The 128,192-nt window shown below is 38.8% G+C and overlaps 2 protein-coding genes across 10 annotated transcripts; one reads left to right on the forward strand and one right to left on the reverse strand.

Moving 5' to 3' along the window:
* Positions 1-3,325: 3,325 nt before the first annotated feature.
* Positions 3,326-91,288, reverse strand: GREB1 (growth regulating estrogen receptor binding 1). Its single transcript, XM_032104489.1, is given in 36 exon segments — positions 3,326-3,489; positions 5,140-5,278; positions 6,773-6,973; positions 7,509-7,644; positions 9,887-10,105; positions 11,711-11,885; positions 12,707-12,911; positions 14,041-14,202; positions 14,933-15,075; positions 16,782-16,940; positions 17,228-17,330; positions 23,826-24,406; positions 26,460-26,549; positions 28,362-28,561; positions 29,217-29,332; positions 30,879-31,218; positions 32,346-32,482; positions 33,068-33,260; positions 34,796-34,976; positions 35,067-35,264; positions 35,722-35,847; positions 37,391-37,519; positions 38,200-38,550; positions 39,091-39,276; positions 39,454-39,526; positions 39,528-39,592; positions 40,455-40,577; positions 42,453-42,492; positions 42,494-42,579; positions 43,858-44,001; positions 44,293-44,475; positions 51,077-51,253; positions 51,978-52,106; positions 57,525-57,681; positions 67,718-67,959; positions 91,107-91,288. Coding segments are annotated over 35 exon segments (5,820 nt in total). The 5' UTR covers positions 67,727-67,959; positions 91,107-91,288.
* Positions 91,289-100,207: 8,919 nt separating this feature from the next.
* On the forward strand, positions 100,208-121,324 carry E2F6 (E2F transcription factor 6). 9 transcript variants are annotated; one of them, XM_032104172.1, is made up of 7 exons: positions 100,208-100,399; positions 105,306-105,354; positions 106,819-107,035; positions 107,347-107,505; positions 108,478-108,592; positions 109,881-110,019; positions 114,635-121,324. In XM_032104172.1, exons 1-7 carry the CDS (start codon positions 100,334-100,336, stop codon positions 114,652-114,654), a joined length of 765 nt encoding a protein of 254 aa, XP_031960063.1. In that variant the 5' UTR covers positions 100,208-100,333; the 3' UTR covers positions 114,655-121,324. The 9 variants fall into 9 exon arrangements, with proteins under 9 accessions (XP_031960063.1, XP_031960060.1, XP_031960067.1 ...); XM_032104169.1 differs by having other exon boundaries at positions 115,154-121,324; XM_032104176.1 differs by having other exon boundaries at positions 106,900-107,035; positions 115,154-121,324.
* The last annotated feature ends 6,868 nt before the right edge of the window (positions 121,325-128,192 follow it).

Consider the following 128,192-nt stretch of genomic DNA (forward strand, 5'->3'; position numbering starts at 1 on the left):
CTTTGGGTTTATCATACCTCTTTGTGTGAGTGACACCTTTCACCACAGAGTGTCACAGAAAAAGCCTTTGAGAAGCAACCCCCTCACAAGCAATGTTTAGCAACTGCTTTTAGATGCAGAGTGGGAGCTGAGATCAGTACATTCCCTACCACCACAACAGGAGGCACTTGCTAGGGAGGGATGAAATCCCTTATATCCTCTAGTGATTAGATACCAGACATTAGTGCTTAAATGCTTGTGAAGAGTGCTTTAATAGAGAAGAGAGGATGGTAGGAAGAAAAATAATGTCACCTTTCCAATAACTTTCTCTATATTTGGACTCTGTCTTTTGCAGAAGCTGAATCATAAACTACTTCAGTCTCTGACACACGATTCAGAACATGCTAATAATACTATCTGCAGGTGATAATGGTGGATGACTAAACCAGAAAGCATGGAAGGTGCTAGAGAAGAAGGCAGAGGCTATAAAAAGTTTGTTTGCTGTCACATTATCAAGTGAATCCATGGGATGGAGAGCTCTGCTTTCTTGCCACATCCAAAGCCAGAAAGGAAATAAAAGATTTGTGTGCATAATGGGCATGGGCCAAGCTTTCTCACAAAGATCACTAAGACTGAAAGCCAGTAATTCCTTGTCACAAAAAAAACAAGAGAAGTGTGGAGCTGGGACCTGGGTTCCTAGCCCTACATATGCATGTATGGTAAAGAACTACAGTACCAAGAGTTGCAGCACAGGATGCCAGTCCCACCCAAACAGATTTGCTTTAATTTATCATTGTTATTTATCTGTATTGCTTTATCACCTCAGAGTCCCAGGTGGACACAAATCCTACATTGACCGCTCCATAAGCACTTACTCTCTAGGGGGTCTTAGCTTGTAAGCTAGGTCAGGGATGAAGAAACTTCTGGATGGAGCTCTGGAGGGTGTCTCTCCCTGAGTCATCCACCATCATTTTCTGGCACCCTGTGAGCAAAATGCTGCGTTTTTCTACCATGTGGGTGCATAGTTGCACCCACAGCGTGACAGGAAGTACCTGCATTTTGGTCACAGAGTAAGGGCATATCTGGTCTTATTACAGGATGCGCTCCAGACAATGGCCTGTGCATGCAAGTTTCATCACATACAATTGCTCATATATATAGTCCATGATAGAGAATGGTTGCACTTGGTCACACAGTACACACAGGTCTGCTGAGGCCAGGCCCTGGGACTCCTATCCTGCAGACAGGACACAGTGTGTAGGTAACTCATGGAGAAAAAGGTTAACCTGGAACAACACTCAGGAGTATGATGGCTTCAGGTGACTACCGGCTGTATTTTGTCCAAGTTTTGAAGACTTTGTGGCAAAAGAGGATGTTAAGAAAGGATGTGATTTTTTTTTTTTTTTTTTTTTTTTTTTTTAAATTTTATTTTGTACTTTAGGCCTTTTTTAGTTTCTTGGAGAAAATGGATGTCTAAAGACTGACAAAGCAAATCTCAGATCTAAAACACAGAAAAAATTAATGGACACTCGGTATACATTGTTTAAATATTTGGTTACAGAAAAGGAAATTTCACCCACTGTCTTTAGATCTGAGTTCTCTCAAAACTCTTATACCTTTGAGGCTGTGTTGTGTCATAGGCCATTAAGTAGTACTGTATTTTCTCTTGATCAGTTCAGGTCATTCCTTAATTATATTAACTCCTTTCAGTCAACACTTCTCCTTTGTTTTTTTCCACTACAAAGATGTGTGTACTTGTTGGTCAAGTACATCACCAAGACACATGTTCATGCAGCATGAACTTTGTTTATAAAGGATGGATTAGATATAAATGTCACACTTCCTTAAAAAAAGTTTAAATTAACTAATCAACTGGTGAAAACTGAACAGTTAATATTATTTACATAGGACAATGCTCACCTTCCTTCACAAAACTTAAAGTGAATTCTCACTCTGAAACAAGAACAATGAAATACAGAAGCACATTGACTGCTAGCAGTTGCCTTGTAGATAGCAATCCACATCTCTTACAGAATTCACAACTCACAGAACTTACATTTTCTCTGTAAAATAACATAAATTAGCTCTTTGGCATAGTCTTACCAATGTCTGTGTTTCAAGGCTAGTACTGTAACAGACTCAGCCACCCAAAAGCATTTCATCTGTATAAAGACAATGATCCCCCCCATTGGTGTATCCATCAAGAAAGGTCTGCCCAAATATTAGATGGCCTCTGACAATGTCTATACTCATCTTTCCTACACCTTGACTGAGTGATGTTAGCACTGATTCTATAAAGACAACCAGGAAGTTTGCAACTTAGACAGCATTTCCAAACACCAAGACAAAGACAGTGACCACTGATTCCACATTTAGAGCATATGAAATATCACAATGCCCGGTGCCATTTTAGAACATGGTTTTAGATTTTCACCTGAATTTCTCAGCAATGTAATCTCCATTTTCTCACTCCTTTGAAGCACCTTGGCAAGAAAATATCCCCAGAAAGTGTATTGGGAGTGTTTTAGAACCATCTCATCTGCTTTCCTGAGTGCACTTGGCTCAGCTTGAGTCTACAGCCAGTCTATAATTCAGTCACAAAACATCACTGTTCTAAATGAAATAAATCACTTGCAGGTCAGTCCCACCATTTGATGCCTTCAGTTATTCAACTTAATATCAGTTTCAGGTTTAAATGTTTAGATCTCATTTTACCATCATTGTTAACTCTCCTCCTTACACTAATAAAACTGGACATATAATTATGCTTTTACTCCAACAGTCCTGCATGGTAAAACTACCCAGTGTGGCACTTATTCCAAAAATTGAAGCTCCAACTGAGTTCCTACTATTAAAGAACTATACTTTACAAATCTTCATAAAAGCCTATCTGGCTCAATCAGTAGCAGTATGCTACAGAACTGTAACAACTCCTGTTGCCCTATGCCAACTTTGATACACTAGACTTGTAAACCAAAACCTGCTCCTAAATTTACATTTCCTATTTTTGGAATGTACAAAAAGTTTACTAAAACTTTTCATTATGAACTTGCATGTGGTCTTCTTTGTCACAGAAGAAGTGCACTCATTGACCCCTCTTCTGACACAAAATGCTTTCCACCCTCTGTGTCTCTATCAGGAATTAGGGATGACTTCCATCAGAACATTAAATTAGAAAAGTCACTTCAATGTAGATATGATGTTAAACTGCCTGATTAGATATCATTCTAATAAACAGCAGAAAACAGTCCTGTTTCTGTTCAGAAAGCAAAACCTCTCAAAAGTAATTTCATGAGATAGTGGCAATTCGTGCCTTGTGTCATTCAGGAAATGTGTCTCTTTTCAATTAAATATGTCGTCCAGTCAGGAAGAAAAGTGGTCTGTCCTCTTTGGAATTGGCAGTCTGGAATTCATCCCGCAGCCGGAACTGCCATTCGTCTTCCAGCTCCAGCCGGACAACAGTTTGGCGGAGAGAATTGCGATCCTGGCAAATCACACACAGGGTGGCACCTAAGCAAACAGTTCAAAAGAAACTCACGTGAGTATCCCCTTTGTTCTCAGATCATCCACCTCCCACCGCCCTTTGGCACAGAGAACTCCACCACTTTCACATCAGGAGTAACAAATGGGCTTAGGAGAAAATTAGGCCATGGAGATAGGACTTGAGGACAGCTATGTTCAGCTACCTATTTGTCAAGGTCTTCTTCTGTAACTTGAGTTACCTCATAAGCATCTAGTAGACAGGAATAGCAGCACTTTCTGTGCTACTTAGGGTAGGAAAGGTAAAATTGGCAGGTCTAAGGAGGTGGTGATGGGTACGGGCAGCAAGCCAGATAAAGCCCTACATCCATTCCTATTGTAGCCGTTCTGATCATTACCTTTGTTGGGTGAAACCCTCACTCAGCAAAACCCACAAGTCAATCACTGTGATGGCTGACTAAGCTCTTTGTGCTTTGCTGCTCAGAAATAGTCTAAACATGTCTTTAAAACTAATCACAAATTTTAGTGGTTTTTGGATTGGTAAACTCATGTGCTGGCAACAAAGAATCTGGTCTATGTGGCTACAGACACAGGCAAACCCAGAATGCCAAAGTAAAAAAAAAATCATACTTCAGTAACCCATGCCAACTGTCCTGACTGGCATGCTGATAACCACTTTAACTTGCATGCATGGCTTCCTGGCTTCTGAGAAAAGTCCTCCTTTAAGAGGAAATAATTACCTCACCAGCATTCAGTAATCTAAATGAAAGATGGTGAGGTAAGAGGTAATGCCCAAGACAAAAAAATCCTGTGAATATAATAAAAAGAAACAAGACAGACAGTCACATGCTGTTTAATTCTCATGTCACAGGTTAGAAAATCAAGTAGACTGCCAGGGGAGACAGAGAAATCCCAAAGCAAACACAGTTTGTACTACACGATATAAAAATTGACTGGTTTATGCAAAACAAGACTGACTGGTAGCCTCTGTTTTAGATGCAACGAAGAACTCAGCAGTTTATAACAACTCTGCCAGTTTCAAGAGGCACTAACCACGGTGCTCTTCTCCCAGTGACAGTTATAGCTGAGTGAAACAGATCCCCAGAGCACCAAATGCCTAAGGTAGTAGCAGAAGGATCCAAAAGAAGCTTGCAATGTGACTGTCTGCAACATAAGTGGAAGTTAGTTGTCTTCACTGCTATCCACCATCATAAGGATTACATGGAGAAACTGGGTATTAGGAACAAATTTTAAATGAGCCAGTTTCTCTTTCTAAAAACAGAAAATAGATTTTGATAGAGGCTTGTCCATCACCCATTTTCTATTGAAATTTAGAAAACCTCCTAGAACACAGCAGGTAAATGCTTCATGCATAAATCTTCAATACTCAGTTTTCAAATACAGAGTAAGGAGTTTTGCACATACTCTAGGCATGATGATATGGATCCAACATTCCTTCCCACTTATAAATCTGCAGAATTTATAGCACTGCTATATACCAGTTTACTACAATGCAGAGCCAGCATGATCAAGCATCAGATTTGGGTGGGATATATAAAGACAAATAAGAATACATGCATATACATATACGTGCATATAGATTTCATATAAAATAGATTTTCCCCATATTCCCAGAGACCATGTCATCCAATTCTTTGTAATAAAATTATTGCAGCTCACCTTTAAGAAAATGAAACTTCTTCAAAAAGCTAGCTACAACAAAGGAGTCACAGAGGTACAGCAGGAGACCACTGAATGTCAAACCAGAGGGACTGATATTCAGAGAATGAGGCCGAGAACTCACATAGCAAACTGCAATCTGATTGGGAGAGGGTGGAAAAAAAATTAACATCTTTCGAGCTTCCATATAAAGCTAAGAATTTTTATGAAGCTTCCAGTATTTGCACCTGATTCAAATTCAGACTTTCTTTCCAACTACAAATATTATGAGCCTTATAGTTCCTTCCAAAACATCCCACTACTTATCAACAATATACATAAAGCACAATTCATAACTATGTATTGTTACTATTAATCACAAGGCTTAGATGTGATAGAGTTTGAAAGCTGCAGTAAAAATAGCTCCCCACAACCATAATGCTGTGACCTGCCCAGCACATTTTAATTATATGTGAGTAAATACAGTAACTGTGCAGTCAGACATGAAAATGACCCTTAGAAATTCTAAATTTCATTTACATTATGATAGGATTACTCAAGTCAGTAGAATTGTCCATATACATGAATGTATGAGCTTTCCTCTTGTCTGGTTTGTTTTTATGGCTACTCTTGATATCCACTCTTGATATATAACTGGGAATATTTACAGCCCTCTTTCAGGATTTATAAATTCAGATTAAGGAATCTTCCACATAAGACTTTGTTTCCAAAGTGCCACTGTATTACTTAATTGGGGCAGATCCTCATCTGGCATAGGTCAGCATAATTCAGTGGAGGAAGGCTGAACCACAGCAACTGAGACACTGTACCAGTATGCCTATTCCATATTCCTTCAATCCTATTGTATTCCAGCTCAGGCATTGAATTCATTTCATGTGCTGAATGAGCTAGAGCTGAAAGGATGCAATGGATGAAGACAGTAACAGTACAACACCCTCCCACAGAGTTTGTTTTTCCAAACATGGTGGGAACAAAAGCACAAGTACTCAAAATGTTCTGGGAGCAGCATACATGGGAAGGTTATTACACAGCTCTTTGGGAGAGAAGCTCAGTAAATCCAGCAAGACTGCATTTCATTTAGTATTCAAGTGAAGAGGTATAAACAGTCCCTCTCTCCTGAACCACACCACCCTAATACCAAATTTCTATCTACATATTTGAGTTGAAGTACAACCTTGGCTTTAGATCCAAACTCATCAGAGAGAGCCAACAGCTCCTGAAACCTAATGTCAGCTTCTCCCATTCCAACTGGTTGCCTAGTATTTGATTCTTAGCCTCAGCTTACCAGTCTAAAGTGAACTGAAACATCTGAATATATTTGAAGTGCTTTCTAAGGGTTATCTAGTATTTGTAACATCCTCTTGTGGAAGACATTTTCTGTAGGAAGAGCCAAATTATAGCAGATTGAGAAAACACTTCACAGACTATATTAGTAATTGGGACAATTCTGGGATTGCTCTCCATATACTTTAGTTGAAGCCTCTATGGGACTAAAAATTTGATTTTAACGTTATAGAGATGTACCTCATTCTTCAAAGGCTGTGTAAATATTATAAGGAATAAAATCAACTAACCCATCAAAAACAGAGCCTACAAATTTCTAGAGCTACTTGGAGATTGTTTTGTTCAGTACCTGTGGTCCTAAGTTAAGGTAAGAGTCCACAGATAGCACTGGATGGCTGTAATTCTTCAGTGAGAGAGGGAAGAAGCGATGGCTGTGATACTGCAGATACTTTTCAAGGAGCAACTGAGCAGGTGCTGCCAGGAAGGTGTGCTTGCTGTCAGGAGCACAAATGTACTGAGCAGGGGAGATTGAAACCGGAGTGTCAGATACCTATGAGGAAAAAATATTTCTCATACAGATCAATCTTAATCAATCAAGTTGTACTTACGTGAATTCTGGTTGGTATAAAACATAGGTTTACCCTAAAGATCTAAGTTTTACATAAGAAGAAAATTTATTCAGCCAAAAATATCTGCTACCAAAAAAGTTTCAGTTTCGTAGAACTATATTTGTGTTTATAGTCTTTGAGGTTTCTTCTTTGAACTCAAAATACTCCTACCTATGAAGTCGCATGAAGATGAGCAATTCTATAGCTGTAGATAAAGTCCACATAGTGAATGGTTACTTGGATTGCAAAGAGACACTATAAGTGTTTTCCGAAGTTTTAAAGGAAAATTATTAAGGAAGGGTATATTTATGACAAGAATCTTGTGGATTTCAGAAATAAATAACTAAAGAAAGCCCCACGTGGCAGACATTACTGGCAATAGATGGTGCATCAAAATACCTCAGGTCTCCTGGTTAAAAGGTACAAAAAAGGAAAACAGAATTTTAACAACAGTGCAACAGAGGTCTCAGTCCCCACCTTAGACTTTATGTGGAAGGATCGTTGTCCTCCTAGTGCAATTTGCTTTTTCATGACATTGAAGTGGTTGAACCGACAGATGAGAAGGCCAGCACTGTGGACACGCAAGTTGAAGTCAACATCATCACATGTAAATCTGGAAAGAATAAAATCATAGCAGGTCAGAGGAATGTTTCTCATCACACACTGACAAATACAAGGACTCAAGAGCCTTTGATCAGCACCATAGGAAGGACAGGTATCAAACATACTGACCCTCCACCAGTGCCTATCAGTCAGGGAAAGGGGCTTCAGCTTTCTAATAATAAACTATGCTGGAATCAGTTTGAGAAGATCAGAATGAGGGAGGAAAGCACTTAGGGAGGGAAAGGATCAAAAGCATAAAGTGGAAAGGCAGTAAATTGCCAAGGAAAATACCCAGGAATTAAAATATTTTCTTTGCCTTTTATTAAAATAATGTAGTCATAAGAAATTGCTACATACATTATTACCCCAAATATGGTCAAGGAAATTAATTCCTTTGACTTCCAAGGAAATGGACGAGGCCCTATATTTGATTTATCAAATGCAAAGAAGTACCTGACTACTTATTTTCCCCTCAGAATATGAATATCTAGCAATTTTTTTCAATATTCCTCTACAGAACTAATGTCATTTTGTTTTAGAAATGAAAACTATTTGAAGGCAATGAGTCTTAATACAAGAGAACTGCTGGGACACAGGAATAGATTAAGCAGAATGAAGCCAAACATCCCTGAACTACATTTGACCCATATAAAAAATATGATGGAACAGAATAAAAGGTAAGCTCCTAAAGCTGACTAAATTCAAATACTCCGATCTCTGGAAAATTCAGACTCAGTTCTCCATTTTGAATACATTTACTACAAAGGAAACAGGATGATGTGCAGAACCACTGCATTGACATTTAGGGCTTGAGTTTAAGCAAACTGAGCAATCAGTGCAACAGTTGGCATCAGTGAGGAACATGGCATTCAATTAGAGGTTTTTAAAGTTTTGCCTGTGATCTTAGCAATCCCTGACTGACACTGTCTCTGTGGTTTAAAACATACTTTTTCCTTGCCCAGGCTTGGAATGTCATACAATATTTCACACTCAGCAGTACCCACACACAGGATTACTGTGGGCTTTGCATGGTTCAAAGACAGAGGCAGGAAATGGGTGCTGTGATGTGGCATTCCTGACACTTTAACATTGTTGCTTGCACTCATATAATTTTGCTTTATTGTCATTGCCTCCATTTGCCCTTCATACATAATGCTTCATACAGTAACACAGTTAGGCAGCCCAGGAGCACAGTTCTGTACCAGGAGATGAACAGGGGCAAATTTAAAGTGCTCTTTTATAGTGTCAGGCTGGTGACAATAGAAATATACATCATCTGTTTATTCACAAAATAATGAAAGCAGAATGCTTCCCTGCAGTTATAAGTAAGCTTGGACTTCAAAAGATACCTTCTTGGGTTAGGAGAGTTCTTCTGAAAAGAAGTGACTTGCGGGGATTGAAGAGCTCAGTTACCTGAGTGTAGTTGTGTAGAGCCATTTAAATTACCTGGGCTATCCCACCTGGCTTACAGAAAACCACACAGATTTCATGTCATACCTGCCAGCCCCATATGGATGTCTTCTATATTCTAAGGTGCTGAAAGACCAGTTTTAGACAAGTGAATCACACCTCTAGTGATATGTCCCTCAGAAATCGGGGGAAACCCACCATTTATTTCACTCAGATCAGTGAAATTCTGTGAGATTATATACCTAGTGAAAACAGTTCTTGTAACTGTGGTAATACTGTATATGACAAAATTATAATCTGATATATCCTAAGTGTCACAATAAATGAAAAAGTGTGATTTCTGCGACAGCTGAATGTGAGAAACAACCACCAAGAACAAGACTTACTTATTTTTTTCTTCTGATTGTCCTGATGAGCACACATGTAGTATGCTGCAGTGTTGTGCTACTCAGGGTAAAAAGTCCAGATATATATCAGAACAAGATTTGGCTATGCACCATTCATCCATACATCCCTGTTTCCTTTGGAAGGCAGAGCAGGTAAGCAGACAAGAGGGGAAGCACAGTATTTACCAAAGGCCACTTGGAGTAGACCAATACTGCATGGCACACTGCTGAGTGTGTCTACCCTGTCATACAAATATGACTGTTTTAGTGGAACTATAGAAATTAATGTCTTTTTCCAACTTCCGGCAGCTTGGGAAGGATTTGAATCACCAGTAAGAAAACAAAATCTGTCTGCATGCCATTCACAACCTCCCTAAAAAAAACAACAGGAGCTTTTGTAAAACTTCCTTTATTTGGTTCATTATCCCTATTGAAAGGTGCTAGTGATTCACATACCTGTTCTGATTGTACTGTACATTCTGTGTCAGATCCACATTCAGCATAATGAAGTCATGCACATGGCAGCAGGAGAATGGTTCCTTGATCTCAGCACTGTTTGTTTTACTGGACCATTTCCTCATCCCAATTAGGGCATAATGAGTGACATTGGGAGTTGCTTCAATATGTTGCAGAATTTGCTTCAGGGAAACATTCCTTTCAGTCCATGTATAGTCACTACAATAATTATGAAAATGTGTTAATTTAAAATATATAGAGAACACTGAGAATCTCTTTCAGGTGAAGAGCAATTCTTAACAGTTGGAAGTTGTTATAACTTTCAGGTAGATAACTCCAGTGTTGTCTTTACTGTATTTTTCTGTCTCTCGTTCTAGTTAAAACTTAAAATTAACTGGTGCTTATATGGTGGGGACTGGTATGACAGATCTGAAACTTAGTCTAGATCTCTCCAAACATTCACTCAGATACATAAATCTTTAAAGTTACCTAGATAATATTCCAATGAATCTCGGAGGGTTGCTGACTTGTGCCATAACTTAAGCACAAAGTATTAAGATCCTTCTAGCCCACACCTAGAATCCATAAATCTCAGTTTTCATTCAGTTTCATTCTCTAAAAATTTGCTGTAAATTCTGCATGGCACTGTGACACTGAACCGTGCCATAAATCAAATCTCTCCTGATGGGAGAGGATATTTTAGAAGTCCTTGCAAGGAGTTCGCGAGAACAGAGACTCTTCCTGCAGTTTCACTGCTGCCAGATAGTTCTTTATTAAGTCTTATCAGAGGAGCAGAGCCACTAGCGTGACCCAGGCATAACATAGAGCAGTGAAAGAAGGAGAGAAGTGTGTGTTTGTCAAAATTTACACAGCCTTTTAAAGATAATTTAACCAATGGTTACTAAAAAAACGTACATTATTTTCACTTTCCTACCAATTATTCAGTAACACAGCCAGGAACTGCAGAATTTTTTGTCCAATCATCCCAAATTACTTTTACTGCAGAATATGGAGTTGTAGAAGAAGAAGAAGAAGGTTTGGAGAACAACAACAATCCTCCATTTTGATGTTTTTTGCTCTTATCTGTTTACTGCAAAGAGAAGCCTAAAACCTCTAAATTTTTCACCCTGTGACAATCTTACATAGTAGTCTATCACCAATTCACACCATTGTATTTTCTAGTTCTTGTCTGATCGTAGGCAGTTTTTTCCAAGGTTGGAGGTTAAAACAGTGTTGTTCAGGGGGGTAAAAACCCTTCAAAACAGGCAGAGAAATATTCTCAGCACTCTGGGTTCCTACAGCACTGTTCATGGAATAGATAAAAATATCTAGCGCAAAAAATATTCTAAAGTAATGAGAAATATTCTAAAGTAATGAGAACAAAAATACTAGTTCAGGGCTTTGGGGAACTTAGAGCCACACAGACTGGGACTGACAAAAGAGCCAAAGGAAATCAGTTGCACCACTTGAACAGAATTGTCATTTAGCTTCCCTAGAAAAATTTGATGAAAAATGTACATGTAAGTGTCCATGTTGTCCAGTGTATCAGGGAGCATTTACAGAGTTTGAAATCTGCAGTCCAAGTAACTCTAGCTTGGACAGCGATGGCTGCAGGGCACATAAATCCTTAGGGGACAGGAATGCAAGACAGGCACTACATGGTGCTATGCAAAGACAGATGCCTAGGAAAGTACTCTCCTTAGGCAAATAGAATTCTCTGCTTGTACAGGGTAAAAGCTGTAGCATAGCAAACATAATTTCAAAATTACACACAGAGAAAGGTTAAAAGAAATCAGATGAAAAAGCATATATTACACTATTTACCTTTTCCTGTCTCCTGAACAATCAACTTCTACTGCATTCCACATAACACAGGAGTCATCCGAAATGACAATGAAAGGCCAAATATCCTGGGGTTTTATCCCCAGCTCTTCCTGCCGATTCCGTTCAAGCTCCAGGTTATGATAAGACAACTCTTTTATCAGGAAGTGTGCAGCACCTGAAACCATGGGCATAAACCATCAGACTAAAGTAGGGGCAGAAATAGCTTGCTTTTAACTCAGAAGCCTTTTGAAGTGACTATTTCTGCAGACAAGGGCATGAATCACTCTGGAGGTTTTAACACCCCAACATCACCCAGAGCCCAAAGCCTTGGCTTTGTCACTTGCCAAGCAAGTGACTTAAAGAACCACATTGGGAAGGATGCAAAATGAATTTTGACTTCTGTGGTAAAGATTTGCTAGTGTCTTAAGGATTTAGTAACTACTTCTTTTAACCTAACAAATATTTGTGTCCACTAGCATCTCGTAGTGCAAAGAGTTAGAGATGTTGACTGACCAGCTTAATGACATGGGAAATTGTCCCTGATGATCTGCTTTGAATGTTTGTCACTACTGCTGTATATAAGTTGTTCCAGCAGCACAAGCAAAGAGCCGAATATTTCACAGGTGTTACATTAGCAGAACCTACCTCAGGGATGTACCCAACCAGAGCATCACTGCCCATGCAAATGATACGCAAGTTATTTCCACATGGAAGCAGAGTCAGTAAGTCCATCCGATTTAAAAACCTCAGCTTCTTTCAAAGACAATAGAAGAGAGTTAAGTATTTCTAGGGTGCAACACATTTAGCTTGTTTTAGGTGTCCTTAATTAAGAGAACTGTATCTTCAGCTGTGACACATTGTCTTCAGGAGGAGTCCAGATCACCAGATCAGACATCCTAGCTGCAAGGTGTGTGTCTGCATTTCACCGCTGAGTAACAACACCTCAGGGGCCCAAGTTGCATGTCCACATTTTTTAGAACTTTTTGTTACACTTACCTACTCCAGCACTGTTGAAAATGCTTGGAAGAACAAGCATGATGTGGTTGGGCCAATACTTCTTATATATGGCCATTTCATACTCCTTGACAACTAAAACATGCAAATGACTGGCTCCATCCATTGCATGATATAAATTGAAAAGCCCATGTTCATGACGACCAGTGGTGGGAGTAAAAGTGGGGCTTTTTATGTAATCTTCACTCTGTAGGTAAGAAGAAGTGTGAGCTTCTGTTTTAATCCAGAGAGAGAAAGCAGAAAAAGATTCTTCAGGAGAATAAACCAGATCCACTGACACTAGACAGACAGACACATTTTAGATTTCCTTGATAGGAAAATAAACAAATTTTGTAAGAGTTGGAAAAAAGAAAACTCTATCACTTGGCTTGTTTGTGTCGAATTTCCTGTGTGTTCACTCATTGGAGGAAATAACTTTCAGGGATGGGACTACACGATTACACGAATTTATTGTATTAAAATAACAAAACGCATCAGTCAGGGTGTGAGGCTTTACAATACCTCCGAATAATGGTGAAAGTCACAAGATTTAGAATTAATTTATAACTTTCTAATCCAATAGGCACTTAAAACAACACTTTGTTTTGGATTTGTGACCTATCACCTGTGGCACTTCTCACTGCAGTGCAGCTGCGTTTTGACCAATATATTCTCATGTCACGTACACACAGATGTCTCTCTTATACCATCTACATTCTTAAACTATATAAAGTCACACTATTATATTTAAAACTCTCCACCAGAACACCCAGCGTACATTTTACTTATAACTATAGGAACACAGGCTTGTAATCCTTTTGCTTAAGATCTATAAATCTCTATCAATTAAGCCAGACCTAGTCTCTTCCAGGGTTGTAAATCAAAGCCTCCTTTAACTGCAGGAGTTTCTACTCCTCTGTCTCCCACAGTTTGACTGATGAGAGTGTGGCAGAATGGACAGGACTGCTAACCTTGACCTGCCAAGTGCACAGGTACCTTGAGGCTAGACATGGAAAAGGATTTAGGTCCATATAAGACAGTAAGAAACACCTTATGCCAAAACTACAGTACAAATCTTCTGACTGGAGCAAGTGAATAGAAAAAGAACCAAAGGATCAACCTTGATAATGAGCAAAAGAAAGAGCTTATTGGTGGCTCGAAAATTTTTTTTCATGTATCCCATTCTGGGAGAAAATACAAACTTAGTATGAGGACATCTTCATTGTCTCTTGACAGTAGGAGTAGCACTGTAGAGAATACTAATTCAACAAATTTTGAAATTGGTGGTGTCTCTCTCCCATATATGGCCATAAATATAAATAAAAATATCCATTTACCTTATCTGTGACAAGTGGTAGCCTCATGCTTTCCAATTGTCTTCCTGGTTGGCTAAAGACAAAATGATGCTCCTTTGATTTTGGAATGATAAAATGCAGCTGGATCTCTTCTCCGAGCATAGAATAGGAAAAGGCAAATGCATGCAGAGTGGACTCATAAATCTAAGGATGGGAAAAATAGGATCATTCCAGTTAAAGTCAAACTACAAGGTCTCAGTGTAGTTTATATACATTTACAAAATTTCTAAACAGATTACAGTCACTTATTGTATGGCATTAGATTTTACTTCATTATTCGTAAGTGTTAAGCAACATTCCCTAGGCTACATCTTACACTAAAAAAAAATACACATTAAAGTGTTCCCTCTTTTGAAACAGTTGTTTCAGCTTCATCTTGCAGATTGTACCAACATAGGCTACTCTTGGCTTTCAGAAATACTGACACATAAAAGCCAGTATTTGCATTGCCGACACCTTTTTCCTCACATTGTAATAGGCAGGAAATTCGAGAGTTACTCTCAGTAAGAGCAAGTTGTACACCACACATAGACTGCTCTGTACTGGACTACTCCTGTATCAGAAGTAGCACCTGTTGCAGTTACTCAGGTGCAAAGTTTACTGGGAAAGTAGTTTTAACTTGTAGTACACATGCAGATCACAGCACTGAATAAACTAGTGTAAATGACACAAGGATCAGTCCTCTGATTTCCCCAAACCTGCAGCCTGGTCAAAGCAGGCAAACCTCAAGAAATAACAATATCTGTAAATCAGCTGTAAGTGTACACATATACAACTTCTAAGCCAATTTAAATACAGTGAATGTACACAAACTATGTTTGCATTGTGTCTGCTTCAGCTTCTGATCTGCAGAGCAGCATCTGGAAATCTTTACCTGGTACCTGGGATTGAAACCCATATACTGATGACACTGTTCACAGTGATGGTAGGTGTTATATGCTGCATATTTGGACAATCTCATCCTAGTTGTCTGGTGGCACGTGTACATATCTTCCTGTCTCCTGCTCATTGATCTGTCTATTAAGAAACGAAACAAATTAAATGTAACATATATTCAAGGCTAGAATGCACTCTCATGATAGACTGTTTCTGTCACTGAAATCAGATTCTAGGGAAAATGGCAATAATGAAACATGTACAAAACAAACTGTGAATTCATTCTGAGCACAGTATATTTTACAAATTGCAATGTACAGCAAAGGGAACTACAAAGAAGTATCTACAAATTCATGATTATGATAATTCTGTACAGATTTCACATAAAGCTGAGATGTAAGCAATGCCTGATCATTATAATTTTCATTGTTGCTATTATTGGTTGAATGCTTACAAAAGCAATAAATAGTAAAAAAGAGCCTTATGGCATTTGCCATTCTGTGACAGACATCGCAGTATATTATGTGAAATGAATTTGGCAATTTAGTGATGTTGCTCCTTAGTGTATATCCATATTTTTCAAAGGGTCTCCTTTGTGAGAGACTGAGGGAAGATGAGGTGTATTTTCTGCTGAAAAGGACTTCGTTATTTCATCTTTCACTCAGCCTTTCAGCATTAGATTGGATTGTTCAAAGCTGTTCCTTGTCTTGTTAAGTTTTAAAAATCACCAAGAATAGAGTTTCCGTGATCTCTCTGGGCAACCTGCTCCATGGTTTGACCACTTTTATTCTGAAAATATTTTTCATTATAATTGTCATTTCCTATATTGCAACTTGTGTCTGTTGTCTCTTGTCCTTATGCTGTGTATCTATAATAGTTTGTGTCTATAAATTCCCATTAGGAAGTTGAAGACAGCATTCAGATGCACCTGCTAGACTTCCCCAGATGAAACAAACCCAATTCACTCCAATTTTCTTCATATCTTGGTGGCTGCTCACAAGCCTCACTTCTCTACGTCAACATCTTTCTCATATTGGGAAGCCAAGAACTTGACAGAATACCCAGACGTGGCCTTAGAGTTGCCATCACTGAAGAATCACCACTTCTCTTGACCTGTTGCTAGATTATTAGTAAGCCATTAACCCAGTGGAGAACTGGTGACTCATGTTCAAATTGCTGTTGACCAGGACCATCAAGACACCTTGATCAAAGTTCCTGTCTATAGAGCTGGCCCCAAACTTGTACAGTTGAAAAAAATTATTCTATCTCAAGTGCAAGGGGCACGTTTGGTGAAATGTTCAACAGGATCCTGTTCCTGAGGCTTCTTCCTGGAGGTTCCACTTCTCCAGCTTGCCAAGGTCTTTGTGAATGGCAGTGTTACCTCCCTGCTACCCAGTCCCATGGGCTTGTGTATGTCCAGCTGGCTAATTCAGAGGACTAATTCACACATCAACACTCCAGGAATCTAAATCTGGATGTGGTCATCTCATGCTAACCTAAAACCTAAAAAATATACCTATAGACACTTTTAAGCACATAACTAACTTTACCCACATAAACCATTTCTACAGAGCAGGACAATCCCACTTTATAAAACCTTCAAATACACAAACTTATTGTGGAATTAGAGCTTTTTTAATGGAAGACTACCCATATAATATTCCATAAGTCATTTATAAGGGTCATACTCTGGTACTTCATCTGGAAAACTTGAAATCCTTTTTCACTATTGCTTAGTCAAAAGCAATTCTGATATTTTAACTCTGCTTAAAAGTTTAACAGGATTCTTACACTGAAAGCAAATACATACATATATGTGTACCAATATAGATTTTTAAAATTCTAACCTTCACTGTTTATGGTCTGAAGCTTTGAACAAATCAGACTTGCATCTTCGTATTTTGGATCATGGATAGTGTAGTCAAAAGGCATCTTCTTAAATATCTCCAAATCTGGCCACATATCTCCAGGCTGATGGTAGTATTGATCAGATTCTTCTTTTATGTCTATGATATTATTGAAAAATAAGAATTCAGGATTTTTTTAAGCTCTTAATATTGCTGTAGATGGTTTTGCTGCACCTATTATTCCTGCTTCATTTTTTCTTTCATTAATCTGATGACTCAGTATCAGTTGAAGATCACAGAAAATTTTTCTTACAGTATTTAAATAATGTAAAGTAATTGCAAGTGTGAATAGCATAGAATAAACATAGAATATATAGACAACTATATTTCAATTTAGCATAACAATTTTCTATTGTCTCCAGAGTATCTTTATATCAGGAACTTACTAATGTTGATTTCTTCCTCATCATAAACATCCACTTCTGTCAGTCTAATCAGCATTCGGGACAAAATACTGAGGAACTGCAGATAGGCACCTGTTTTCCCTATCTGTAAACATATAAATCAGAAAAAACCAAAAGTAAACTTTTGCTTTTCACCAGGTTAATTTTCCACATATCTGGACATTGTAGCTGTGGTGAAACTGAATATTAATATTCAGTGCTTGACTATCCTTGTATTTGTATATTCCTTGACACAAATGAAATGTTTAATGCTCAACAATTTTTTTCTCTCTATGCAGGAGCCTAGCTGGAAAATGCATTTTATATCACAGGTCTAATTACAGGTTCACAGACAAGAATTTTATCTCCTCATGCTATAGCTTCTACACAGGCAATGAACGATTTAAAAATCCATACAAGCTCATAAATTGTACAAAAAAACCCTCCTTGAATTACAAGATAACTAAAGAATTACCCCAACCCTTTCATTTCCATATGATTTACCAGTACACTGCCTGCTGCTGAAGTACAGTGACTACCCTGAGGAGTAAAAATGGCAACACATCCCTGGGAGAGCTTGTGCTGGGCACTTCCACTCCTGAAGGACACAGTACGTGCAACAATGTGCTGTTCCACCTCTCTTGCTGCAAATACATTATCTCCCTTCCAATCTTTTAAAATTACCTTTTTAAAGTCCATTTTAAAATTATCTTAAGAATATAACTTTCTCGTTCATTTTTTTCCCCATCAACACACTGTATAAGTTTTCTCTTCATTACATCAAATAGTATTGCTGCAAGGTATAAGCCACAGCCAATGATTTTCTCAACGGATTTTTCTCTTTCACATGTAGTTTGCTGATGATAACATCAAGTAAATAAGACCATATATAAGCAGGCAGCTTTACAAACCATGATTGTGTGTGTGTGGCCTGTACAGGGGAGGTTAACATGTAGATCAGTTCCAACACATTGTGCAGCAACTGATTTCACAAAGTGGCATCAGATTTTGGATTAAGTCTGTATCACTACTGAATTGAAAACCCAGCTTCACTTCCATTACTGCTAGGACATGTCAGAAGCCTACCATGTTGAATTGCTACACAGAGTATTAAAGTTACTATTTTCCATCTATGTCAAGAAAAAATTTCATTTTCTCTCAACACTTGAGGAAGGGAGGCTTTAAATTTGAAGCAAGAGATCAGACATTTGTTTTGGTCAAAACTCATTGTCTGATGTTTTTAACATATCAGATTGCAGTTTGAACAGTTGCTTGCAAAGGGTGTATAAGGGTATCATTATCCCTGTTGATAATCAAATGTCAGTACACAATTCTCTGTCATCCTGGAACAACACATTAAAAAAAGTGACTTTGAATCGAGGAAATGACAGCATGGACTATAATCAGCCCATGGACCAGATGTTTCTAACTCACAGTTTTGTTTTCTATGCAAAATCCATTGAAACTAATGAGAATTTTTCCTCTGACCCTGGAACAAGGTTTTAAACTTGGCTGCAATGGCTACTGATTGATGAGCTAAAATAAAACCATCTTATTTTCCCACATTTGAACAAGAAAGAAAATACAAAGAAAATACTTCCATTTGTTTTCCTCATGTCTAAGATTACCTTTTTATTCTCTTATGAACATACTCTTTTAAAGTGCCTCTGATCATCTTTTCATTAAACACAGGGTAGCTCGGCAGTGGATTAACAGTTCCCTAATTTCAAACAAGAGATCATTTATCAAAAGAACATCTGTCTGTTGGGGCTCCTCCCCCCTGGCGTGGGGTCCAGGGGGAGGGGACCCTGGGGTAGAGGCACGGCCTACGGGGTTTCCCTACTCCCTGGTCAGTCTTGTTCCCCATTGATTGTTTTGTGTTCCCTGGAGGAGGACCCTGGTTGTCCCGTAATTGCTCAGTTCTTCAGCAGTCCCCGGCCATGTGGCTGGAGAATAAAGATCGCTGAAACATCTACCAAGAATCGCTCCCTATTTCTTTCCACGGGCCTCGCTGTCTAATGCATGTTGCAGGAGACCCCACTGCAACACGCGTCTCCTTGATATCAGATACCTATATAAAAATTGATTCTTAATCTGTTTGAAGTATATACTTAGAATTGTCAACAGAACAACAGGCTGAAAACCTTACTTTTTCCTTTTGATATGCATGAAAATTTTATTCTATTCAACTCATCTTTTTTTCTTTCCTTGGGGACCAGTCTTTGCCAATGGTTTTCCACAATGTTGGAATGATGAGGATACTGCTACGCGGTGCTGAGATGAAAAGCATCAGTCAAGTGGCTCAAGTGTACACAAAGCTGTAGGGTCATGAGTCAAAAATGCTGGAAACCACAGGATGACAAGTGCTACACCACTAAACTGAAACACATGTACTTACGTTACTGCATGCATCAGACCTTACCCAATCTCATTATCTGGCACATTGAAAGTTTCCAATTCAGTACTGTGAGCTTTAGGAACTGCTAGATATGAGCAGTGCTGTATGTAAAAAGCTGTTGGGAACTTTCAGCAATCTCTCCCTCCGTGTTTTCAGAATGTTTCCCTGCCAGGACAGAGATTGGGCTGAGCACATGTAGCATTCATATTTGGACTCCACTAGCAGATTTGCTTGTGTTTGCTGCTCACGAAATGAATTGGTGAAAGAGAGAACACCTTTTCCAGGTAATTTTGAGAAGATTTTTTTTTTTTTTTAATTGAGAAAAGAATGACTTCTCTTTTACAATCAGCATTTACTCCAGAAGGGATGAATCTTGAACAAGTGAATTTGTAGCATGCCCAGATAGCGAAATGCACCTTCAAAATTAATCGCACTGCTTTTTATGTGTACCATCTCTAGGCAAAACAGAATAGTGATGCCTTTTCCTGTTCTTAAAATCAAGAGTCAAACACGGTTAGAAGGGAAAAAGGGATTTTACCTTGGTATTTATTTTAAGGATCCTTAGGTGCACACATCCAGGTTGAATGCACTGAAATGCACACTACAATGCCCACTCCCAAAAGATCTGGTATATCATTATAGGTCTTACTAATTAGCATATCTATCAAAGATTCCCCAATGAGAGGCTCAAGTGAGCCCCCCTCCCCAAGGAACCTTCCCCTGGATGGTTCTATCTTGGTTTACAGAATGTGGTCTGGAGAGGACCTTGGGGTCTGGGGCACACTGATCCCTGGCTACAAAGCTTCTAAAATGTTTAGTTTCCTAGCTGAACAAACAAATCCAAGAATGTAGGCAAAAAGCACTAAGAATACAGAAGTTGTAAAAAGGTATAACAGGGGTATAAAATAAAAGGCAAAAAATCATCATGGCATCAGTAGCACAGAGAGTCTTCCTTTGTTTGAAAATACTGAATAGCTGTCAATAAACACAACTTCCACATCTCTCCAAAGAGCCCCTGTCCCATCTGTCATTAACCCTTTTTCCAGAAGTTTGTGCACTGGAAGTAGCTGCAAAGAGATCCTGCAAGCAGGATATGCACACCTTTAAGCATAAAGCCCCGCATCTGCCCATCCTCTATCTCCCAACTGCAACAAATAGGAGATCTGAAAAGAAATTTTAAGGTGGATACCTGAGTGGTCTGCAATTTTATATGGCTTTAGGGAAGCCAAGCACAATGCTGTGCTTACCCTAACTAGTGACTCTGGGCTAAGCATGATATACTAACAGTGACAACAACTGGTAAGGAAGTACTCTGAGCAAGGTGCTTTTCCCCATATCCTGTCTTTGCTCTGGATGCCAAAGTTGCAAACAGATTAAAGGACTGAAGGAACCTAAAACTGGGCTGCACTTTTACAATTCCTGAAACAAAATGTACATGAGACGTGCTGCTATGACAAACAGCTCTACTTTCCAGAAAAAGGTTCCTCAAATATGTGGCAGTGCTCAGAGCTTTGTAAGATAAGGCACTTGGGGGGCAATATTCCCAAATAATGGAAGTATTACTCTAATTTGTTCCTGTCTACCTGACATTAGAAGACAGAAGTCTGAAGAATCGGACTTGGAAGAAGAAAATCCCAGAAGACTAAGAAACGAAAATCTCAAATCTTGTAAAAACTGATGATAACCAAGGAATTTGGGGCCTGCAGAGCTTTAGGGGTTTTGTTTGTATTTTCATCCTTAGTGCCAGAGATTATTTGACCCATAAAATACTAAGAATATGCATACCCTGCAGCTCTTCATTCATGAAGAGTGTAGCTGTAGTAAGAGGAAGGAATATGAATTCAAATTCTCTGCAGAAAATTCAAGGTATAAAGGTCTAGTTTTTGCAGCAAAGACATATATTACCACAGAGGAGGGGAAAACTCTCCAAAGATTTTGACCTCTGAACTCTGCTTGCTATAGATATCATGGATAGAGTGCAAACCAACTAAGAATCTGAGAGAGAACATTCCAGTCAGATAAATTGCATGTGTGCTTCTATGCATTCATGGAACGACATCCAAAGTGCTGTTGTAGAAGGTGTAGCAGTAATGAGTTTCCCTTTTTAACTTGTTCCATATGCTAGACACCAGGACTAGAAGCACTTTATTATTCTTACATGTTGGTATAAAGTATCATCCAATTGCAGGCTTCACTTTTGGAGAAATACGGCAAAAGGGGAAATAATTCCATGAGGCTTTTCTGTTTTAATTTCCAGGTGAGACAGTTCTTCACATACCATGATAGTGGTTTTCAAACTGTGGCCTGTGAATCAATGCTGATTTGCAGAAAATATGCTGATGATCCACAGGCAGTTGGTCAAATGTTGATGGCTCTTCTCCTTGTTTCCACATGCTACATTCTTCTAAAACACAGCTAGTAATAGATGTATTAAGTATTTCCCTAATATTTTTATTACATAAGCTGAATGGTATATACACCCATTGTAATAAGATTTTAATAAAAGTAGAGTAATAATATGGGCAGCAGTTTTCTTCTTCAGGAAGTGTCTTAAGACGTGCTTGCTTCATTCCCTGGATGTGGTGCCACAGGACTGAGCTGTGCTAACCAACAGGTTCCACGCTTCAGGAAAATGCTAGCTCTAAATTGTAAAATCCAGTTAAAAAACAAACATATGAAACCTTGATTTGCAGTTTGGGGAACTTCAAGATGAATGTTCTGAAGAAAAAATATTTGAGTGAATTTAGAATTCTGTATAGGCATTTGCTTGGGTGCACCAGGGACTAGACATCAAGTCATAGATATGATGCATATTGCTCATTGTGATGCATATTAAATTATACTCACTAACCAGTGGCTTCACTTCCATGACATGAGCTAATTTACAGATAAATTATTCTATACCTATCCAGTTTTTCCTGCATTTTCTAAAGTCTATTGTAAAAATAATGCATTTATTGCCTTCTAATGTACGTAACTATCCTTGTAAAACATATCAAGTCTTCCAACAAAACGTTTTGACCAGTGCGTAGGGTAAAATGTCTCTGTGAGAGAAGGGTGAGCATATTTTATTACTAATAACCCTGATAGTGAGAATTATAATTTTGATTCACTAATGTGCCCAGTTTTCTTCCTCTGTTGAATTAGTATTTTTAATTTTAACCAGAAAATTGCTTCCTGATTTAAATTTTAGTACAGGAATTGCTTCCAGATAAAGAAAACAAGTACTTCTTAATTCTTTTGAAGATACTACTCTGGCAGTCTTATACTTTGTCTGACATGTTACCAACATTCATCCATGAGCTGTTTAATAATTGTTTTCATTTCTGCCTACACTTCTTGATGCAGGAAGTGTTAAGTCCATGTGAAAGGTTAATATTATTCTTTGGGTTGATGTTACAATACTGGAAATATCTCTGTCTTGGTTTGCACTTATCCCGTTTGACTTCTGAGGTTCACAAGAAATATATCTGCTCTCAGTAGGCACAGGGCCTCTTCCTATCTTGTTGCTTCATACTTCAGTAAAACATGAGAGGCACAATACTACCTTTAGCCTGCAATGTGCACTTAACTAGGAGATACCTTGCTCAGGATAAGTGCTAAACATTCCTAGAGAATTAAGATGAGAATTAACTTCTTAGAACTAGACCCATTTCCATATATCTTTTCAAAGTAATTTAAAAACTCCTGGATCAGCTACTCATCTTGTTAATATGGTTCTGCTACTTTGAACTGGCCTTCTTGCATGTATTATTTACAACAGCTTCTATTTCTGTCTGCTGTGCAAAGGAAACAAAATAACTTAATTATAAAGTCCCAGCTGCTTTCAGATTGATCATAAGAAAGTGGCTTTGTTAAGATCTTTGATCTTTATTTAAAATGTAAATGCATATTCAACTTTAACCAACTGAAATTATAAATTAAATCTATCTCTTGAGCAAACTATCTTTAAAACATTTTAATGGAGAGAGACTGACAGAAAATGAACATTGCTGCAGCTTCTCTGTATTGGAACTCAGGCTAACAGTAAAGAAAGGAAGATATTTTTTATTAGAAGGGATTAGGAAATAAAATACAAGTAATTTACTCTCCACAAAAAAACACCCCTTCAAGTATGAATAATAATAACTAAATTTTTTTTCTGAGATTATGATAAAATCAAACAAAATAAATCAATGATAATACCTTGTTCTTTTTACACACCTGTGGTGGCCCACTGAGCAGCAGCCTCCTTGGGTGAAAGGTGTCCATTCTGCCCTCATTTCTGTTGTTGTAGTCCATATGGATTGGCTTGGGAACTGTCCATTGGCGGTAGTATAGAGACTGCTCTGTGCACGTCATCATCTTACTCATAAGAGGACGAAAAGAACTTGCCCACATGACAGAATGGTAAGGCAAGAGGGAAGAGGATTTGGGAAGTCCACTGCTGTCTGTAGAAGTAATAATGTCATAAACTAGTTTGGGCAGGAAAACTATGGGAGGCTGTTTTGATGCTTTGGTCATGGAGCATTGAGAAGTCTGTAGGATGAAGGAGTTATGAGTAGGTGCAGAGGAGGAAGAAGAGGAGGAGAAAGGTGAGGAGGATGATGAGGTGATGGAGACTTGGGCACTTTTTATGTTTTGTTTCATATCCATCTGTTCAGTTACTGGTGGCAAGTGTTTGCTGATTGTTGTTTGTGCCCCCTTGTCTACCTTCTGCTTCTGCCTTTCATAGTTGTTTGTAGTTTCTTCCGTGCTGTTGCTTAGGGCCTGGGGAGAAGATGACTCAGTGCAGAATGCTGTAACTAAAACAAAATTTATATTTCAACACAGTGCAAATATCTCTGCTAGTCAAGGCCGCAGTTAAACAAAACACAGCAAATAATCATCTCGATACATCGTCCAGCAAACACTGCAATCTTGCTCCTCTTCTTGCTTTGACCTTCCTCATACAGGAAGCCATAATGGAACTAGTTTGGAGTATTCATTTCAATGCAGAAAGTGGCTTTTAAAGTACTGAAATGCATAGGAAAGATGTCAGTGATTGTCCTATCCTCTGTTTCCTTCATACATTCCTTGCTTAAGGTGTTCACCAGATAATTTAATCACTCAAGACAAATACAAAATTGCTGAAACCATTGTTAAAATGAATTAAAGAAAATAAGTATTTCAAGGCTATTACCCCATCACACCACACAAGTCTACACAGACTGACATCTAAAAACAGTACTCTGAGTCAGCTCTGCTCTGCCACCCATGTGTGTGTCATTGCAGCATTTAGGCTGATCTAATAAAACCTGGCAGCTATCAAGTCCCTGGTGCTACATAATGCATTAGTGCATTCATACAGCTTTGGGTCAGCTCAGAGAACATATTGAATGCATGAATGTTGGCCGTGAATATGTGATGTAAATACACCTCACAGACAATTGCTGATTTTCTGAAAGCTGTATATTTTTACCCTATATATTTTAACTATAAAGATTTCTTGGAAGTTTAATACATGTTAAGTGGTTCTGAGCATCTTTAATGCTTAGTGAAAGAGGACACGCAACTAGTTCACAGTCTTCAAAGTAGACTGAGAACTGCTTGTGGAATCAGACTAGACAAGGTATTAGAAATATCTCCCTAAGACTGACCATAGATTAAACCAGATTTCCTCTCATGGTGAAAACAACTGTCCTGGCTCACAAAAAACCCCCCACATTTTGAACAAACAAAAGTCAGTAATTTCTCTTGATTTCAAGAAATAGTAAGATATCCTCTAACTGTCTATTAATCTAAAGTAGTCAGTAAAAACCATTAGCAATAAATACAAAAGTATCACCAGCACCATGACTGGTGTAACCATGCAAGTAACACCACTGTGACATCCCTCAAAATACCAGTATCCAAGGTCATGGAAAAAAAAAGAAAGGAAAAAGATTTCTTTAACCACAGATAAACTGAGGGCACAGAGCCATGGGCAGGCCACACAGACACTGTAAGAATTATGAGCAGCCCAACTTCAAAGAAGAAAAAACATTTTGAAAATAAAAGTGATGAAGCTTATCCCAAGTTTTCAAGATGTTTTTCCTTTTTGTAACCACCACTGTGCCTGTAGAAATCACAGCCCAATTATGCATGTCACCATGTTGCAAACAACAATAAGATCAAAAAGAATTTACTGTCACTGACAAAAAAACAGTATGTTTTAAAAAGTTTCATGACATTGCAACTTTTAGGAAGTTATGGCACAATTTATATTCCTGACTTTTTTTCAAGTTTCCTCTTAATATTATCTACATTAAAAGCAAATAAAGTTATCAGACAAAAGAGTTGTAGTAGTTCTCAACATTCCCTCATGCTTTCTACGTCAGTGTGCAGATTAAAAAGAAACTGTTTAAAAAGTTATCCACCTCAAAAAGAGCTTCCAAACAGTGTAAAATTAATGAGCGAACATTTTAGAGCAAAACCAAAAAGTTAAAAACACCAATGAGAAGGAGCATGCTTTTTCTTCCCTATATTAAAAAAAAAAATTAAATGTGAAGCATGTTTCTTTTTTCATAAATTGTCATAGCTTCAGTGAACACACACAGCCATCACAGTACTAACCGAGGATTTATACCTCAGTGTCACATAATAAAGAAGCACCTAGTTTATGCACCCCATCACATGATAATTTTTCAAGCAAGAAAATATCCAATTTTCTATATTTCAGAAGTCTAATTCTTACTTTTTTTAGTCATCTAAAGTGATCCCATTAAAATCGGTCTTATCAAAACCTTAGGGATTTATGCCTTTTGTTATTTATCTAATAAGCTAAGGTCTCTCTTATGTCCTAAACTTAAATTAACAGAGATGATCTTATGGTCTTACTGGAAGCTTTTGAAGAGAGAGATGAAGATGCAGAGTCATGGGAACATGATCTTTCTCTTTTCATAGGACTTCTCTTTTCTGAAGTAGAACCTGTTTCATGAATGACAGTAAGGGAAAACAAAATCAAAATATAATTTAGGTAAGCCCACAAGTCACAGCTATATTGTCAAAGTAAGGAAATGTACACAAGTGTTTGTGTGGGGTTTGTCCTCATCCTGACACTGTTTTCAGCATGGAGAGTATCTGTTCCTACCACACAATATTGGATCAGCCTACAGTCTAATTTACACACACTGAGCTGCAATAGCTTCACAAAAATCAGTGCTGCAACCAGGAGCTGGTAATATCTAGGCCTGTCTCAACCACAATTTCTCTTCTGACCCATGTCTTACATTCCTCACTAATCCAGTGTCAGGGAAAGCAGCAGGCAACAAGCTCTATTTTTGTCAATATGTTATGAAATTACCTCCCACCCCACACAGCTTTATGGCCAGATTATATCTCAGCTTTTGGTAATGAAAATCCATATTTGGATGGCCATCAAGGCCATTCACTTGAGATTCCTAGCCCAGGCTTCTAAGTTAAAATGCTTGTTTCTGTACAATTTTAACATGATAAACTGAGACATAAGCACTGCCATCAGAAAACACAGACTGTAAGTCTATCTTACATAGATAGACTCTCACATAGAATTGGACTCTGGATGATCATACCATACTTCATGGACTAGGAGAGCAGCATTAGACAACTTAGGAGCCCATTTGACTCAGATCACATATAATCTCAGCATACTTCAACTAAATTGACAGAATTACTCATCACAAGAAGTACTCATCACATCTGAAGCAGGCATCTGTTGAACACAGTTTGAATACGACCTCAGGTATTTCATTCCTCTATGAAGAGTACATATTGGATTAAAGAAAGTATTTTTGTTCGGCTTGTTCTGCTATCATTTTCAGTGAGTAAGAACTTCTTAGGTGAACAGTAATTGGCTTTCTTCCTCCTCAAAGTATAGAAAAGGAAATGAAGGCAAGTTGTTTGAGATTTAAATAGTTTACAGGGATAAAAATCCCTTGTTTTCCTCAGGGACAATAGACAGTAAAGAAAAGTGTAAAGAACTAATAAATAAATGATAATGCCCATCAATTATAACTCAAAAAAAACCACCCAAAAAGCAATTGTTCCTGGGTGAAGTATTTTTGTTGGTTTTTTACACATTTGTATGTTCTTAATTGCTTTCTTAAGAAATGATGAATTCACCAACTCTACACTGTCAATTTGAAGTCATGGGCATTTTCAAGGAGAACTCAGAAGTTTCTACGTTGAGATAGATTTTCTATCCATCCTATTTAACACCTGACAAACTAGAGACTACTCAGCTGCAGTATATACAGTTTCCTTGGAAGGAATCTTTATCACTGACATCACTGTAAGCATAGGTTTGATAGCATCAGTCAGGGACAGTTTAGTTGGAGCTGCCACAGCCCTGAGGGTGGAGATTCACTTGCTGCTTCTCAGATAGCAAATCACACCCTTCCCTGCTGGGCAGGGAAAGTGCAGAGGGTCCTCTGAACAGTGAGTGTCACCGGGTGTTCCTACTCGAGCTCTACTTTGTGGCTGCTAGAATATACAGGGAAAAGGAGGAACACAGGAGGGAGCCAGAAAACAGAGAGAGGTAACAAATGCAGCAGTAAAACTGCAAGAAGTTAAAATGCATCAGCAGCAGCAGTCCCAGGCAGGCAGGGCGAGAGAACACAGGTTCTATGAGATGAAACAGAACTAAGGAGCAGAGCTCACTCAGTAAGACTAAAGTGAGAAACCCTCACCCATACATTTGTGCTTTTGCTAATCATTTTCAATCATTTTACAGCTTCTTTTATTACCAGTAATAAATAATACCTTCTGTCGCTATTTCTTCATCTTCATTGTCAGTACTGCTTAGTTTCTCTGGGTCACTTTCTAACACATCATTCACAACTGCTTTCTCTGTGTGAATTTCTGAGCTCACAAAGTATGCTGCCAAACCAAGTTCCTGCTCCAGTGTTGTCCTTACCAAAGAAGATGAATTTATTAAACGTAGGTCACAGTATCTCAGTGATCTGGAGAGAAACAGGAGGAGCTAGGATGAAAACTTACTGTAATCTACTGCCTTATCTCTTTTAGAAACACAGCCAATGGGGAATTTCAACAACAGACAAGATAAATCACAGTATTTTGTGCTTAATAAGATTACCACCCTGGTGCATACACTTTTCCTACTGCACTGAACATTAGCATCAGCATAAGAAAAAGAATAATCATTTGGATTCTAAACCTAACACACAGAACACGATTCAGTTGAACATACAAAAGCATTTAGTGCTCCAGGGCATCCTGTCCGGCTTCCAGCTGCCATTCCAGAAGGCACTGATCTCTCCACACATCCTGGATTCATCCACACATGCAGATTTCTCAGCTACCCTAAGAAACCTAAGCAGCTATACTTCTTTTTTTAACATACCCATTCTTTCCTCTAAACTGGGATAACTCTCATAATATTTTTGGAGCTATTTACACCTTGCTATAAACAGAAATTTATTATCAATAATATGGAGTTTGTATTTATGATATAAAAATCGCCCCCAAAATGGCAAAGAAATGCCTCGACACTGAAATCTGTTTTCCTCTCACACAAGTAATCACACAGTTAATCTTTAGCTATTTGATAAGCAATGGATAAAAAAATGCCACTGAGAAAAGAGTGAATCTTCTTACCGTGGCAAAGACTCCCCTTGTGGATCCATCCCACTAAATATTAATATGCAAGGCAAACCTTCCAATTCCAAATAGGTCTGTGGCCTCCAATCTACATCTTCAATTTTCTGCCAGATCTGTATAAGGTAGAGAAACCCTGTTGGATATATGTTGGACATATATATATCCATTTGAGATATATCTATATCAAATAAAAAGACAGAAAGACATACTTTTATCACCCATTATAATAATCCACTTGTACAGTGGAAGAGAAGCCCCACAGCAGAGCCAAATTCAACACAGATAGATCTCACAGTTCCTAGAGCCTTACAGGCAGCAATCTGCCTGCTGTTAGTCTGAGGACATTGGGACAGTATGTTCCAGCCTGAAAAGGCTCCCAGCTTCCAAGCTGCATAGGCAGCACTGAGACCAGGGCATATGGCAAATATGGCACAACAGAGAGTAAAGCTGAGCAGGAGTTTTGGGGGAAAGAAGAGAGTACAGAGACTTCTTGAGACAGATAATATATGGATGTCTGAGTCCAAGGAAGAAAATAATCTAGAAATGAGACTTTTTCACCTTAGAGGAACAGGAGAAAGTTGGAAGTGTTCAACACACAGCACTGTCCCCATTTACAACCCTATGGAGTCTCCCACTCTCCCCATAAGCTATCGGTTTTCCTGGTAACTTCATGAGAAATCTGACAACTCTATCTATTGTTTGACTGTTTTGCATCAGGCTATATTGCTTTACTCACACCAGTCAGTCCTTTTTGCTGTAAGACTGACCTACAGATAAGGAGTATCTATGGTAGGATCAACAGTCCAACAACTTGGCCTCTGACAGCTGTACATGTTCCCCTACTATACATGTCAGACAACATAATCAGGATGTGATTCAGAACTAATACTGATTTTTCAGAGTAAGCTATGCCTAATTAATAGCAGAATAAGATCAGCATTAGGCCTGGGATCTCAAATTACTTCACCTAACATGTATACTCAAACAGAATAAACAGTGTACCATATATATCTATTACAACATTCTAGAATGGAAACATCTTTGCTTTGGCAACCAGATAATGGTAATTCTATGAAGAGCAAAGGAGGCTTTTTTTAAACAGGTGACCCATGACTCTGGACTTAAAGGATATATATTAATCCATAAACCAAAACATGGTTCAGAAAGCATAAAATCCTGAGCTGTGAACACCAGGGTGCTTTAGGATCCGTAACTACCATCACTGAGCAGTAGGTAAATCGGTCTTCTTGCCACTTTCTGGTGACAAGAATAATGTAACTCTGAACTGGTCACTGATTAAAATCTCTTTTTTGCATTGTGATGTTTTTGTGAGAAAATTCAGCTAAAACTGAATGTTTTATTTGGCTTTTTAATGTATTTCTCATAGTCTCTTTAGATAAAAGCATTTCAACTGTTTCTGAAGGTTGCTACTGGAAGTCAAGTGCTAACCATATTAGTTAATACTTCATTGACCACAGGCAGGAGAGGAGAGGTGTCACAGGCAGCATACCTGAAACGTAGAAGTCATGTTCCTCATGGCAGTTTTTGTTTTTACTATAAGACTCCACGCTTCAGCTCATGACCATAACTCTCACCAGTAAAGTCTCCCCACCTACCCATCTAATGAAGCTTCCCAGCATATGCCATTCCACAATTTACCTTTAGTTGCTCCACAAAGTGCTTCCCAATTGTGATCCCGGAATTAGGATTTCCCAAGATTATTTCAAAGTTATCTTCAAGGGCTAGTCTTTCCCTTACATTATACAGACGCTCATATGCCACTGCAGCCAGCGGGATACATGGAATTCTCAACACTACCATGAGGCCATGGCCACTAGGACATTGTCTTGAAGAGTTTATTAGATTTTGGGTAATTTCCAGAGTTTCAACTGAGGTGTAGTTCTTCATCTGAGAAAGACCACACACTGCCATCATAGCTGCAGAGTAGTGTTGGATGAGGACAAAAGTCCTTATCACTGCACTGTGTAATCTGGGGAACCTGAAATAAACAGTGAATTAAAGAGTGAAGTTTTAAAGGCTGAAGTAAAAAAGCTATTTTTTACAAAATATAGTAACCTCAGGATTTTCTCCTGTAAAGAATCCTTCATATCTACTATACAACAGAATCTCACCAATTGCAATTGTACAGTATTTGCAAGGCATCATTTCACAATCAGAACTGATGTTGTCTCTCCATTTTTCTTAGTAAAGATTTACTAAGCAAGTAGTCCAGTAAGGTTACATCACTTTAGGTTATCCATACCTTACTGCTGTTACAAAATTCATCCCAGAATACTAGCTGAGGCACTCAGTAATAACATCAATAAAAATAATATTCTCTTATCAGTAAGAATAGAATTCTTCACTGTGTGTTATTCTTAAGGGGCAGAGAGAGATGGGGTGTTTCCTTGTTTTCTTACTGAAGCCCTGAACTAACTTACTCTTGTGTTCAAGAGGACTGAATATGTAGGCAGCAACCAATAAGCACTCCAACTTCCCAAGCCCAGCTACACCTGTCTCAATTCCCAGTCTATGGAAACGAGATCCATGGATATCCAATAGCTTCCTGTTTTCTGATTTTCACAGAAATGAAAACCAGGTGCACAGTAAAAAGAGTGCTTGCTATGGCTTGCTCAAAAAAATGACTATGGATTGCTCAGAATTTTTTTTTTCTGATTTATGTGTACCTACCACAGTGGTATGTTTAACTTCTCATTGTGTTTCAAGTGCAGTATACACAAACTCTATACATCAAAATCAGCCAGGGTCAGCAAGTGATAATATTGGACAAAAGTAATAACACAGTTAAAATTATGTGATGATGCAATATTAGATTATTATAATATAGAGGTAGTTACAGGTTACAAGAGCACACTGTAAATTGGCCTAAGCAGTGTGCATGCTCATAGTAAAAGACAGCCTTGACTGATGCCACTGCAGGCCCCGTATATATTAAATAGATAGGAGAAAATACGAACAGGTGGTATGCCTTGCATATGTAAATGATGTGTAGGACAGTGAGAACCAAAACAAAAAAACCAAAAAAACTGGGCTTCTAGCTAACAACGCAAGGCCCTAAAAAGGACTTCCTAAGTTTCCCATGTTAAACAAAGGAGGGCCCCATACCTCTTTCCCAAAGCCATGACCATTGCTTCAAAAGAGCTGTCGTACCGAAGCAGTGGAATACTATGGCCAGAGAGGGTGGATTCAATGAATTCTGACAGTCCAAAGTATTTCTTGTTTTCATGGTATAAATCTACACCCTAAAGCAAATGCAGCAATAAAAATAGAAGGGTAAAGTCTATCAATAACTGATCTACAAGTGATTAACTGTTGGTATCTTGATATACATACAATCACATTCTCTAATAAACATACATCTACTCAGACATATTAGAAAAAGAAGAGAAAGAAATAGAATTAGTTTTTTTGAGAGAATGAAAGTTTGACCCAATTTTCCCCATTCCTTTCTCTCTCCCCACATATACATATACACAGACAGACCAGCTCTATAGAATAAATATGCACACATATGATGAAAATCCATGTATGTACATATATTTATGCAGTAATGCACTAGAGACAGAACTGAAGACGATTTCCATTTATGTAGCCCACAGATTTTTAGCAGAGCTACTAAGGTTTATGGGATATATAAAAGGAATAAAGAAAAAAAAGCTCAAAAGGATAAGCAAAGGAAAAATGAACTTGCCACAGACTGAACAAGATGTTATTCAAACTTCATTCTTGTTTACAAAAATCATGGGGACTTCACAGTTTTATCAACTACATAAATGGAAAATAACTTATGAAAAGTTCACAAAAGCACCTCAAAGCATCCATCTTACATTGCTGTATGAAGAAGGCCAGTGGATCTCATTGTAAGGGCTGATATGAGTATGCTGTGTCTGCAGTGCATAGGGGAAGGAAGTCACATGGAGGGTCACAATATTGGGTGCCTCTTTCACCTCCCTGCAGTTCAACAATCTATCAACAAGTCCTGTCGACAGCTCTGTTTGAGGATAAAGACTATGCATGGCACTGCAAAAAAAGAAACCCAAAACTCTCCAAAGTGATCGGCAAAAGGGAACATTTGTGTCAGTGAAATAGCTTAAACCTGCATGTGAAATCAAAGTTAAAGGAACTTAGGACTCTTCTTTTACCCTGAAATTGTTGCACAGAAGGATGGGAAAAGAAATGCAAATTATTTCACTGCAAGTAAAAATTTCTGTGAGCCTGATAAGCTCTCTAGCTAGCAAATTACCAATCCCTTGCAGCTACCAGAGTATGAGAGATAAAGGATGAAAGGAACTTGATGTGACAGTTACCAATAGACACATAGTCCTGTAGTAACTCTGGTCAAATTGTTAGATCATCTTAACAAAACATGATTCTAACCTACAAAAATCAAGCTAGAAAAGTACAGATGGCAAGTCAGTATGACAGAAAAAGAGAGAAAAAGAAAATAGTTATTCTTAGGGCAAATCCCAGTATCACAGAATACTGACAGTCAGTTCCTTGCTCCTGTGCAAAATTTCAGTCCAAATTCATGCTATTTAATTTTTGGCATTTACCTGCCTATGTATCTTTATTAGATATAAAACATAGCTTATTAGGGTTAAGCAGCAATACAGGTACTTCCCTACCACTCAAGGATGTTATATGAATAAATGCCTCAAAGGCTGGGACAGCTGTAAAAGACCATGTAAGTTCCTAAGACAGGGGAGTTGAACAGGAAACCCTCAGGTGCAAAGTTTCATTGAACGTCATCATTCTCAACCAGTGTAAAAGACAAGACCTTCTCACTTCATTCACAAGCAAGATTCCACAGTTTTTGGTTTCAGGAACACTACCATGATCCCAAAGTTGGAATATGTTGGTGTTTTTGGAATTCAGAATGTTTTCCAACCTCCCCAAGAGCCTCAGAACCAGACAGCAAAAGCAGCCCCACTTCTCAGCAGGTGGGTTGTTGAGAAGCTATGGAAACAGAGCTCTGTGAGGGAAGCAATGAGTTATGCAAGTGAGCTGATGGGGAACTTGGTAAACACCGGACAGAAACTTCTCTCTTTTCCTCAGAACTCTACCTGGCATCACGATGAATCTACAGAAGCTTTCAATTCTTACAAATCAGTGATTTTGGATAGAAAAAAGCTAGAAAATTTCCAGTCAGTAAAAAAAAATAGGCAGCATGGTTGGCCACTCATTGCCTACTCCCTGGGTCAGGGTTTTGCAAGTTTTACAGCCCAGAGGACACTAACAGAGGATGATGAGCTCTGTGTACTTTCACAGGAAGCTTTCCCCTGAACAAATGACAAACAGCCAAAAAAACCAATAGCTGTGGCTGAAAGTAGATAAGAATAGGGATCAAAAAAAGCTGCAATGTTCCACTGCAGCACAATATAATAAGCAGGGTAAGAATAAGTCATGAAGGACCTTAAAATATGCTTATTAAATGCATGGGGAGACAGAGTTAGCAGAAAGATGCAAACAAAGATGAAGGAAGGGATAAATCTGAAATCCTGAGAGAGAATCCAGATAATAATAATTTCTCTAAAAACAAGTTACAGCTTTCTTACCTCATTAGATCCCAGTGTGCATGATCATGGATTAGGACAAACAGTGTGTGTGGATTCTGCATAGAGTTCTGTAAAAAGACTTTGAATTTAATTTGGGCTTCTGCATCTAGTTTCATAACATACTGTTCCACTCTCTGCTTTGTAAGATGTTCCTTTTCTAATCCAAGTTCTAATAAAATACCTAAAAGAATGGAACAAGTGTCAGTACTTTTGGACATGAATACATCTAAGAATGTCCTGTAAATCTAAAATAAAGCTAACCAATGAGCACCTGAGTGCCAGAGATGAAACAAAGTCTGTTGATAAGTCACTTCGGAGGGTGGAACACAAATCAAGAAATCAATTTTCTCGAAGGAACCCAAATCAAGATTTTGAGTGCTGGAGTCAGCAATTGAGCAAATATGAGACAGCAATTTCTGAGCCACCGCTAGCTGGAATGGACGAATTTGGTGTCGTTCAATCTCGTAACCTGAAAAAGGCAAAATTCTGTTTAGATACATGCCCAAAGTCTAATCTAATGCAAAATGTTAAGAGTCTGGCAAAGAATGACTGATTTACCCTTTAAGGTATTTTGCTTATTTACAGGAGTTCATTTATGAAAATCCATATAGAATATGCAAAGAAATCTTTCTGTATTTGGACTTTTTGGTCCTATAAGTATCTGAGACCTGAAAGTGAATTTGAACAATAGCATTCTGCTACCACAGAAGTAAGACTTAAAGCTTCAAAAACTGTAATACCCAGTGGAATGAAGCAGAACATTCATCAGTGCAAATTTGAATATCCCAAGACGTGAGTTGTTGCTTGCCTCAGGATCTTTGCCTTCAGGAGCCTAGGACTCTGCCCAGAGGAATCTAACTGTGTACCCAGCACTTGGTCTCCAGTATCCTATTCTGTTACCTCTTTAGAACATCTTCCTTACTTACTTGTACACACAGCTGTTCCAGTTCCGTTCACTGCTGTTGGTTTATTCACTGAAGCAGAAAGTGATGAAGAGATGTGTCCTTGGTTTTCTTGATAAAATTTCTCCAGCAAAAGATCAATGTCACCCTCTATCAAATTGCGGAGAGACAGGAATAAACATCCATGTTAGTAAGAGCTGCATTTCAAACTGACTTTGTTTTGTAGATCTTTAAAACTTTTTATGTGTTTGCTAGCTATCCTGCCCTTGGCTTATTGATTGTTCTATACAGGAACCTTCTTGTTATTTTCTATTTTTAGAAATCTTTTTTTACAGAGTATCACTAATAAAATGAAGACCAGACCAGGGAATGATAAACCATCTCTGCAGACCAGCTAGGACATTTATGGAACGTGGTAGAAAACTAGCCTCAAGGCCCTGATGCAAACCAGCAACAATAAAGACATAAAACTGACTTAGTTTATGTTCAGACCATGGATCCATACTGTTCACTAACAAGGATTACAAGAAAGTTGAGAAAAATCTGATAAATTTTTTTAAAACTCTAACATTTTTGAGAGACAGCAAAATAATTTCTAATACAGCCAAAAGAAAAACGTGAGTTTTGTAGCTATACACAATGCTGAAGCAAGCAAGGTATACTTTACTAAAGTATTGCATATCTGCAAACAGATCCATTTCTATAGAGCATGGGCCCTACTTAACAGATGAAAGCTATGCAGAGAGTACAATATGCCAGACCCAGGCATTAGTATTTTCTCAGCACTTGAAAAGATGTTTGAGCATGTCTGCAGTGAGCTCAGAAAGCCAGGGCCTGCCCTGTGAAGTGCAGTCCAGTGATATAGGTGGCAAGCTATTTTTAGGATGCTCATTTACTTGTTTCTGCTCAAACAATAGCAACAGCAGAGAACTCTATGATTCTCTATGGTTCTCTTTATTTTGAGAACTGTGCTTTGAAGATACTAAGATAAACACTACATAACTACAAGATGATTTAAGGAAATTGAGATTCCTTAAGCTACCACTCAAAATAGCATGACACAGAGAGCTTCTTGTGATCTATTTACCAACATGATGCGAATGGCAAAGAAGACTGTGACATCCCATTAACAGTGACAAATATGCTGCATTTGTCCTAGTTGTGAGATACAGTTTAACTTTCCATGTGGCTTGATCTATCCCCAGATAATCCTGCCAGTAGTAATCCTCAGTACACTCAGTTACAAAACGATCCAGTAATTGTGTCCCTCTGCAATTTTCCTCTCTGTCCCAGGCATCACAATCAAGTTCAAAGTAGGGTAAGTAGAAGGGGAAAATCCTACCTTTCATAAAATAGCTCTGATCTATCCTGCTCTAAATGAATTCTGTGCTCACGGCAAAAGAATTTATACATTCATATGGATATGGACTTATATAACATAAGGATGGATTTGCATAGCTAAGAATAATATGCTCAGCTATTTGCTGGCCTATTTTTATGAAACCAATGGATTTTAGAAACTGACACTTTTAGGAGGAATCTCAATTCAAGTGTACTTTCACAACTCTGTCCTGCATTTTTCATATATTTCTTAGAGTGTCTTGCTTCTGGAAAGGAAATGAGCACGACTATTTTCTCAGACTTAAAAGTTTCAGGGATTTAGAAACATGCCTCTTTACAACCTGTTAGGTACCTGGGCAGAGTGTGCTAAAGAAGGACCCCAGAGTTTCCACCTTCCCTGTGACCAGCTGATAGTTAACTTCTTTTTGGTAGTCTGAAGGACTGAGCATGCTCTCAGACAGAACTCTTGCCTGATACTTTCCTAAAAGACAAAAAAAGAGGAATTTTGAAAACACTTTAAACTAAAGTTAAAAATGTTCTAAGGCATAACAAAAATACTTTACAACTAAATAAATACCACACATACAGAAATGGCAGAGAAGAGTCTTTTATGTCTTTGACGCATATATGCACCATGTAAAACAGATTCATGTTTTGTAATTCTTTGTATTTCATTCCCAGTTTGGAAAATATTTGTTGATACAGTATATAAAAAGACCATATAATATTGAAAGGAATTGCCAATTATCTTACAATCATAATGAATCTTTGAATGGCCATCCAGATAATTTAATTGTGAGCATAACCCTCAACAGGTTGTTGAAGGGAATGACATTGAAAGATCATCTTTTAGAAGCTAATGAAAGGTTCTCTGCAGTAATGTCCCAGTTGCACAGAGGAGGAGAGCTTTATGCACTGTGTGTGCTGTAACTCACTATTTGTAGCCTTGTTGGCTGAGAGGCTTTGGTGAGAAAATGGGCAACGCAGGCAGAATGTGGTTTGCTGGGGAGAGACCCAGTGGTGCAGTGTCAGCTTGGGTTCACCAAACCCAATCATTACTAGTTGCTCTGCTTTGTGAGGCAATTTACTGGAATTCCAACCAAATCCCTCACAGCATTGAATTACTCTGGTTTGCATAGAGATACTTTCTTGGGTTATTACCTGTTATCACAATGCAGGAATCAATGGCTCGGTTTCTACTGGCACATATGATCACCACATAGTTTGTCTTTACTAATTTTCCTTCAATGAGTAGCTTAAACATTTCTGAAAGCCCTTCTGCCAGGGAGTAGCTGCACTCAATGATATGGACACTGTCATTACAGGAGCTGGCTGCCAGCCCCGCCAGCCAGGGCAGCTGGGCTGAAGTCACCGGGGTGATCTGGCTGGGCACGTGGGGAAAGGCCTGGGGAACAGCCTGCTGGTACTGACGGATTTCAGACAGGTGTGATTCCCGCCAAGAACGCATGAATATTTGCTCCAAATCCTCAATCAAAGGGACCTGGTCTGCAGCTAAAAAAAAATAAGAGGGAAATATTATGAAACAATTTAAAAAACTGTTGAGTTAAAAGCATGTATTTTTTAAACCATGCTTCAGATTTCTGCATGCATGACTCTATTGCCTATAGCAGACGTAAAGCAAACTTTTCATTTTGAAATGCCTTTGTGATACTCATATAAAGCTGCCCTAATTTGAACCTGAGTACCAGTAATTAGAAATGTTTAAGAGGTTGAGTGCTGCCTGTCTCAGCATAATGCTACTTCTAAACCACAGATTGTCTGCAAGAACAGTGAATGACAGCTCTTTTCCTTTAATTTTCATCGCTGAGGTCCCAGATGATAGCAGAAAATAAACCTTGTATGTTTATAATTCAATCTGTCTGGCCTTCAAGACCTAGTTATTTCATTTTTTTCCATAATCATGAATGAAATAGTTTAATATCACATTATCAAAGACTCATATTTAGTACTGTCCTGCCCTAATATTCCCTTTCTCATTTGCCTGCATGTAATATATTCAACGTAGTCTCTCTGGATGTAGAACAATCTTACCTAGTTGAACAAGGTAGTAAACAGTCAGTAAGAGCTGCATTTCCTCAGAAATAGGCTGTATTGTAGATGCACCGTATTGTTCATATGCTCTAGATAAAGACTGTGAATTTCTGTAACAGGTGTACAACAAAGGACTCACTATCACATCATTAATGTTCCCGCAAAGATATGGGAAGTTTCCATGACCTACAAAAATAAATGTATGTAAACATCACATTAATTTAGTCATTTTCCATATATGCATTAAACAGTTTAATAGTCAAACCTCTTAAAATGGATAGTGTTAGCAGTGTTTAGAGGTAGAATATATCTTTACATCTCTTGGAAAAAAAAGAGGCCTTGTTGTGGGGTTGGGGGGTTTACCTTTAAAAATAACTGGTTTTGCTTTACAGATTTTCAGCAAGTTGTCCGGAACTGAGACTGGTTCTCCCTGAGCCTACCATTGGAGAGGAGGCTGGTCCCACCAAAGCAGAATGTGGTACAGATGACAGGCTTCCTCCATCTAAGATTTTAGACATATTATTACTGGAGTCAGGTCTAGTAATGATTTCCTCAAAGAAAAGTTATTCAGCGTCTTCTCATACCCGCATTTGCTATCAGTATTAACTGCTTTTTATGGCTCCATCACACAGCTCTTGACCTGTTACTACAACCCACACTATTATGCTAACAGTCTTGGAGGACTAATTATGTCACTGCAACATTGGACATCCCACATGCATCTAAAGATTTTGAAATGTTTATAAACAAACAGTTCCAGGTATGAATGCAAGAATACAGACTCTTATGTGATATCAATGCACATGTAGTTACGATTTGTGAGTTCTGGGTGATACATTTCGTTTCATTCATTAGAATGTTTTTATTGCTATAAGAAGAAAGAAAACTGTAAGATTCAGTGTTTGCTCAGCCATAGCTTCTTTATGGTAATTTTAATGTAAACAATAGTACATTAAAAGAAAATATTTTGGAGGAACTGTATTTATTTCACTGCATGTCACTCCTGTCTGTCTCTAGACTATAAAATCCAAGTGCCAAGAACATTATGACAAATGATTGAAACAATGGATGGTACTGTTATTATGGACCTGAGTTATGATACTAATCTTAATATTCCAAAGGTGTTTTGGTGTCTAAAGATGGACCAAGGCATCTGTTGGGATTTGTTAATGACTTGATGACTTGAACCTAAGGAGAGTTAGGCTCAGAGCCTCAAAAAGCATCTAGGAAATAAAGCATCTAGGTGAGCACAGAGAAATCCCTCATATGAATCTGCATGTGTCTTTAAAATAATACTTCCTTCCCCCCTATAATTTTCATGTTCTAATGAAACAAACAAAATCATTACCTTGGGTATAGCTTACCATTTTTAATTCTGTTTGGAGCCTGTGGATTGAGCTGCAAGTTCCAAGTTTCAGTGGACGATGGAGATTCTGGTGACCAACCTTTATGGCGCTTTTTTGGAGGGCCTGAATTTGTTAATGTGCCTGAATAAGAATAATGTTCCAGAGAAATACCAGAATAAAATTTATTCAGGTTTGTGCATGGTAATTCAGTATGTTTTGACAGACTGAATGTATTCATCAGTATGGTAGTAGAAAAGGTCAAGTCTATGAATATAATAATTTTGTGTGGTTTATTTTACTTTGTTGTGTCCTGCTTAAATTATCGGGAAATTTTTGGTGCAGAGAACTCTTAATTATCTACGTAAACTTCACTTATCTAACACCAATGCTTTCTCTCTACTAAGAATAATACAGTAAGTAATGAGACATAATAAGAATCCTTTACAGTATAAATATTTTGAAGTCAACACTGTGGGCATTTTGCTCCTTTTATTTCTGAACACATGACACAGTGTTACATGGAACTTACTGAAAAATAATATTGCTGAGGGTTTCTTTTCAAAAATTTCCCCATTTACAGGATTTTTGCCACTTCTTGCTGATTCCGTCTTTGGTTTTATGTTTTTCCATATTAACTCCTATCAAACTACTGCTACACCTTCCTCCTACCCGTGTATAGCTTCAACATTTTCTTCTGTAAAAACAACTTTCTTACGGTTTTTTCAGGAGCTCCTGATGACTAATTTCTTTACATTTTTTTCATCATTTTCTTGAGTCTTCTTGTGCACTCCTGCAAACTCCTAGGAAGATGAGCTTCCACTAACATCAAGTATTTCTAATTATTGAGAGTCAACGGTCCTCCTGGAATTGCTCAGAAACTTGCAGGATTGAGCTATTTCTGTTTCTGGACATGACTACACAGAGGTCGTAACACTGCTTAACCCTGTCAAGGTGATATCTCCAGGTGAAAAGTCCCACATAAATTTCGAAACAAAATAAGAATTTTATATAAAAAGGTGTGGGTTTAATTTTGAAAAATTCATTAAAATTAAAGATAAACCCGAGGTCTTCAGATCTAGAAGGAGATTGTTCACTTGCAGACCCTCACACACGGGGGTTTCCAATGACTTTGTCCCTTACCCTTTTACCACGCGAGGGCAGACTTTGGCCATTTGTGCTGCTCATCCTTCCACTTGGTTTCCTGGCATAACGTTGTGACAAAGTCACAAGATACTTAGAGCAACACAAAGGACTTTTTTATTTGACAGTGCTGTGCTCTTTTCTGCAGATATGTTGATATGTGAAATTAATCCTTCTGAAATGAATTAGCAATAATGTGCTGCTGCATGAAAAAAAAGAGATTAAGAGCCTGAATGGGCAGAGAAGGTGTATTTGTCTGTGATGCCAGCAGGGAAACTTGGGAAGACTTATCCTAAAACCGAGCTACAGTTTGTTGCCAGCCATAGTGAAAACCTAATTTTCTTCCTTAAACAACCAGTGACACAGTCTGGTGACAGAAAAACAATTAACAAAAATCATTATAATAATGCTATAGCGAGGGCAGTTTCTTGAATTTGGAGCCAGTTGACAAAGTCTATTTCTCCATCTCAAGGTGACCTGCAACACAGGAATCATCCTATGAGTTATTCCTTATAAATATTTCTTAATTCCCTTCACAAAATCTGTTTGGGAAATTGATGCAAACTGACACATTCTTTAAGAACCTGGATTCAGAATCTGGCCTGTATCTCTATTAAATAAATGAACTGTAAATATAAGGAAAAACATCTAGTTAATATGAACTGTAACAAAACTGTGGCTGAAAACATATAAAGAATTTTTTTTTCCCTGGAAATTAACACAGAAAACAGTACTGTAGTCAGAAAAGACTTGGAAGAAATTTGTAATTTCTATTCATTCAGGAAATTAAAAACATTATATAATTTGTTCAATGGTTCTATTATACTCATGGAATACAGAGTTTAGGGTTATTAAACAACAAATCCATACAAATACCTAACACCGAAGGTCTTGTCAGAGCAGACAGGTTATTTTTTCATCAATTGTTGTTTAGGTGACTCCTTGCCATTATAAACTGCTGAGCTGAATGCTGCTGTTGAAGGGATGTGATCTGTGGCTGCAGCTGGCAAGAAAAAAAACCCAAAGTATTTACATTAAACATTTCTAGGTCGAGAGCCTCAGCTGATATAACAAACCAATCATTTCATCATTTCATTTAATAGAGCCATCGGGATCTGCTCAAGAGTGAATAAAATGCTGAATAAAACAAACTACTTCTGACCTCCTACTCCCAATTAAGTGCCTGGGCAAAATCTGATTCTTCAATTAAATGCATATGTCAGAAGCTGTAGCTTCTTTGCATGACCCTGGCTCTTACATAAAGTTTACTCAAGAACCAGCCAAAAGAGAGAGGTTGTTTAAAATTTACTAAGCCTCCATCCCAATCTTTCTCTTTCTAAGATTTTTTTAACTATACTGCATTTTAAAAAGCCAAAAAATGGAGGTGTTCTCAAGCCTAATATACTTGTAATTAATGTAGCTTTTTTGTAACATCTGGGGGTGAAAAAAAAAAAAGGCAATCTGCTATTATAAAGAGATTGATGATTTGCTCTGGAAGTGCACCAGTATTCCAGATCACGACTATTTAACAGGCTTCTATCTTACACAGAGAACAGAATATAACCACCAACAGATGTGCTTCAGCTCTCCTCTGTAAAAACTCAGGAAAAACCTGTAATAGTCACAAGACACTAAAGAGCTGTTTTCATTATAAAGAAGCTCAGAGAGATCACTCTAGCCTCTATCATTTATCACCTTTCATTTATGTCAAGTTAATGGAAAAGTAAAGGTCTCAGAAAGAATTTTTAATGCAAAGAAAGTTACAGATACCAATTGTTTGGTTTTTAATTTTAAAGTCACTTTTCTCAGCAGAAAAATTCACAAGCTTTTAAACTGATGCCCATATAATATCTGTATTGAATAGGATTCTGGTCATAGCATAAAACAGACTGGATCAGACGAAAAAGCTAAAATTACACTGGATGCTGTAACAGTTGTCATCTGTGACCAGACAAGCGACAGCTGGAAAGACACTTTAGAAATAAGGGCTTTTTAAAACATTTTGGTTTGGTTTAGCTGTGAGCAAGCTGCAGAACACCTGTTTACTATTTGTTAACCTTTTATACATAAACCTGACAGGAGAGAAGGGACAGCAAGAAGCCTTCAAAGTATAATTCTTTCTTTATTTGTAATAGATCTCTAATTCTATTCAACTTGTTTTATTAGGCAGTGTGCCTACTTGTTTGTTTGCCTTTGCTTTCACATGAGTACACCCAAATACACAAGAACAGAGGAGTTAAGTGGAAGTGCAACCCTGGCGTGTTTTCCTTCTAAGCAGTACCTGTTTGCTGAGTCCCAGCCGGAGCACTGGGATTTGCAGCTGGGAGCGGCTCACTGGAGGTGCTTCCTGAGAGGCCCGAACTCTCTGGCAGTTGGAACAAGGTGCTTGAGCAGGTACTGGTTGAAGACTGACGGCCTCTGAACTCTTAACAAAAAAAAAAAAAAAAAAAAAAAAAGAAGCTTCTTTATCTTTCTGATAATTTCACACATTAATTCTTAGAGGCTACAGCACTTGAATGAAGGAACCAATGTCTTCAGACAGGCCAGGCTTATATTAGGTCAGACAATGGCTTTTTACAGCTACTCTAGCAGTCACCTGGCTTTAAAGAGTCTTTCAAATGATCTCATTCAGGCTTTTCACAGACGCCAGCCCTCATGATAGCTAAGCTTGGATGATAAAAACCAGAGCTCAAGGAAGACAGCTTCATTATCTTACCTGCCCCTTTCCAGCAGATTACAGATCCTTTGGTCAGAGCTCCCTGTGCATTCCTGACCAGATAATACTTCAAGTGTTTCTGTTTCTTGGGCTGAGTGGTCAGTTTAAGATTAATGTGATTTGAGAATTCTGTAAAGTAGCAGAAACCCTTCTTGCCACAGCCAACACAATTGCCAGAGAAGCCTGATAAAATAAACAATACACATAATCCAATGAGATAGGTGGGTCACTATTAATAACATTCAAACATGACTCTTTCCAGAGGAAAGACTGTATTTATTTATGTTTGAGGTTTTTGGTTTGTTTTTCTTTTCTCACAGAGTGAGATTTCTATTAACGCTTTCCTTAAAAAAGGTATTTTCACTTTGTGCAAAAAACATATTGCACTTTGGAAAACAGACTGTAAAAACATAGCCCCACGTTTAAAAAACAAATAAAATGGGCCATATTTTCCATTTTCTCCTACCAGAAAAAGGTCACAATTCCTATTTATTACCTACCAGTGAAAAGTTTCTGGTTGAAGAGCACTGAGTCAATTGCTTAACCCCAGCCATATTCAGCACCACAGCATGTACATGCTTCATTTCTCTTTCAATTTTCATTGAAATATCATTCAATTTCATTGAATTCCATTTCACCCAATTCAATGAAACGCAATTAAGTCTCAAGAAATTAAGTATATTTAACCTACTATATTTAAATAGATCTGATCATATTTAAGTATCAAGTGCCTCCTATAGATGCTATTTTAGACAGGAAAAAGTACTAAGCCATTCCTGAGCTATTAATTTAAAATAGCTTTGTCAAATTATGGCTAGACTCTGTCAGCACTTCACAGCAGTTGAACTATTTATGATTACAGGAACAAAGTGTCTGCAACTCTATAGACACAACAGAGACATAGTCCTTCCCCGTAAAGCTTTTTGTCCTCAGGCTTGATGGGGCATTTCCAGGGATACTGCCATTTCCTCTCATTCTGAGATACACAGCTTGTGCCTCAACAAGGGGTTCATGGTGCTGATGTCATTATCATCGTAAATAAAGGCCACTGCTCACACAGCTGCCTTAAGATTCTTCTTTTTTTTGTCCATTCTACAAAGTATTTCCTAAGACATTTTCATCTTCCATCAGACTAATGCAACTGTCTGAAAATACTTATGATCTACAAAGAAATCCTGTACAGGGGAATTAAAAGATAATTTTGCCCTTGGAAATTTTCTCTCTGTTCCCTACACATGACCTGAAGTATGATGCTTTCTTTCATTTTAATCATATGTAATGAACATTTTTATGTGTAATAACAGGAATTGAAATGAAAAGAGTATATTCAGTGAATTGAAACATGGCAAAAATAAAGGAAATGTATTTCACATAACGTGGACAATGACATTGAAAAGAAAAAATTGGAATAAAGGATCAATAATATTGTAAATGAAATTAAGATCCACTTAGGAAAATTCTTTCAATCACATATCTCAAACAAATTATACTTAAAAACTAATGGCCAATATTTTTTTCTTTCTGTAAAGTACAAGCACTGAAACATAATGCTCGGTAAACACTTGTTGCTTGGTTTTCAACCTAAGCACTTTAGTTAGTTTTCAAAAGGTTCAGAAGAATTTATTAAAAACTAAAGCTGATGTGGATTTTGGTCTGGTATCCATGGGAACAAGGGGCGAACAACCATTGAAAGCTGCCTATTATCTCTCTGATCCTAGTCAGTAGGATGATAAAAGTCATTATGACTCATAAAATCAGGACAAGTCATGACTCTGCAGAATATATCTGCAGACTGTTATATCAGTCAGCACAAAAGCATCTGTCTAACATCACAGAGCCTTGAGTAGCTGCAATAAAAGCAACAACAAAAGGAAACAATTAGAACGGATGTGGCAAAAGCTGTAGAGTTTGCATGCATTTTATGCTGATTAAGAAATCATGAAAAATGCTTTTGCTAGTAAATGAAAACTTCTCATATATTTGGCAGCACACAGAGCATCACAAGAGTAGCACTGCAATTTTTGCCTGGTTGCCACTCACAAGACCACACCTGTTTTCAAATTTCCTCTTTCTTTTTTCCAAATGTACACTTTTTAGGTTTTATCATTTTTCTGGGAGTGTCTGGCAACTTGACAAAGCCAAATGTTGAAGTATTTGTTAAATCCAAGTTGGACAGTGGACATGAAAACTTATCATTTGGACTCCAGATTTTCAGATCACTTTTGTAAATTTACTTTTGTAAATTACATCTGTCCATTTAGCAATAACTTCTACCTGAAGAGACCTTTTTCCCCAATCACCTATTTTTAACTCTGTGGCGTCTACTGGAAAATTAGTTTACACCCTATATAGCATACAGGTGAGGCATAGTAAGGATTAAACAGATCTAAATTGTCCACTTGTTTTGAAAAGCCCTTGGATGACATTTTATAAGTTTATTTTTCAATTTTCCTTTAAGTCAAATTATCATCTTTCACCTCAAGTTCCTCCAGCCTCTCTGAGACCCAGTGCTTTCTTGGAAGCTGCCAACACCCTTTTCCATCCCATTCCCTCTGACTGACACTCTTTGGTGACAGCCATTGCTTCATTAATGCAGTTCGGCCCTGACACCACAGATAGAACACAGCATGCTCATAGTTCCAGCGCAATAAAATGCTCTTCAGTCATTTCTCATTGCAGAGGTCTGCCACCCCTGCTCAGAGCACTTTATGTGGCAGATTGAGTAAAACTGAGAACCCAAACATTTCATCATCCTCCTCTGAAGGCCCTGTTCATGCCACGGCCCAAGGCAGCAGCTGATAGAGGGGACAGCTTGTCTCATAAACAAGCTGCATTAAATATTCTTCCATACATTATAGAGAGGACAAAGGTTAGGGGAGTTGGGGCAGCCATAAGGTGACTCAATATATCTATGTCATGGGATTGATTTCACAAGAGAATTAGAAATCAATGCCTGGAGTTTAGGGGCTAAAAGCCTTTCACCTTTAGGTCACTGGTTCATATCCAGCTCAGTTCAGTTGTGACTGAAGGCTGTTCCCCTCTGAAGATTGTTTAATCAGAAGATGTTTGTATCTGTGATTTATCATATGCATTTGCTTGAATTTGCTCACATCACAATGATCAATTGTCCGTAATTTAAAAAGCTATTCCACAGCAGGGACCTTGTGCTCTGAAGAAGGACCTTGGACCAAAAGGTTATGAAATCTGACCTACCTTCTCACTGATAAAATGGTTCCTTTGGATCAACAGTGAGCTTGTGGTAGGGATAAAGAGAGTACTTCAGAATGGAAGGTCATGCACTCAATATTTCATAATCAAATCTCTCATAAACTAGCAGAAAATTTTTTTCTTGTTTCTCTTTTAAATGTGTAACAGGCTTTTAATTAACATTAATATTTTGGTGGAAAGTTGGCAGCTTGCTTAAACAAAGAACGCTTATATTTTCAACTTTTCACCACAAGTATTTCCTCTTTTCAGTTCTACTCACAGGAAAAGGCACACAAACACTGACAATGCCCCATGGCTTTCCCACCTACTCAGTACCACTCCATTTGAAGACTGAAGTCCTAAGTTTAAAAAACGAATAAAATAAATATGGTCAAGTTGGAGAGCTCCATTGTACAGCAACTCAGTACTGTTACAAAAGCCCAACAGATCATTGCATATTTATAAGAAGCAGCCACAGTATTTTATATTACAATGTTTTCATCTTACATACAGCTTGCAATGCAAGCAAACTAATCTTTTCCTCTGTCATTCTGACCTCAGGGACCCACTAGAAAAAAAAAAGGATTTCTTGTTCCCCACTAGGAAAGTAGGCAGCTCTTTGGTCTTTTGGAAAATGATGGGTGAATAGCTGCTTTGTTTATCATGAGAGACTCTCCTGAAGAGTGAGGACTAGAAAAAAAAACAAAACAAGAAGAGAAAAAAAACCTTAGGAAAGGTTCATGTTAGCTGCTTTAATTAGGAAACAATAAATGTCTCACTATCACAGATCACTTCCTCCATCTAAGCATTCCTTTAGGTTGCATAAAACCCAATAAACAGCTTCCTAAAGGCAAAAAGCTGAATCTGTTTTGCAAAGCAGTTAAACCTGTGATCAAACATGATTAACAGAATCATATGAGGAACAAGCCTAGAGACAGAAAACGTTTTGCTTGTCAAAAATATAGTCTTTTCCAGAAACTATTGAGGTTTCCTTCCTATGGAATAATACATCAATTGTAAAAACAAAGAAACCAAACAACCTCCAACAGAAATTACTTTCAAATCACAAGCACATCTGCCTTGATGGTGGGACAACTTAGTAGCATAATCAATAAAATGGCTCATGCCCCAGAGGCATATAAACAGCCCCTAATGGGAACAAGATCATAAGTTAAAACCTGGCCCTGAAACTACTGAGATATTTCCTGCTTTCTTCTGGTCTTTTTGTACAATCCACAGGTATCATCAAAAACACACGCAGCAGACCATAAGAAGTCAGGAAACTATTGGGTGAGTAATGAGTGTCTTCTCTCATCAAATCAAACTGTTTTGAAAAAAATCTACAGTACTGGGTAACAGCTGCCTTACAAAAATACAGTATATTAGAAAAAGCATGAAATTAGGCAAAAAACCAGTGGGGTTGAAGGGTCACAAATGATGTGTCTGTATCACCAGTAAGCCTTACCAAAAGTGTGGGATATACTCTGACTCATGACAGCTAATTTCAATTCAGAATTAATCCAATTCTATTTCCCTCTAAACTTACAAAGGCTTGAAGGGACCACTTTCCATGCTGTTTCAAAAGGCCAACATGTTTGACGGAGCAGTGCCTAAACTCAGAATACCAAAAATAAGGCTTCTATGCTGTCTTGAAAAGCAAGACACTAAATAGTTTCCTTTCTTCATACGACATGTTTTCAATTTAAATCTACCACCAGAGAGAGGACACTGTGCTACATTAATAGATTATTTAAAGTGAAAATGGTTCTCTCTTTTATCCCACAATGTGTCTGAAACCACGAGACTACTCCTGTCTGCTTCTAAGTTTACTTCCCCTGATTCGATTTGCACTGGTGTATGAAAACCTGAATCAAACAATCATTTCTATCTACAGTATGATCTATTGTACAAATAGTATGCTATCCTCATGTTAGTAAGATATGTAATTTTTTTCATTAGATAGGGGACCAGGAGCATTCTTTTATGTCCAGCATCCAGATGAAGACTTTGGATCTTAAAGTATACAAGTTCTTTTCCATTTAAGCTTGTTGTAGAATACATAAAAGTTATACTACGGAGTTTCTAGAATTCTCTCCAAAAGAATGTGGTTCACTGGGGGTTGAAGTGTATAACAACAGTCAAAAATAAGCATTTAAATGGTTTCAGGAAACTAAAATGTATTAAAAAAGCAAACTGAGGATGCAAGTAGCATAAAACCCTCCCAATTATGTTCCTGTTCTTGTTTAGCATGCAATTAACAAATACACGACTTCCTCTCTGCTAACAGCCTAAGGAGCCTAAGCTGTTAATAGTGCTAGGACTGAATGACTTGAGTGGTACAACATCCCTGTCTTTATCTTTAAAATGACAACACGTGGGTGATTTACACCACTCTTAATTCTTTTACAATCACTGGTCAAATGCACTGTGACCAATACAACTCTACAAGATCACATAGGAAAAGAAATTACTGTACATAGAATCACATTATGCACCTTCACACTCCACTGTCAGCCCAAATGCCTTGAAGAGTTGCTCAAACTGAGATAACAACCGAGTTCATGTCATACCCCATCTTTCACATGTTTGTGAAAGAAACATCTTAAAAGTCTTGGTAAATATTTCCTTTTGCTATTCAAAGCTCAGACTGGTGCACAAATATAAGATGCATCATTTTTTTGGTTAACTATGAAAACAATATGTACGAACCTGAGAGTGTCTGATTGCAAACTGAGTTCCCCCTCCAATCATGCACCGCCTTTCCCAATATAAAAGCTATTCCATTTTAATAACATTAATATTCAGTTAATTAATTCACATGGCTGCAGATCTTCCCCATTTGGCTTGATTTGGATGATGTTAATGGCAATCAGAAAGACTAATAAAAATAGATAGAAGGACCTATTTTTATGTTGGAAGTTAAACTTTTAAGTAGATTAAATGCAATAAATTGAAGTATCCTCCTAACAATATTTTTCAAACACGCAGTATTAACTGATTCCACATATAGGAAAAATTTCAACTTATAATCACTCATATTTATTTATATTGTGATGATAGCAAAAAGCCATAGATTAGAATCCAGAACCCAGGCTATTGTTGAAACACAGTGGAGAATATTATCCCTATCTCAAAGAGGTAAACTGAAATGGTCATCTTTTTTTTGTAGTCCAAACTATCATTAAACTGTTTACATGTATACAAGAGCCTGAAATTTCCACTTGAAAGCCCTACAGTCTGTACACATCTGTATTGGGAAAGCTAAATTAGAGACAGGCAGCAGTTCAACCAGTCCAGTTACCAGATGTGCAGGTCCAGCAACTAGGACATGAACCAGCCAAATAATGACTTCAGCCTTGGACTAATGGACAGAAAGTGATGAAGCATCTCTAATGAAGTGGCTCACTCTGCATTTTTCCAAAGCAAACACAGCCAGCTCTGAGTTGTTATCTTCTTGTGCATCACCTGTGAGCATTACTGTAAATGTGGAATAGAAACAAGATCTGCTGAACTCAAAAAACAATTAGCTATTAATTGAAGCCACAGAAGAATCCACTTACTGCAATCAGACACTTACCTAACAGGGCATTGCGTCCATTATCATCTGGCAGGAATCTTTTATCCACGGCACACACTAACAGGTGATCAGGTAAATTTGGTGACTTTGCACCAACAAGTAGAAATCCTGATGGCACCTCAATATGATCATTGGAAATTGAAACCAGTCTCAAATCTTTACCAGCCTGGCAGAAACCTAGAAAAAAATCAATTCAACTTATTTTAAGTTGACAAGGTGTTTTTGTTTCCTGTTCACAATTGTCTTCATTAAAGGACTTCCTATCTTTTTAATGAAAAACAAAGTCTTACCCTCTAAGATCAAGGGCATACTAAAAGATTATTTTCTTCCCTGCCTTTTGGTCAGCTATAAACAAATTTGAAAATGTACAATGAAGTTTCTCTTGATGGTAGTTTGTAACCTACTTATTTATGAGACTCATCACCAACATCATCCTAACTTAGGTCAGACACTGGAAAATGGAGAAAATAGTTCTCAAAATCTGGTGAACTTCACCAGCTTTTCCCAGGTTTTCAAGTATTTTTACAGCTTCATAGAATGAGGTACACTTTAAGCAGAAAAGAGTCATGATAAAGCAATAAGAATTATCACATTCATTTTAGCAAATGCCATGCCTACAAACTCAACATTTTAAAGGTTGTGCTGCCTAAGAGAACAGAAGTTCTGTCCTTGTACCAGGCATTCCAGCACAAATGCTTATCTGACACTGAACAAAGACCCTGTCAAATAGAAGAGCAACTGAGAGCAGTCCAGCTTTATCTGGAAGGTAATGAACACTGACATTTTTAGGATTTCTATATCATATAGATTATCTCATTCTGATAAATTATAGGGGAAATAGCCCAAATCATACCCTTTTCAGTAGGGCAAGTGCTTCTGACAGCATGGTTTGTACTCTTACCATCAGTAGTGCAACATCCTTCTGGGGGAGGCTTCATCTGGTACGAAACAGGAGGACTACTTGATTCTGAGCCTTCCTCCTCCTCCTCCTCTTCTTCTTCTTCGTCCTCATTTTCTGCTCTGCTGCCAGCTGCAAATTAATATAGCATAAATGACTTAGACAACAGAAAATGCTGGCAACAAACCAGTGAGTGGACAGGGTGACCCAGTTACAGAAAGTATTACAGCAAACTGGGTTCTCTCCTCTTGACAATGACTTTACTCTTGCCAACTCTTGATAGTTGTTGTTCCTTAAAGCTCCAACTTCCAGTCATGCTTATGATAAAATGTATATCACCAAGAAAACAAAGATGTTAGTTCCTGTGCAAAAGAAGTTCAAAAGCATGACTCAACTGCACCTGAGAAAGTAAAACACACTAAAGGACAAATAAAAAGAAGTCTCAACTTATTAATTTTAAAAATCACATTATTTTAAGATAAGTGCACAATTTTTAGAGGACTAGTTTCTAATGTTTGAACTCTTGCTGATCAACAGTGTAACTGTATCCTTTGTTTACAATATTAACAGCCAATAAAACCCAAAGTCATTACTTCTTGGCACTTTAGAATGTCCTGGCTACAGTGTCCAAGTACAGAATTTGTTAATTAGGTGTTGACCGTGTCCTTGATTTTGTACAGGACACTGAAAAAACAGTTCCTGCTTGAAACTAGTTTCACTACAGGTGATGCCATGACAAGAACACCTAATTCTCAGCCCGTCTGTCTCCTACCAGAATCCAGAGCTCCAAGTAATGCACTGACACTCCTTTGCAGTGTCAAGGAAAGGCAGATGTTCAAGAGGATTCACACCAGCCTGTGCATGGACTGTGCTAGTCCAGGAGGCACTATGGAAGCAGTACCGAATGCTGGAGAGGAATATAGGCCGTAAGGTTCAATTTTTAGAAGGCTTTACGTGTGTTTAGACAGCTTTATTGCTGTATGTTTCACCCCTTCAACTAGAGACTGCCTCTTTCCTTTCATGCAGGATGCAACAGCTCCAGCAAAACATTCTGACCAATGACTCCATCCCCTCTTATGGCTCAGATATACTCATGACAAATGGGACAAATGTGGCAAGCAGAGGAGAGTAATTAACTGGTACATGGGGAAAGCTTCTACAGACAGGACTGAGGAACATTTTACACCAGAGACAGTGCACGAGTACTAAGGGAACCCAGTGGAGTTCGTGTCTTAGGTTTCTAGGTGTCTGTACGGACACACCTTCATCAAACACAACACAAAGAGCTTCCACTGGCAATGTTGGGTGGTGAAGGGCTGCAGGTACTTGAGGATCAGCAGAAAGCTGAATAGCTGCTTGTACTTGGGCAAGTAAAAGACCAGTTAGGCACTGACATTACTCTGCTGATCCAGGTTTTAATCTTGAAACAGAAAAACAATGAAGCAGTGCAGTCATCCTCCAAAGCCCACTGTCAACTGGACATAACTTCTTTGCTTCAATTGACTTTGGATCAGGTACTCAGAATCCTGTAAGATATCATCAAGGATTTCTCTTTTCTTTCCTATGACCCTCCTCAGAATATCCTTTTATTTTATTGACAAATTACTGTACAATCAGCTAGACAAATACTACAGGACAAATGAGAACTAGGGAGGAGAAAGTAAATCTGGAGTTTGAAGATCTTTCTGTTAAGTTCAGTAAGATTTACACCCCAGTCTGGAAGAGAATTTGAAGGGTATATTTACATTTAAACTCTGAACATCAAGCTCCAGTCCTGATGCACACAACTAAGGACCGAACACTAAACACAAGTGTTTTAAGGGCATGGTCTAAAGACAAAAAAGCTGCAATTGAATGAAGGGAAAAGTGAATCTTTTCATCTATGCTATTTAGGTAAAGGGTAAACTATGTGTTATGACATAACCTTGACTAATATATCCGTATGCAATGTAAAAGGGCTGAGTATGTCTTTCCTCTCATTCCTCTTGCTCCCAGACATGAAATTCCTCTCCTCCTTCCTCTTTGTGCCAGCTCTGACACTTACTAACTACAGAAAAAAAGTGACCAATTTCCTTTTTTCTTTTTGCTGGGTTTATGTATTAAATTAGCACAGTGGAAGAGCCAAAAGATGGCAAAACTGATGAAAAGGAAGAAAATGGGAATGTATGGACAGACAAAGTGAACAGAACAGAATATGTTTATTTCCCTTTTGGACAGAGGTAAACTGTGAGGTTTGTTCAACCATAATAGGCGGTTTAAGAAAGAAACAAAAAATGGAAGTGGAGACTAAGAAATATGAGAGCTACAGCATTTTCAATTTGAAAATGAAAAGAGTAGAAGAGAAAGTACTCAAGCATGAGCAGCTGCCACCTGTAAAGCGTTTCATTAGCATTGCACAAGCCCCCAAGGATGTCTCTCCGCTTCAGGTGCCTCCTGGACCTCAGAGCATAGGGATTCATGTAGCCAGAAGTCAAAGATTCAATTTATGACAAGGCTGCAGTACCTAAGAGAAGCTTGAAGACCTCTTCCACCTGAGGATCAGCCTAGGAGGCACTCTATTATAGGTCCCTTCAGAGTTCCCCTTGTCTGAAACTTTCATGAACAAAATGCTCTCTGCCAGGCTGTTACGAGACTTTTAATTACACTTCAATTTTGTTTCCATTAACTACAAGGAACACAGAATCAGCCCCTCAAGGTTTGGAAAGTTATTTGAAAGTGTTGAAAGAAAGAAAGAAACTACAGAAGTGTGAAATCGCACTTTTGCTCCTGAATCGTGGATCTGCTCCTGTGGCATCTTTCCCAAGTGATGTCATAATCAATTTTGTGACATCACAGCTGCAATGGAAAAGTTTATAAAATCTTTATGGAAGGGTTTGATAGAATGTCATGGTTTAGCATAGTGTAGGTTTTTAGTTAAAGAGGGCTCCATCAGCTACAGAAGTGATTCTCTTGCAAAGAGGTGCTTACAGCTTCCTCTATGACCTCACAGAACCAATCAACTGGCTAGTTTGAATATTGGCAACCTTTTAAAGCCACTTAAGAAGCTTCACACGCCTCTGTGATCCCCATTTAAGAACGAACAAAGCCGGGGAAAGCTCTCTTGCTTCCAGCTTTTGGACAGGTAACTGGGGGCCCGCGGCGTGACCCTGCGGGGCTGAGCCGGGCCATGCCGGGTCAGCTGCGGTGGGGCTTGGCTGAGATCTCAGCCACTCCTGCTCTCTGGACACCCAGCGCAGCCCCCTCAGTGCGGGCTGGGCCAGCCAGGAGACAGCCACCCCGGAGCCGTGCGGCCCTGTTCCATCCATGGCCCTGCTCCGTGCAGGCAGCCCCGCGGCTCGGCCAGCCCCACCCAGTGCAGCCGCTGAAATAAAACGCTACACCGAAACAAGCTCCGGCTGCCGCCCGGCAGAAATTAGGGAACCAACAGCAGAAGGCAAAGGTAAGATTAACTCTCTTAGTGCTGTAAGATTCTCCAGAACAGATGAAGCCTGCAGACATCAATCCTCTCCCGAGTCAGAGGAAAGGTGAAGGCATGTGAAGAAAGTACCATAAAGAAACCAAAGTCAGTGAAGAAGGAAGAGCTAAAACCCCGAGAGAGGAGAAAGAGGAGATGCTTCAAGCCTAAAAGCTGAAATTCTGTTGCAATGCTATGGAGGTGAACTATGATATGTCAGAATACCCGTTGTAATTTCATGAAAGCATGGGGGATGGGGGGGGGGGGGGGGGGGTAGAGCGTTCAAATTGCAATCATGAGCAAAAGTACCTGTGCTGAAATAAGCAAATGTTGAAGTAGCTGTGATTTGATGAGAAGCTTGAACAGAGAGAGATGAAAGTGATGAAGACCCTTGCTCCCAGGGAAGAAGAAGACCTCTATTCCTAGAGATGAAGATGCTCCCAGAGATAGGTGAAGAGAACCTTTGCTTCTGAAAAGCTCATCCTTAAAATGGTACCCCAGTAGCTCGAGATTGGACCCTCGAAAGCTGTTGTGGGGAAAGCTGTAAGATGAGGGAAGGAACTTCCACACGTGAGCAGAGAACCAACCCGGGCGGCTGTCTCGCTGTGACATTGAAGCGATGAGAGAACTGTTTCTTGTGGAGATGTCTCCCTAGCATGAGTAAGAGAGACTCCTCTCCCTAAGTGAACTGAAAAAATTATAGAGGTGGTAAACTGACTGAAATCTCAAGGGTTGTCTTTTTGCGTTGTCAGTGGGAGAAGGGAGAAAGGTGGGGGGAAGAGAAGTGTTCTGAAGGTTTAGTCTGACTTTTTTCCTTTCTTTTAGGTCTGTTAATAAACTTCTTTATATTCTTTTAAGTTTTGTGCCTGCTTTGCTTTCTCCTAATTCTTATCTCACGGAAGGAAAATAAGTAAGTAATGGATATTTCGAAACAAGCCACTACATAGAAGGATCACTTTGTGCAGGGAATAAGCAGCATATATATTTAAACAATTAATGTATATTCATTGTTATGTCCTATATTAGGAAAAAAAAAAAAAAAGAGGAAATTACTACTGATGAGCAGATTTTTTTTCAAGAAATATTCACAGCTGCCACTGTGAGGCAATAGCAGAGTTTAATCTGTGAAAAACACTTTTATTTGTTACTAGTCCTCGGCCTGCTTTCATGCACGTGTGTGTGTTACTGTGGACTGCTAACCTTTATGCATTTCTCACTATAACTGTGGCAAAGTATGACAGGAAAAATAGACGTGGACAAAAGACATGAAACTCCACCCTCTTAACAGAAATGACTAAATAATCAAATTACTAAACATAACCTTACATGACCATGCCAGTGTTATGCACGCACCAGTAAACCATGCCCTTAAAACACAAACAAACACGAGACAACAAATAACAGCACACCAAACACCAAACTCCTTCATGAGTTTGCTTATCTGATCCATACAGTTCATTTAAAATATATTACTTCCAAGAAAAAAAAAAAGAGCAAATGAAACTGAGAAAGCAGGCTTCTGTAAACACACATACAAATTCAGTGAGAAATCCTGTGTGTCAAATACCAACTTCTGCAGGGTTTGTGAGAGTACACATCCTAAATTTTTACCTTTGCAACCACAGAACAACTACAAATATTATGCCTGAAGTAATTATAAACCATCTCAAAAGCTAAGAAGTATTTCTGCTGTATTTATGCACTTTGAAAATCAGTCTTAGCATATATGTTTTATAAATCTATTATGCGTTTTCTACCATTTACTGCGTGACTTTCAGCAGTATATAATAAATTATAGGATAACAGATTTATGTTCCAAACATCCACTTCTCCACAAATGTAATCTAACAATTCCTAGAACTTCAGTTTATGTGTATAGATGAATCTGAGCAAGTGGCTTAATTTTGTCAAAATTAAAGACAATGCGATTTGTATTTTTAATCCAATTCTAATACATATATATTTACAGATCATTAAAAAATCCAAATAAAAACGTATGTTTATCCATTTTATGATTTAAAATGTGTGTGCTGAGCTGTGGCTGAGCAAACAGCAGAACTGTCTTTGACAGAAATAGAAATTCCATTATTTCCTACCTTCCAGTGATGATAGTTGCTGTTCAGCTTCCAAATACAACTGAGAAAAGATTGGCCTGGGAACTAAGTTGTTTGAACGGAGAGAGGCCTCAATAGAATTATGCAACACTTCTTCAAACCGTGTTGTCTTGAAATGACCAGCATAAGAATTTCCCATCTTCTCAAAAAAAAAAAAAAAAAAAAAAAGAAACAAGAAGACCAAAAAAAAAAAAAAAAAAAGAAAGATATTACAATTTAAGCACTCAGAACTCAATCACTGCATGCTGATGTCAGGCTCAACATTTCTCATGAAAGAGAAATGCTTCATTGTCCACAAAGAAAGGCAAAGGAAAAGAACATTGACTGCAGCAGTCACTGAGCAGATCCTGCTGGTAAATTACAGGAAGTTATCTAAAAGTAACAGCTTTCTGTAATTCAGCAGAAAGGCAGCAAGCTTTGGCACCTTCTTGAAAAAGTGACTAGAAATCTGATTCAAGTAATTCCTTGGTTTATATAGCAATTGAGGAGATGCATTTTCAATAGTCATCAATCTCTTGTTAAACAGCCTTTCTGTTTTAAATGATTTGAACAGAATAAATGATCTGGGCAATAGCACAGTTTTGTGTCCTTATCTTTGCATCGTCCTTCATGGCTGAACACTGGCTAAAGTAGTTCAATGTATCTTTTAGAGGTGTTGTCTCATAAATAATGTAGCGTTGCTGTAACCCAGAGATGGTGAAATATAACTTTTAATTTTCACCCTGAACAGTATTTTTCTTTGTAAAACATGGCTTTTTTTTTTTTTTTTTTTTTTTAGTTAGAATGGAACAGTACCCATCCACACACAATGATATTGCATTTATTTATTTATTAGGACTTTACTTTTAGTGAAACCATGTAATTTATTCATTCTGTCACTGAGCAAGCAGTCTATTTCAGCTGAATATTCCATGGACTTAACTGATGCCTACTTTCCACAGGGAACACAATGAACTGGTGTAACCAAAAGCCATGTCAGCTTTCTTTTCTTATTACAAAGTAGCTCTTGCCCTGGGCCCCATGTCCTTTCCCTCCTCAAGTAACTGTGAATAGAAAGCATGAAACGCTTCCTGTTTGTGGCAGTAATTCCTAAACACTGAACAGCCCCTCCTCAGCAATGGCTACTGCTTGGGAAATTAGCCTGTTGGGAAGCATCCTGTAGGAATCAGTAAAGCAAAAGGAAAACCACTGTGAAACCACATACTGCTTGTCATGGAAAAAGGGGTTTGAAAGGAACAACCTACAAATTTGTTGATTTGGATATCTTTTTATGACTTTGTAAAGCATATTTTACATATATAATCATTTTTTAGCATATACTTGTTTGGAAGATTAGCCTGTTGGGAAGCATCCTGTAGGAATCAGTAAAGCAAAAGGAAAGCCACTGTGAAACCACATACTGCTTGTCATGGAAAAAGGGGTTTGAAAGGAACAACCTACAAATTTGTTGATTTGGATATCTTTTTATGACTTTGTAAAGCATATTTTACATATATAATCATATTTTAGCATATACTTGTTTGTATCGTGTTAATACTGTACAGAGAGTGTAGCTAATACTACATAACATTGCTATAATATATATACACAAAATAATAGAACCATTATGAGAACTATAAAACAATGCAGGCAGTATTTAAGAAAATTTGGACTAAAAGAAGGCACTGCTGACGAAATACTCATGTATATACACAAAATCAAACAGAAGTTGCACTGAATACTACTGATGTACCCATTTGGTAAATGGGAAATTTGGTAAATGGGAAGCTGCAAAGCCTCTTAGAGATGTTCAGTGCTAATATGGAAGTCAGGATACATCTTCTCTTCCAACATAGAAAGCAAATTACAGTTCCCACACTGATAGGAATCCTCCGGCTCCTTTTAAGTCCTGCTTCCCCCTACACCAAAGGCAGCTGAAGAGAATGAGGAAAGACTGACATCAGTAGTGTCCTTAACCAGCTTTATCAAAGGTATATGCAGGAAACCCCAGGTCAGCTCTGAAATGAATTATATTAAATGCTGTTTCTACACAAAAGCACTAGAAGATGTTTAGTTTTAATTCTAATCCATCCTTCAACCATTATATGACTTGTCTTTGTTACATTGATGTTTTAGAGTTAATGTGACAAGGACAAATTATTACCAAGATACCTGACAGATGCCTGCTTAATTCTTTTCTCTTTTAAATTCTCTCCCATACTATGAACTCTTATTTTCTCCTGTTAGCTTGCAGGCATCTACAGGCTCAGGTACCCATCTCTATCAGGGGCAGGTACAATGTGGTGCTATATGACTGATCATGGGAATCTTGAAAGTCCAGACTAAAGACAAATAAAAATGCATGAACATGCTCTCAACATGTTAACATTCAAAGTTACACCTTCAGGAATGGAGAAAGCATTCAGCTATCATCCATTTCATACTCTTTTATATATTGGCTGTTTTATATAAATATAGAACCAAAACTTGAAATATTAAAATAACAGCCAAAAGACTTTTTGTACCTAAAAAATACTCCTGATATAACACAAGGAGAATATCCAAAAGTTTGCCTGCAGTGGCAGAGGGAGGCTGGATTCTATCTGTTCTGAACATGACCATGCAAAGCAGACTCATATACCTGATTTTCAAATTTATTTACTTCTTTCAATGCTTTATTAAAGCAGTGAAAAATAAGAAGTTTTTTAATTAATCCAGAGTAAGACGAAGTATTCCAAGACAACTCAAAAGCAGACAAATAGGCACATGGACTGCTTTATGCAATGAAGGCTTAGTTGCTCTACTGATCACTATCTGGATCTGTGATGAATCAGAAAACACTACAATATTTGTTTATAAACTCTTTTCCAGAGACACAGTCAACTATTGTTCTGTACAGTTTATTAGGAAAACAAATAGAGATACCATTACAGGGATTAAACATGCTTGCTCGGGATTCATAGAGCCCACGAGTGGTCAGAAGAGAAACCCTGTATTTAATCCTGAGGATGTCAGAAACACAACATCTTGTAAATGTGATTTTACAGATAAATAATCAGTTAAGATTATATGATTTGTGCAAGAGGTAGGTGTTTGAAGCCTTTGCAACACAAGCATGTTTGTTTGTCTATTAGGCTGCAAATTTAATTTTGTGAATGGGTTGGTAGAATGAAACAAAAATATGCTTTCTGGATTTGTAAGCTCTCATGTACTAGTGTGATCATACAATCAGACTGTAAACACAATCATAAACCTGGGAACCTATTTTGGAAGATATGATACATATTTTTTACTCACTTTTCATCATCAAACACACACCACTGGAACCAGAAAATGGGCATTAGGTTAGCTTTTTTGCCAGCACCAGTCTCTGCTGTTCAGAGTCCCACTGACTCTCAATTGCAAGAAAAATTACTTCTCCAAAGCAAGCAAGGGACAAACCATTTCCCACTAACTACACAACAGTTGTCATCCACTCTTTTCTTTAGAGCTGCTCAGACTGTGGTACCTGAATTGTCAGTTGCTGATTCCACGGCATCAGGAAGCAAAAACTGAGTCCTATGTTCACACTTCAATGAACTCAGCATTCCCAGCCCTGATTTATGTTTCTCTTGGATACAACTGGGTGCCACAGGCTGAACTTTCAAATGCTTGTGAAATTCCAAGCCATGCACATAGGCAGTGACCAGATCTACTAAAAAAACCCCATACACTGACACAGAAGGTTGGCCCTCGACCCCATGTACTGATAAATCAAAGGGCACCTCCCTATCACATGGTCAGTTTCCATGGAGAGCATGCAGAGCAAAATACTTGCTCATATAAAGAGGAGAAAACAGGCAAAGATCTGGACCTGGAAGAGCTTCATAAAAGCATGATAAAAAGATAAAAACCACTCTGAGCAACTTGGGAGCCTAAGGAAAAATTGCAGATAAAAATGAAGTGGATCAGGCCAATGTTTTAGAAGCCTATGGATAATGATGGCATAGAGAGATGCTTAGTCGAGGCATCTGAAAATATGACTAAAAGTCAGTGTTAGTCACTGAAGGGAGCATCTTTGAAATTCCAAACAAGGAACTGTCAGCATTTCAGTGGTAAACAGGGACTATGTGATTAAGAAAAACAGGGATCTTTTACAGGGTTTATGTCTGCCATGTATAGAGTCAACTTTAAGTTCAATTGCAGTTGAACTAGCCAGGGTTTAAGAAAACCTGTGATGAACCTGCCCTCCAGTGTTGTGATTCAGATCCCTACCATGAGAGCCATGACAGAAACTGGTCATAGTAAGAGAGGGCGATGGCCAGCAGCAGGAGGACATTCAGTCCCAGCACCCAGATCACAGAGGGAGATCTTGTGCATAGCGGAACAAAGACAGGAACACAGTAGTGACTTTTTAGTTGCAGTGAGGAGCACTAGGGTTTTGTGAAGACTGAAGACCCAGCACAGCAATTCTGGATGAAATTAATCCTACACCTAGGACAGACTGGATATACTAAGGACTTCAGAGCATAGAAAGTAACCCAGGGCTTTTAAGAATTCCCACTGAAATAGACTGATAAAGAAAGTCTACCCTCAGCAGAAACTGAGGAAACTAAAGAGTATATGTGGGCTGTTTATTGACTTAAAAAAATAATCAAGGTAATTAAGTGGGAAATTAGGAAGATCTGGTTGATTTCTAAGAAATTCAGCCTTAGATACAGGTGGGAATGTTTCATATTAAGTTGCAAGTTTTTTGCATTGCAAAATATAATCAACACTGCTACTTTACTACATTAATCCTTTCATCATTGCTGTACAGCAATGGGTGTTTTCCGGGTTTGAGCAGCCAGCTTTCATATTTTTGAAATAGTCTAACAGAGTGATTTCTATTGTATCATTTCTAGGAGGAGAATAGTTAGATGTTCTCATGCTCTCCAAAAGACTTTGCTATCACTATGACAAAAGGCAGTTTTTTGCTTGCATAGAAAGGATTTGTTTGCAAGGACTATGGATTTAGGTATCTAAAATGCTATCTATTAAAATTTTTCTGTGAGGAGGGAGAAAGCATTTTTTCTTTTTTTTTTTTTTTATTGCAGGTTAACAATTTGTTAACAGAATAGTACCAGAAAAGTTGTGTGATCTTTTTGCCCTTTGAACATAAGTTATATTCATCCAGTAACACCCAAAATCCATCAATATTTGTAAAGTTCTGTAAAGTCTCTAGTCATTCTTTAAAACTGTATTAAAACCATCAGTCTAAGAAGAAAGAAATCTTAGGGCAGTGACTTGTATGAAAATATAACTGTAAGAAGAAAAATAAATTTGATTCTCTTCAATGGCAGTGACACATCCTGCAAAATCCTCCCCGTTGATTCAGTCCAGCCATGAAATATCACAATTTACTCTTTTATTCCCACTAAGCTATCTGTAATTACAGTGTTTTCTCTAGTTTTGGATTTGGAAGAATAAATTATTTTTAATCTCCTACATTAATGTGTATCATGTGTAAAAGTGATACTGTGTGGTATCTATTTCCCACAGGTTACAAAAAATCTATTCCTACAAGTTATATAAAATTCTTGATTCAGGAGAACTAAAGACACTGTGATATTAAACCCCTGCAAGAGCCAGTATAGTATTATATGTTATGTATTTACTACTAGCCTCAAAATAAGGTTACTCCATCCAAAGTGACCTTTGGGAACAGTCACTGGTTCATCATGACTCCTGGGAACTACTGCTGAGAGTAAGTATAAGCACCAGAGCTATGCCAAGACATTACAACAGAAAATTGATTTCTGGCACACAGAAATTTTTCCTTCAATTGTTTCATTTACTAATACAGCTGTAGCCCATATGGGCAAAGACAAATTAAAAATTATTCTTCCAGAAATCAACCTAGTTGTCCATGTACCATAAAATTATCACTTATAGAAGTAATTTACAAAGCCTTTTCTCTCGGTACAAAACCACCTAAAGGCATTGGAAAGAGGTGGATTATTGCCAATTTCTGAGAAAAATATTAATTTCTGGGAGTCAAATCTGTTTCTTCACACTATTCTGCCAGAATGACTTGGAGTAAGAGAGGAAAAAAAGGGCTCAGATGTTTATGATATATGATATAAACTGATGTTTATGATATAATACTGGAGCGTGCAAAACATTGCCTCATTTGAGATCATTTCCAGACCAACATTTTACCAAAATGATTTTCACCAAAATCTTCAAGAAGGGTTTGGCTTTCTTCTGTTGTTAGTCTTACCCCAAAAGAGAAATTTTCAAGCTTCAAAAGATGCTGAGAAATGAAATTGGCAATCCTCTGCTGAGCTTAACTCTACCATATCAACAAGAATAAAATCAGTAGTCACTTATGATTTGCTGATTGAAATCCACTTCTTTAGGGAAGTAATTTATTCCTCAGCAGTAAAGTTGACAGATGAATGACAAGTCTCTAGTCACTCTGTGTTTCATATATGACTAAAGTTCGACAATTCAGTAGACCCCATTTGGCCCATTACACTTTAAATGCAACATAAAACCTTTAAATAAAACCACAGTTAACCTTTGCCAGAAATTCTAGCTCATTCTCTGTTACCAGATCTTAGAACTTCTATATATCTTGTAGACTTATATGAGAACTGTTGTCTAAATACCAGTCCAGATTCAACTTAATGGTTTCCAAAAAATTTGGGAAGTAGCTCATGATGAAACATAGAGACTCTGATTAAGGTTGATGGCAGGTCACAGAGAACTTAATCCTTCCACCTTTACACAGCCAAGAACAATTGTGCTGCTGTTTCCACAAAATGAATATACTGTAAGAAAACTACTTAGATCTCTCTATCACTTCTTTTTATCTTCTGTTTGCTTTTAATTTTTATTTGAGGTCTTCTTTTGATTTTGAAAATCAGGCTGACTGTAAGCAGGGATTTTCTCCTGCATCAACAGTGAGATTATTTCCTCCCCTGACTCATGTTTCCAACACGATGTTGGAAAAAGAGTGCAGATCGGAAGGTGTTGAGCTTTATTTTTTGGCAACTGTAGATTTCAAGTCAAATTCCTTATATTAATCACTGAAATCAGTTCTCTCACTCACTGCAGAAGTAAATAACTGGGAAATGTCTTTATTCTAAGGAGATTGCTGCAGAGATTAATATGGACACTTTTGCAATGAAATTCAATATAGGAAAATTCCCCCACCTACTGAAAAATCAAGCCCATTTCTTAACTGATAAATATAAAAAGGGATGAAAACAAACTTAAACAAATCAATGTTAAACCACCTCAATAAAAACACTGTTAAAACACTTTTGCTTTCTTTTTTTCTCAAGCAGAAAATAAATCAAAATTTTTAATGGATCATTCTTATTATGGATTTATTTCACATCCATTTTGGCCACATTAAAGACAATTTCATCTAAAAACAAGTGTTTTCTTATTTTTTGCTGAAATTTTTCAACTGCAAAATCAATAAGCAACACTTCTGAGTGTTCATTTTTCCAATTAAAATGCTACAATTCATGCATGGAACAATAGCAAAAATAGCAAATGAATATTTTCTACATAAAAAGCAAAAATAATTTCCCGATATGTCTGCAAAGAAAAAAAAAAATTAAACTTCTCATACAAATTCAACTTCACATTGAACCAAAAAAAAAGAAAAAAGCTTGATGAAATCCAGAGCAATCTAAGTTGTCATAAACACATTAAAATATATAGCTATGCTGAGAGATCTGGACTAAGGCATGTTGGCAACTTAGTGAGAAGGAATCTAAGCTGTGACAGCCTACACTGTAGTTTTCTGGGGAAACAGAAAACTCCTATTGCAATCAGATTCATTTAATTAATTATGGATGAAAGATTGTTTTGGTTTTAAGACACAGTTTGGTCTTCCTTTATGACTACAGAAAATATAAGCTTCTTTCACCCTTGTAACTTGTATGCCTACTCTCAAACAGGAGCTGAATTTTTCTGAGACATTTAAAGCACTGTTTTGTGTTAAAATGACACTATATTTTAATTTATTATAATATAGAAAAAAAAAAGCCAAAGTTCAAATGGCTCAGAGCAGAAAATCTTTTGTTAAAAGCCATATATTGGATTACTATTCAAGTTTTAAAAAATCATAATCATAAGCACTGTTGGGACTGATGCCTGATAAAAATCTGTATCTGCAAAAAAAAATTCAGAAGAAATCTTTACTTAAGACTTTTTCAAGGTGACTTAGAATCTATTATTAACCTATTTTAATTTTCACTGGAAATCTATTTTAGACATAATGATGACATTGATTTTCATTTATTTGCTTTTTGTTTTAGCATGAACCTTCCTTTCAACCACTTGTCATTCCTTAATATCCAGACAACTGGGCCAAGGAGCCACTTGATAAAAATAAATGTGAGCTGGGTGATAGTCCAGTGTTGCACTAATAGTGCAGACTGAGCCTAATATATGATATGTCAATAAATACATTAGACAATGGCACTTCAACCTGTAAATGCTTTCACATTCCTCTCCACAGGAAACAATGTACTCTGATGCAGATTTCCTTGATTTTCCTGCAGGATCTCATAAACTTTGCAGGTTTTACTGAAGAGAAAATCCCTTATCAGCAGCTTCCAGCATAGAGCAGCTGATACGCTTTACTATTTCTCCAGCACAGAACCCTGACCCTATGGCTGGTGAGGCAGCACTGCCTTGGCTCCCATTTGGCTTTTGTGTGTCGCTTTGATCAGCTCCTGGCTTTGGATGAAAGCAATTCTTTCAGTGGCCACCTTCAAACTCTCTTAAAAAAAAAAAAAGAATTGCATACATAAAACCAATTGAACGTGTTAAGGGGCAGGAAAAAGCCAAGTAGAGGGAGGAGAAAGGGAGGGAAGGAGGTGCCACAAATCAGGGCTAGGAAGCAATGATCAAAGTGGTGACTGGAAAATCAGTAAAAAATATCCCCAAGTTGTACATGTCTGGGGCATTCCCATAAGTACAAAGACTCTCTCACTATTACCTACGAAGGAGACACAACTCTCTTTCCAAGAATTGTCTCAGACATCTCCTCTGTACCTTTGCGTACAGCCACTCAAGATGTCAGAATAAAGCAGTAGGGAGCAGATTGGCACGTTGGGAGAGAAATGATCTTGAAATGCATGTTTGCTAAAGAAAGTTCTAAGAAATCAGAACTTGGGGCACAGTACTCTTTCTTCTGGGGACCCATGCTAGAGAGTGTTTCCAAGAATCTTTTCTGAATCCAAAAGGAGTATACAAAGAGTAATGCTGTACTGATGGTACAGGTTAGCTTTTAGAGCCATCCTCAGAACCAGACTTCTGTTTTTCCTTACACCAAATCTCCAGACTCGTTCCTACCCCTACCCCTCCAGGCTCACCCCTGGAAGCAGTGCAGCAGAGGTCTGTGGGGCAGACACATGCACACACAGAGACCAGGATATACAGCTTAAACACACTTTGGAGCGGTCTGTCAAGGCAGCAGAGGCAGAGCCACTGCCTGTGGCAGTTCTCCAAGGATACACACAGAGTGCATAGGTTCAGAGGCTTCGCCTCATTCACAGCAAACGGCCTCACTGCTTGAAAGACAGCTTCACTGATTTCTACTAGCAGAGCACATTCCACTGTTATCTGGGTCATATTTTCCATCTAATGAACAAAGAGTGGACACAAATACAATGGGAGCAGTCTAAAATGTCCCTCACCATCTGTGGATAGCAAATACATCTGTAGATGAGTGTATCACATTACAAAATAGATCTGAACCTCAGGGTTTACTCAATCAGGTGATCAACTGCACATGTATTATATGTTGAAAATACATTAAATAAGAAACATTCACAAACACAAATATGCCATCCAAAGCATTAATCAAATATCTATTTAATTCATTTAAGAAACTGAACTTAGCAGTTTTAGATCTGAATTGTCTATTTTGAGAGTTTAAAAATTCAACTTGTCTGAATTTTTAGTATTTCGAATTTTTCCTAAGAGGAGATCACTTGACCCAAGGGCAGAAAACAAGAGACAGAAAATGCAGACAAATTAATATATTTAAAACATGAATATTAGCTGTAAAATGTCTCACAAATATTAGACTTGAACAGGAACGAATATAAGACAGTGTGAGTATGTTATGATATATTAATATTTTTTATTAAACATAAACAGTATTTTTCAGCATGGAAATATGCAATAAAAAATATACTGTACCGTACTGAAAGCATGTGCTCCTCAGTGACTTCCAGTAAACGACTCCTGAAGTTTCATATCCTGATTGCAGTGCTGAATACCTCACACCTGTGGTAACTGCCAGTGATTATGTCTTTGTGGAGGTTTCTTTTTGTTTCATTTAGAAGAGTCTGCTGCTTGGCAAATTGGTGAGCACACTTAAGGCTCCTGAGTCAGCACTGTGCGCAACTGAACAACTCAGTCGGGTCACCATGACATGAACGCTTTCCTGTCACAGTAAAGCACAAGAAGGTTTCAAAGCTATTTATTCTGCAGCTATGGCAAAAACAATGAGACCACAATATACCCTGGCAAGCTGTTTTCTAATTTGTGTGCTGGCTATAGTAAATGATAAATGGTCTGACTTTATATCTTATTAATACAAAAGTGCGATGCTGGGTCATGATGCTCCCAGCCAGGCACACAAGAATCTATCAGTCTGAAACATTATTAAGATCAACAGTTTTGTTGGAGGTTTTTGCAAGGACTGAAAGGGTTTGGTTTTTTTAAGAAACAAGGGTGATATCAAAATCACTAAAGAAAGCATAAAGTGTGTACTGTGGGTACTTTGTTTTGCTAACAGAATAAAAGATTAACAGGAGAACAAAATCAGGTATGTAGCAATATTATTTTTGTGTTGGTACTATGCCTGTATCTTCTGAACAAAAGGATAGGAAACCAAAACAATATATGAGAGAACATGTTCAATATAACGCTGTGATATACCAAGAAGCAGCTGTTACATCATATTTAAACTTCAGAAGATAAAAGTAATAATTCTGATAATTGAATTTTCTTTTTCTTGTGTCTCCAAGTCATGCAACGTTCAGATATGTGCTTGATTTTAAACTCAGTTAAATACTACTGAAATGAGTAGAATCAAGCACTTGTCTAGGCTCCCAGTTGAACTAAGGTTCTGTATAACCCTTATATGCAGCATTATAAAGTTTATATGCAGCGTATTTTTGGTACAGCTTGTGAAACTTCATTTTCACCCTTCACTCCCAGGATATGGTTTCATGACTGGCTCAAGCTACTCTAAACTCAGGTTACTGCTGAAAAAGCAACATCTCTCACTCTTGATCATATATTCCCCCTCTGTTGTTCAGTGGCATTGATGTCAGCTGATACAACTGAAGACTAGCAGTTTTTGTAGGGTCATGTTTTGCTAGATCAGATCCCTCATCTAGCTATGCATAAAGTATATGTCCATTAATATATAAAAAAGAAAAGTACCAGTACATGGCTAGGGAGGGTGGTGAGAGCAGTCTCTTTTTCTACAAAAATGCTTTAAATAACACTTTTAAATTTTAAAGATACACCTTCTGATTCTTCTGTAACGTAAGAGGGAAAACTCTGAATTTTAAAGCCTATTGGAGAATTGTTGGGAACTTCTGTGACTTAGTGCTTTCACTGAAAACAATTTTCATATTAATTGAAAGTTTTCATTGTTTATTTGGTAATTTTTTTAAATGTATGTTCTCTATATATACTCAACATGCTTTAATTTTTGATCGGTCCTGAACTGGTCAGGCAGTTGTACTGGATGATCACTGTGGGTCTCTTTCAACTGACAGGCTCTACTTTAGTCTAGTCAATTTTATTCTTAGATTTTAGATTAAAGTACTCTATTAAAGAATGTGAAAAAGACACTGTACAGAAAGTAGTAAATAATGATTTAGGAGACTGGTGTCTTTTTCTCTTATTATGGAAGTGAACCAGAAGCTTTATAAATGTTCTATACTTAACACCAAATACAGGGGACCTCAGCCATGCATTTTCAAGTAGGGTACAAAATCATTCAGCTAGGAAAAGCAGGAATGACTGTTTGGTTTCCTGTCAGCACTGTACAACCCTCACAACACTGTACAACGTATTAACCTGACCAGACTGGCACTTGAAAGATCATACTGACAGCCAAAGTTGAGAGAAACCCAAAAGGAAAACAAACACTGCAAGAAATAAATATGCACATGTGTGAGAGGTGATTTTTGAAAGAGTCACTTTTAATAATTTACCAGGTCAACAAAAACACCAGCCAGGAAATTTATGTTTTAAAGAAATATAACTTGACTGATGCCAGCCAAACATATTTGCCCCATAAGTGTAGTGCATTCGTGAACAAAATTTCTCTAGGATGCCCTGCCCAGGATGTTTTCTAGAACAAAGTCTAGGATGCTGCAGTGTCTGTCTCTGACTTTGCTTTATGGCTAGAAACACCACATCAGTGTTAAAGAATATTAGCATAGGGTAGATGTTAAAGAAGAATATGTTAACCTGATATTCAGTAATGGAATGCAGAAAGTAAAAGAAGCCTGCCTGCTTTGGATATAAGCATGGAGCAGAAGTTCCAGAGGAGGAGAAAGGGCAAGACAGCACAAAGGGCCCTATTGTGTTTGATTAGTAGCCAGAGCAGGAATTCCAGGAATGGGGAATGAGCATAGAGTTTGTGTATAAGAGGTCTTGTATACAGAAGCAGTGAGAGTTGGTCATTATGCAGCTGGTGATACATCATCGACCAGAAAAGAGGGGCTCTGCCTGCTGAAATGAGCTGCTGAATCTGTGTGAAATGAGTCAGTAATGTAAGTGATGAATTGACAGAACAACTGTATGGGGAAAGCTGATCATGTAATTATCCCAGCAAAAGGTATGTGAAATACATACCTTGTACCCTAGGCATTGAAGAAGAGTATCTTATTTTGTATTTCACAGATTGTGTACACTGGAATAAAAGTGAAACATGGCATATAACTTGAGGTTATAACCTCAGGGTTACAAGATTTTCAAAAGTCTAAAGCACAGGTTCAAATACCAGCACAAAAATCATAAATGGCATAATAAAAAAAATTTACCAGTACATGCATTTATAAGGCAGAATGAGGAAAGAGTTGGTCCCCTGTGCAATCAGAAAGGAAAATTAAGATATGAATGTAAAGTGTAATGCTTTTTTTTCCCAAGAAGATGAGAGAAGGTTATTTGTGATCAAATGACTGATTTGTCCAGCAGCTTTAGCAGGTAGAAGTGGAGACTGTTACTTGAAAACACCCCAAGAACTCAGTATTTGAAGCATTCTATATGCAGACTGAGTATGAAAGAACTAAAACCGGGTCCTGCCACTCAGAATGACTGGTTTAATTGCAAGACAACTATTTTTCTTCTCAAAATGTTTTTAAAATGGTTGTTGGCATACCTGCCTTTTGTGTTTATATAGAAATAATACTGAAATGTGTATAAAATCTTCCATAAAATATCATCTATATAAGCTAAAAATATATACCACACTGGTATGGAGGGTACTTATGTGAAGCCCAGATTGTCTCCTCCATGAGAAACACGCTCTGTCTTGTACTATGAACACGTACGAAAGGAGACATTTAAGATCATCTAGAAACACAGACTGCAATTAAGCTGCCTAACCACAGGTATTGTCTAACTTTGAGATGTTCTGGGTCATCCTGTCTGGATTCTGACTGCTGCTCCAAAGAAGCAGAGTTCTGAGGCAAGGCCTGTGTCATATGTGCCAGTCCTTTATGGACACCTCAGGTAAATCAATGAACTGAGTAAACCATGAAACCAGGCACCTGTATTTAGGCAACTGAATTAAACTCCAGGTATCAACTGTTTCACTAGGCAGAAATTTCCATTATAATCGATAAAACCAAGGGATCTGAGAGAGATCTGAGAGATGATTCAGCTGACCAGCTGCCAGTGTTTATTTAGCTCAACATGAGCTGACTCCCTCCTCTGGCTCCATTGACCACACTTGGCTTCACTGACCCCAAGGAGCTGCAGCTGTAGCTGCATGAGGACGTCTGTATTTAGGAGTCTTGGGGCTCAATTCAGTTGTGTAGACAGAGATGTTTAGTGGTCTTTGATATGCTCCAGGGTATCTGAGGCAGTGACACAGGTACCACAAACACCTCTAGGAGATCATGCCAGGCAGAATACCTGAGGACATCTCAAATGGCAAAAGAAGCACATAAACAAGACACAGAAACACATCCTCCATCTCAAACTAAATTTGACTCTCAAAGTCAAAAACTGGCATGTCTATGGGTACATCTACATTGTCAAGTGACTCGGCTTCCAGTTTGCTTCTAGCTGCCCATCACCTAACTACCTACACTGCATACACATTAGTTTACATCCAGGCACTGTGCACTCAGCTTTAGTTCTGCAAGAGTTGAATAAAGCCCTCCTTTCTCTAGAGACTGAAAAATTAAAATAAACAGGGTCATGCTGACCTCAAGACAAGCAACAGACTTAATTACTGCAACAGACAACAATGAATTATACCTAAGCAAACCTCCCATTCTTTTTCAATAGAATGCACTACTAATCAGACACATTGTTTTACAACTGGCACAACCTACACCAGAAAAATCCTTCCTTTCTTCAGGGCACAACAGGAATATTTCAGAATGTCACATCTGTTTCTTCATCGCTCTTAACAGTCACAAACTCTTGCTGATTTTGTGTCTTACCCACATTTAATTTTTATTCACACACTGCACAAAAGCATCCACCACATATTCAGTCATGCTGTACCTGTGTAAAAATCTTAAATGCATGTTCACAGACCATTTTTTAAAAACTTAAAAGCCACAGCCTGACTGATACTTCTGTAGCTATTAAAGACTCCAGCTGTTCAAAACACTTCCTTAAGAGTGTTCCTGCATCTCTAGTAATTGTTGTATGGGCAAAAAAGCCTCTGAACCTCCAGGCTGAGTAACATCCCTTTGAGTGCTTAGAAAAACAGCTCTTAACAACTCTCAGCTTTCTGCGTTCCCTTTGTGAAAGAGCTCGTATGCCAAGCCATGTGATGGAGGATGCTGTACAGTACATTGGGTCAGGAGACAAGATGTGGCACCATCTTATACCCAGGGAACAGGGGTATACATCACATTCTGCTGCGAATGTGAACTGAAACTAACTGAACAAATCCTGTGCTCAGTTTGTGTGATTTGATATGCTGTGTTAACCACTGCCTATCTCCAGCTACTGAGACAGCAAGGATGTTATTCCACTGCAAACTGTTACTCATACCATTCCCACTCATTCCATGTTTTGCACCTATTTCCCAATTTGCCATTTAGGTATATTTCCAAGCCCCGCATATTCTTTGGAAGGAGTCATGTCTATGTGTGGCCATGGATGGCTTTTTTCATATTCAATGCACCAAGAGAGGAACACATATCCCTGTTTGCAAGCCAAACAAATATAACACAGTACAATTACACACACAGCTGTTGTACTACAGCACATCTTTCTATTCAAAAATCTTACTCTAATTACTATGAATCATTAGAGTTTTAATCTCTTTAGTTCACCTTGAATTTAGATATATTTTTCTTAAGAATTCTATCATCTGGTGACTTATAATACTAAAGAGCTTTTAGTGCTGTATATTGGATGTATTAATTGAGAATGCTCACAACAGTATAGTTTTCAATCTCACTTAAAAAGTGTATCACCTTACTTTTGAGAGCCACCACAATCTCCAGCTTCTCTTCTTTCAGATCAGGAATTATACATCACAATTCCTGAACACTTCAGTGATTATTTAATATCACCTTCAGAGAAACACAGGGAAGTAAGTGTATCTTCTTCCTCCATTTTACTGACTTACATTCAGATTTACAGTCTGACGTGAAATTAGCATAGCTTCTGTGAGCATCTGAATCTCTAATTATAAATGAAATCCATGCCAGGTAATGTTATCTAAATACTTTTAAGAGTCTGAGTTCAAAAATTTCAATCGATGTCAAACTGTGGAAAAGCCCAGATCTGAATGCATCTTGTTTAATATTTACTATTTAGTTTAAATGTTCGAAGATTTATGGAGTTTAGAGAAATTAAAATTAATCTTTCTACTTCTGTAATTCTAGTTGGAAAGCCTAACTCTATGGCCACATAAAAACAATCTTCAAAGTAAGTTTTCTGATAAAAAGTAGATTTTTTTTTCTTTATTTCAGTAAATAGTGCGAGAAATTCCCTGTCACTTTTGAATAATTATAAGCTATAGATGAGGAAAAATAAAGCATAAAGTTTTCACATCTCCTGTTGTCTTCCTCTGCTGCTCCTTAACTGATCTGCAATAAGAGTAGAGACCAAAATCAACACGAACCAGACATTTGTCCTTGCAGCCCAAAAAGCCAACTGTGTCCTGGGCTGCATCCAAAGCTCTGTGGGCAGCAGGTGAGGGAGGGGATTCTGCCCCTCTGCTCTGCTCTGGTGAGACCCCACCTGCAGTGCTGCATCAGCTCTGGGGTCCCCAGCACAGGAAGGACACTGTTGGAGCGAGTCCAGAGGAGGCCACAAAGATGCTCAGAGGGATGGAACTCTCCTGCTATGGAGATGGGCTGGGAGAGTTTGGGTTCTTCAACCCAGGAGAAGAGAAGGCTCTGGGGAAACCCTAGAACACCTTCCAGTGCCTAAAGGGGCATTACAAGAAAGCTGGAAGAGGGACTTATACATACAGTTTTTTCTAACCAAAAAAAAAAAAGAAAAAAAGAAAAAATCAAAACATGTCTAGTATTTGCAAATAGAATAAATAGTATTGAAGACAGGGAATTCGGCTGCCTCTGTTTTTCCATTACATAAAAACAACAGGCAGTTATTTGAAGGAGCTATAGACACTATTTTGCAAACTTTGGATCCTTTTTCTCATTCTGTTCTTGAGAATCAATTCATCATTACTCTAAGTTTTATTATACCTAATTCAAAACAGCACAGGCGTTTAAACAAGTTTAGTCTATCAACTCACCCCAGGCAAAAAATACAAAGGGATGAATCCTTCATCATTTTCTCATATATTAACATAATTGCGCTTAAAATACTTTCATTATGCTACCACCATATTAAATTTAGTGCAGTTTCCAAGGCCTCAAATCTTCACTTTAAACAGAATACTGAGTGTCAAATTGCAAAGGCAAAGGTCCTACAAAATCTACTTTAGTTTAGCATTCTGAACAACCAAAATGTGCTGCTGCAATAGCATAGTGACTAAATATGCTGCTGCTGAGCTTTGGAAAAAATAGTAAAAATTTTTAAAAATAAATTATTTATTATAAAATTACATAATTAAGTATAATGTTTGCTCTTTTATCCTCAGTATTTATCAAAAAGCCATTCTGGACCCAAGTCTGCCAGAATAATAATAAATTCATCAACAAAATTAGGACTCAATTTGACAGATGTGTGATTTCTGACGTTATGCTGAAAGCAATGTTAAAATCTTTACCATTTTTGACACCTCATACTACAGAAAAGAAGCTGGAGGGAAACACTGTCATTATGACATTTTGACCTAGTTTGGCATTTTGTCTTGTTCTTTTTTGAAATCATGATTGCATGTTCTGCAGCACATACACAAGTAGTATTAGTAGGAAAGGCAATCCAGAGCAATGGAGCTATTGAAAAAAGCAGTACAAATTGCACATAGTATTATTTCAGTTGGTTGCTGGTGTCCCACGCTTTTCAAACGCGCTGGGCATTGCTCTCGCATTTGAGTATTACCCATTGTACAATGTCCCTGCAGCAGAGAACAGTCTCTCATGATCGAGAGAGACTTAAAGAACAGAGCTCATGCGACTGGATGAAAGAATGGAACAGCACTCTAAACAGCCAGCAGGAACAGTACAGAATGCTGTGTCTGAAACACCACAGCCGGACAGATTGCACCAATTGGCAAGTTAGGAGCAAGCTTTTATATAACAGCAAATTTCTTCCCTTTAACAGGTGGCTCGTACACAACTGCCAGCATCTATTTTCCCCTGTAATTATGCATCCAGTATATTTTACATACACATGTCATTTGTCCAATAGCAGTATTAATTTCATATCAAAGACAGTCTTTTTTCTAGACATTTGATAAAGGCTCTTTCAGAAAAATATCGCAACTTATGGTATAAATGAAAGCATGAAGAAGATGCATTCAGAAATGTTAGCACAAGATCAGCAGAAATAAATATAAACTTCTAATAAAAACTTTGCAAGTTACAATTGTCTTTGATTCTGAATAGTTAACCTGCCTGAAGAATAAAGAAAAACATTCTATTAAAGGTACCCAAGCATTACCTCTATGACAGAATAGGGGATGAACTATAAATGAAGAATGCTCGAGGATTTATCCTATGCAAGGAAACGTGAAAAATTACTGAGTAATAATCATTACTGTTGCTTGTCTACAAGCTGCCTTAGACTCAGGAACATCATCTCTGCCTAAAGAAAAGTATGAATCAAGACCATAGGAGGGCCCAGATCACTTTCAGGTAGAAATATTACCCTTCTTCATTGTCTCCTGTGCCAAAAACTCTGAAGAAGAAAAGGCAGGAATAATTGGTTCACAGAAAATAACCCTACCTCTTCTAGAATTCTGTTATCTAATTCGCTCTTTCTAACATTCTGACTGATGACTTCTTTCAGTGCTTGACATTATGGACTTAGAAATTGTACATTATTATCTTGGCATTCAATTACTAGTCTATAAACTACATGAACAGCATCTTCCCATTAAGGTGATATCCTTTACCAAAGCAGAGCTTTATAGAACTTTCTCTGATTGAATAGGTTTTTACTTTAAAAGCAGTTTTGAAGCTTTGCTTCCTTCAGATAAATTTTATGTATCACTTCATTATTTTTTTTCACACGACTGTGTCCCAGTATGCTATTAAGAAGTCCTTTTTAAGCAACAGCTATATTCCAGTGATGGATAAAAATAAATCAGGTGGGTAGGTACTACCTGTGCATACATACCTACTAATACCTACACACACACACAGAGTCTTATGTGTTCTTAGGCTGAGGCTCAGTTATCAATGCGTAATACAACTTGCTTATTTATAGTTTTCTTCATCAATTGACATTCATCACTCTACTTGCATGACCTCCCAAGAATTTTGCATAAAAGGCAAAGACAAAATATGTCCCTTACGCAGTAATATAACTTCTAGTTATTGCTATTCGTCACTTCTCTGTATGTCACATTCAACAGTCCTTAGTGATAGACTCCAGAGAAATGAGTTTATTGGAAGGCACATGCAGATGAAGCCCCTGCCATTAGCACTACTCCACAAGGCAGGGACTCTCACTCAAGTGAGGTTGCAGCTTCTCAGGAACCCCACCTATTTATCAGCTACATATAAACTGGGAATGTTGCTCCTTTGCCATGTCTATATAGCTAAATAAAACCAGGCCACTGGTGGTTCCGTGGCACAATCATGCCCACTCCCTTGAATACATGTAGTGCCCTATGGTTTTGTGGGCATATTAAGTGTGGTTTGAGTCAGAATTTTGATCAGTGACAGGGCTGTATTGCAAGTCATCATAGTGATGCTTTCACAGCACGGAACTGAACGGCTGTGGAAAGCTTTAGTGGGGAAAAGCTGCTGGGACAGTATGTGAGGTCCGTGTGCTCTGGGAACAGTCCCTGGTGCATGCCATTCCCAGCCCAAGCACTGCCTGGAAGACTTAATGACTGCCACAGGCCAAAACTGTACCAGGAACCACTCTGGCTGGAAGTTCCAACTCAGGCTCACCACAAACTGCCTTACTTAGCTTTTGAGGTTCTGCCTTCAAATTCATGTGCACCTTGGTCAGAGTTTTCCCTTCTTTGCCCTACTTTCTCTGATCTCTTTTTTACTCACTGTCTTTTTAAAACTTGTTGCTCTCAATGCCCTCCCCAAAAGTGATACACATACTCCACTTCCACCTACCTCCCCTTTCCAAGAACTGGAATATTCAACAATGAAACAACTAATACTGACACTTGGAAACCATTAGGCTTTGAAATTATCATTGTTTAAAAGATTAAGAGGTTGCATTTTGAGACTGTTGCAAACCTGTAGACACTATAATGGTATTGCAGCTGAACATATACCCATGTAATAAGACACATCATTTTCTTTACCTTTAAACTTCATAGATTAAGTAAATACAGGAGCAAGTTGAATATCTGATTCATTATAATACTAAAGCTTCTACATCAACTCCTGATTTTCTGTGGGTAGATTGTCCAAACTATGATTTAAGCCTTGCATTTCCTCCCTGCCTTTGGTTACACACAACACTATTGACACTGCTCATGCCACTCAGCAACAAATTTCTTTAGGCTATTCCCATTCTCTTCACAAAGAGGTTCACATTTTTTATGTGTATCCTTATCTGTTTATATTTTTTAAATTGTTTTTACTTCCTCTCTCTTACTCTGTCCCATCTGTGTGCAGTATCAATGAGCACTGACTGTACAATGCTTGCTCTTCATTTTCTGAGGCAGGTCAGACTAGACATGAGATTCAGCACATGATAAAGAGAAGAGCTAAATAGTTACAAGCCTTAATTTAATATACAGAAATTAGAGGTAGGAACCTCATTTTGTAGGGGAGCAGATACATTTTGTTGCAGCATCATCTGAACTTAGGCTGCAGCTTCTCTGCACATGAAACCTGTGTTACCCAGCAGCATTTCCTTTTCACTTTTTTTCATATTACTCAAATTCCTGTGTGGTCTCCCATGGTATGTAACAGGTTTCCCATGTAATTCTTTCTGATAAATTTGTGACAGAATCTAAAGATATTAGTAATCAATACATCTCTAGATATCCATGATCAAAACTCTTTTCTGAAAGACTATTAGATCAAAAACTGGCTAAACACCATAGGAGAACACTTCTTCAGAAATTACTGTTAAATTCGTATTTAACTATTTAATCTAATTGTACCATATAAATATATATATATATATATTTTTTTTTTTTAAAGCCAGAAGAGAAGCAATAGTAACAGCAAGCCATTTCTTCATTTCAGTTCTGTTGCATGATAATTCCAGTGGCTACCTTGCTTCTTTTATGAGGAAGAACATTGAATCGTGGAATCACTGAATGTTTTGGGTTGGAAGCAACCCTTAAAGGTCATCTAGTCCAACCTCCTGAGCAGGGACATCTTCAACTTGACCATGTCACTTACAGTACCATCCAACCTGACCTTGAATGTTTCCAGGGACAGGCACCTACCATCTCTCTGGGCAACTTATGACAGTGTTTCACCACTTCCATCAAAAAAACCCCTTCCTTATATCTAATCTTAATCTAACCTCTTTTTTTAAAAAACCATTACCCCTTATCCTATCACAACAGACCCTGCTAAAGTCTCATGTGTTGAACATTCCATCCATCAAATCCATATCTCTCCAATTAATAGAGAAGGATGTTCTTCACTCATTGAAAATATTCTCTTCTGAAAAGTTAGGGACAGGGAAGTTTGCAAAATCAGGATGCAAGAAAAAACACAGATGTAGTAAGAAAAAGATTAAAATGCTATAGGAGGTGCAATACTTTGTTTTCCATGTTTTTTCCAGAAGTAGCATTATATGGTCTATTATAAAATATATTAACTATGGAGTGCATAGTATCAGTGTTCAAGATCCATACCCTGAAAGTGAAAAGCATTTGGACTCTCAGAGTAGCAAGGAAAATGAATATGACCATGAAGGCTCTCTGCGGTCACTCAAGCACGCAAGCAAACCTGTAGCTCTTCATCTTCTTTACTAGATGTGGGCATAGGAAGGTAGTAATGATGAATCATCTAGCAGCCCCAGTTTTCAAGTGCAATATCCATCCAAACAAATAACAATTATCCCAGCACATCTGTTACTTGTTATAAACTTTAGTGTAGCAAGTGATATTACTATCCATGTTCTCCCAGTTAAACTTAACTCATAGATTTATATCAAAGTTTTCTCTTTAGTCCTAAATTACAGTAAAATGAAATATGGTAGAGAAACACAAGGTCCTTAAACAGTTTCATTTCAGACTTTCAAAAACACATTGCACTTACACTTTTAGCTATATGAAAAGATGTCTCATAACCACCTGCTAAAAAATCCCAGCTCCTATTTCCTCTGTTTAAGAGAGTTGTCGATTCGACCACAGGTTTATTTTTAATACTTACATTACCATTTGGTTTAAGCATCTTCATATTGAATTAATGTTGTTTCCTTATGACAATAATGCAATTATGTGTATTCATGTGGTCTAATTAGTAAAGATTTCAAGTATATTCTAATTAATTATATACTCTTAGCAAAATGTGTGCAGCAGTGAATTCTAAAAATTGGGTTTATCAAATATTCCTAGAGACTGATCCATAGCCAGAAATTGTACTGAGTCCTCAGTCCCGCAAAGAATGTTTTTTACATTGTGTCTTCTTAGTTTAAAAAGGGCAGCAGCATTGCACAATGACACAGGCACTATCATTGGCTCTGAATCAGCTAAAAACCCCCAGAGTTTGCTTCACAGGAATTACCAGCACAGGCCCATTTCTAGGCTGCCTTCCTCTCTGTTGGTCCCTATTTTAGGCTTAATAGGCTCTTATTTTGCTCGGGCCCAGTTGATTACGCCAGCTGTTCACCATGAGAATTTGCAATGTCTCTGCAAAACTGAGGGTTTAAAGAGCTCTGATCTCTAAAAAGAAATCCAAAATAACAAGAAGCAAATAGTATTTCTTTTTCTCATAACATTTTATTGCATTTAGCACAAACAGCTCACAATAGCTGTTCCTCCACCAGTGTACTAAAAGGACGAATGGATTTGAAATATATTATCTTGAAAATGATGGCATAACACTTCCAGGCTTCAAAGTCAGTATTTCAAGCATGAATTGCATAAAATATCATCTCCCTCTTGTCTTTAAAAATACCTCAGGGTACATATAATACATTAATAAAACCAACCAAACAAAAACAATCAACAAACCAAACTTCTTAGCAACTGTTAAAGAAAGGTAGGGGGTTTGTTTTGTTTCGTTTTCTCAGATCAGTTCTCCATAAAATGTCCATGAAGGCAAAAAGGAATTCTTTGAAACGAAGGCCTCATTACTTATACGTTATGAAAAAAACATTAAAATTGATTTTTGGATGTGCAGTGTCTAATTTATAGGCTTGACTAATCTGCATTTTTAAAAACTAACAGATTTTTTTACTGGTTAGTGCAAATGTTATTGATCCGCTTTCTTGCTGAATTAATAGCACTATGATAGGACAACTCGCTTTCTCAGCTTTCCCAATGTTTTCCTGAAAAAGAGGCCTATTACATGGCAGGGGGCAAAGGACAGGCCTTGATAACACTGTTTAGACATTTCTTTGATGTCCACAGGCATCATCCTCGACAACTGACCACCAGAGACAAAAGAGTACTCTTAGGCTGCTGGAAATCCCAGCCATTCTTCTCACCACCTTTTGATATCCCAAGGCTTCTCTACCCTGACCTCTGCACTCTGACATCCCTATTTGAAGGATGGTCAGAAATGTCAAAAAATTCTTTCCAAATTTAGCCAATGAACTAAGGATTTATTTTGTTTTATCACAATTGCTTCATGTCCTAAGGTACTTGTGGGAATACCAAGAAGATTTTACAAAGAGAGTAGAAGGAAAAGTGTCAACAAGAAAAAAAACTTTTGAGTTTTTGGTTTTGAAACCACTCTCAAACATCTGCCTTCTAAAAGCCAACTGCTCTGTCTAAAATGCCTTGACAGTGCCATCATGATGCTTTGATTGTGCACATGTACCCACAGTATTTCTACCTAATCAGTGTCATAGAGAATTCTACTTCTAACACGCAGATGTTGCTTGCTGACATAACTTCACTCAATAAACATACACATTTTAAATGGTGTGCATGTTGTATGCTAAGGACTGATACAGATTTTTATACATTCATATTTTATAACATTTTTCAAACAGTGTTTCTCTCTAGACACCTGTGTTATTGATAATTGGAGCAGTTTTCCCATTTTCCAGAATATTTAGAGAATAATTTTCCACAAAACTACCAGAGATTACCATGGGTGCTTTTAAACAGTTTCATTTCCCACCTTTCTGAGGGATTGAAATTGAACAAAATGGTCAAACAGAAATAATACACATCCAGACAAAACCCTGGAAGTCAGGCAAACACCTAGAGAAGCACCCTTCTCCCCTTCATTATTATGGGAGGTCCTACTGAAAACCCACTCTAAATATGTAAGTGAACTCATATGTACAAGTAAAAACTCTTAACAAGACCAACCTACTGAGGATCCATACATATGCACAAATTTGGAGTTTAGCCAAACTAGTGACTATATTCGGTCTCTTGTGCTTTGACAACAATTTTTGTAGCACACTGCTAAAATATCATCCTGCCATGAAGTTCTATTGCTCGAAATGAGGACAAAGTCTGCTCCAAAATTTGATGGATTTCACAGTATACAATCTTCTAAACTAACTTTGGTTTAATAAACTATGCCCAAGTGGTAAATTGTTTGGCTTTGATTTTTTTTTAAACTGGCATTGATACTATTTTTTCCTACACTGACAATATTCCTCCTAATTTAAAAGTCAGTGATGTACCAGTGTTAATGCAACAGATAAAGGGTAACAGATAAATGTCAACATTTTAAAAATAAAACTATTCATCATTTATAATGCAAACACTGGGATTTATAATGCTTGTTTTAAAGCCAGTTCTAAATCACCTTATATTATCTGCTCAGCTTAGCCAATGTTTATTTACTTTAATGTCTGTCAGAAAAGAGTGAAACTGAATTCACAAAAGGAATGGTGTGGGATTCAAGCAGCCAAGAATCTTGACATCTTTAAAAACTCTCTTCTCCTCTATATTAGTTTACTACCATAAAAAAAATAAGGCATAAACCAGCAAGAAAAAAAGTAGCAAAGAGGGGGAAAAGATGTGTTTTTTTAGAAGTTTTAGAATTCATAAAGTTCTCAGACAAAATGCTGATGATAGCCATATAAGGGCTGTTCAAATTGATCTTTCTGGTTTTGGTGAGTTTTGAATTAAACCAGACCCCAAGGATTTCTGTTCAGTGATAGATCCTGAGGATTTATGTTCAATGTTTAATCGTGTTTGTTGTTTTTAAAATAAATTGCATGTGCTTAAACAGAACAGGGGGCCTGATTCTGAATCAGAGCCCTCAGAGCAGCTCCAGCAAGAATGTAAATTAGATAAAGTTAAAACAGGGGGAAAAAACTTAATGAACCCCAAGTCTACAAATATTTTCATTTAACTGAATCCTGACCATGGATCATTCAAACTACTTGTGAACAGGCAACATACGTACAAACCTAAGGTCATACCTATATAGCAAGAAGAAAATACTGAAAAATCAGTGGCACTAATTAAATGCACACAAGGCCATCAACAAATCTTCCACTTCTGGCAGTGCCCACTGAAAGATTCCAATCTATTTTATAGAGGCTCATTACTGCTCTGCTGTTGGAAATTATTGCCCTGCCAGTTTTACACACATTGTTTTCCTTGTGAGCAATCTCTGACCCTCTTTGGTAAAAAAAGTTAACACTGTTATAGTAATAAATCTTCACCAGCCCTATTAATTTCAAACAGAATGGATTAGGAGCCATGCACAGGAGCAGCTCAACTGGCACAGTCATCTCTCTGGCAGAAGTGCAGTAAGGAGTTATTAGGGGCAGGAACCATCTCAGCCAGCACAGTTGCAGTCAGAAGAGGATGTGTGAATAAAGCCTTAGTAAAACACACTAGCTTTTCATGTGCATGCATTTATACACAGCCCTGAGTGTTGGCAAATTCTTTGGCTGCAGTTACACTTAATTCTGATGCAGGTAGAAGATACAAGGAACAGATTATTCCTTTGCAGTCCTGCTGTTTGTCAGACTATTTCTCATGCATTGTGACAGCGTCTTTAGGAGTTTCCAGACTCTCATCACATAAACTAACAAATACAACTGTGAAAGCAATTTCTAATTGGATATATCAAAAATTGCACCTTAAAAAGAAAAGTTTATTTCATCCTGGACCCACAGAAGCACACAATGGAAAAAAAAACCAACCAAACCTCAGAAAGCTTTCCCTGTAGATTAAGATCTATTTGCAAATTTAAAGGGATCATTCTTACTGAGTAAAATTTAGCTTGAATTCAAGATAGCCTTTTTTCTTTAGAAAGTGAACACAGTGCCAAAGAAACAAAATTACATGCAAAAGCACTGCCACCTAGGAGTGAAAGGACAGCGAAGCAGTAGAGCTAATTTGAAATGGGAATAGCACCATCCATAAAGCTTTGTTTTCTTGCTGCCATCCTAGACACCATTACTTCACACCCAGACTGACCTGTCAGCACGACCATACACCTCTACTGTTACGAGCATCTGGCTCAGGAAGAGATACCAGGACTTTATGCCCAGGACTGGAGAATTGCCTGAATTCACACTGCAAGACCGTGTTCACATCACCTGATGCCAGGCCAAAGTGTCTCTGGGCCTCAGCTGGGCCTCCATGGCTATAACTATTTGTGTGTGGTCTTTTCCCCAGTCAGTTTCATTTCATTATTATGCAGGCTGTATTGAAGCTTTTATCAGAGCAGCTTTTTTTGGCATGGAACTAAAAGCATGCGATACATGAACGGGGATGTTGCATCACATTACACACAGAGTAGGAGACCTACTTCAGGAGTATTAGAGAATCGTGTGGGATTAGGAGAGTCATAAGTAATTGTGTCATACACTTTGCCTAGTGGGAGCACTCTTTGAAATAAATTAGCTCCAGAACAATGCTTAAGTTTTTCCTTGGAGAGAAATCATTGAATTTCTGTAAAAGAGAACCCAAGAGAGAATACTTTACACAGTGAACATTGTCAGTGGGCTGAAACCTGGGAATGAACTCAAGCCAAGTCACCTGCCCCACTTGCTGCACTCTTTTTCACACCAACTGATACTCCCAATTGGATCCCTCAGCTGACTTTGCCTTTCCCTTGTGCATATGAAATGCTGGCTGCATAACAGAAAGAAAAAAAATAAAGTAAGCATCAGAATATATTGGGAAACTTCACTGGATAAAAGAAAAGAAGACACACACACAAGGAAAGACATAGTAACATCTATAGAAGACTATCCACAATCACTGCCTGAAATTTCCAAATGTTAGTATTTTAACTGAAAAATGTAACCTGACCTTTTAAGATTGTAGGGATCCTTTAAGGCACAGTAATAACTAAATGCTAGAAATGCATAGGTATAATAAAGCATTTGCTTTTTTTAGGTACTTTAAAGTCATTATCTAGACCTTTATTAGGCACATCTATTTTATAACATATGCAGTGAGAAATTCAGTAGAAGACCTGAATTATAGCTGAAGAATATTACAATTTTCTAAGCTCTCTACTAATCAGCCAAACTGCAAATAAAGACATGTATCTACTCTGATATGAACAGTACCTGGGATCATTGGCTTCCCTGTATGGGAAGGCAGCCCATTAGATAGATTTAGCCGCCATACAAAAACATCCATATGCGTATTGATGTTATGGCTTGATGACTCAGATGGATGGGAGCACAAAATTATTCAGATTAAGCAATCTTCTAGATCATACAAAACATATGTGAATTAAGCTATAGAAATATATGGCAGGATCATATCAGAAAAAAGGAATACTCAGTGGTGGAGCAAAGACAGGTCCATTAAGGACTAGCAGGTCCATTAACCAAAGAAACTCATTAACACAGCTATCTGAACTGGTATGAATAAGACCAGTTTTTGCATCAGCAAACCCAATATCTGCTTAATATTCCCAAGGAAAATACTGTATTTCCCTTTTATTCTGTCACCAGTTCTAAGCACATCTTCCCAGAAAATGGCAACACTACCCGATTTCCTAGTTGTTCCTCCTATTATTCCTCTGAACAGGAGCCCTTCTCCCTTCTGTATTAAAGCTCCATGTCACAGTTAAACTGAAGAGGTAGGATTGTCAGTGTAGAGCAGACAATTAGAATAGATGGTCAGTCTACTGCTTGTAGACCAGTACATGAAATTAACAGCTTGCCAAAAATCCCTACTTCCATCTTCGCAGTCCACTAAAAGAAAATAAGATTATGATTAGGTTTGATGGAAAAGGAAGTAAATGGCAGAAGAATTAAAGATATGTAGAGCATGAAGCTGGAAATGCAGTTTACAAGATAGAAGTGGTTTAGTGCAAAGTAACCAAAAGTCTCCTTCTTTATGAAGGCCTCAAAGACAAAAGCTTTTAGCCATGAGTAGCTATGACAGAGCAGCTGAAGAAGCATGCATGCAGTTAGGCGAGGGTAATTTACATAATTTAAAACATATGTAGTCTGTCTAGGCTTTAAACTGTTGTTTATGTACAAATTGTAAAAGAGCATATAGTTCAAGCTGAGGCCACATGAACATATTGGTACTAATGTTCATCAGTGGGCTGATGTAGGCAAATAGAAGATACTCTAAAAATAGAAGCTGTTATAATTCTGTTCTTTCATCTCTTCCTTAATTTCCTTGCTGCCTTAGGCATGGAGAAAAAAGGCAGGTTGTCTTTTCTAAGTTAAAATACTGTGAAATTCACAGCTGACACTTCAAAGATGCTCAAGATAGTTACATAAATTCTATTTCATACAGAACAAAAGTCACTGTTATTTTGAAGACAAACTTCCCAAGATTCTTAAAAGATGACATCTTTTTGTAAGATGACAAGATGAGGGCTCAGAGTTATAGTACATGGGGTGTCATCAGACTAGCAGCCAGTCACCCATGGGGTTCAACAGAGCTCAGTTTTAGGGCCAGTGTTATTTAATATTTTTATAAATTATCTGGACAGAGAAGTAGTTTGCTGAAAAACCTAGGTAGGAGGAGCTGTGGAGTCAATCGAGGGTCAAGAGGCCTTATAGAGAGAGACACCTACAGAGATTAGAGAGCAGCAACAACCAAAGGAAATTTAACAAGAGCAAGTGCTGGATTCTCCATCTCGGATGGAGCAATCCTGGTTACACGTACAAACTGGGGTGGAGAGAAGCCCCATGGAAAGAGATCTGAGGGTTTGGATTAATGGAAATGTGAGTCTGTGCCCTGGCAGCCAAAAGGGCCAACCATGTCATGCGAGGCACAGCATCACAGCCATAGCAAGCCTGTCGAGGGCAGGGATTGTCCCTCCTTGCACTGCATTAGTGCGGCCTCACCTCAAATGCTGTGTGCAATTCTGGGTGCCTCAACTTAGGAAGGACATCAAACTACTAGAGTCTGTCCAGAGGAGGGTGACAAGATGTTCTCAAAGGCAAGACTTGAGGAGTGGCTGAGGTCACTTGGTTTGTTCAGCCTGGAGAAGACCAAGGGGGACCTCATGGTAGTACACAGCCCCCTCAGGGTGGACAGCAAAGGCAGAGGTGCCAACCTCCTCTCTGGTGAGCAGTGAGAGGTCAAAAGGGAATGGAATGAATCTGAACCAGGGGAAGACAGCATTATGTCGGACATTAGGAAAAAGTTCTTTACTGAGATGATGGTTGGACACTGGCACAGGGTCAGAGCACCAAGCCTAAGAGAGTTCAAGGAATGTCTGGATGCTCTCAGTCATATGATTTAGTTTAGGCTCTCCTGTGAGGAGCAGGGACCAGATGATCTATCTGTATGGGTGCCTTCCCAATCGAGATATCCTATGATTCTATGCTTTTACTATATATCTTCTTTCCTGTGGTGTTAATAAACTTTCTACAAATAATTTTTCATTTTTAGCTACTGCATAATTATATAAATATGCCATCAACATAATTACAGATTGCTTCTAGTACATGAAGTACTGCTGTAGTGTTTAACTAGAAGAAAGTTATTTTCTTCATATAACACTCAATCAGCATATTTCACAGCATATTTCCTACAGTATACACTGTCTAAATGGCAATTTTCTTTTACTGTTTCTTCAGAGATATACCAATGGCAATGTTACTTCTTAGACTTCCTTTATTCCTCACATAAACATTTAAGCATGAAAGGTAACATATGGATAATGGCAACTGAAGGCAGACTGAAAACAAACCAATGATCTTTGGAATCCTTAGGTGTAACTATAGAGGTACAGATACAAATACCTATAAAATGAGCATAAGTTTCTCATAAGAAGAAAAGAAAATAATATACTACAATATATACTAAGAAATACTACCATATGCTAAGAAAATAAGAATTTCATTAGTATAATGTAGTATTTCCTGCCACAGTCTGTGTAAAAGAAGTTTTGAAGTTTTAGTCAGATTTTCCAACTGACTGAATCATTAACCATCGTCTATGTGGGAAAAAAGCAAAGAAATATTCAGCTGTAGTTCAAGAAGCAATGCTTTCCCTGTGCACAGGTAGAATACATGAACACAGGCATGTTTTTGTGAAAGTAGGGATGTTTACACATAGATTTTGGTTTGTTTTCGTTCCACTAGCCTTTTATGCCCCTCATGTAGCTTTTATTCACATGAAATAAATCCCTGGCTGTGCCTGATCTCAGCTGAGAGTAAGTAGATGCTTTATTTTGTATGAAGGTGAAAAAAAGGAGTGACAGATCACTTATCATTCACTGTGCAGGCTTTGTATTCATTAGAAAAACCACAATCAATAAGAACCAAAGGCAATTTTCCCCTAAAGATAACTATGCCCAGCATCACTAGAGGGTCTGGGAGTCTCACAAGCTTTCATTTATTAATAAGAACCACCTTTGAAAGTTTACAACTTCCTAATCCAAATTTTGCTTTACTTAACTCTGCTATGTAAAATGCCTTTTTTTTTTTTTTTTTGTTATATAAAACTATACTGTTTTTCTCATGGTTACTTTTACAGTGTGCAAGTTCCATAAGCTTCAAATGCAGAAAAATTGCAAATGTCTGACTTTGCCACTTTTCACATTTTATACAGCAATCACTTCTGGGTTTTGGGGACAGGTGTTGTTTTATTAAAAGAGAAACTATGGAAGCCAGTAATTTCTTATACAGAGTATATTCTTATGCTTTAACAAGGAAAAACAGAATTCAAACCATTGTTTTTAACTTGCTATTTCACATTAGAAAACTCTTTCCTTAACTTTGTGCATATTATGCATAGTTTTATTGAATAACATGAAATCTCATCTGAGAGATTTGGAACTATTGTATCCAAAGACAGACTACCCTAACAAGGTATTTAAAGACAGACACAAATAGACAGTAGACTCGAGGCGTAAGTGAGAAGAAAAACCGTATATTCCCAATACCAAGGAATGCACACGTTTTTAACAGAAAATAAAAACATTGTGCCTAATTGATATTCACAAAGCAAAGATGATCAGAGCCTAAGTGAAATTCCATTCCTAAATCATTCCTTTCTGGGCTTGTGCTTATTACATCTTCTGTCAGGAGCTAATCTCACGTGACAGGCCTGATCCAAAGCCATTTGAAGTCTATGGAATGTCTCTTCCTGACTTCAGGGAGCTTTGCATCCAGCCCTTATAAACTTCAAGAACAATACAATTCATGGAAAAGTTGTTTTAAGAGAACAATAGCTAACTATTGTCTCAATAGAAAAGAATGTTAGCGTCAAATGAAATTTACCTGCAATGGTAGATTTGTGTTAGGCTTCTTTTGTTAATGTTTCTTTATACATCTAACACAGCTAAAACTTTCCAAAGTGAGAACATGTCATTTCTTTAACAGAAGCCACAGAAAATCAAAACTGTAATAAAAACAAAAACAAGCAAACAAACAAAAAAAAGAAAAATAAAAAGATCATTTTGTACTAAGGAAACAAAAGATCACTTTTAGGCCTCAATTAATTCAATGTTTACTTAAATAGCTGTACATTAAGGACAAAGCAGAACAAGAGGTTTCAAAAATATATCCACTGTTCCTGAAGTCAGCAAATCAAAAGATAGATTAAAGAGAAAAAAACAACCAAACAAACCCAAACTAGTATAAGCAAGGGGGTGGGCTGACAGGAAAGCAAGTTATTTTGTGTTTTCTGTTCTAATAAAAATCCTGATTGTCTACTAACTTAAGTAAATTTCAAAGCTAGAGCTGACAACTACCACACCAGACGTGGTAACCAGTGTCAGACTGTTACTTATATTCTGAAAATAATAATATAACTGAAATAAGCCCAGAAAGAGCAATTAAGATCATTGTAAAAGCTGGTGGAAGAGAAGTCCCATTGCTGGGATGTGGCTTTTCTCTCATTTGTAAGAAAAATGAGGCAATGTAGACCAGTACAGAACCTGATGTTGATCCACTTGTACCAGTAAATTTACACTGATGAAAAAGCAAATCAAACTGAAGTCTACCACCTCCAAGTTCCCAATGCACCAGAGAGGTGGTTCCAGCTTCCTCCCTCACACATCAAATCAACTCACTACAGCTATTTTAGTTAGCTAATGTTGAGATGAAAACATAAAAACTTCCAATTAAGCACAAATATTCCAGAATGTCCAGCTTTGGAAAATGATTCTATATTTCATTGAAAACAAAACAAAACAAAACAAAAAGTCATTAGGTCCTAAAGACTCTCATTCATAAGACATACAAACCACTGTTAATTTTCTCTGCAGGTGGTTCAACATGTTTAACAACAAACACTGGCATTATAACTTTTATTAGTTAATAGTTTTCAGAAGAGTCTATGAAGTATTAGATCTAAACAAATGTAGCCCATACCTCAAAAAGTAAAGTAAATGAGACAAAGCACAAGCAAAAGGCATACATCAGTTTCTGCAATGTAGAGATGCTATAGTTTGTCTCCTTCATTTAAGCTCCCAGTATCCACAACTGAAAATAAGCATTTCACTTTATAAATACACTTAATCAAATTGCTGATTTTTTAGTCTAAGTGGATGAATTACACAAAAGTAGAAATTTCATTTCAGGCCAGTACAAAATTGTGGTTTGGTTTTTTTCCCTAAATGAAATGAAACTGTATTTCTCACGTCAAATACCATACCTTGTTTTGGTATCACAAATATTTTCTTCAAATAATTGTCAGCCCATTTTGTTTGACTTTTTAAATCACATTATTTTCGGAATTTTGCCCTTTTTTCTTGTTGTTTGCTACTAACTGCATTTTTGAACTGAAACATTGTCCTAAAATGAAAAATAAAACTTTCAAGTAAAAAAAAGTCAAAACAATATGCAGACTTCAGCTTTTCTTTTCTTTTTTTCTTCTGGCATGCACAAAGTAATGAATTGTTTTGTTCACTCCAAAACTATATTTTGGGTAAATAAACCATTTGTATCCTTTGTTAAGTCTCATTTATCCATGTATCAGTTTTGCTCCTACACTATTCTCTCCTCTTCCTACACAGGCAGTTGGGACACAAACTGCCCGCACCTAAAATATTGCTGGCTGGTGTCCCGATCCCCTCGGACCTGCTCTGCTCCCCTCTTACTCCGTTCCTGTTGCTGCTGGGACCAACACTTCCCTAACCTTCGGGAGACCTGGGCTTCCACTTACCCCCCTGCCGTCTCTGAGCATTCCCAGGTGCTGATAATCTTTTCTATTGTTGCTGCTGCTTCCCCTTATTTTGGCAGAAGCTACAGCTTTGCAAGTTGCATGGATCTTACCTCTGAGACCCTCTTTGTTGCTCTGTCTGCGACCACGCTGGAAGCAGGGAGTGATGGATATTAGGAAAGCATGAGGCTCCCCTCGCTGTTTAGCAAGCGTGGTCTGCAAAGAAAGATAGAGATGCTGCTCTCTCCTCCTCCTCCCCCCTCGCTGTCCCAGCTTCCTCCTCCCTCCTCCTTGCTCCCTCCTTCCTATCCACGAGCTCTAGCTCTGTCTGTGTTCCCACACAATGCGCTACCTCTCAGCACCAGCTACCTAAGGTCAAGAATACAACCCCTCACCCTTCCCCCGCCTTTTCCTCTCCGCCCAGGCATCCTCACCCCTGCTTCCCACGGAATATGGTATCTTCCCAACCAGACGTGCCTTATTCGGCTCTGGGGTCTAAAGAGCAGACAATTTCAGCAGCCCCGGGGAAAACAGAGTTATAAAACAGAAGATGCATGGGGAAGACCAGGGATATAAAGGGAAAGTGGAAGACGTTTGAAGAAATTGGAAACTTTGGGAGTTTATATGTGTCTTTAAAAAAAAAAAAATCAACTCCCAGTAGCCAAAGCCTGACACTTGGAGATTAGTTTAAGAGATCTATACAGATAAAGAAAAGTGCCCTGGATAGCTAGTTATCTCCCAAATCCAGCTTACCTATTGTTTATGCTCTTTGTTTCTCAAGCTTTATTCTAAATAGCTTTTTTGTAAAGAAGCTTCCAAACTTTTCCCCTGCAAAGCCATACTTAAATACCAGCACACTCTGATGATGCAATAGCAAATGAAAGGGAAAAAGGAACCAGTAACAATTTTTAAGATTATAAACTATCAAATAACCCCTTTAAGGTCACAGAAAACACAAGCATAAGTCCTCTGATTTTTCAGCTTGAATGACAAATGGTCTTTTTTCACTTTGAGCAGTTATGGTGACCAGAAGCACTTTCGGGCGACCAGTATGTGGCTCCCAAAAATCACATATAATTACAGCTGACCAGCATGCTTTTCTTAATTTTAGACACATGATAAAGCAGTCCTTCTAAAGTGTTTACGTTTGTTACAGAGACTTTGGAGAGAGGTAGGTGATGCTAAAGACTTCTAAAAAATCTTGATTGCTAAAGGTTACACACCTTATTTAGGTGGACAGGATCTCCCTCTGGAGGCCTTGAGGGGCTCCTGGCTCTCTCCAGTGATGTATGGTTACCAAACCACACAGATAACAGTACCACTCCTAAGCTGTACTAAGGACTAAGCCAGAGTTTTTGTTTTAAGAACAGGTAAACTTCAGAAATAAAGACGATTTAAATGAGGAGAGAGAATCAGATTTCTATGTATTTTGGTGCTAAAATACCTTGTAATATCATCTGGATGCTTTTATAGAACACTCCAGAGATGTCACATTATCAGCACAATTTCTGAAGGTCAAAACTTCTTTCTGGTCAGCAAAGGAAGCTTCAGAATGGACAGGTCATTTGGAAGTAACATATCACCAGGACTGGAGTTTTTTTTACACAAAATACAAAGCTGCTGAACCACTGGCTATAAGATTAAGACATATATATAGCTTAAACCAACTTCAATACTACAAGAGTAAGTGGATCACCAATGGCTGACTGATGAGGTGAACACTGCTGTAATGAAGCTTGATGCCTTGTACAGAACAGAACAGAGAAGTGACAGAAAACTATTCAGGATACACAAATGTAGACTGTGAAGTGTTGCAGGTGTATCTCATAGTAGGGGATGATTGAAAAGGCAGGTTCAATTAAGTACTAATAAATGAAAAACAGTGGATGTGTATTACTGCAGGCCTAGGCCCTAGGGTGCCTAGGGTGTATCACCGTGTCCCGCAGCCGTAGAGAGGAAGAGGAGAGAAGATGCAGCAGGCAGGAATTGTGCAGCAAGATTGGTTTATTTAATTATTTTACAAACTCTTTTATAGACTTTTTTCTTCATGGTCTAATTGGACAAAGGACCAGCCACCCCTTGGGGGTGATTGGCCAAAATCCTAAACATCCATTGTCAAAATATTTTTCTACTATACCATAAACAAGACTTTTCAAGGTTGCAGGTGGCTTGGTTGTTTACATAACTCTGCTGCCTCTTCTGTGAGAGAGAAAAGTCTCTCACGGACTTAGAAAATAGCAAGAAAATCCTTGCTAGCAGCATTTTTGTATCTACAGATGTGCAAGAAAATATCTGCCTTGTGGCTCTAACAAGCCATAGTGGCACTCAGAGCCAAGATGCTGACAGTATGGGTACTCTACAGAGATTTGGAGATCAGTGGGAGAACAAAAGCAGCTAGCCAGAAGAGTCATCTGTCCAGAGAGCGGGAGAAGAATGGTCAGGGAACTAAAGCTGGGTCCAGCTCTCCTCAGTCTCTCCAGTGCAGGAGCACACCAGAGGCAATGGGCATGCCAGTGGCATGAAGTGCAGTCCTTTCTCCTTGCAGCAGACAACTCTTTCTCTTTGAATCAATGTTTTTGCCACTGCTTCAGCCAACAGCAGCAGCCACAGAACCAGGCAATCCCAAACACACTTCCTCCTTACTATCTGCTTTTGTCCAGGTTCAGGGAAGTAACCTGGCACAGAGAGAACGGAGGGATGTTGCTCCCAAAGCCACACTTCACAACACCACCCTTTGATGCTTTTTTCCCTGCTCTTGCTGCAGCTGCCAACTGTATGTGCATAATGATGGACTCCTACCCACTTAGTAAAGAGTGGGTTTGAGCACCATAGACAGTTTTCTGAAAACAGCTCAATGCTCCCTAGTTGCCCAAAAGGCACACACAATGTTTTAAGAAAAGAATAGAGAATAAAGAAGAAAATACCAGTTTAACATTGCATTAAGTCTACACTTTAGACTTCTTGTACCCTGACTGGATATCTGATCATGGGATCATAGTTAGCATCTTTGAAGGGACCACTGGAGGTGTCTAGCCCAATCTCACAAAGACAGGTCAGCTATGCAGTGAGTTCACTTAGGGCTTTATCCAGTTGTGTCTTGGAAACTTCCAAGGATGAAGACTACACAACCTCTCTGGACAATCTGTTCCACGATTTTATTGCTCTCATGTTGGGGAAAAAACTTTCCTTTTCCCCTTTCTTTTTTATTTCCCCTTCAGATTACAATATTATTCCTTTCAAATGTCACATTTGAAAAGGCTACAGCAGAACAGAAAAGCAACATACAAGAGTGACTAGACATTTGAAATAACTTCCACACAAACAGGTTACATAGGTTAGGAGTCTTCAGATTGGAAAATTGGTAACTGAGCTGATAAATATCTATGAAATTGAGAATAATATGGAAAAAGTGAACTTAAAAGAAATTCTTCCAGTTTCCCATAAAACAGGAATTACAGAGCACCAAATGGCATGATTAGGGAACATATTTGAAACAAAAACGTTATGTTTTTTCTAACAAGTTGAAATTATAGAACTCACTGCTGTAGAATGTAAAAACTGATCATTTTTACTTTCCTATAATTATATAAATTATCATTTAAAAATAATAATTTATTATTATTTATTAGAATTTGCCTTCTGATCAGAACCAACTCAAGGTGAAGAAAAGGAAGCTCAAGAAGACCTTATCATTCTGTACAACTACCTGTAAGGAGACTGTAGTGAGGGGGGTGTTCATCTCTTTTTCCAAGTAATAAGAGATAGGATGAGAGGAAACAGCCTCAAGTGGCACCAGAGGAGGTTTAGATTGGCTATTAGGGGAAACTTCTTCACCAAAAGGGTTGTCAAGCATTGGAGCAGGCTGCCCAGAGAAGTGGTTGAGTCGCCATTCCTGGATGTATTTAGAAGATGTGCCAGTGTGACACACAGTGACATGGTTTAGTGGTGTACTTGGCAGTGCTGGGTTAATGGTTGGACTTGATGATCATAGAGCTCTTTTCCAACCTAATGCATCTCTGATTCCAAGGTTCCTCAGTACTGCAGGCAAAACTGCATTTTGCCATTCCTCAATGGTAAAACAATGAGTAATGGTAAAACAATGGTATTACCATTCTATTTTGTTGTGGTGGAAATGTGAGAGGATGGGAAGGACAAGAAAAGAGGCAGAAAAGTCTGCTTAGCTTTAATCCTCTGGGGCTGGAGGTGATCTCATCTTGCTGGAGGCCTGGGACCTGTTTACAAGGGGTGTTACTCCCTGCTGGTAAGACATGGAAGCACTGGGGCTGGACTAGCAGAGCATGGAAGAATGCAGATGCCTCAAAAATGGAAACAAGTGCTTGAGTTTTTCCAGTGGTTTCTGCTTTTCCAGCATCTGCCTACAGCTTGCCCCTGAGTGGCAGGTAACCCACTTTCCCAGAATCTCTTTCTCCTCCATCTTCCCTCAGCACAAGCAGGTGCCCCAACATTTCTCATCCATTTCAAGTTCTCACTGCTATGAGATAGTGAGAAACTGGAGGAAAGGATGGCAGTGGTCAACCAACTTCCCTGATAGGTTTGAATGACTTTTATGCATCTAGACACAATCCCACCATCAGTGAATGTGCTAAATCATAAATCTCAGTGTACACATAACAGCGAGCTACTCTGATTTCACGCAAGCACTGTAGAACACTTTCTCATAAGACAAAATTAAATAATAAAATAAATTTTAAATAAAAACCCACCAAAACCAACAAAAAATATTAACTTCAAGGATACTTTGAAATTCAAGATATAAAGATAACCACTTTATGAGGACACACTTCAACTTTTCCACACATTTAAAGCTAACAAAATTAAATAAATCAGTGAATTTTACACCACCTCTGCCACAGAAAAAATACAAACAAAAAATATAATAATGCCCTTTTGCAACAGGAGTCTTCTTCTGTTGATAAACTCCTTAGTATGGATGAAAACTTCCACCAGGTTCTGTAAAGACCTTTCCCTAGAAACCCTGAGGCTCTGTCAGATGATGGCAAATGGCTTGCTGCCAAACTTCCAAACCTTCCTAAGAACACAATATTCACTGAACCTTTTCAGTAGGACACTGGTGTTCATATACAGCAAGCACTTGCTATTTACACAACCCTAATGTCACCTTAAGGGTCCTTTCTCCATCTATATAATTTATTTTCTGAATTACACATAGAAGAAGCAGGAGGTTCAGTTTCTGTCATGAGCTAAGCCCTACATCTCCAATGTGATACCACATCCATGATTTTTAAGTGTCATTCAAGATATGACAAAAAGGAATGCTGTTTAGCACTGTGCTGCTCCAGTCCGATTAACTGACTCAATCTTCCTCATACTCACACAAAAAAAGTGAAGAAATAAGAGATCTGCCTTCTTAGATTAAAGGATGACTACTTGCCATGTATACAAGAAGAATTTTTTTTCAGGCAGATTAAGCTGAGCACATCAAGAAAATTCTACTATTGCTGGAAACAGATTTAAGTCATTACATTTTACAACATAAAAATGTATACCTTTGTGCAGCAGTTAGGACCTTAGGGAGGCTTGGAAGCTTATACAGACTGACATACTAATATACAAAAATATGGATAACTCTATAAGCCCAAGTAGTTTGAATAGGTATTTACAGCTATTGCTGTCTTTCATCGTTTTGTACTTTTGCACTTTTGCAGGAAGTTATTTCCTCTGGCTCATCTTTTCAGCATGTGCACCTAATGCAAGATCCAGTTACAAGATTATTAACATGAAAGGGAAGATTGCATTTGATACAGAATTGTAGAGTTTTACAGAAGGTGGCCTTGGCTTTAACTGCAGAATGTTGCAACCACTATGTACATAAAGAAAAAAAAAAGGTATCATAAAAGGTTATAAAGGTACCTGATAGGGTATATATTTCCAATTTCAGGATCATATACATAGTCTAATAAATATTAATAGGATATTCGTGTAACAAAAACAATGGGAAAATAATGTGATTAAAACAAATTTTTGAGTATCACAATGGCAATATAAAAACCACCAAAAAAATCCCATACTGCATGAAATTCAAACCTTTCACCATTTCAGTGCTGCATGAGGTTCACCAGTAAAAACTTTTACAAAGCAGTCAAATTTCAGCTGCTCAAAATAAAAGTAAAACCTACATGCCTAAGTAGTTCAGGGTAAAATACTAAGTTACGCAAGTAACATAAGAAGCATTTTCAAGAAAATTATGTTTTGACTTTCACATCCAGTCATTAAAAAAAGTTAGTGAATCCACTATTCTGGGAGGTTTTGATGGTAAAAGATCAGATTTAGGAAATGAATTATTGCCCCCTGGTGGGCAATAGAATCAATGTAATGAAAAAGAAACCAATTTCAGATAAAGAAGCAAATCTTTTATTTTAAGAACCATGTTTTGTACAATTAATGTCTGGAGGTATTAAAAGAATGCACAGTCATTTCAATATGCATTAAGATAACAGTAAATGAGGAATAATTTACATTTTCATCTACAGGAGTAAGAAAGAATGTGTGATGTTTAATTATCAGCTTTATAAAGCGTAAATAATAACACACTAGAATAAAACTCTTTATCAGCAGAAGGCTACAGCAAAAACTCCTGATAGTCGAGTCAGTTACTTCAAAATCTAATTTTCATTTAAAAGAGTAGTAAGGCTTTTTAATTTTCACATAAATATAGAAAACTCTTCCTGAATCTGAATCTGTGTGGGGCTCTTCTCTGCTCCATTAGATAGGTCATCAGGCAAGGACAGAGAGGCATGGGAACAACAGGATTTGATCTTATGACTGGCTAGAACAACAGCATAGTTAAAAGTTGAAGCAATGTTTTCCACATGGGTTAATACAGGAATTCATGTATCCTAATCCTCAAATTATGAGTTGTTAGCCTCCTCCTAATATCTGACCAGCCAACAGCCACCAATTCCTATTCAATAACTTTAATACTGCATGGCACATTCTTGCATCACCTGAAACTAAAATGGTCCTAGATATCTACTCCAAACCATTTTGCTGTTCCAGGCGGAAAAAAACCTGCTTTATCACAGTGGGTTTATACAATCTGTAATTGCAATGATAAAATACATCTTCCAGAATACAAAAAAGAGAGAAATGTTAATTCCTTATGGAACTATGTACATCCCCACAGAGAAGTTAGCAATCAGATTATGTTGCCCATACAAAAATGAGCATTTTTACATTTCCATGTAATCATGTGTCCCTTCCAAGACAGGAAAACATGCACCTGCAGCAGTCCAACCTCACCTTGCAATACTGACAACCAGCATTTGCATGACATCTTTAGATGCACAACTCCAAATCTCCTGAAACACAGACATCTTGCCTTTGAAGAGCTGTAACACATTTTTTTCTTTTATTCTTTTTAATTCATTAGAGCACAAGAACAACTCACCTTAGTTCTGCGCTTCTCTACAAGGACAATTATTACCGCAAGTACTTGACTGAAAATTGGTTGCTATGAAGAAAACTCCATCCTCTATCAAGGCATCTGATATATCATTGGTGATACCATAAGCTGCTCTAAATGAATGGCTAACTGGAAGGGCTATGAAACGCATAGCAAATGAAAATTAATTCAGTATTTTTTCAAGATAATAGTGTTAGTTGACATGTTAGGTCTGACATATTAGAATATGAACAAAGTTCTTTATGGTCTTGAATTCCTCATACCAGACTGGCAGTTTTACACATCCAATGAAATCAGGGAAGTGACTGGAAATTTCACCTGAAGTATGGGTGGGAGAAGCAAAATAGTTCATAATTCTTTAAGCAAAAGAACTCCATGACAGACTTACCTGCTGTAGAAGAGAGTTAATTGCCATAAAGAGCAATCAAGCAACAAATGGGCTGTCTAACAAGGAGCAGTATTTTAAAGAAATGTTTTTGTCTGACAAACAGAAGTTATCTACGCAATTGGACATTTTGAGACTACTGCTGAGGTTGGCAAATGAGCGAGGCATCAGTGCTTGGAAAACGTTACCAGAAGTATGGAGGAAAGGGCAGGAGCAATGGAGCTGGAATTTGGGAAAGGATGTTGCTGCGAAGTAAATGGACAGGCTTAGTTAGGACACGCCACATTTGATGGCTCCTGTCAGGCCCTAGAGGAATATACCTTGCCCTTCACTCACATACTTCTTGTAATTAATTTATTTCTGATATGGGCATTCTCTCTGTGTCTCTGCTGTAAGCAACACACACAGTTTTGGCTGCCTCATACTAGCAAGTAATGACAAAAGCAGGTAATTAGGCAGGAAATCAATACTAATTATTCTCACACCTACTTGCATGGCAATGCTCAGAATGCTTTCTCCTTGCTCATGCTGTTACCTGGAGGAAAGAGAAATCTCCCTCCTTGCAGTAACCAGTGAGGACCTTCTTCTTGAGGGCAAGCCATATGAGAAGCAGCTGAGGCCACTTGGACTGTTCAGCCTGGATGAGACTGAGGGGAGCCTCACTGCAGATACGGCTTCCTCCTGAGGAGGAGCGGCAGACCCTGATGTCTTCTCTCTGGTGACCAGGGACAGGACCTGAGGGAATGGCCTGAAATTGTGCCGGGGAAGTTTAGGCTGGACATTACAAAATGGTTCTTCACCCAGAGGGTGGCTGGACACTGGAAGATGCTCCCCAGGGAAGTGGTCACAGCACCAGCCTGACGGAACTCAAGAAGCATTAGGTAGGACAATGCTCTCGGGCACATGGTGTGATTCTTGTGGTGTCCTGTGCAGACCCAGGAGCTGGACTCGACGATCCTTGTGGGTCCCTTACAACTCAGCATATTTTGTGATTCCTCCCCTTAACCCACGCTGGCCGCTGCAGCGCTCAGTGCACTCCCGCTGCCGGCAAAGACGAGGACGGGGGCGAGCACACCCGTTCCTCCGCCAGCCTGGCAGGCTGATGACAGGGGAGGAAACGAGTTAATTCAGCGCGTTCCTGCCGGCGCTCGGTGAGGCGGGGGATGCCCGGGGGGGCGGGAAAAGCCGGGAAAAGCCAGCACAAGCCAGGCAGGGCGGGAAGCTGCCGCGGGGGCCGATGGGTAACAGGGGGAAGGCGGTGGCTTCGCGCGCGCCCCGGCGGCAGAGGGGAGGGCGCGTGCGCGGGCCCTGCCCGTTCCCGCCCCAGCGGTCGCCTCAGGCGCGCGCGGGAGCGGCGGCCATGACGGGCCGCGGCGAGGGCGGGAGCGGCTCCGCGGCGCCCCGCGCCTGGCGGCGGCTCGGGGCCTCGGCGTGAGGGCGGCTGTGCGCCCTCCCTCCTCCAGCGCCTCGCCTCGGGGCCGGCCGGGGCAAGGAGGAGGGACCGGGCGGACATGGCCAGCCCCGACAAGTGGGAGCGCCTGAGGCCGCTGCAGCTGGACACGCTGCGTGTGAGTGAGGTACATGGCGGGCGGCACTGGGAGGCGCTGCCTGTGCATGGGGAGAGGGCGGGACGGCGGTGCAGCTGTGCTTCTGCTGCCGGAGCTCGTCAGGAGGCGGCCGAAAGCCCGTCCTACATCCCTGGGCGGGAAAGATGCGGCGGGCCTGGCAGCGTGGTACCCCGGAAAGAGCTGTGGGATGCTCCCCTCCGTCGTGGCGTTGGAGCGGGCTTCCCGGGAAAGGTGATACAATGCGAAGGGATGTTTTTTCTTGCCAGTGTTACCTATAGCCTCTTAATTGAGCTAAGTATGTTGTAGCTAAGTATGAGAAAAAGGGATTACAACTGTGTTTTCTCCTCTAAACGTCTGTGATGTTGAGGTAGTCATCTTACATGCAGCTGCCACCACTACTTCTAGCAATGCTATGAAGTAGCTAACAAAAAAGCCTATTTCGTAAAACTTTTAAAAATCTGCTACTTTTTTTGGTTTATCCTGATGGTGTGTACATTTAATTTTGTGAAACTTCTTCAAATTTTTTACTGCTTTTTTTAATTAATCTTGACAGTTGGGCTAAATGTTACTTGGTAGTACTTTCTAAAAGCTATGAAAGAGTTCACATAAGTTTTTGGGTGGGTAATTGAAGTGATGATTGTAAGAAGCAAATCGTGTTTGGCACAGCTTCTTTATGTAGATATTTAGATGAGTTTTCAATGGGTGATACTTTCCTGAATCAGCTGCTCATAGACAGGGAAGTCAAAGATGTAGTAATTATTAACAGCCTTGGCTGTAATGGGCATGGAATAGTGGGTGTTGAGGAATATATCTAGTATGGGTAGCTCAGTTTGCAGGCAGCTGATGGGTGGGATCCCAGGACAAGAGGCCATGGACTGCCAATCCTTTGGATAACAAAAGGGCACAGAGATGGTGGCACTGCCGAGGTGGATGGAGAGACACAGCAGGAGCAGAGGACTCAGGGGGAAGAGGAAGATTCACCTGGGCAAACTGTGAGAGTATAAAAATGCAGAAGTTCCTTTATTGTGGATCTGTCTTTGGAGGTACCTGCTTGAGCTGTTTCTGTGTTGCTGCACCATGAATAAATTGTCTTATGGAGAGACACCTGAGACTCTGCAGTGGAAAACCTGGGGTTGAACCAGTGAGGAAACATGGCCTGATGGTGTGAGTGTGGTGTGTAGGGAGCCAAGTGGGCCTCCCAGTAGCTCACTGAAGCTGCCCACCATGAAGGGGCTTCAGTCCCAGCAGTGATAGCCTCTGTCTCTGGGAGTGTGACTGCCAGAGAGTCTCATGAATGGTCAGACAGGGAAATGTTCTTAACAGTGGGATATTCAAGGCCCTGAGTATAGTAAGGAAGGCTAGTAGCACAGTGCAGAACCTGGCTTCCAGCTTATTCAGTCTTCAAGACTTCAGTTTATTCTGTCAAGAGGTAGTTGAGATATTTGGGAAGGCAACTTCAGAAGCCAGAGGAGCTGAAGAGATGGAGGTCAGTATGGAGAAATACATTTCATCATCACACTCCTGGCAGAAAGAACATACGCTGGATAGTCTAAAAGGACAGACTAAAGAACAAGGATAAAAACTGTCTGGACATGGACATGATGATTGGAAAGCCAGAGTTGTTGTGTTGAAATTAGCAAGGAATGTCAAAGGTCACAGTATTAAAGAAATTTTCCTGTCTGACCATGCAGGAGCCACTCTTGTCAGTCACTCTCGCACCACCTGAGCTGGGATTGAGGCCCTTTTGCAGCTGCACCCCCACACTCACACAGTCAGACAAGGTCCCCTCACCAGCTCGACCCCAGGTTTCCCATAGCAGACTCTAAGACATCTGGATCCTTAAAATAACTTGGTACAACAGCTCAAGCAGGGATCCCAAACAAAGGAAACCTTGGGCTTGTATATCCTGTTAGGTTTTTGTGGTCAGGTTTTGATAGCGGGGGAGGGGGGGAGGCGAGGCTACAGGGTGGCTTCTGTGAGAAGCTGCCAGAAGTTTCCCTCATGTCCTTCAGACCCAATGCCAGGCAGCTCCAGGATGGATCTGTCACTGGCCAAGGCAGAGTTAATCAGAGATGGTAGTAGTGCCTCTGTGATAACATACGTAAGAAGGGAAAAAAAGTTACTGCACAGTTGTAATTGCAGCCAGAGAAGAGTGGAGTGAGAATATGTGAGAGGAACAACTCTGCAGACACCAAGGTGAGTGGAGGAAGAGGAGGAGGTGCTCCAGGTGCTGGAGCAGAGACTCCCCACAGCCTGTGGTGCAGCCTGTGGTGAAGCAGCTGCACCCCTGCAGCCCATGGAGGACCATGGGGATGCAGAGATCCATCTGCAGCCTGTCTGTGGAGGAGAGCTAGGCTGGCACAGGTGGATGCCTGAAAGGAGGCTGGGAACTTGTGGGAAGTCCACACTGGAGCAGGCTCCTAGCAAGGACTCATGGAGAGTGGAGCCCGTTCTGGAGTAGGTTGTCTGGTAGGACTTGTGACCCTTGACCCTCGCTGGAGCAGGCTGTGCCCTGCACCCAGGACTGCACCCTCAGGAAAAGTGATCCACATTGATGCAGCTGGTGGAGGGAGAGCTGCTGCTGTGAGATAGACCCATATTGGAGAAGTTCATGGGAGGCTGTCTCCTGTGGGAGGGAACTGCACACTGAAGCAGAGGAGGGACTGCCCTCCCTGAGCAGCAGCAGGAACAACATTTGATGAACTGACCATAACCCCCATTCCTGTCTCGGTACACTGCTGGTGTGGAGGAGGTAGAGCTTGGGAAGGAGGGAGGGGTGGGGGGAAGGTGTTTTTTTAAGACACGTTTTACTTCTCATTATTATGCTCTGGTTTTATTGGTTATAAGTTCAAATTAATATTCCCCAGTTGAGTCTGTTTTGCCCATGATGGTATTTGGTGAGTGATTGCTCCTGGTCCTTAGGTCAACTCATGAACTTCTTGTTACATCTCTCCCCTGACCACTTATGCAGGGCAGTGATAAAGCAGCTAAAACACTACATACCCTCACAGTGTTAAGCGTGCCAAAGCCTAGGGATGCTCAGCTCCTTCTGTCTCTGAATGTCCTGTCACCTGGCTGGCAGCACAGTTCACGGCGTCTTGCCTGGGGCTCCCACCATCCAGAGCTCAGCATACAGCTCGCACTGCAGCTGCACCCCGAGCTACCTGTACTGAATGTATTCTTCAAGAGTTACATCAGCAGTAAAGGGGGGGAGGATGGGATGAGGAACCTGCTGCTAAATGGGGCCGGTGATTTAGGAGGAGTAAAGGCATGTAAGGCTGCCGTACTCGGACACTTTCCATGGCTTTTCAGATCGGATGTCCATTAGGCTTTGTGTCTTAAGGAATGACCAGCGACAGAAAAGTGGCAAGTTAGGAATCTTCTTGTGAAAGCTGAACCCAAACAAATCTGTAAGATCCTCTTGGGGTACATCCTGAGAGAGCTGGCTGATGTCATTGTGAGGTTGCTCACATGACTTTTGAGAGGTTGTGGAAATCAGCTACAGCTTAAGACAGTCTCACTTCAGTCCCTTTGAAAGCCATGAAGCAAATTTCCTTGGAAACTATTTGTAGGCACATAAAGGAGAATGTGGTTGAATAACCAGCATAACTGTACTTGCAGCCTGATTACCCTTGGTGGTGAAATGACCAAATTTGTAGATCAAAGCCATGGATGTCAACTACGTTAGCTTTATCAGGACTTACTGAAAGTCTTACCTTCCTCTTGAAGTTGGGAAATTACAGATGGTAAAATACCACACAAGTAAAAAGTCCTTGGCTGGACCACCAGGAACAAAGAGGAGTGGTTAGTAATTCATACTTCACTCAGAAACATTATTAATTCTTTTCCTCAGGGGTCTGTCCTAGGGCCTGTCCTGTTGATAGGTGGAGGATGTGAGGTGCCCCCTCATGATGTTTATGGGCTGGAGGAAGGGGTCATCTATGACCTCATAAACTTCAACCCAGGAAGTTGAAAATCAAGTGTCAAAGTCTACCTGGGCCTTTACCCCGCAGTGGTACAGGCTGGGGGACCACCCTGTTGAAAGGACCTGGGTGTCCTGATGGACAGTGGGTTAAATGTGCACCTGCACTGTGCCCTGACATTGAGGCAGATGAGGCTGTCTTAGCCGGAGACTAAACAATAAATTGAGGGAAGTGATTCACCTTCCTTACTTGGCATGTATTAGGTTGCCCTTGGAATGCTGTTCCAGATTTAGGCCCACTAGTGTAGGAAGGCTGTTAATATCCTGAGGGAGCTTGTTAAGCCACAGCAGCCCTTCAGTAGAATCATACAATATCCTGAGTTGGAAAGGACCCATAATTGTCAAGTCCAGCTCCTGTCCAAGCACAGGACAACCCCAAAAGTCACACCATGTTCCTGAGAGCGTGTCCAGAGCTTGTTGAATTCTGTCAGGCTTGGTGCTGTGACCACTTGCTTGCAGAGCCTCTCCCAGTGCCTGACCACCCTCTGGGGGAAGAACCTTTTCCAAGTGTCCAACCCAAACTTCCCCTGACACAGCTTCATGCTGTACTTGCAAGGAAGTTAACAACTTGAAAAGCTGGCCAGATACTTCACAGTAGTACATGATGGGAGACTGAAAGGAAATGGCCATGAATTGGAAAAAAAAGAAGCAAGAGAGGTTGCAGTTTGCCTGAGCATCAGCGTGTTCAATAGTGTTTCCTAATTTCAAAAACAGAGTGAGTTGTGCTGAGATTAAGGGCTGAAAATTCTGGCAGGAATTAAAGAGCATGTATTCCTTCTATCTGGTGACACTTTTTCACAGTGATAGCTGTTGAATTGTCAGACCTGTGATGGCTGTAACATCTAAAGTAGATTTGAGGATTTCTTCTGAAGAAGCTCCCCCTGTAGATAGCATTTTATGACAGATTGTTTTTTCCTTTTTTAATTTCCTCAGGCACCAATGATCGACCTGAATGTGTACAATGATGCACGGCATGTGAAAAGTAAGTTTCTACGTTTCATGTGTGAAAATTAATCTTGCAGTATTTCGTGCCTTTCTACAATGTCAGTACATGCTGTAGACAAATGAAATATTGTAATGTATTTAATATCAGCAGAGCAGGAGAAATGCTGAACACTGATTGAAATAACAGATGTGAAGCAAAACATTCTTTATAGTTTCTCTTCTTCAGATCTGCTGCAAGTATACTTTCCCACTGCTGTAAAGAAAATAATGCACAGGAAAAGTGAGTTAGAGAAAACTGGAACAACATACTGGCAAATGTTGGTTTTCAACTGGTGTTAATAAATGCGAAAATAAACTTGAGTGAATTTCTGGGTGTTGGGGATTTGTTTATTTTCTCACCAGTTGAATTGTTTCACGCATTTCACAGTAGCACAGTCCAAAACTGAGTTGTTGGACCTGTCACTTCGTGTTAGAGTGCACAAACTTGCAGCCATGGAATGAGTGTGATACATTAGGAGTAAAAGTACGTGTCTTATTCATTGTGGGAAAAATACTGATGTTTGAAGAGTGTTTTCTAGGGAACTTTGTTTACACACACACTCACCTTTTCTTGAAGCATTAGACTGGAATATTGCTCAGGGACACAGGTTGATCAGATGAAATACCTGGTTTGCTTTACAGGAGAAAAGACAAGTAACAGCAGAATTTGACAGTCTTTCATTGACTGGCATCAAATGAGTGTGTGCATACCATGAGCTTTTTGTGCCTCAAAAATAGGTGCTTTTTTGTGCTTTTTGCATACGTAAATAACAATTTCTAGTTACTCATCAGTGACTTCTGCTGTTTCTGCAAATATGTTGGTAATGGATACACACAGCACAGGGATCTCTTTTAAACCAGGGTGTCAGGGTATGTGTAGATCTTTGTTGTGTTAGTAAATCAAACAATGGAATGACCAGTTCTTTTGCCCTGAGACCAAACATTACAAGCAGAGTTTGTCTACATACTAAGTTCTTCAATTCCAGAAGAGATTGGTCATGTCCAGGCTGAAACAGTCCTGAAGCCAAGCTGACTCCTGAACCATACCTGATGGTTACATGGGAGGTCTGCTGGTTAAAATGGACCAAAAGGTTTTCTCTGGCAGCACTTCAACACTATCTATAGTTAACCAGAGGTTTCATTGGTATTTGTTCAGTGATCCGATCTCAAAGTCCTATAGAACATAAAGTTACTCAGCTGTTAATATCCATACTAGCAGTGTGGAGTCATGAATGTTGAAAGCATAAAAATGCATGCTTGCTGTTTAGATGAAGTCATTGCAAACAAATGAAGGTATGTGTAGTTAATAGGCTTTATATAATGCCATTGCAAAGTTAGCATTAAAAACTGCGGTGCTTCCAGACTTTTATCTTCATTGTTACTTCATCACCATCACTTTTTTAAAGTAATACTTCATGCTTGTGTAGTAGCTTACCCTAAATATTCTACCAAAACTTTACAGCAACTGTAGAGGCCAAAAGGCCTCGATTTGATGCATCCTTGGGGCTTTTGACACGAAGATTTATGGCTCTTCTCAAAAAAGCTCCAGATGGTGTCCTTGATTTAAATGAAGTAGCAGCAACGCTTGGAGTACGAAAACGAAGAGTGTATGACATCACCAATGTGTTGGATGGAATCCACTTGATTCAGAAAAGATCTAAGAATCTTATCCAGTGGATGTGAGTAGGCTTTGAAACTTCTCGTTACTGAAACAGTAAATCCCAATAATGTTGAGTAATGTTAATAACTTTGAGAGTATTTTTAAGCATATTGAATTACTTCTCACAGATATTTTAAGTTCTTCTGGATCCTTAGGCTGTGTGAATTACCTAATATGTTAACACGTATCAAGTGCAGAAGTACATGGAAGCATATTTCAGCAGAGTAAAGGATGCCAGAGTTCCTTACTCCTTTCTGTTAGTATACTTGATGTTTAATAAACAGGCTTTTATTTATACAAACATACTAGACAACTTTCATATTCTTCTAGAGGTAATAATCTTGACCAAGTTGTTGGAAAAGCAGCAGAGCAGCAAAACCTTAAAGATGAACTTTCTGACTTATCAGACATGGAAGAAGCTCTGGATGAATTAATCAAGGATTGTGCTCATCAGATATTTGAACTAACAGATGACAAAGAAAATGCAAAATATCCTTTTAACTCTTGCATTACTTTAACACATCGTTTTGGTTGCACATACGTATCTAGTAAGAAGTGTAGGCTGATAGCACAGGTATGCAGTACTGCTTGGTAATGAGTTTTATAATAGCAGACTTTTTGATTATTTTGTATTTGGGAATGCCACTCGTGTGCCTTGCTTTGCAGTATTCTGGACAGTCTGGCGTGTCCTCAGGGGAGTGCTGCTTGTGTGACCTTTCCACTCCAGAAGAAAGAAGTGGGGCAATAGTCTTAGTACCCTGACCATCACCTTGTTCTCTCTGAGTTGTGTCAGGGGCAGGTGAGATCCAAGCTGCTTAGTGAGATGACAAAGAGGACTCAAAGTGGAGTCCGAGTGGCCTGTTGCCAAGGAGATATAATGGTATGTTGGTTGTGTCCTAATACTGTTCTCTGTTGAAAGAGGTTCTGGTGCAGTTTTGATTTTCAGATGGGTTTTGACAATAGAAAAGAGATTTTAATGTATCACACAAAGATTGAGTTTTGGCTTTGGGTTACAGTAAAATATTATTAGCTCCCTTGTTTGGCAAGATGTCAGGGTATGTGCTCAAATGGAATGTGCCCATTTTCTTTACACCTTACTGGTTAAGAAAATAGTTTTATAGTGTGCCAGGAAATTAGTTTCATGCTATTACAAAATAGAATGTAGTTTCTGAAGGACAGAATTCCCTCTGCTTTGTGGACTTATGACAGCATCTGTGAAAACTGTTTGGGGATTTTTTAACATTGAATATATTTTTAAAAGTTTTTTTCCTTCCAAAAAATACAGAAAAGTATTTTTCCACTTGTTAGCTGATACTTCATTTTATAAAGCTAATATTAACCTCAGCTGAATTGTTGATCAATTTTCTTAAGTTGGTATTCTGCCTCAACATATCTTGACATCACACTCTTTGCTTCTGTCCATTAGCAAATTACTTTACAGAATCCTTGACCAATGTATACACTAGCTTATGTGACATACCAAGATATCCGAAGCATTCAGGCATTTCAGGAACAGATTGTCATCGCAATCAAAGCTCCAGAGGAAACCAAATTGGAAATACCAGTTCCTAAAGAAGTAAGACTTAAACATTTCTCCTAAGGGAACAAAAGTTCTCAAATGTGATTTTTTGCAGCAGCAGTCAGTAATTGACTTCCAGTTTCTTTGTCATGCAGATATCAGTAGTTCATTGTTCTTGTGTTCCACTAAACAATGCTGTAGGGATAATAGTCCTAGAAACTTACTTGCAGTATTTTTCTTTTTACCTAAATTATTAAGCCATAAATGTATCTGAGCTTTAGTTACCTGGTTTTGCTAGAGAGAATGGAACAGCTGTAATAAAGTATGCAATGTACAGTATGGTTGGAAAATGAAAACATTTTGTCACTCTGGTAGTTCATATCTAGAGGGATATTTCATGGAGTGGGGCTGTGCCCTGTCTTCACCCCACGGTGCAGTACACAGGCTCCATTCTGGTCTCACAGAGGAGCCGGACCTTTGCCCACTGCACCCAGCAGTGCTGCACCTGCTTAGTGGGGCCTGTGTACTGGGAACCCACTGTTGGTAGTGCTCTAAGAGGACAAATCCTGGAAGTCAAGATAACAAATGGAATTTTAATTCTACTTTCTTTTTTGCGTGAGCATTTTTGATAATCTTCTTAATTGCGTAGTCATTGAAGTTGCCTTGCTGTGTGCGCAGAAAGGTAGGGATATCTTAGGAAAAGGAGATGAATCAGTAGAACCAAAAGAGTTAGATCCACTGCATAGATCTCCAGTACTTCCCCTGGTCAAAGCAGCTGTCTCTTATCCAGTGGAGATGAAAAAGAGACAATTTCAAAGGCCTCCTGAAGCAATAAAAAGACAGGATTGAAAAAGTTGTATATTAGAACAGAGTATTTTCTCCATTGTGCATTAAGATTTATTTGCTTTGTCTTGCAATGTGATGTCTGCTGAAGGAAAGCAGTAGAAGCAATAGGGATTAGTTACTTTACCATGTCATTAAAGCTGTGTGCTCCAATTTGTTGTCTGATCCATGGCATTGCTTTGTCAAGTTTTTTAATTTCGTTACTCTTCGTAAACATAGTAAGTCTTGGTCATGTATCTGAAGGTCAGTAGAAAGACTAAACAAATATTTAAATGCACATTCATCAAAAATGGAAACTCATTAGCTTAATTCTGCACAATAATTGTCCTACAAATGTATGTAATAGTCATAATTTATGTGGAAGTAGTAACACAATTTTAAATAGTTACGTCATTCCTGTATTTGTTCTGTTCTTAACCTATTGTCTTTAAAATATGTGCAAAAATAGATAAGGATGTGCAAGATTTGTTATTTGGATTATATGCAAGTTGCTGTTTTATAGGATCACATAGAAGTACATGTGAAGAGCACAAAAGGACCCATTGACGTGTATCTGTGTGAGGTGGAAAAAGAGAAGCCAGGTGCCAACACTTGTGAAGATATGGATACTTTCACTAATGAAACTGTTCATTCTGATGAAGGTAACATCCTCGTTTTACAATTTATCCACACGTAGTAGGTTTTTTTTAAGATGGTTGTACCATTCTGATTAAGTTGTAAGCTGAACTGTCGAACAAGTATAATTTTCTGAGCATAGTTGGTGGGCCAAGATGTGTGGGAGTGAGTATAGGAAATGCCTACAAGAGAAGTCTCTGCTGTTGTGTTACCTCACAGCAGCAGGAGGTCAGAGAGTCAGGCACATGCATATACAGCAAGGCACTCTTGTTCCCTGACCTTTTCCTTCCTTTGCTCTTTGCTGGTTTCCTGTCGGAGCTGCGCTCTGGATGGAGCGCTGTGTGTCAGTTCTCAGCTGCTGCGGTACAGAGCCCAGCTCAGCTGAGATTGTTGCCATGAGAGTTACAATGCCGTTTTGAACGAGGCTGTGCTGCCGCTCATTCCCTGCCCTAAGGGAGGGCAGACAGAAGAGGGGATGTAGTATTTTAATCTCCTAAACCAAGATTGGATGGAATATAGAGTCTGAAGAACCTTAGTGCTACAGGATGTTGTGGCTTAAAAATAAATGTGGCAGGAATTGCAGTAGCTCAGAACACAAAGGAAAAATTATTTTTAGCCAGTGCTGCTTTATAGTTGAAGGGAAGAGTTTTTCATCCTAGGCATTTTTTATTTTGCTTGTGAAATAACTCAGAATTGTATTTTCTACAATGACAGTAATCATATTCCTTTTTTACTTTCCTTTCAAAGTGAGATCTCCAATGGAAGAGAAAAAACCATTTGAGATGCTAGATTAATTACAACACAAAAATCTAATACAGAATGTAAATATCTGTATTATAGGGCTTTTCCAAAGCTGCTTGGATCTGCAAACTTCGTAACCTGAAATGTTCTAAAGTGTTTTAAAAAACCAGCAGCGAATTGGTTGAGTGCTTTCACAGGATTGCTTATCTTCCCAAGTCAAAAGACAAGAGTTTCTGGAGTTGCTTTTAGGATCTTTGTTTTCTTAATTGCATGTGATCTAGAGAACTTTGGGGAAATGGTCTTTTTACCTTATAATTTTAATTGACAGAAAACATAGATAATAAATTACTTCCAAGAAGGAGGGTTGGAAAACTATTTCTGGAACAGTCCACAATCTGTGTGAGAATGTATAAAATGAAGAAATGCACTTTTCAGTTCTGAGGCTGCACTACTAAGCAGGATTGTCAAATACGAGTGTAACAAAGAACTGGTGTATTGGAAGCCTTTGTTAAAAAGAACAAGATGTAAATATCCTGAGAGTTATGCCTTACACTGTGTAGGTGCTGTTTGCATCCAGCTCTACGTGAACTGTGGTATCAACACTGAAGTGAAACAGTTGGGCTTTGTGTACATACTTGTATCATTTCTAGTTAGTTACTGATGTAGATTTATTGAGATGGTTTGCATTTCTGCCTTTGTACAGCAAAGAAATAAAATAAGCTTACAAAAATATTAAATAGTCTAATGAAACATGTTGGGTTGCCTTTGCTGCAATTCACTGGGTGACTACAAACATTTTAAGCTATGTGAAAATTTAAAATCTGTTTTACATGGTGCTGTCAGATAACACTTAGATCTGGATCTTGTGATACCACAGTACTGTAGCAGTTTTCAGAAGAATGATCAATAACTACTTAAATTCGTCCCTTCCAGTTTCTAGAGTTTGCATACAGCAGAGCTTTAGCCGAGTATCGTGATGTCTTTGTGGCTCAGCTTGCAAAAATGTGTAAAATACTTAATGAATGTGACTATATTCATCCATGTTTTGTGTCCATAAAACAAAGCTGTGGAATTTGGATACTGGATTTTCTAAGGGAGTGAACTGTCACTGTACAAATGCCATGCTTGGGCTCACTTCATCCCAGTATCAGAAATGTGCACCAGATGTTTCTGTAGGGGTGAGGTGGATGGGGGGTGGGTTGGCAGGTTTGATTTCAAATGGGAAGTCCAGGTCCTTGTTTTCCTGATCACACAGTATTGACAACTATACATCTACTCACAAGTGAGAACAACAAAGCTAATAAAGCCCTGAATGTTTTAGCCAGCAACTCCACAGCTATTTTAGACAGATGCAGCGAAATTAAATGCTCTATGTTCTACAACACAAATAATGTGGGGCAGGTGGCACTGATGAGCTTAAATATACCTAAATACAGATTGAGAGTTAATTCAGTTTCCCACAAGGTTCACTGATTCTGTAAAATGCATTGTAGTATACTATGCAAATCGGGGAAAAACACCAAGTGCAAGCTTGTGTCAGAAAGTAATTTTGACTTTTTTTTTTAATGTCCTACCAACTTCCAGCTCCAGAATACAGGACTTCAGTATAGGATACTATTTTTTGTTGTTATGAAATTCAAACTACAGGCTGAGCTGTTATAATAATAAATAAAAGCAAAGTGACAGCACAGTTAATACATAGAAGACAGTAAAAATGAGGAAGTGAAGCTGGGAGTGAGGACTAAAACTAAGAAAGCATTTTTTTTGCACAGGACAATTGTCCTTTTCCTTCAATGACTGGTTTCTTTTCAAATGCCAAACTCTCTATTTGATGTTTCTGTTTCGGTGGGTGGGGAGGTCTGTGCTGAAGAGAAGTATTGATTCCCCCCTACACTAGTTCAACAACTCAGGACAATGTTTGCCATGAAACGTGTAAAAATTTCCAGCACTAACAACTAATTACGAATGCTGTATGTTGGGATGGGTTTTTGTTATGTGATCATAAAATCTTCAAATAGTTTGGGTTGGAAGGGACCTTAAAGATCATATAGTGCCAGTCCCTCTGCTTTGGGCAGGGATGCCTTCCCCTACATCACAGAATTATTTAAGTTGGGAAGAACTCCAAGATCATCAACTCCAACCTTTGACAAAACACTGCAACATCAACTAGGATCATAGCACTGAGCATCAGATCCAGTCGTTCCTTGAACTCCTCCAGGGATGGTGACTCCACCACCTTCCTGGGCAGCCTGTTCTAGTACTTCTCAATGCTTTCAGTGAAGAAATTCTTCCTGGTCTCCAACCTGAACCTTCCCTGGTGCAGCTTGGGGCCATTTCCCCTCATCCTGGTTGCTCAAAGCCCCATCCAACCTGGCCTTGAACACTTCCAGAGATGATAATGCATCCACAGCTTCTCTTGGCAACCTGTTACAGTGCCTCACCACCCTCATGGTAAAGAATTTCTTCCTAATATTTAGTCTAAACCTACTCTCTCATTCCTACCCATTACTTACCTTATCTGTAGAGTAAGGAAGTATATTTTTACAAAATAACCATCTTAAAAATGTTAAGGAAGTCTCTTCAACATCAGAACAGTTCATTTAAATGAAACATTAGGATTTTTCTGACTTTTTTTGCTGTGTAATTAATTTTTTAACCACACAATTGTCACAGTGAAACAGGAGAAGCTGTAATATGACAATTATTAAGTACATCTGTTGTTTTAATAGTGCACCTTCAGTGGAACGAATGGACTTCTGAAGATTAAACCACTGTTGTTACTACGTGGTTACGTACAGTGTTACCCACTGGTGATGCTGGAAAACAATGTACTGTATAAGCTCAGTGCGCTAACTAGCTGAAAAGATTCAACCTGGACTTGAAAAATTCCTGAGTGATGCTGAACTTACATGCAAGTTACAAGCTCACTTGTAAATGTGACCGGACCTAACTGAATTTGTATAATAATGCTTGATTTTTTTCTGAGAGATTATTATTTTTGTTGAGTCCATATCTGTCCATTTTCAGTATATTTGTATGTGTAAGAAGCTCTCTTGGCTATTTGAGGACTCTAATAAATTAAAAGGCTCTAATAATCTTTTTGTCTTCCCTTCAATAAGAATGGCTAAGCATCTAAATGCATTAATCAGCAATAGCAACAACCAGGATCCATAATTATGAAATGCCTGGTTTTGCTGACTCTGCAATTGAAACAAGTGCTGCAGGTTGCCAGTTCAGCCCTTATTTGGTGTGGGAAATCACGGAGTTTTCAGATGTGAACGGCAGTTTTCAATAATGTGATTTTTAAAGAAGAGAGAAGATCCTGCAAAGAATGTCTGTTGGAAAGCACTTGAAAGCCAGCAGATTTCTTCATTTTGAATAATCTTTTTAGTGTGTGTGAAGAGCCTTATTTATAAGCATAATCGAACATTGATTGCAAAAGTCACTTTAGCTGATCCTTGTCAGTGGCAAAGTTCACCTGCTGGCCAGGCCATGGGCTGCTCCCAAGTGCTGAGGCTGGCTGCAAGCTCTAAACCCTTGTGTTCTGTGATCCTGGTGCATGGGCTGGCCCTGGCGCCCTGCTGAGACCTCAGTAACTGCTGAAGAGTTTATCTGGAACACGCATCTGATATTTTTGGGTCCACTTCTGATCTGCCAGGGGTAACTTGTGAGAAGTGTGTTGAGGCTAAAATCACATAAACTACACTTGATTGTATAGGCTATATACATCTACACGAGGTTCTCACATAGATGTTTACTGAAGGATTGCCATTCTCGTTTGTCAGAAAGCATGATCTATGTTCCGAAGGAAATCTTAATGATGTTTGCAGAGAAAGGGCAGCCTGGTTCTGTCCATGTAAGGCATCTGTGGTTCCTTCCCTCCCTGCCACCCCGCTGCAGGCAGACAGCGGGCAATCTGAGGGCCTGGAGCACCATGTGGACATGGGCTGGTGGAAGCTTCTCACCATGTGATCCATGAATGAGGTGGTGTTTGCAATTGCCTCTGGATGGGGTTATAGAAGACAATCCTAGAAGCTGTAACAGCAAATTCAAAGATCAAAGGTCAGGACATCACAACTCTTACTCTTTTATTGACTTGTATTAGGCCACACTGTGGTGATGCATTCCCCCCACCCCGGCCACACTGTGATCTCAGAAATGGCCTCAGCCTTGACAAACAGCAGGTGGCTGAGCTCCTCTTGAGCTTATCAGAAACACTCTCCCAGGAACTTGTGCTGTCTAACAAGCTCCTGTGTTTTAACGAACAGCCTTGGAAACTTATTTTTGTTGCCTGAATAACAACCTAAGTGGAGTAATATTTTTGTTACCAAACTTTCAAAGAAAGTTACCGACCTGAATTGCTGCAAGGATGGAAAATTACTATGACTAAAGCCAACTCTCTTGCAACCCTATAAACAGCAGTCCAAAGTGAGACCCTTGGAGCTCTCTTGGACCACAGTGTGCTGTGACCAACATCTCCCTCTCGGGGCCAGTGAACTCTCAAGTTTGCTGTACTCGGAGGATCGCCAGACTGATGGATCCTGGACTGATACACCGATTCCTCAAGGCTCAACCATAGAGAAGATGCAAAGGCATCCGACGTGAGTACTTCCCTGAACTTGACAGGAATTTTTCACAGGCATATACCTACTACAGACTCTTCATGTTTGTGTGCATGCTGTGAGAGACTGAACTTTTAATGGATAATGACTCAAGATACTCTCCATTTGTGGAGACACCAGGGTGCATTGTTGAAGCCTGGTTTGGAGGTGGAGGAGGTGAGGTTTTGGATGTGCAGTGGTTAACCTCTGCTCTGATAAGACTGAGGGTGAATGATGTGCTATGAGTGAGAGAGAAGACAGGTCCTGTGGAGATGGGATGGTGCCTCCTGTCATGCTAAGGTGCTCTCCCTTGCGCATACCACGGGGTTGTAGGGTTCACTCAGTGGGGCTCCCTCCTCCTTCCCTCAGGAAAGTACCAGGACATTCATGTTGGGCTGAGGGTGTTCGTCTATGCTGATGGGCCATAATTGACTCAACTGCTGGTGTGATGGGCAGCAGTGTTGTCTTAGATGATGCCAAGGACATAATTCCGTGATCTGCAACATTACACCATCCAGTGTGAAGCTCCCCACCCTGTGGGAGGTACCTGGGCATTCCCACCTGAACCTGAGTGACATAAACCTAATAGATGTGTTCTGCAGATTATCCTGGGGGTTTTTCCCCACCCTTTCTTTAGGACTTCCCTAACCACCTGAAGGATCCAACCTGCAATCACCACTTCAGCCAAGACTGTGGAACAACAAAGTCTCATCACAGGGCCTATGGGTGGTGAGATCTTCACAGTCTTGCCCTCTCTCTCTCTCTCCTTTCTTTTCCCCTGCACATGTCCTTGGGTGAGGTGGTTGTGCTTTCATATTGCAACACTTTCATGTTATGTTACTACAGATAATAACAACCAAAATTGTTATTATACACACCTGTTTTCCTCTGCAACCAAATTGTTCCATAATGAGCCCTACATGTGTATATTTACAAACACTGATAATTCAGTGTCATTTCACTCTAATCCATCCCAGGGGATCTATTAGCAGGAGCCTGGGCTACCTTCACCTTCTGCAACGGGTCATATCACATGTGAGTGTGAATATGACATAGCAAATGTACTAGGAATGTTCTAGATTCTTAAGTACTTTCAATTTGTAGTAAGTCAGGCCTGTAGGTAGGTTGTTATATATTAAATTCTGTATGAATCTATTGCTAAATTGTTTAGCTTCAGTTATCTATTAAGTACTGTTAAGTTTAAGTGTTCTTAAGATTAAGTGCTGTTAGGTTTTGTTAAGTGTTGTTAGGCCTTTAGGGATAAACTCTTGTTGAAGTCCTGGCTCAGTTTAGTGCGAGGGTTCACTATGAACCAACAGGAGGGTCTTCTGTATTCCTTTTTATCCTTATCTTTTCCTATCCTTTTCTCTTTCCCCTTGTCCCCCCAGACTACATGTAGATACTTTTGGGTTTATTTTTGTTTGGATTGGTTGATTTTGGATTTTTGTTTGCTTTTCCTCCATCTGTTTTAACCATCTAGTAAATAGTAGAGTGAACCTTGCCAGCAAACTTTGTTGTGTTGTCACTTTTATATTAAACCTGGTTTTGCTGAATCACTTTGCCAATGATTCTTTAAGCAACCTTAAAACACTCATTTGTGACATATTTCAGAACATCCTTCAAAAAGAAAACTTGACACTTCAAGAGAAAACTTCATTAATATAAAACTTGCAAGAAGCTATTCAGTTAAACAGTTAGCTATTTAGCTATTCAGCTAAACAGTTTTGTTTTCAGTCTCTTGTAGATCCTGATGCAAATCCTGCACAGAACTGCCTTTAGACAATGCAATATTCTTTTTCAGACAGATGAGCAATTTCGATGTTGCAGCTGTCATTTTCTAAGCAATTCTTTCCCCCCCCGCCCCCCATTTATAACCATTAAAATGTCCCAAGCAGGTTACAAGCATAGTTATTGCTTCTCTAACATGCAGCCTAGGCACATGAGAAATGAAACAAGAACTGATAAAATTCTTGCAAATTAGGAAGGTGTCAGATCAGATACAAAGTTTCATAAAGCTCAGAAAGGGAAAGGTTGTTCTTATATATATTTTAATAACAAGACACACTAATTTTTAAAAGGCTTGCTGGCTCCTAAATCTAGGATAACATTTGTGTGCACAAACTGTGACCTTGACATTAGAAGAGTTCAATTCCAAATCTGAAAAAAAAGTTACCTGTCAGAAGAAAAGTTCAAAATGCAGTAAAAACATTTCAGAATTTATTTGGATAATAAAGTTTTAAAGGGGATTCTACCAAATATTGCAAGTGGTAAAATTTTAGTGTGGCATCTGGAATAAGGGAAGGCATTAATGCCACTTTGAAAAGGACACGTGGTCGGTATGTCTCATGTTGTTATTGGTAAGATCCATCCTTGCAAACTATGATGAGACTGTCTTCTGCCATTCTCATCTGCTAAGCTATACTCTGCCTCTGCTCTTGTTCTGGAGTGTCCAGAAAATAAATTATATGTAGAATGAATGAATGAACCAATGAATGAATGAACCAACGAATGAAGTTACTCCCATTTTCCCAAGATGAGAATCATGAACCTTTAGACCATTTCTTCCTGACCATACTGCAGCTGCTTGAGTGCTCTGAGTGACACCAGACACTCTGCTGCTAGCTGGGCACTCAAGGATCAAACCAAGCTTCCCAGAAGTCAGTTGTGATCTTTTCACAATCCCTAAAACACCTACAAAAACTGGACAATATCCACACACAGACTCCATCCCATACACTAAAGCAAATTGCACAGAATTCAGTCAGGAGGTGAGAACTGTGATTTAGTTGATAATGCACTCCCCACAGATCGTCAGAGAACCTTTTTACCAAGCAATGTTCTCACTATCAATGCCAGTAATACTTTGTGTAAGAAACAATTCCTCACAAAGAAATAATCTCTTAGAAGATTGGTCTTAGAAACAGCTTCAACCTCAAATGCCCAGCAATGTGTGTGAGCCTTCAGGCTGACAAGAAGCTATTGGAGGTGATGATTTCTGTATTTATTCAGCTGAAGAGAAAACAAACACATTTGAAATGATGCAAAATTATCCTGTCCTGGAAGAATATTTATGAGGGAAATATAGAGATATAGGATTAATTCTTCCTGTGATTAGAGGTTAAAATAAAGCAAAGTAAAAGCTAAATACTGTGAAAACGTTAGCATTCGTCTCTTTTGAGATAAAAAAAAGACTTAATTGCAGATTTATCTTGAAGAACTGAATAAAGTGATTAAAACAAATGCCAGTCTTTCAAACTGCCAAAGTTGACATATTGATTGTCAGTCTTCATGCAGAGATTAGTAGTTTTGATTTGTTTGGAAAGTATCAAAAACATTGATAACCCTGGGCCACTGAGAAGCACAAAAGGCAAATGTGGATTAGTGTGTATTTATTTATTAATTATATGTTTCTCCCAGTCTGAAATACTCTAGACTGTATTAAAAACTTACTGCAGATTGAAGCTCAAGAATCCTACTTCTTTTTAAAAAGGTATTAAATTTGTGACATTAGATGATGATTAAATTCTTTAAAACAAGTATCTTCCGATCAAGATATACTTTATTCTCCATCTGTAAAATGCTGTTCCTTTATACATGGAGAAAGTATAAACTGCTTGGAAAGAAGGGGTTGGAAGGTTGTCCAGATATTGTCTGTATTCTGTGTATGTGTCTCTGAGGATCAGTTGCCTGGAAATGAAAACAAGGCAACAGTAATTGTTTACATAGATGTTGCCTAAAAACTTCTCAGGCATTTATGCTCTCTCTGCTGACTTTATGCCAATTGTCCATCTCTTAAATTGACACATAGAGCTATGTTTGGGGCATAAGGAGGGAAGTCTGCAAAACAGCCTTTATGATTTGGAGGGAAAATGACACAGAACTACAGGGGGGAAAAAAGTCTCCCTAATGCAATTTAAAAAGCTTTTTACCACCTTTGAAATCAAAACCTGATCAGGATGGTGTGTGTTCACTTGATTGCTTCCAATCAGTTTAACAAAATCAAGGTTCAACTAGAAACAGTCATTCAGCCATGTGCTTTACTGGCAGCAAATGGTGGCTTTGAAATGGGCCTGAGTTCAGCTCTAAGTATAATTTACTCAACTTAATTGTTGCACTTTGATATTTTTGTACAGATAATTCTTAGTTTAAAAGTAATAATGGATTCACAATGGTAATACTGGTAGTACAGGTGAATTACTGAGATACAGAGCTACCATTATCAGATGGATGAGATATGTAGTTTCTCTTTCCATACACAGAAAATCTCAGTGTGGCCTGTCCTTTAGGACAGTTTTACTTACATATAAACCCATATCTCCTTTCAACACCACATCCTGCTGCTATCAGGCAGCTTGCTGCCTCTGTGCTGTGTCAATTTGCAAAAAGGGGGGACTGTCTTGATCTCCTTTGCAAACTCTGGTCAGTTCTGCTCTGCAGTGATTCCTAAGAGTGTACCAGCTTCCCCAGGACCCTCCATAGAATGCTTGTCCAGCCCCAACAAAGGCAATCCCCGGACTTGCTGTGCTCCAGGAAGTAATCATGGAGGGTGCCCTGGGACAGCATCCTTTCTGAAGACAGCACTGGAGACCTCTCCACCATCTTTAAAAATGTTATCCCAGGGCTCTCATTTTTACTGCATGTCTTTTAACAAATTAAAAAGCAAAATAAATTCAATGTTCCAAACACATAAACATAATTAGCATCTTACTGACAATTTCAGTTGAGAAGCCTAAGTGTACAGATGTACAAATAAGTGTTCCTTATGTTTATTTTACATATATTTTTTTGTTTGGTTTTTTCTTCCTTTGGTATTCTATCAGTCTTGTACTAAAGAGACAAGAAATCTGAAACATTTGATTAATCTTCAAGTATAACTTGTCTTTTTTTCAATGATGACAAAATTGTTCTCTCTCTAGGTTAAATAAACTGACATTTAAAAAAGCTTAGAGACAGGATTAACCCTTTCCTCATATCACGTCCCAGTACATTTGTTTTTTACAGTGGCCAGTGAAATGGGTTCATCCTTCCAGTATTTAGGCTTGTGTGAAACAAACACTCTAAACACCCTGAGCTGGTGTGGAGTTTCCAGGGAAACTGGTGAAACGGAAAAAGGAAGAAATTATCTGCCATTTCTTATCTGTGTATGTCAGTTCCCCAGCCCCGCAGAGGACCCAGCTCCACAGAGAAGCACATCTACCCCTGCTGAGCCCGGGGATGCCAGAGCTGCTCCCGGCTTCCCGGAGGCTGCGGGGCCACTAGAGGGATGTCTACAACCATCCTTCCACGGCTTCTGAAGCGCCAAACCGGCACTTCACATTCCCGAGCAGCTGCAAATCACACACGGCATCAAACAGCCCTTAGAAATGCTGCAACGAATGTATCAGAGGGCTGCTCGGCGTGGTCTAGGCAGAGTATTTGGACACTACCAGTTGGAAAGATGAGATGCAATGCTGGAGTGCTACAAGGTCCAAGAGAGCTGATCAAATATCATACAGTCATGGATTCACAGAATCATTTAGGTTAGAAAGGACCTGGATAATAATCTAGATCCAGCCCCACCTTGTTCTGGTTAAATAGTTTTAACACTACTAAGATCACTCTTAATGACTACATCTAGTTATATCCTTTTTTTCCTTTATTTGTTTCCAATAGTTTAGCTTGTATCTAGTGGAATGGTGCAATCTATTTAAACTGCCAACAAGTTAGCACTAGGCTCAGTGCAAAAAGTATTTTATTTTTTTATTAGTTTATATTAGTTGACTAGAAAAGCATGAAAATGTCATAGAGAAGAGTTCCCTCTCCTACAGGGATCAACTGTTGGAACTGATAGGATGAAAGGGGCTGCAAAAAAAGGAAAATATGGGTATACTGAAGAAATAAGCATTAGTTCTAAGTGCTACCTTGTGCACTCCAGCATATGTAAGGAAACCTTATTTACTACCCTGGGTAGATGAGTCGAACCATTATATTTAATTACGTTTATTAATTTAAAAAAATTAATTCATGTGGAAAAGAAGCATCATGGATTTTAAAAGAGGTAGTAGTTAGAATTGGATTATTTATTTATTTATTTTAATAGTTAATTCCCTGGAAAATGTGATTTCGGTCATGTCTGAACTATTTGCTTCAAATTTGCTGAATAGTTTTGGCTGGAAAAAAAACAAAGGGGATAAACTGTGTTGGAGGAAAGTCCTCAGTTACCCAACAGCTCAACGATCAGAGCATTTAGTCAGGTAGCAGACACCCATTAACAGAGGCTCTGCTGAGGCAGGCCACGCTCAGCCCTTCCTGTGACCACCTTCCTTTTGTCACAACTTCGAGGGATGGGGACACACCTTCCAAGGGAGCAGGCTGGTTCCCAGGGTAGGAAGCCGTGCTTCTCATGCTCCCCCTCGCTGACCCAACAAACTTGGTGCCTTTGTGCAGGTCAGCAGCTTCAATTGAGGAAGAATTTCCTCTTTCTCCTGCTTCATGGATACCGAATCCTTGGACAGCTTTCTAAGAAGTAGAATTCTGCTTTGAATTCCCTTGGACAAAAGTAGGATTTCCTTATTCTAAGTATATCCATGCTATGACATTCTTTCAAGCATCCAAAACAAATATTCTACATCAGATTAAAACATAACATTTAATGGTTCATGCAAAGAAATAACCTTCAGGTTATTTTCTTTCAGCAAGGACACATAGTCAGTTTAGTTATGTTCAAACTGTGCTGATTTTTATTACATTCACTGCAGTTCTTGAACAAAAATGCAATTTCCACCAATTCTTTAAGTGATCATGAAATAGTTTGAGCACCTTCATGAAGGCTACCCTATGCTCCTTACAAACCCTTATGTCTGCAGCCACATAAAGAACTGAAAATGACATTGAGAGCTCCTGACTGCAGTCCCTGAGGTACCAGACACCACATCTAACAGCCCTTTCAAAGTGCACTGATACACTGCAGGTATTTTCTTGCTGCCTTTACTTGCATGAAGGTTGTACCAACCCCCCCCATCGTAAATAGCTAGAAACAGTCTTATTTCCCACCTAAGCTTGTTCATGGCCTTGCATACTTGCATATGCTCTTCTGCCAGCATTGTTCTGTAATGTACAGAGCTCTTAAACTCCTTGGTTGCTGTCTTTGGTGTATCTCTAGACACCACCATACACTCATTCACCTCTGCTGGATCTAGAAAACGGAGTTATTCATGCCACTTCACATAAAACAGGCTGCTTTGTTCCTTTATCTCTGCCAAATTCCCATTTTCAGTTCCTCTTCTCCAAAACAGATGAATTGAACTATTTATGCCCCGGTGTTTTCACTTGATCGTGCCCTACCCTATCTCGCTTGAGAGAGGGATGGTATACAATACCATTTATACTTCTTAATTCCACTTTTTTGTTGGCTAACGTAAGCCTGAAGTACTTCTCCTCAGCTATTTCCAAATGGTAAGTTCCCACATTACATCAGAATTTCTTACTAGTCCCCAAGGGCACATCTCTCTATAGACTGTACCATTCAATAATGTCCTGTTTCTATCATTCCCATCATTCAGCTGATCCAGATCTTCCAAGTAATATCCCAACCCTCAACTCTCTATTGATGTTATCTTCTGCAAACAGCCACCATCAGCAGCACACTCCTGGATTTCACGCTGGTAAACAAACAGGTTCCAATTTCAAAAAGTTAAACAAGATGGACCAGGACTGGTCCTTGTAATTCCTACCAGTCCAAATCTTCAAGGATTCAACTAATACCTACCCCCCTGTTTCACCCCATAAGGCACTGCTGTCCTACATGAAGTGAGCTTGTAGTTTGGGAATAGCATGATACCCTTCAGAATGTTTTATTCTCCTACAAAGAATGTACAGGGAAAGGTCCTCTAATAATTCCCACTAACTTCAGCCTTCTCATATCAAAATCTTCCAAGTTTTCTTCCAATTTGGTTGCAACTACCTCTTCTAATACCTTAATTTTTCTTGTCCATGTAGTGTTTCATTTTAATATTGTCCCCCATCACCAAAGATTGGAGCAAAACTGAGATCACCTCTATGCCAGACTCTTCACACAGTCATCCCATTTACTATTTGACAGTCAAGTCAAGTCTAGTAATAACAGTAGTTAAACATACTGTCCTTGTTGGACAAATGAACAGATAGAAAAGTCGTATTTTTTCCAAGCAGGAAAAAATCCATTCAGCCTGCCTTCCTTCCTTCCTTCCCTGCTGCTTGACTCTGATGCTGTTTAAATACAAAATGTCATTTCTCCAAGACTCTAAACCCTTATATACAAAGCTGTGTCTTCACTTGCGCACTCACAACTTTTCTTATTCATATCTTACAGCCCCTGCAAGATCCCTGAGAGCAGGCACAGCAGCTGTAGTTGTTTACACCCCAGTATCAGCTGGCTTGATTTCCCCACAATTAACAGTAGCTAAGACTTGATGAAAAGCAGATCGTAGGAATGACAGTGGTAATGCAGAGACACATAATGTGGGTATTCAGAGATGCACACAGAACCGCTGCACTAATCATCTTTTTTTAGCTTGTTCTATCCAAGTCATCTTCTACTGGCATTTCTCCCTAATGGCAGGGAGCATTCAGTGCCCAGGGTTTTACTGTCACTTTCCAAGCCAGTTCCTGCATACTTATGGCAAAAGGCCAGACCAAAAGAAGGATTGATTAGGTCCCTACAGTGGTCCTTACACCAAAATCCAAGATCACAATCCAAAAATACTCAATAGCTGTCTAACTGTGAAGGTCACTAAGTTTGCTACCTACCTCTGCCTCCATCCTGCTGAGTGCTCTCATCAAAAGGCTACAGAGCCTTTTCTTCCTGGCATCCCATTTCTTATTAACGCAATTTTCTGCAGGAAGACTTGTTCAGCAGAACGCATCCTTAAAGAGGCAAAACCACACACCAACCCCAACCTGCAAGATAGCGTCTAGGAACTTTATTTGGAGGTGTACTGGGCAACAGGAATTGCCACAGGATGGAGAAAGGAGAACATGTACATGGGTTCTTGCTCTGCTAAAGAATTCTACTTCAGCTCAGGATGGACATGCTGGTTCAGATTATGTCTCATCTAGGAAAACATGGGGCTTTGGCCACATTTCTTATAAGTCCCATTCAGTATCCAGTTGGGACCCCTTCCCGATTCTCCTCAGACTTTCTATATGGAACCTATTTCCCCAATTCTGGATTTTGGGTTCCATTTTGAGTAGCTAAATGTTTGATCTTAAATACATAATAAACTATCAGAAATGCTTTTGTTCTTACAGGTATGTGTTCACTGGAAGAGATGGTCACAGGCATGCAAGTGACAGGTCTGAATCAATCCCTAGTCCCCTTGCCTAATTAAAAGGAGGCAGAGATAGCTTTGAGACGCTCTGGCCAGCACTTCCAAGGGACCAGCAGCCTTGTACTCCTGCATGTTTCTGATTTTTCAACCTTTACAATGTTTCATGTAAAGGAATTGTTAGCGATAATGCTCACAGCAGAAAGAAGAGTGGCAGAAGCCCTCCTCTGCTCCAAGGTACTGTGAGGCATAAACAGCCTACTAATAGCAAACCAGCAAGAATTTCATAAATCACAGCAGCCTCTCAAACTGCTGTGACTTACACCTATGAGCCACAGAGCCCTAAGCTTCACCTAAATGCACAAAGCAGCAAAGGAAAACTCGAGGTCACTTTGTCCTTACTCTCCAAGCTACACTTACTGCAAGTTTCCTCCTGAGACTTACAGCAGAGAATCTGGCACATCACCATCACGTAAGCATTTCAATTAACCTAGATTCACAGCTTCACTTCTGTCTTCCCAATGCATCCAAGAAACTATGAAACTACCTCATTAACAAAAGCAATGCTATTTAGCTGGGGAGGATTATGTAAGCAATTAAGAGCCAGGCAGAGACCAAGTCCTGTGTTATCAGGACACACCCAGGCATTGTGCAGCCACTTTTGATTCACACCTCCTTTTCTTGATTCTCTGGTATTTGTGCTTAAGATACTGAATTTAACACACCAAGACAGTACCAACTAATATTTCTGTATTTATCAGCTATATATGCTGTTTGAAAAATTGGGAAGCAGCTACCTGGCACAGCCTCAGAGACAAAAGTATATCCCTTCCCAAGCAGAACAGTAGATATAGGCCTTTACCTACAAAGCTTACCAGATGAAGACATTTTCTTTAATATTTGCTTGATTACTTTGGTTTGCATTTAATTATACAGATGGCTGAGTGGTTTTGTAATTTTATAGCTGGCCTGTGCTAGTAATTGATGTGGTAGTGTCAATCTTACTGAGGGCTGGTTTGGAAATGCATGGGGTTTGAAAAGCTGCTTGTATTTAAAGCATCTAGTTACGATGCAAAAGATGCTATACTATGAATTAAATGAAAGAATGTTAAACAATGCTGGGAGGTTTTTTTGTCCCAAGACAACACTGGAATCAGTATATCAACAATTAAGTCTGTGGCTGACTTTGCAAGTCCTTCAAAAGCATAACTCCTAGATACACAAGTTGTGTACCTTTCTTCCTGTCCATTTTCAATAACCTAAAATGAAGAAAAAGTTTATTTTTAATCCAGAAAAAAAATAGTTTATTAACCTTCAGGCTGATGGAACACTAGCATGGGAGAAACGAAAATTAAAACAAACAAACAAACAAACAAAACCCACATTCCTTTCCACCCCTATTTCATATTTATGAATCTGAAAGTAAAGAAATCCCTGTACTAATGACATAAATCTACATTATTTTCTGGAGGTAGAATGATGATCTTTAGCTACACCCTCCAAAGTCTCAAGACCTCATTACCTAAAATATGACTTCTTGTCCTATTTCCATCACAACAACACTGATCGACATCAGTGCAGCATCCCAGGCAAGTGACAATAGTTACGCACCTTTGCCTGTAGCAGTCTGATATGGTTTGATTTTGGCAGCTTTCAAAGACTGTATTTGCTTGGACTATTGATGGGTGTTTTGTCCTTCCTACTCTGTTGTCACAATTTGGTTCTCATTTGGGATAGAGCTGATTCATGTCACTAGACAGAGGTAGTCCATGGTATCACTGGCAACTCATTTAACTCTTCTATATATCTGTTCTCCCACATGCAAAACACAAAAATGGACTAGATCCACATGAGATGCTAAACCTAAATTTTAGAGACACCAGCTATTAGTAGAATCAACTCCCCTGTCAGTAGTGCTCTTATGTTCTTCAAATACCTGCAGAGTGGGAGCCTAAAAAGAGGATTTTCAAAAGCCTTACTTAGCCAGCATCAAGTGCTAAAGCACAGCCCCTTCTCCTAAGACAGATATACACACGGGTAGTTTGTCTCCTTTTGCTTCTTTTGCAATAGTACTGAAAGCATGCATGAGGTCCAAAGCCAAATCCCTCTTCTCCCTGCACAGGCTTGAGCCCTATGGAATACCCTAAAGGAACAACCTGAAGCTGATGGCTTTTAACCAATAAGGCTCATTTCCCAAGTTCTTACAAATCTGTTCCTATAAATGTAGCCAGTTCTGAAAACGGTCAATAGCAAATTCCCTACTGCCTCGGGACCCCTAAAACATATTTGGACTGTAGATATCTAAAGAGTTCAACAGCATTTCAGGGAGCAGACAGAGAGAAGAAAGATCCAACTGTGGACTCACAGGCTTAAAGCTGCAGCAGGCATGCTGGAAGGCTTGGACTTTGCCTTACAAAACATGGTAAATAGCATTTGACAATTCATTGCATGGGACTTCAAAACTGGCATACACAGAGCGAGTAGGAACAGTTCTTCCTTAGATGGTCATTGTAGGAATAGGTGATACCCTGAGAGATTTACACTACTGAAGGCAGAAAAGGTAGAATTGTAAAAAGACCACAGAAGGTGGTGTTATTTTTCCTTTAGGGCATGTTAAAACAGGTTTTTTTTGCAAACACTGAGAGAGGAATCTGACTTTCTAAGTACTTTTTTTTGTCACTTAGTCACTTATAACCAGCAATAAATCTTCTGCTGAGGATTTTGTTGAGGATTCATGTCATACAAAGGAATTCAGCTGACTGCCGCTGTCAGTTCGTCCCTGTAAGAGAGTAAAACTTGTTTAGTCAGTAAACAGATATCTCCTGAGGGGTGGAAGAATAGATCTATGGGGCAAGAATTTCAAGAAGGCACTGCTTCTACACATTTGCTTTTGAAGTCACAATCACACTTTTTTTTTCTATGTAAAAATGGGTGTTATGCTTATTTAAGAATTTCTTTGCTACCTTTGTTTAGATAGTACCCTGAACAATGTCACTTAATCACATAAGCTAAGGATCAGTTTTTATGAAGCTTATAGATAGATAAGAAAAACTGAAGAAAAGATAAGCACCTTGCCTATAGCCAAGAGGAAACCAAGACCTTAGATCACCACATCACCTGTGCCCAACTCCAAGTGCATTGAAATCACCCCCAAAATCAATGTTGACAGTAACAGAACTTAGCACAAGCTCCTTATTGATCACTGGAGACACACTCCTCGTATTGGTCTGTTGTCCAAACCTATTTTAAATCCCTTGAAAAATATTCTTAAAAAAGAATGTTTCTGTTTTGCCACTTATAAAAATTAGCCAATGAATAGGCTGTAAGTGAAGAAATCATGTTCATCTTAGGTAATTCAGAGCTTTGATCTGTTGTTTTGCTAGACTCTGTAGCTTCATGACCCATCTAGTACCCACATATAATCCTAGTAGCAACCCTACTCGTTGTCACACTTACTTCTTTTATCTCCTAGCAAAGTAAACTGCTCAAAGAGACTATGTGATTTTTTTTGGTGGTGTTGCAGTTAAGCAGATTCTAATCTGTTTTGAAGATGAAGTAGTCCTAAGACATAAA

Source organism: Corvus moneduloides, chromosome 3, assembly GCF_009650955.1.
Source record: "Corvus moneduloides isolate bCorMon1 chromosome 3, bCorMon1.pri, whole genome shotgun sequence".
Taxonomy (NCBI): domain Eukaryota; kingdom Metazoa; phylum Chordata; class Aves; order Passeriformes; family Corvidae; genus Corvus; species Corvus moneduloides.

Bases quoted from the DNA above. Each gene is read 5' to 3' on its own strand.
- E2F6 (XM_032104169.1), top strand. From the start codon at position 100,334: ATGGCCAGCCCCGACAAGTGGGAGCGCCTGAGGCCGCTGCAGCTGGAC. The intron at 100,400-105,305 runs GTACATGGCGGG...TAATTTCCTCAG, and splicing joins ACACGCTGCGTGTGAGTGAG to GCACCAATGATCGACCTGAA. The intron at 105,355-106,818 runs GTAAGTTTCTAC...AAAACTTTACAG, and splicing joins TGATGCACGGCATGTGAAAA to CAACTGTAGAGGCCAAAAGG.